The sequence below is a fragment of the Danio aesculapii genome, chromosome 12 (genome assembly GCF_903798145.1).
Source record: "Danio aesculapii chromosome 12, fDanAes4.1, whole genome shotgun sequence".
Classification (NCBI taxonomy): domain Eukaryota; kingdom Metazoa; phylum Chordata; class Actinopteri; order Cypriniformes; family Danionidae; genus Danio; species Danio aesculapii.
Window position 1 is genome coordinate 16977980 of NC_079446.1, and position 118480 is coordinate 17096459.

The 118480-nt window shown below is 37.2% G+C and overlaps 3 protein-coding genes across 5 annotated transcripts; 1 reads left to right on the plus strand and 2 right to left on the minus strand.

Moving 5' to 3' along the window:
* Positions 1-759: 759 nt before the first annotated feature.
* On the plus strand, positions 760-90208 carry arhgap23b (Rho GTPase activating protein 23b). Its single transcript, XM_056469982.1, is given in 25 exon segments — positions 760-960; positions 26056-26238; positions 29066-29090; positions 29207-29299; positions 35612-35690; positions 35797-35855; positions 36868-36869; positions 44829-46008; positions 54956-55067; positions 75679-75718; positions 75790-75927; positions 76032-76352; positions 76583-76644; positions 76718-76827; positions 76954-77066; positions 77377-77529; positions 77600-77678; positions 77775-77848; positions 77922-78011; positions 82712-82837; positions 83028-83066; positions 83311-83434; positions 84154-84185; positions 90061-90182; positions 90184-90208. Coding segments are annotated over 25 exon segments (3582 nt in total).
* Positions 90209-95911: 5703 nt separating this feature from the next.
* On the minus strand, positions 95912-103152 carry hexim1 (HEXIM P-TEFb complex subunit 1). Its single transcript, XM_056469529.1, has 3 exons — positions 103002-103152; positions 102670-102786; positions 95912-97266 (listed from the first exon to the last, which is right to left on the minus strand). The coding sequence occupies exons 2-3, from the start codon at positions 102768-102770 to the stop codon at positions 96408-96410; spliced, it is 960 nt and encodes a 319-aa protein (XP_056325504.1). The 5' UTR covers positions 102771-102786; positions 103002-103152; the 3' UTR covers positions 95912-96407.
* Positions 103153-105053: 1901 nt separating this feature from the next.
* acbd4 (acyl-CoA binding domain containing 4) lies at positions 105054-115738 on the minus strand. 3 transcript variants are annotated; one of them, XM_056469236.1, is made up of 11 exons: positions 115543-115737; positions 115206-115332; positions 114918-115038; positions 114076-114160; positions 113464-113584; positions 113269-113388; positions 112891-112979; positions 112588-112702; positions 107169-107356; positions 106535-106588; positions 105054-105405 (listed from the first exon to the last, which is right to left on the minus strand). In XM_056469236.1, the coding sequence occupies exons 2-11, from the start codon at positions 115291-115293 to the stop codon at positions 105280-105282; spliced, it is 1107 nt and encodes a 368-aa protein (XP_056325211.1). In that variant the 5' UTR covers positions 115294-115332; positions 115543-115737; the 3' UTR covers positions 105054-105279. The 3 variants fall into 3 exon arrangements, with proteins under 3 accessions (XP_056325211.1, XP_056325210.1, XP_056325212.1); XM_056469235.1 differs by having other exon boundaries at positions 112588-112801; XM_056469237.1 differs by lacking the exons at positions 112588-112702; positions 112891-112979 and having other exon boundaries at positions 115543-115738.
* Between the last annotated feature and the right edge of the window lie 2742 nt (positions 115739-118480).

A 118480-nucleotide genomic window follows, 5' to 3' on the forward strand; every position in this document is an offset into this window, starting at 1 on the left:
ATATTAGCAGCAGGACTGACTGACTGGACTGGGGATTGGTAAAGAGGTGGAGAGAGGGACAGAGCCATGGAATGGAGGAGGTCAATCACGTGTCTGCATGGAAATGTTCACACTGAGCTGACAGATTTAAAGACTGATGCTTTGTGACAAACTAGAAAATAGAACGTTCAACTCCACAATTGATGAGAGAAACAAAGCAAGCGGACATAGGAAGACTCATAATTTCTTGATAATACTGATATGACCTGCTTGCATCTAACAGAACAGCCAGAGAAGAGGGACCCGCACACTCTGGTTCTGTCCACTCTGGCACTTGAGGTTACTCCTCGTGAATGAAGAATTTTGCCAAAAGGGAGAAGCTCTGAATCATTGTGCAGACAACATCAAGAATCCTTGACCTTGTTGCATTAAAATATTGATTAGTTGGTTGCAGAATTTCATCCACAAAGTGTAGCTGGATCTAAAACAAGTTTGTAGGTTTTTTTTTATCATGAGGTATCTTGGGTGATTACTAATATATGTGTAAAGAGCCACGGACCAGCAGGGATGAGATCGATCTAAATCTTCTTAGGATTTCTACTACTAGCTCCTGGATAAACCAATACAGTACATTGGAGTGGATGGCCAAGATCTAGGCTAATTTAATTTTGGCTTGTTGATCTCCAAGGAAGTAAGAGAAGAGAAGAGTTCTTATGTTTTTGAGGAGGTTAGGACATTCATCAATGTGGTGGTGGCACTGTACATTTTGTCAGGCCAATAATGTGCTCAGTAAAGCGGCACATATCCGGAGTCCCATCTCCAATGGGTAAAGATTGGTGCTTTGAGTTTTCATTGGGAGTGGATTGCAGCAATCCAGAACCACGCTGCATATGGTTGGTGATTCTTAGGAACTCCAGTGTCCTGCCTTGCTGTACTCCAAAGGTCTCTGGAACTGGCATGATTCATTGGGATCTAAAAATGGTAAGAAATCAAATATGTGATCTGAAGCAATTTAATTGTCACTTTATGTTTTTCTTTCTTCTCAAAGTATATTTTGTTTTCTGAGATCACAAAATGGCATGTCACATTAGTGAATAGCTATTTGTACTTGTGTGAGTCTAGCAAGTCTTTAATACAGTGGGTACTGAATGTGTTGCATTAGTCTTTGGCATGTGACAGTCATGTACTGTATATTGTCAGGTGAATGTATCATGTTTTCGCTTGCTATATAGATTTTAAAATTGGGAATGTCAGATAAGCCTGTACTTACTGTGTTAGAAGAGCTTGGAGATGACAAGTGAAGGGAAAAAGATTCAGAGTGGCAACTGTATTGGTAGTTAGCAGTTGTGTGTTAGATATACACTGTAATTGTTAGTGGGAGTGACTATGTAGACTACTTGTTTTGTTCTATGCATTTACTAGCCAGTAAATGCACTGCTTTGAAGAATAAAAGTAAAAAATACATAAAATAGTAAAATATAATTAGATTTGTTTGCTTTTGTAATGTGTGCCTCTGAAAAAAAGATTCAAATACCTGAAAGCTATAGTGGAATAAGCAACATAAATGTGACTTAAATGTGCTCTTGTTTTTTACTTATTTAGTCATGTTGGTATCATCAGTGTTGTGATTAAATGGTTATTTTAATGTAAGAGTAAATAAATCTCTGATAAGATCTGTTGTTCCATTAAACATTAGTCAATCCATTAATCCCTAATTTCTAAAGCATTTTTAAAAACCTGACACACCAAAGCACTGAACACGGAACACAAAAATCATAATGTCAATCAATAAAAATACTTAAAACACAAAAACTGTAAAAACTGTGCATGGAAATGTCTGTCAGCACTTTGCAATTATTTTGGATAAAAAGAGAAACAGAATTGTTTGTGAGAAAGCAGAGATGCTACTGTTGATCAATAACAATATCCCACTAATGCTTTCACAAATATAATAGATTGGAAATCTATCTATATATCTATCTACAATTTTTGACTGACAATGAGAACTAACTCAACCTACATCAATGGTTAGACAGTATTAAGTTCCATTCACATATCACATCTGAAACAGTTAGGTTCATTGCTTCCTTCAATAATGCTCGCAAGTGGCATCTGCCATTGCTAGACAACCCTCAACCATTCTCACAGAGGATGACAAACTGACAAATCATTGCTGCAGCTCTGATGAACTTTTATTTATAGAGGGGATTAAAAAGCACTACAGTGTTTGGGTGTGATGCGTTTGTCTGAGGTAATTAGTCTATTATTATTATTACTGAAATGTGTATATTCCATACAATGTTTGACGCTGATCAGTTAGTTCTAGCTACATGACTGTCTGTGCACTTGCAGCATACTGAAAGTTTGAGAAGCTTTTAAATAGATGTTAAATAGTCACACTGCATGCTCCCTATTTGAGGAGATGTAGAGTTGTGTATAGTCTGCATAGCAGTGTAAACTATGTTTTTTTTTTTTAATAATATCATCTAGCGGTAACAGGTATACATATATAGAAATATATGTAAATAAATATAAATATAAAAATCAAATAGCCAAGAACTGACTTTTGGGGTACCCTACAGTGTACTTTTGTATTCAATGCCCTTTCTTTAACTGAAAAAAAAAAACAAACAAACAAAAAAACATTTAAAACATTCTGATAGATAAGACCTGAACTAAACCAATGCAGTTCGAGCAATAGCACACAATTTTCAAGCTTATCTAGGAGAATGTTATGATCAATAGTTTATAATGCAGCACTAACATCCAACAACACTAACAGAAAAAAGCAAGCATGATCAGATGGTAAAAGCGGGTCATTTGTAGCACTGATGAGTGCCGTTCAGTGTTATCAAATGCTCTAAATCCTGAGTGTAATTTCTCAAAAATATTGTTTCTTTCTCACACATTCAGCTCCTCTAGGGTTGGGTGCCATGGCATAGGTGTGGCTGAGATGAAACCTGTATGCATTTCCCAATTGCTGTGCTCCCACAAGTTATTGAGAGAGTCTGCTGGATTCATTATATGAAAGTTTTGAGTTTGATTGCTGAGGAAGCCCATCTCAAGCTCTGGACTATCAACTGATGCTGTTTAGAGCATGCTCTTCTCTGAGACTCTTGTCATGAAGAAATCATAGACAATAAGGTGAAGTTTCAACTCTTGGTGCATTAATAATGCGTTCTACTTAGTCAACTGTCTGGTTGGTTCAGTGGCAGAGTTGTCTCCCTCCACTCTCAAGGATTTGTGTTTTGGGAAACACCCACTTATTAAATGACTTATTAAATGAAGGAACCTTGAAGCTGTGGCCTGCCTGGGAGTTAAAAGTCCCTATCTCTTATGCTGGTTAACTCTCTTAAGACTGTGGGAGACCACAACATTTGGACTTTGCACACAGAAAGGTGAAAGCCTTTCAGTACTCTAGAGCGGGATATGTCACCAAGGTGCTTAAAACATTTGAACAATTGTGAGCGTGTGGATGTAGAACAGTATGTCTGCTAATCTGGAAATTGACTCTCCAAGACCTAAGTGCTGATGTATCAGCTATTATCACAATTTCATACAGGCACTGAATGACAAAGTGGCCATTCTCATTCCCAGAGTTCCAAAACTGCTGATGCACTGCAAGTTCTCTTGTTTAGGGAATCTCTCAGATTACACATCCAAACATGATTCCCTGAGAGTGAACAAGGAACTTCATTGAATTGCCATACTTCTTGCATATCTGTGAACGATTTGCTTCCTAGCAGAAACTAGTGTTGCTTGGTTCAGGTATACTTTACAGTCTCCAGGGTATGACGTCTTTCAAACCACATAATGCAATGTTGTCATGTTCCACCACACCAGTGAGATAGTTTCTAACGTGATGAATATGATAGTAAAAGTAAGAGCATGATGCTTCAGGTCAATGAAAAAAAAGAGAGTACATAGTTTTATGTAACTTGCTGTCATTGCAGATAGTTCATAGACTTTGATTATTGAGTATTTTAGAATGAGGGGATAATTGCTCCACAGTCTTGTATTGCTGTAAATAAACCTAAATATCAATGCAAACATGTAGTGATATTATTGCTGTTGGTGAACAACCATTAAATCCAAAGGAGTTAGCTTATGGATAGCCATTGCAATAATAATACATTGTATTGCCTTACCTTCATATTAGTGCTGTTAACAGTTTAAAAAGAATTTGTAGTCTTTCTCAAGCCTTGATTTTAAGGTCAATTAATTAATTTGTATATGTCAGTTGACCTCTCTAAAGTAGGCATATCATTGAGGTAGTGCGAAAACACATACATTTCAACTGCAGTCATCAATGTGTTTACCCAACTATGATGGCTTCAACATAAAACTTTAAAAATAAAACTATTAGGTAACACAGGTCACAGGGATGTTGCTAGACATACCATTTTGGTATGGTTTTCTGCGCGTATGCGTCAGTTTGTTTTCGATTAAACAACATTTCATTCACAATCGTTGATTCAGTTGTACATAGAGAATAACGTATTTATTCTGAGATTACCAATCTTCATTAATACACTTGCATCAAAGCATTTACTGGGGCACGTGCTTCAGTAAATTGGGTCTAGCAACACCCCCTAACAGGCCACATTCACCTCTGACTGAAAGTAGACCTTGCTACAGGTGTGTAATTATAAAAGAAGAGCCCCAAAAATCTTCTAAAAAAAACACTGTGAAAACACAAATGAATTACGTTAAGAAAATCTATAACAAAAACCCCACAAATCTCATAAGAAGCTTACTTGTGCCTGAATTAAAAAATATATTAAAATTACACTGTTTGACATCACAGGCTAGATTCACCTCAGACTGATAGTAAAACTTTCCACAGTATCAAATAAACATTTTCAGGACTTTCTGATGTGGAATTATGTGCCCTTCCAGCCACAACCCAGTTCTGGAAAACACCTATACACGCTCACATTCACACACATAAATTACAGCCAATTTAGCTTATTTAATTCCCCAATAGCGCATGTTTTTAGACTGTGGGGGAAACCGTAGGAACCTGAGTAAACACATGGAGAATATGCGACAGTGCTAGCCACTGTGCCACCCCACATTCAGAAGTTAATATCTACAGATATCTTTATATAATGTCACATTGCTTTTGCAGATGAATTATAACACAGAAAGTATTATTTAAATATTTTCCAGTTGGCTAGATATTAATTAATAGTCATTCAATTAACTTTACAGAAGCTTAATACACATGCTTCATGTACTATCAACTCAATCAACTAAACAAGTCCACCAAAATTGTAGTTTATTTACACCTTTTCCCCGAGTTTGTAGTTCTAATCGAATTCATATGCAATGCATGATGTATTATGGGTGATCATAGCAGTTACAATATGCATTGTCACGTTTCGATAAGGATGAGTGAGCGAGGACTCAGATGTTACATAAGATGATTTATTAATAATTCAAATAAAACAAAAGGACAACAAAAACCACCCCAAGGGGGAAAAACATAATTAAACAAAAAAGGCACATAAACTTGGCTGGGCTGGCAAGACAGGACTGGAGCAGGAACACAGGGGAGTGTTGATGACGAACTGGCACAGGACAGCAGACAGAGGAGGACAGAGGAGAATACAAGCAGAAATAATTAACAAACAGACAGGTGGACATAATAAACTAACAATGGGTTAACAAGGAGGGTGGGACTGGACAATAGACATAAGACCACATGACACAAACAAATAACACAAGCCATGTGCTCACATATAATGAGACTAGAACATGCAGTCAATGAGAGAACTCATTAACGCAAAACATGAGTACACAATAAATGAAAACACTCACACATGCAACGTGCATGCAACGTTTCATCCCAGCACCAACCGAAACCGAAACCAACTAGACTGGGACGCTGGGAATGAAATACCGTGCTGCAGACAGAATGAACACAAACACAAGGACAAGAGTGCACGTCCCAAGCACGCCCAGACCTCACATACCAGCGAAAAGCGGGAATGACGGCCCAAGTGCAGTCTAGATGGCACTCATACAAATGACACAACAACAGAGAGTGACACACTAGACAGGACAGGACTAGTGTCTGGATTCTGCCACCAAAACAGGAATTAACAAGACTGGAGTGGCAGAATCCTGACTGTCCAGGATGGCAGAGGAACATACCAGGGAGGAGCGGGAAGGACGACACAGGGAGGATCAGTCAGTAACAACAGGGAAGAAGGTCTGGGGTTAGCCGGCTAGGCAGGAGGCCTGTGGGGAGCCAGCTGGGCTGGAGGCCTGTGGGGAGCCAGCTGGGCTGGAGGCCTGAGGGGAGCCGGCTGGGCTTGAGGCCTGAGGGGAGCTGGCTGGACAGGAGGCCTGAAGAAAGCCAGCTGGACAAGAAGCTGGGTTGGGGCCTGCAGGGCAGGGAGTCTTGGTAAAAACATAACTAAACACAAAAAGGCACACAAACTTGGCTGGGCTGGCAAGACAGGACTGGAGCAGGAACACAGGGGAGTGTTGATGACGAACTGGCACAGGACAGCAGACATGAGGAGAACACAAGCAGAAATAATTAACAAACAGACAGGTGGACATAATAAACTAACAATGGGTTAACAAGGAGGGTGGGACTAGACAATAGACATAAGAGCACATGACACAAACAAATAGCACAAGCCATGTGCTCACATATAATGAGACTAGAACATGCAGCCAATGAGAGAACTCATTAACGCAAAACATGAGTACACGATAAATGAAAACACTCACACATGCAACGTGCATGCAATGTTTCGTCCCAGCACCAACCGAAACCGAAACCGAAAGGAACAACAGGGAAGATGGTCTGGGGTTAGCCGGCTAGGCAGGAGGCCTGTGGGGAGCCAGCTGGGCTGGAGGCCTGAAGGAAGCCAGCTGGACAATGAGCTGGGTTGGGGCCTGCAGGGCAGGGAGTCTTGGTGGTGTCGGCAGGGCAAAGTGTTTGGGTGGTGCCGTCGGGACAAGGAGCCGGGCTGGGGCCGGCAAGGCAATGCGTCTGGGTGGTACAGGCAGGGCAAGGCGTCTGGGTGGTGCCAGCAGGGCAAGACGATGGGCTGGGGCTGGCAGGGTAATGTGTCTTGGAGGGCCCAGCAGGGCAAGGAGCCTGGGTGGCACAGGCACTGAGCTGCGCTCTGGGGCTGGAGACACCCCTGGAGAGCTCTCTGGGGCTGGAGCTGACACTGGCGGGCATCTAGGGCAGATGCAGCGATTTGGGTACCTCCTTTGCAACCACTGTTTAGCTGACAGAGTCAGAGGTGGGATGAAAACTGGACTCAAGATGGGGGGTAGGGGGGTGGTCACTGCAATCAGCCGGAGGGGGTGTGAGGATCTGCCAGACTTTACGATGGTGGAGATAAAGTGAAAAGCCCCAGAAGTCCAACACCCCAAGCTGTTCCATTTCCCACTGTGGCAAGGGTTCGTCGAGAGAGTAATTAAAAGCCTCCTTCAGAGTAGCATCATCAAAATCCAGCCCCCTAGCATAGGTCCAAAAAACTGGGCAAAGCCCTTTACCTCAAGACCTCGCTGACGGACTGACACCAACTCCTGAAGGCGCTTCTGTCTCTCCTCTGCTGTGGCAGGTGGAAAGATAATAATGCTCATCTTGTTTGCTGAGTCCTCTTTCTTATGGCCAGTTCATACTGTCACGTTTCAGGAAGGAAAAGGGGTGAGTGAGGACTCAGGTGCAACATAAGATGATTTATTAATAATAAAAAAAATTAAACAAAAGGACAACAAAAACCACCCAGAGGGGGAAAAACATAACTAAACACAAAAAGGCACATGAACTTGACTGGGCTGGCAAGACAGGAGCGGGAACACAGGGGAGTGTTGATGACGAACTGGCACAGGACAGCAGACATGAGGAGAATACAAGCTGTAATAATTAACAAACAGACCGGTGAACATAAAAAATAATAATGGGTTAACAAGGAGGGTGGGGCTAGACAATAGACGGGAGAGCACATGACACAAAGAAACAACACAAGCCATGTGCTCACATAAAACAAGACTTGAACACACAGCCAATGAGAGAACTCATTAATGGCGTGTTCACATGAGACAAAGCACGCGGTGCATACATACAACACCAACAGAAGACTGAACGCAAGATACGAGTGCACGATAAATGAAAACACCGTGCACTCACACATGCAACGTGCATGTTACAGTACCAACCGAAACCGAAACCAACTAAACTAAGACGCTGGGAATGAAACACCACGCTGCAGATAGAATGAACACAAACAACAGGAAAAGAGCGCGCATCTCAAGCATGCCCAGACCTTGTGCACCCGCATCAAGCGGGAACGTGCGCGGCCCGAGCACGATCGAAACTGCGCTTACACAAATGACACACAATGACAGAAAGTGAGTGCTCGACTTGAGAAAACTCGAGCCGAGCACAACATACTAGAGAGGACAGGACTAGTGTCTGGACTCTGCCACCAAAACAAGAATTAACAAGACTGGAGTAGCAGAATCCTGACAATAGATGGTTTAATACTTTGGATTTGTAACAGAAATAGTTCTACCAGAAAGAGGCAGACAAACGTTTTAACATTTATTGTGAATTGTTTGGATAAATGTAAGTTCATTACTGTCCTTTCATAAAGTCCTTTGGTGTAAGCCCTGTCTATGGTGCAGAACTCTGGATGAGCTGGCAGATCCTGCTTGAAGATGAAGGCAGGGCGAAGCCAACCCCAGAGTGGAGATGAGGCCGACCTGGTGGTGGTGGTGGGGAGGATAAAGGGAAACTTCCGCAACGTACAGTGAAACAGATTTCGCCCAGACTGAGCTTTTGGTATCCTACACAGCAAAATTTCTAGTGTTGTTTGGAGTTGTTTTTATAATGTTACATTTTTTGAGTTAAAAAGTGTTATTTGTGGTGTTAATTTACGTGACATAAACACCTGCAGTGTACCCTTGTGGTCTGAGTAAGGGTTATTACTGTGAGTTAACATAATTAACACTAGAAACTAGTTGTTTCCATTTCTGGTCGCTTCACCTTACTTCCTCTTTGATTAATGGCGGACGGCACGCGGAGTGCATTCAAACAGGTAACTTATTTCTTATTTAACATATTACTTATTTAACCACAAATATTTAATACATTTTACATGCTTTATGTTTCTCAATGTTAAATTAATATTTGTAAATATTCTAACCTTCAAGTTCTAACCACTTATCAATTTATACACAGCAGACAAATCATCTGGAGCCTCGAGACAAGCTGCTTAAGCAGGAAAATAAAGGTAACGGTAAACATTTTACAGTTAACAGTTTTAACGAGTTCCTATATTTGAATCTGGTTCAGTATTTGAGCCTATTATGAGAAATTGACAGTAATGGCTCATTTAACCGTTTGAATTGTTTAAAATATCTGTAAAGCAGCGGCTGTTAATACTTAGCTGAACTTTAGCTTTGTGTGTAATCTAACGTTATTTATGTTCACTGTTCAGTGTGGTTCATTTGTGGCGCGAGCAGTGAGGAGTCGCGGGCTGCCTGCACTCGCTTTCATCGGTGCTTTTAAACGGTGAATACAAGCAGTAAGGAGTCGCGGGCTGCCTGCAATCGCTTTTATTGGTGCTTTTAATTGGTGATTAACTTTATATGATTTAAGTGTACAGGTATAGATCTGCTCTTCATAATACGTTCAAAACAGACGCAAAATACACTCGCTGTAAAAGTTAGCCGTGCTTGTTGACAAGAGGGGATAGCCAGTTCAGAAATTATTCTTCTTAAACCGGTTCTTTTCAGTGAATCAGTCGAACCTGTTCACTAAATTGAAATGAATCATTTGAAAGGGTTCGCTTCTCCGGTAAGCGCCAATCCACAAATTGCTTACTTTATAACCTGTCTGACACTCCATTTCGAGTTTCGCCTTATTCAGTAACTGTAACAGACGGAACTGCTGTAAAAAAAAGAACGGATGATGAGCACGAATCGAGTAACGTTAGTGATTTTTGTGTAACGCTAATGTATAGACCTTTTTCACAGCAGAATTGAATACCGAAAGCGCCCTCCGAAGCAATGTTTAGCTTATTCCGGTTTCGCTAACAGTCGCAGAAACATGACAGCCTCAGGACATTGGATGACATTTTCACTGTCAACTTTGCCGTAATTTGAACAAGAACAGGTTGTTCGCTTGGTTAATGTGTAAAACTGACGTAGCCTAAATAAAACAGCATTTTAAAGGAATTTGTGCAGAAAATGTGTCTTACACGAAGCGTTTGCAACGTTGGGTTACAGTAAGGTGCGCAGCCAACAGCATAATATCTGCTAACTCAAGCCATTCGTTATCAAAAATAACAATTTAACATCCAGCAGGATTAGTTTTATGTTAGTAGTTGTCCGTAAACTGTGCTAACCCCCTCCTTCCTTTGTATTCAGGGTCAAATACAGGCGAGTTGCTATCGGTCAATGCGAAAGAACGAGGAGTCCCATAATGACAGGTTGCTTAATGCTCTTAAGGTTTACTTAAGTCTGGAAACATAATTTAGCTCCAACTCGCTGGAAAAAATAAAGATGTTTGTTGTTGTGTTCAGTGTTTGACTATGATTCTATTAAAGCACTTCAGATTTCCACTAATTACTAATTTTTTAATTTTAAAGCAAATATCTTCAAAACAGTCCATCTGTAGCGTATAGGGTGTGTTTCTGAATCTTCAGGTTAAAGTTAGTTCATGTTTTAGTTCATTTTGTTCATCTGCTTTGAATGTTTTTATTATTTATTTAAAGAACAACAAATACCATTTTACAACACAAAAATATACATGCCAGGGGGTAATTATAAATAAAATACAAATATACAAAATGTACATATTAAATAAATACATTATAGAGTTCCCTATTTTTTAAAGTGGGTATGCTTCCTTGTTTAAGAGTCTCTGGTGATGGTAATATACAAGCATATTTCAGTGATCTATACCTTACAATTTGGTTGCTTATTAGTAAATTAGACAGTAAAGCCAAAAAGTACATTTTCCCACAATGATGAAAGAGGTTTTGAACACTGAAAATTGTTAATAATTTTTTGCACCTCTTCCTTTTGATTGAGTATGCCAAAATAAGTGTAAAACCGTCTCCTCGTATTCATTACAAAAATACAATTTACATCAATTCCACTTTTAAATTTTTCTAAATAATGTTTTGCTGGATAAAATCTGTGGAGAAGTTTATAGGATATTTCTTTAATTTTGTTTCTAACCTGATATTTCTGTGGTAACAGCCACCCTTTTTTCTGCAAATCAAGTCACCCTTTAATAAAGACATCCAATAAACTTTATACAAGGAACAGTAGTGATTTCTTTTTGGAAAAGAGTTCGAAAAGCTCTCTTATTATTCTTGGTGTTTACTGTAAAACAAGTTTTGCCAACATAAGATTTAGTAAAATCAAAAGACGATGGTCTTGATTAATACCACTAAATAACATATGGGTCTCTGGAAAAAATTGAACCCATAACAGTTGAAAACTTGCAGGTTTATTGAGATTCTGTAATGAGAAAGGAATTCATTGTAAAAAAGTATATCATCTTTATTATAAAACTGACTAACCAAATTAATTTTGTTGTAAAAAAAATTGCATTTGTATTAGTTGTCTATTATTCCAATGTGGGGGGAAATTATGCTTATATATAATTGACCTTGATAGGAGCACTTGTTTGAGGAAGGTAGATAACTTAACTGGAATTTTGTCTATAATATAATTTTACATCAAAATAAAACTAAGACCACCAATATTTGATAAAACGTAATGATCTCCGCTTTGAAGTGCATACTGCAGATGAGCGTACTCTGGCATATAACTTGAAATGAAGGACATTCATTCCGTCTTATTAATTTCACCTTAAGCTGGAGCAGCCGGGAACGCTGCAATAACAGCGACGAGATGACTCTGCCATTCTATCATACTCCGTTCCATTGGAACCGGATGTTGTGATACGCTGTTTCGCTTACCGGAACCATGACGTGTGAAAAAGGCCTATTGCCCATAATACAACGATCGAAAAATGCCAAGCTCAGAAGAGACGAAACACAGCAGACTGTTATTGCCATTGTTTACCTAGCAAATTTCATTGTTGATTTTAAGGTAGTAGTCGAATAGTATTTATATAATATTGAAGTGCTGTTCAATTGCATTGTATGAAGAGCTGGCTATTGTACATAGAACTGTAAGTACTCATAACTTTTGAAGATCTTTCATTAATACGTAGATGTGGAAAAAAAACTTGCTTTTTAATCTGTAATGTGCTTTTATACAAGTTTAATTTTCCTATATGTCGTATTTGCTAACTATACTAGTTAGAAATTGGTATGTAGAATCCTCCATATTAAAAAACAAAAGACAAGCAAAAAAAGAACGTTACTATGTTGGTATTTTTGGAAAAAGAAAAACGTAATTTGCTTTTTTTTTTTTTATTTATATGTACTATTCATAATATATCACTTCTATATCACCTTAACATAAAAATAAATACAAATGAACTTGATTTTACTGTCAAATTTGTGATGGATTCTTGTTAATAATAAAGTGATATGTATTTTTCAACAGCTTCCATTATGTTGGTGGAAGTTCAATATCAAGTTTGTGAAAAATATGTAAAATTGCTAGATTGTGCTGGTCAGAGTTGTGCTTGTTGAAGTCACAACCATTTCCTGAGTCTATGTTTTTTCTTCAGTGAAAAGCAAATTTGGATTACCAACAACTGCAGATCTTCAAGTTTTTGATGACACGGACATTAATGTAGAAGATGACATCTTCCACGAGTTAATGGACAGCAGTCCACATTTATGCTTGACTAAGATGTTTGGAAGAAAATATTTCTGCTGGCCAGCCTGAAAGTAATTAATAAATCTCTGGACATTCTTCAAATGACTCTGTTTTAGAGTAGTATAGGTCAGAACAGTTAGAATTAAGTAAAAAGAAGAGAACTGTAAAACTCATAGAAGAGCTTACTGAACAGTGAATTGTGTACAGAAATTGAAGAGGTTTTATACATTTCTTGACTATTGCCATGTGTTTGTTTGGTTTAATATTATTACCTAACAGCTTAAGTTCATGTGATGCGCAGTGATGAAAGGTTGATCAAAATAATCTGTCAAAACCACTATGTAGAAAAACGTTTAGGATGATTGTGTATAATAAAAGCTATTAGTATAGCATTGTTTAAAATTAAGTTGAAATATAAGGTAAATTGATTGTAAACTAAAGAAAATTTAATGTAAGGGGTAATAATAATGTTTTCCATTTCTCCATCAGTGATTTTTACTTACAAGATTATCAACAACCAGCACATGTATTGATACAGTTTCACTCTCTTCAACGGATCATGAAGACCCTAAGGGAACAATGCAGAATCAATTGACAAGGACTAGCTGCTGCTTGATGGTAGATGGTGAAAGGGCAAAACAGGTATATACATATGTTGTTTGTTATGGTTAATTTAATCATATACTAATTCACTTTTATTATTTTACAAGTATAACTGTTTTTTTCTGTTCACTTTATCAGATTGTCATAGTTGCTTTGGAAAAGCAATCTGGTGATGATGAAGTACTACGAGTACAAGGTCACAAAAACTTTAAGGCACAGCACTAGACAGCAGCTGGTTAATATTTTCGTCAGTCACATGACAGAGATTTATGGGTAAGATTTCATTAAATATATGCAAGAAAAGCTTGTTGATAAGTGAAAGGATTGGTAAATATGGCACTTTTTTCAAAGATTTATTTTTTAAGTGTTTATGCAGCTATATGGTGGGTTTTGTCACTATTTCATGTGGCACATAATTGCTACTTGGCCTTATTCATAGATTTGACAAATGCTCACACTTACCTCTTGAACATCATTGTAGTAATTATCAGAACTAACTGTAAAACATTTAAATTTGTGCATGATTTCTATTTTTATCAAACAACCTGGAAAAACCTATGGTTTTTAATAAATCTAATATACTTCTTCCTTAGATTAATCAGGACTTTGGTCTGCTGTTCAGTGCTGAAATATCCAACAAGTTGCTTGCGAGGTGGGAAACCGCATTTAAGCACTGGATCATCGAGGCGAAATCTCTAACTTCAACTGCCGACGTTCATTGTCTTATTAATTCAGGAGAAGGACAAGAATCTGAAAATGGTACGATTTCTAAGGATTTTGTAGTTTGAAATTTGCTTCAGATTTTTTTGTATTTGTAAGCTTTAAGTGTGAATGTGGGCTTGCTTTATTTTAATATTAATATGTCTAACGTTTTATTATTATTCATTCAGACTGGGATAGTGATATGTCATCTGTCCTACTCTTTCTGCATCTCATGCCTCATCCTTCAGGGAGAAAGAAGACTAAGATCAGTCAAACAGAAGCTGTTGAAAGACTTGTGCATTTCCACAAGGTAAAACTCACAATATTTTAGAAAGTCTTTTCATTATTATTATTATTATTATTATTATTATTATTATTATTAAGGTTGTTAACCATAATGCGATGCTGTAAAATGTACCTTTTTTAAAAAGTCAATACATTCAGTTGAATGCTGTTGAAAAATGTACATTACATCTTGGATGAACTGAGGGTTTATCAAAAAAATATATAAACATTTTTGTGGTAATTATTTTCCATCACACTACACAATTAATGACATGAACACATTTTATTTTTGCACTTTGGGTAAAGGTGGTTTTGTTTCATTTTTGTGTTCTTTTCATTAACAAAATTATAAGTTTCCTAACTGGTTTTCTGCATTTAATTAACATATTTTTGGCTGTTTTTTGCAGTCTTGCACCAGCATTGAAGGCCATCTCATTGAGAGGAAGGGCCACCAGCCATATCTACTAGGATCAGGAAGGATCAAGGGGAGGATCTACCATTTCTATGTGGTTATGGACAAACATCTCATCCCTTGTGCAGCTCCTTGAGTGCTGTTGATGAACTCTTTAAAGACTGTTCAACTTGACGTATGAGGAAGCCCTTGTCAACATATTTACCTCTCTCCAAACTGCAATCTACAACATCGATGTTGGCCTACCAGTGAGTCACTCAGGGTAAAGGAACTGCGTGCAAATATTTTACACTAAATGTTTCTTTTACAATAATGTGTTTCTGTTTTCAAAGCTTGCAAGCAAGCAGCACCTCTTTAAGACTCTCAGTTTTTGACACTGAAAATGCTGTACATTTTGTACTGGCTTAACTGTGTGTTTAAGATGCATTGTTAAAAATAAAAGTTTAAACTGGTACACTGTTCTGACAATTTTTTTTAACTGATCAATGCAAACTGTCCTGTAATGCAGTGAACAATCTATATAACTAAAAATACATTTAAATATCAACCTAGGTATGTATGAGCACTATATTATTAGTGTTAAGAAGAACACTCTTAGTGTTAAGCTATTAACACTGCGAGTGTAGTTTTAACATATTTACTTAATGCAAAAAGGGAAAGGGAGTGGAACACAGAGTTAAAGTTAACACTAGCAGTACTTTTTTTAACACTTTGCAAGTGTAAAAAAATTTACTAATTTTCAAGTGTAAATTTAACTTAATTTAGTGTGGACCTATATAAACACCAAAGAAGTGTTAATTTTCACACTTTGAGAGTGAAATTAACATTTCAAATTTTTCTGTGTAGAAATGGGATGCCAATGCCACTTAGCTGGGCTTATCTGCTCTGCAGTCACACGCCATTGTGTATGAGAGAGCAGAGACAGCCGTGTGTTGAGCTAAACAGAATTTGGGGATTGAGGTGGATAAAAGTTTCAGAATGGTGTAATTCATTATGAAGACCACAAAAGTTATCTGTATGTGAACGTGACCACAAGAGCAGCAAACCTCTTGAAAGCATATTGCTTGTACGGCATGCTGTAGCCTACCTTCATTCTTGTTAAAAGGTAAATTAAAGAGCTTAGATGAATACATACACAGATTAAGATCAATTACAGTGATTAAGAACTTAAATAATATTATACTGTATATGTTAACAAATTAATTAAATTATGTTAATGTGAGGTAAAGTTAAATTGTGATGATACTAACATTGCATTATTGCACAGTTATGTCCATGCAAATGTGCTACTATATAGGGCCACATTAAGTGCAGATAAAAGGTAGCAATAAGCCTTGATTAAAGAGGCCCCGATAGACCTAGCTATATGGAAGAAACCGATAAACCATAGAAATTGGTATAGCAAGATGTCATGTAATGTGAAGTACTATAAAATCCACCTGAACCACCACCAGTAACTGCAAAGACAACATAGGATGATTATTACATGAAATGCAAAGGAACCGTTTGAAATTTAAAATGTATATAGTGGACTCACATGCTAGGCTGACTATATACATGTATCAGCTTAGGTGATTGAAACAGCATATTTGCTAGAGGTGTGAACCTACACTGGTTCGATTCGGTTACGATTATCCTGACATCGATTCAGTTCAATTTGATATCTCGGTGCGTCATGGTGCATTGACGATATAGTCAGCGGTGATCAAAGCTGATCCATGATAGACACGTTGGTGCAGATACACACTTACTCTGCAGATACGCGCTCGTGTCTGGATCACTATAGAAGTATAGTAGAAGCTCAGAAGTATCGCTAAGACAGCCAAGAGGAGAGGAAACATCACGCCAACAGGTCAAAGTGCAACAGTGAGAGAGAGAGAAATGGAATTTACTTTCATTTTCTCAATGATTTTCTCAATTCTCGCAGTGAAATGGGGGCTGTAACCTGCTGTACCTTCTTTGTCAGTGAAGGACTGTCCAGCAAACACTCACACAGTGAATTGTGCTGAGTTTCTGTGTTTTTAAGTTGCAGTGTTTCAATTAACCGCGGTCGCCTTCCTTGCCATAGTATTCTACCACGGCATAGCACATATGAGACAAATGACATCAGTATATAATAACCGGTTATGATGTATTGCTGAACCGATAACAAATTGTCTGCATATGCATCGCAGCTCTTGGCTTTATGGTATAGCAATTGACTTGTTTATATAATGTGGATTCCAGCTAGGAAAACATGTAGAATAATACAATTAAAGGGCATAAGTATGTGCTCTTTCAGACATTATATGTTATGATTCAGTGACTTAATATAATAAAACAAGAGTTAGACGTACCTTGTGAAGACTAATTATACACGTAACGTATTTAAGGTAATAAACAATTAATATAATATCACCGAGATGGAATAGCTGATGAAGACGATGTTAAAATGCTGGTGAAGAAAATTGACGTGTTTAACCGAGTGGTTTTCAGTGAAAAATTCCATGATCATTCTGGTATCCAGCTCTAGGTTGTTAATAGGTAACGTAGTAGGCTGTGTATGATTATTGTTCTATTTCAGCATTGTTAAATTCACATGTAACGTTTGGTGGATTTCGCAGGTTGGAGCAAACTGTTACGCGAACATGGACTAAGAAATAAACAAACTCGTGAGACATAAACAACGCTGGAACATCCAAACTTCCGTAACATTACCGGAGTACAGCAAAACAGATTGTTTAGATGGGCTTATATGTATTGCGCTTAGACGATAAAGGCTATGAATGACGTGACATACCAGTCTTCCTGGCAGAACTATTGCTAAAGCTTTCATTAGACCATCTGGAAATCTTTGGTATACTCAGCATATGGTTTGGGACGTACTAATTATATTTTCGAATTCTATTTAAGATAGATAGTAAGTGAATGAATGTCCCAGATACCAGACATCAGGACATTTTTAAAAAAGAGACTTGTTGTGTCTATATCACTCCAATTTGACAGTGGATACACTATACCTACACACACTTCTGTCTAAACAGTTTCGAAATGTTCATTTAGCTTCATAAGTGCCCTTTAAGATATTATTATTGGCATTACCCTATAATATAACTTCACCGAAAAATTTATTTACTTCTAATTCTCATTGTCAATGCAGACTTGTTTAGCACAGCCTACTTTTATAAAAGTGAAACCATTGCTTGCCTTAAAAAAAACCTAAACCAGGACAAAAATATAGTTAATGACAAGAAATAATTATTTCATGACTCTAGACACTTTGTTAACACAGTGGCATGATACATTGAAATAATTTGCCATTTCTAAACAGAATTTGTGTGTGGGTAAATTGTACCTGCACTGGACGTTTTAAGTATACAGCAACCTCCTGCGGTTCTAGTGTTAAACAAATCTTTCAAAGTTAATTGGCTCTGAAAATGTCTAAATCAATCTAGAATTGTATCCCAAATAAATTTTTTTCCAAACTAGGTGGAGAACTATTACATTGCTAGAATATTACTAAATAAATTAGAATTTATCTAAATTTTATAAGCAATATTAATATACTCTATTTGCATGGTCGCTGATTTTCAAATACAGCTTTTCTCCTCATTAATATTTTATCTGGAATAACAAAGGCATAAGACATGACTTATTGTCAAGTAGTTGATTTGAGAAAAAAAAAATTGTTATTAAATTCAGAAGGTTTACTTTTAAATTACAAAGAGTTTTTATGCATATGTGGTTTCCTTCCCAAACTCTCAAAGAATGTTTCATTGTAATGGATGCTATTCCAAAACGAGTTATAATGCTTTTTTTGGAATAAGTTTTGGTCAATTACCCAGCACCTACAGTTGAAGTCAGAATTATTAGCCCCCCTGAATTATTAGCCCCCTGTCTATTTTTTTCCCCAATTTCTGTTGAATGGAGAGAAGATCTTTTCACCACATTTCTAAATATAATAGTTTTAATAACTCATTTCTAATAATTGATTACTTTAATCTTTGCCATGATGACAGTAAATAATATTTTACTAGATATTTGTCAAGACACTTCTTTACAGCTTAAAGTGACATTTAAAGGCTTAACTAGGTTAATTAGGTTAACTAGGCAGGTTAGGTAATTAGGCAAGTTATTGTATAACGATGGTTTGTTCTGTAGACTAATGAAAAAAAAATATATATCTTAAAGGGGCTAATAATTTTTACCTTAATTTTTTTTTTATTATTAAAAACTGCTTTTATTCTAGCTGAAATAAAACAAATAAGACTTTCTCTAGAAGAAAAAATATTATCAGACATACTGTGAAATTTGTCTTGCTCTGTTAAACATTATTTGGGAAATATTTAAAAAAGAAAAAATTAATGTAATTTTTTATTATAAAAAAATATATTTATAATAATTCTAACTTGAACTGTATATCTACACAATTACACCACTTGGAAACTCCAGTGGGAGTCAAATCCCTCATCACGTAACTAAAAATTAGATCTCTCTTTCAAAACAAATGCCATATGTGGTGTTTTGTTGGAAGACAATGGCTGATCAGATTCAGTAAAAAAAGTTTGGTCTCTGCCTTTAAAATATTCAACCCCAAATAAGAAGGAATTGAACCATATGGAAAATGCTAATAAAAAAAGAAAAGCGATTTCTAAATTTACTTTGACTTGTATTCTATTGCAGACAATATAAACAGCACATTATTGAATGTGTTCCTAGTGATTTTTGTTTATTATCATTATTAAATAAACACAGATTCCAATTTTGGATCTCGCAACACATTTCAAAAATAGTTGAAACAGTAAAGCATTTACCACTTTGTGGTAAAAGGAATGTTTCCATTCCATTTTTTTAACACTTAAATGGTGTTTAGGGACTGAAGAAACTAAGTGATTAAGTGTTTCAGGTGTAATTTTGTCCCAATCTTCCTGCAAATAAGTTTTAAGGTGGGCAACAGTACAAGGTCTTCTTTCTCGCATTTTGTGCTTCAAAATGCACCACACATTCTCTATTGGAGACAGGTCAGGACTGTAAGCAGGTCAGTCAAGTACCTGTATCCTCTTCCTCCGCAGCCAGGATTTTTGTAATGTGTGCAGAATGTGATTTTGCAATGTCTTGTTGAAATATGCAGGGGCGTCTCTGGAAAAGGCAGAATATTGTGCTCCAAAATCTCTATGTACATTTCAGCAGTAATAGTGCCATCATAGAAGTGGAAGTTACCTGTGCCAAAGGGCACTGACTCAACCCCATATCATGACAGACCCTGGCTTTTGGACTTGCTGCTGGTAACAGTCTGGATGGTCCATTTTTTCATTGGTCCAGAGCACATTTCAAATACCTGAATAACTGATTCAAATGACCACAGTAAATGTTTACACTGTATGGTGGTCCATCCCAGATGCCTCCGAGCTCAGAGAAGTCGACAGTGCTTCTGGACACTGTTAACATGGCTTCCTTTTGGCATAGTAGAGTTTTAGCTGGTATTTGTGGATATAAATACATATTGTGGTACTTGACAAAGGCTTGCCAAAGTAGTCCTTAACTCATGTGGTGGTATCGTTTATAGATGAATGACGACTCTTGATGCAGTGCTACCTGAGGGATCAGAGATCACAGTAGCTCAGCTTAGGCTTGCACTCTTTTCCTTTACGTACTGAAATTCCTCCAGATTTTTTATTTAAAAAAATTATGTTATGCGCTGTTGAAAGTCAAATATCCAAATGTCTTCCTATCTTTCTTTGGAGAACATTGCTTTTAAACATTTGTTGGCAATCCTCTACCCATATTTGCTCCTAAAAGGACTGGACCTTTCTTGGATGCTGCTTTTGTACCAAATGATTATTACAAATCAACTGTTGGCATCACCTGTTTTAAATCATATCATTATTTAATTAATTTAACTAATTATTAGCCCTATCCCACCTGTCCCAACTTTTTTTGGAATGTGTTGCAGGTCTCCCTGCTAAAAAATCTAGCTTAAACCAGCTTAAGCTGGTTGGCTGGTTTTAGCTGGTTGACCAGCCTGGTTTTAGAGGGTTTCCATCCATTTTCAACCTGGTCTTAGCTGGTCAGGCTGGAAAATGACCAGCTAAATCCAGCTAAAACCAGCTTGACCAGCTTGGTTTAAGCTGGACATAGCTGGTTTTGGCTGGGCTCCCAGCTTGTCTAGGCTGGTCAAGCTGGTTTTAGCTGGTCATTTTCCAGTCTGACCAGCTAAGACCAGGCTGGAAATGGCTGGAAACCAGCCCGGAAATGGCCAAAACCCCTCTAAAACCAGGCTGGTTGACCAGCTAAAACCAGCCTAGGCTGGGAGGTCACTAGATGTTCTCGGACCAGAGGCATTACATGGTCTATGCGCTCCCGCATGTCCCGCACGTGCTCTATAATGCTATGATGCAGAGCCTTCCATGTCTCTCTGGCCACATCCAGCAGTCTGTGGGGCTGGCACCCAAACAATAATTCAAATAAAAGCGCTTTTGCTGACATTCAGCCCTACAGTGAAAGCGGTCTTGGATGCGTTGGGTAGTATTTTCCTCTCCCAGATGTCCAGCCATCAGATGGGAGTGTGCCAACTCCATTATTGTCTCCGTTTTGGCTTTTGGGACCACCAGCAGACTTTTTTCCTCCCCCCGTCGCTGTGCTATACAATATAGCAGGCCCTTTCTGACCACGAAGTATGGGAGAGGCCCTGGAATACGCACTTCTCCATCTATTTCTCGGACTTGTTTTAGTCAGTCATCTTCCCGTTGCTCTATTCCGAACTCTCCCTCTGTGGTTATTCTCTGAAACAGATCAAAAACTGGGTTAGGATCTGAAAGTACGCACTCACCCTCTCGCTTGCTGTCTGTGGCCAGCATGACGGTTGGCTGCCCCCCTTTTCTTCGTGGACGAGCCCGTCCCCTCTGTCGCGGTCCTGCTGGATGCATCGTGGCGGATAGGAGCTGTTGGAATCTGGGACAGTCCCTCCCCAACAGGATTGGAACCGGTAAGTCTCGCACAATTCCTACTTCCATCGGCCAGGCGCCTGGACCAACTGCCACTGTTACTCTGTGTGTGGGTACGTGGCACGTCTCTCCATGTACACAGGTGATTGGCATTGTCACTTTAAAGTCAGTTCGGGGAGGGACAATGTGTGGTTGGACCAGTGTGATGGATGATCTTAAGTCCAACACCGCCATCAGCTCTTCCCCCCCCCCACCTTCACCATCCAATTGAATTTTGAGTGTTTTAATCAACCTTGTTACACCTGTGGTGTTCCCGGTCAAACGTGAGCACCATAGGAAATGAATGGGTATCCAGACTAGTCATCCATCAGACAGAAAACATCATACACACTACCCCAACTCCCTCACTCACACATTTCAGACTGAACAATGTCTTTTGCAGGTACACATCTCTTTTACATGTTTGTGCCGATCCTCCAGGCTGATCTTACAAGGAAACATAACTATTTTACGTTTTGTCAGTTTAGTGGCTAATTTGTGGTTTCGCTGCAGATATTTTATGTCTAATTCTATAAATTCATGTTAAACCCTACTTTGAAACATTGTTCACAGCTAAAGAAATGTTGAATAAAAATTTGGTGGAGAAAAATGTTTTTTGTGCTAATATAAGAGCAATTAAAACAGATTGGCCCATTTTGACCGGGAACACCAAAGTAAGGGGCAGGATGTGAATACGACACCAGGGTTAATATCTCATAATCTTAATTTTGTGGGGTTTTTAGTGAATAAGCAGGTTGCGCTTCACCAGTCAGAAACGGAGCCAGGAATCATGCCCATTCTTTTTTATCCCACAGCTCTCTGATTGCTATCACCGCAAATGTGTGTAGGTATGCTTCTATGTCATCCAGGTCGCTGAGCTTTGTAAGATGGTGGTGAGCAGTACTCCTGGCATCCGAAAGAGGCACACGGTGGCTCAATAGGCTTTCGATCACCTGCTCAGTCCTTTCCAGTCCGGCTGTGATCTTATCCGAGAGCTGTTGTTGCTGGGGCACCCCATCTGTGAGTTGCTGCAATAGTTCCTCCATTACGTTGTTTCCAGGGAGAGCGAACGAGATGACAAACTGCAAAAACAAACAAGTGTCAGCGGTTCATGGATCTTTAGTTTCACTCCTAAAAAGTGCGTATTCTTCACCAGTGTAGCAGGGTGGAGTAAAAAGGCAGACACAAGTAAGTGGACACACCCCCGAAGGGCTTTTTATTTACAGTGCTGGTGTGGTGAAAGTGTGAGGTGTGCAGGTGTCTTCGGTTAACTTCCCTTGGTCACAGAGTAGTTGTGCTTCAGGTAAGTTGTAGGTGAGATGATGGTGAAATGTTTCCCCTATTAGTCCGCGCTGCTGCGAAATGCCGATCGCCCTATTTTATCGCTCTGGGTTTTCTGTATGAGAAAGAACTGATTAGAGTCAGGGTTAGCGGAGAGGCTTCTCACAGTCTGTCTTCTTTGAGGTGTTTTTATACTGTGAGAGCTAATGAGCTCCAGGTGCAGGCGATCAGCCTGATTGTGTCCAAGTGGCTTGCATGCTCCTTTCCCAGGATGACACTGATTATGTATTGGGCGGCCCGCCACACTACACACAGTTCAGTCTTGTATCCTCTCCTTGTAAGTTCATACTTCGCAAGTTTGATACGGAAAACAAACTCCTAGAGACCAGTCAGGTAAACCTTCTGACAAAACTGCAGCAAACCAAGGCCAGACTTGAGATCCGCCTCCTAAAGGCTATGCTCAGACAAGCTGGTCTTTTCACATCAGATGAGGAAGTCTGAAATTATTTTGAGTTTTTGACTCTTTTTGAAGTTTTTGAAGTCTTTTTTTTTTATTATTAAATACATCTATATTTGAAACTTGTTATAAATATCCTTAATGTACAGTGTTTGTGTTGTAGGTCTCAGATGAGCGGACTATTGGAAGAGGATGGGGTGGGGTTTTTCTTGTTTTTAGGATTTTATTAAATATGTGTGTTTTCATTTCAAATAAATATAAAGTTATATTGACCCCACACTGGCTATTCTATATGTTGTTCTTTACATATCTACAGTTCTACATTGTGATTTCCTATCCTGTTTGAGTACTGGTTATCAGTGCTGAGTGGGGGGTGGGGGGTGGGGGGGGGCAGCTGTTACATTGCAAAACTGCCCAATTTTTCTATACCAGCCTATGTCATTTTTTTCTCCCGCACAATCATGTTCAAAACCGCCCAATCTGGCAACACTGCTGGTTATCCAGATTTAGTGATCCTGAAAAGTTCCTATCTGGATCCGATTGATCCAATCCGATGTTGCTTTGAAAAACTGGCTCAAAAAGTAAGCTGGATTACATAATCACAGATCGCAAAAAAAGGATTACTAAATGCGGATCAATTTTATCCGGATTAAACTTTTTGAATCTACCTTCCTGATCTACCTTCCTGCAAATTCAGCTCCAGTCCTAATCAAACCTGAAACAACTAATTAGGATCTGAACTGCACTTGATAATTACAGGCAGTTGGTTTGATATCGATTACAACTGAAATCTGCTGAAAGGTAGATCTCCAGAAACAGGGTTGGTCATCCCTGACATACAGGCTTTATATAAACACATAATAAATATAAAATACTATTTGGATTTTGGAAAATCAAAGCGAAACATTAACATAACAATATAATCTTGGTAACTATATATATATATATATATATATATATATATATATATATATATATATATATATATGTAATGGTCTTCAGCCTTGTCTTGGTCTTAGACTTTAAGGGTTTGAGCACTAAGTCTTTTGTTGATCCTCTCAAATCTGAGAGGTTTTGCTCCCCCATTAACTGCATATGTCAGTCTCTCCAAATCTCCAGAAAGGTAGTGAAAGTCAATTAAATTATTGTGTTTTTTCATCTTAATTTTAGATGGTTTCAAATACAACACTAACCAGCATATGACACATCTGGTCTTATACTATGTTCACACCAAAGTCGCATGTGCGAATAAATCACGCTATTCGTGCATATATAGACGTGTGAACATTTTGAGTTTACTCGTTTTATTCACGCATTAAATTCACTTCACAATAGATGCAAATTTACATCACGGGCAGGCCATCTATCTGCCTGGTGACCCTAGCTTTGTTGCTAAATGGCTAACATGGATTTTATTGAGATAATAGATGTGCTTTATGTGCTTTAGGAAGGCTAAAAAACATAGGTTTGTTTGGGGCCGTGTCTGATCCACTATATCTTTTCTGAGGTGTGTGAGTTTATAAACTCCTCCAGAAACTATACCTGAATGATTGAGGGTTTCAGCAGTGCTTCAGACTGAGCCGAGCCATTTGATGAGCTGTTGTCCAGTGTCTGCTAGAGGATTTCCCCTCAGGACACCAACAACAGGCACTAAGTCATAATCACTGTCCTACAAGAGATAGTTCCTGATTGGTTAACGAAATGCGAATGTCCGCTGAATTTCAGATTTTCTAACTTAGGCAGTTGGCCTGATATGCACGTTAATCACGTCAAGCGTTTAAAATGCTCAACTCATGCCGCTTCATTCGCGCTGCAGAATGTCTATTCACATCTTTGCATTGACTTAATTGACTTGATTGATGCTTCATGTGCGTCTGGTGTGAATGCAGTGTTAAGCTGCGGTCACACTGGGCTTTGTGTGTGCGAATTTCTGTCGTATGGCGCTGCGAAAAGGGGCGGGAATAAACAAGATGATTAGACATTTAAAAAAGCAAAAGATTGCTCCATATTTTAAATTTCTGTCCAGAGAGGTCCTGTTTTGATCCTCGATTGGTCTCACGCAGTCAAGTGATGTGATTTCGCAGGTCAGAGTTCACCAAGCTTGAACTTTGCACCGCAGCGAACTGCGAAACTTAACGTATGACCCTGCGTTTCCAGTCTGACGCATTCGCGTGCGTATGAATGGAAGTCTATGGGAGGAAAAGCCCAGTGTGACCGCAGCTTTAGAATGTAGTGAGGAATTCTGTCACATTGAAGAACCATATCATACCACCCATACCAACAAATTTACTTTTATTGTTTTTGTTTCTGATTTCTAAATATTCCTTCTTTTTTTGCTCCTCATCAGTATGTAAGTCTTGTTCTAAGGTAGATTTTTTTGTGTCATAAAGACCAATTTAAAAAATTAAAAAGGGGATTTTTCTCTGTATACTCAGATCTTTTTGCTTCACTTAAAATATACTTTCCAAAGATATTCTTTACATTGCTGTTCAAATGCGTTGCATGCGCAAAACTATCCTTGTAACTGTACTGCCAAATTGTTTGTATGTATTACCTTTGTCATCACATTATTTTTTTGTTTTTGACAGGGTAAAGGTTACAAAAATGAAGGATTGTCATCTAGTCAGAAGACACGACTTGTGTCAGGGGAGACCATGGCCTGGAGGGGTCCTCTCACAGTGGTCCTGCGGAAGAACTCTCTGGGCTTTGGTTTCACATTGCGCCATTTCATAGTCTATCCACCAGAGTCTGCCTTTAACACTAACCTAAAGGTAAAAAAATTAGTTTTTTTTTTTAATTAAATCCTAATAGAACTTTATTTTGTATGCTGACAGCTTATTGTTACCATGTTTGTTAAGCTTTTTGGCTTTGTAAGACAGTGTAACAGATCATTACACTTAAGTGCAAAGTTGCAGCATTTTTAATGATCAATTGTAAAAGAAAAGGAATATATAAATATAACCTAGTTTGATTTTTAAAAACAAATTAAAGAATTTACCAAAATAAATGCAATCATAATTGAAAAAAGTGATAAAGGTAACTTTTTGCTAAACCTGCCAATGGCTGGGGAGAACATGCAAACTCCCAACAGAAATGTCATCTGGGACTTGAACCTGCTTGCTTTGAGGTGACAGTGCTAACCACTGAGCCACCATGCTGCCCCTATTGCTTAACTTTGAAGAAAAATTTTAAACAAACTGATAAATGGATTTGTTAACTTTAATTTTAGATCCCCCCCCCCCCCCCCCCCTTGTTTCTTTGAATCAAATTAAGTCATTTTAGTAGGCATAGGCATCCTCTTGTTTCACGGCAATTTCCATTACCTCATTTTAAAGCAGGACTCTTGTAACATTCTTCTCACTAGAAACACAACTGCTAAAATACAAAACTGTTCAACCATACATGGGTTACTACTCACCCCTTTCCGATACTCATACACTACGGCCAGTTAAGTTTATCCAAATTCATCTTTAATGTGGATAAAACCCATGTGGAACCTGTGGGAAAACATGCATGCAAGCTCCGGCCTAAATGGCTACCGGCCTAGCTGGGACTCGAACCAGCAACCTTCTTGCTGTGAGGCGACAGTGCTAAGCACTAATCTTTTTTTTTTATCTGTGGAAGCTATTTCTACTTAAGCAATGGTTTACTGCTGCTCTCTCTTTAAGGACTGGAGAATGCCTCCCAAACTGTTCCATTTCATTTTAGACAAAACTGTGTTTATGAGAATAAAATAGAATTTTGAGGTAGGGGGTAGGAGAAGAGGTAGATGCTTATAAAATTAATGTGTAATTTAATAAATAATATATTTTTCGATAACTTCCAATCACAGCTGTATCTAGCACAACCGCAGGAGCGATCCGAGCTGATGGATTTACGCCATGCTTATTCTTAATTTTCTTTCGAAATACATGAAGGTAAAAAAAAATATTCTAGTAACATAAACAGTGTGTATCTTATGGGAACAAAGCACATAGTTTAGTTATTTTGAAAAATAATTATCATTGCCGTCTCCATAGACATCCGTGTGTATTTTACAAACCTTAAAGGGTATGTTTTGCTTGTAGTTATATGTATTTGAATGTCTGAAACCTAAAATAAATGTTATTTGTTTGAAAGCATGGATAAATTGTGATTTATGACAAGTGCTGCGTACCTTTTTCTGTGCCTCAGCGCGCGCCGTCAGATTTGAATTTTAGCAGTTGATGAATTGTGCTCTGAACATTATAATCACACCAGTGTGATTGTACTCTTCAGGGACCAGCTAAGGGTGAACACACTAGAAAGATTACACATAAAAGAAGAAAAAAAGAAAAAAAATCAAATTTAAGGACTTTTTAAAATATTATATAAAACTTTTATTTTTATTTTATTTTGTATGGCATATAGTATAGTAATCTAAGAAATATTGTATTGGTATGTTTGCTTAAAGCCCATTATCAAAGCTGAAATGATGCCTCTTTTAAATATCATCTATTCACATCTTAGATGTCATATTTAACCTTACATTTTAACTTATTTGAATGATCTGATGTTCAATATTCAGGTTAAGAAATTCAAATAAAGAAAATCAAATTCAATACAATTTTTAAATGCTTATAATATTCTGTTTTATTAAATTACAATTGTTAAATTAAAATGAACACAATTCAAATTCAGATTGTTTTGGCATGTTTTCAGCTCCATACAAAGCTTATTGGTTTCTTTTATTATTTTACTAATTTTATTTTATATTTTACTTGGTTGTAAAATATATTATTATATATAAATGTATATTATATTTTACTAAGTTGTATTCTTTTACTTACGGTAAGAGAAGTGTCTCCAAACAAAATTAAGAACAAAGTTAGCAGAAATACTCTTTGTTTATATGCCTAAATAAGACAAATAAACTGAATTAAATAATAATAATAATAATAATAATAATAATAATAATAATAATGATGATGATGATAACAATATAATTAATGGGTATTTCATATAAATTGTATGGTATGTTATGTTATTACTGTTGTAAAATTACATTATTACTTTACAGACAAAAAATATATAGCATTATTTTTCATTATGTTTCAAAGTTCAGACAAAGTGTGAGCAGATTTTCTCCTTATCTCATAACAGGAGGTTTATGACATTAATCCTCCATGGTTTGTGATAACATTATACTATTTACCTAAAGACTGTGACAACAGAGCAGAGAGCCGTGTTCACCCCATGCACTGTGTCTCAGGGGGTGTCTCAGTGTACTGTTTAATTCTTTTAAAAATGTTTTAAATTATTTTAGTTTCTTATTTTATATTGTACTTGCGCAGCAACTGCCAAAAGAAAAATAAATAAATAACATTCATTTACTTTAAGAGGAATCGTCCATGCTTAAGTTAACCAGAAATGTTCTTTTTCTTTATTTGTATAAATAAGCAGTAGTTTAGCAACTACTCCAAATGCACAGTATAACAACGCACTTGGGAAATGCACTGACTATATGCACTGCAGAAGTAGCTGGACTGAAATTCATAGGACTCCCCCTAGCTTTAAAGGTCAAATTACAATATATTCTTCAGAAATTAAACTGACTTCAGACATTTCCTTCTTTTTCAGGATGAGGAGAATGGCAATAGCAAAGGTAAGTGGAATGAAATCTTCAGATATTGTAAATCTTTTTAATAGTTAAAATAATATAGTTTTAGTATATTTAAGTTTTAGTGATTGCATTTATAGTGGTTGTATGCTCTTGTTCAGGAGGTCAACAGTCTCGTCTTGAGCCAGTGGATACTATCTTTGTAAAGAATGTGAAAGAGGAAGGCCCTGCCCATCAGGCAGGCCTGTGCACAGGTAGGAAAACATAGTATGCCAATAAGAGAGAGAATTATGATTCAACATTTTGTGGATTTGACAGATTGCGGTGATAAATTATGTGTGTGTATTTGTTTATTGATTGCACCTCTATGTGAGAATTTTATGTTTGTGCTGGATCGCCTTTATTGAATTACCCTAATTAAACTAAGATAAACCAGGATCCCCCTTCGCTATATTTCTTAGCTAGAGTTTAGTTAAAGGATCATCTTTATAATGTTTTTGCAAAAAGAATAAATTAGATTCATACTTTACCACACAGGGTAACTTTGGGTTCTGGAAAATGAAGTCAATGTCCACTCCAGAGAAGATAAGTAATAAAATATACTTTTATTAATAAAATAAAATCCAGTGAAAAAGTAGAATAAACAGAAAACAAAATCCTTTACTTTATCCTCTGTTGAGGATAAAGGGCAACCAACTTCAGTATAGAGAAGTCAGAAAGCGCAAAGCTGGTTTGTATATTTCAGCTTTTATACTCATCATGCATAGGTAAAGATCAACTCTGGGAGCGTGTTTGGAGACAGGGTTCAGAAACAGAGTATAGATCATTCATAAACACAGGTGCATAACCTAATTAAATCAAAGAGCATGCTTATTAATTGAACAGTGAGGAAATCCCTTGAGCAAACAGATTCATTGTCTTACAAATATATTATAAAACAAAAATCAACATTTAGGCAGTTTTATCATCAGCCTGTGTATAGTGTGCCTACACATTCTTGCACTGAGAGTCATGTGTTTAAACTGAGCAGTGAGGTCAGCCAAAGTTCCTTTAGCTGGTTTGTTTGTTCCGTGCGCCCTCAGGCGGAGGCGCCTCTCCTTTCTCTTATGCTTGGCTTCATCATTAGGAGTTGTGCTTTTACTCATTGGAATATCAGAATACATCAGTGATTTTTTGTGTCTCATATGATCAATGTCATCAGACACAACCAGTTGAATGAATAAACAATGTCACAAACAGCGTTAGGTGTAATTAACGGATTACTTTCCATTCATTCATTCATTTTCCTTCAGCTTAGTTCCTTTATTTATCAGGGGTCACCCCAACCAAATGAACCACCAACTTATCCAGTATATGTTTTATGCAGCGGATGCCCTTCCAGCAATCACCCATGCACTCTCACGCACACTTATACACTATGACCAATTTAGTTCATCTGATTCATCCATACCGCATGTCTTTGCACTGTGGGGGAAACCATAGCACCCAGACGACACCAACGCGAACATGGGAAGAACATGCAAACTCAAACAGCCGGGCAACCGGGATTCGAACCTGCAACTGTTATGCTGTAAGGCGAAAGTGCTAACCACTGAACCACTGTAACTTTCAATTTTTACGCAATTTCAGTAACTCATTATGTACGGTCTTAAATATAAATTCAGCAGCAATAAATTATCAAGACGATACACATCGTTAAGAAAAAAGTATTGAATGAGAAATTAGTTAATATTATTATTATTAATATTATTATTCTGATATTTTTCAACTAAAGAATCTTACATTTGTCCACTGCACATGCTTAAGAAACAATTAATTGGACAAGAAACTAGTGACAATATAAGTTTATGTAAGAAAAATGGTGTTGCAAATGTTGATGTGTTTTGATACATATAATCCTTAACTTTTCTTTGGTATTAAATTTAATAAGGTTAATGACTATGTTTGTTGAATTTAAAGAATTATTTATTCATTTTCCTTCGGCTTAGTCCCTAATTTTGAAGACGTCACCTGGAACACTACTGGGAAATGCCCATACACCCTCTCATTCACACACACATACACACACTCATACAATACAGCCATTCTCCATGTCTTTGAACTGTGGGAGAAACTGGAGCACCCGAAGGGAATCGCATGCAAACACAGGGAGAACATGCAAACTCCACACAGAAATTTCAACTAGCCCAGCTGGGACTCAAACCAGCAACCTTCTTGCTGTAAGCGACAGAGCTAACCACGAGCCACCGTGCTGCCAATTCAAAGAATTGAAATAAATTGATTTCTTTGTATGTGCATTGAGATTTATATGGATTTAAGTGGTACTGATCCAGGAAAAAATACTTTGTGAAATTAAATTATTTTTCAGTCACTGCAGTTTAAATCCAAATTTTAATAAAAGTAATTAATTACTTTTTAAAGTATTTAGCCAGTGGAGGATTGACCGGTAAATCAAGAGCTTTGCTTTTCGGCTCAGCTCCTTCTTTACCACAACAGACCGGTACATCGGCCGCATTACTGCTGCCGCATCCCCGATTCTCCTGTCAATCTTATGTTCCATCATTGCCTCACTTGCGAACAAAACCGCAAAATACTTGAACACCTCCTCCTGGGGTAAGGACTTTCCTCCAACCTGGAGATGGCAAACCACTTTTTTCCTCGAACTTGGAGGTGCTGATTCTCATCCCAGCTGTGTCACACTCAGCAGCAAACTGTCCCAGTGCATGGTGAAGGTCCATGTTTAATGAAGCCAACAGAACAACATCATCTGTGAATAACAGAGATGAAATCCTGTGATCTCCTTTTTTATTCGCATTCACACAAGCACTCCTACACTACAGCCAATTTTGTTTATCCAATTCATTTATAGTACTGGTCTTTGGACTGTGGGGGAAATCAGAGCACCTAGAGGAACCCATGCGAACACAGGGAGAACATACAACCAGTGACCTTTTTGCTCTGAGGTGACAGTGCTCCCTTAGAGTTTGTGGTGAAGGCAGAGTGTCCCAGACTGTCAGGGCTCAGATTTGTGCACCTGGAGAAGGAAACTAATCTTTTTTTATTGAAAATTTGGTTACCGCTGGCCCAAAAGATTTATTTGGACGGCTTATTAATTATATGTAACCCTTGGCTATAAGATAATAGAATAAAACCTGACTACGCCACCTAGGTTAATACTCAGAAACATATTTAAAAAAATAAATAAATAATAAAACACACACACACACCACAACTTGTTTGATTAACACAAAAAGTTACAATATGAAGGACCTTGCTGGTTCATTTTTGATTAAAGACAGATGTGACTTGCATAAAAAAAATAATAATAATAATAATTCACCATGGCATACTCCGTATTAAAAACAGGACACTGCTAAACTAAATGAAGGACACTAGCAAATAGGGGACACTCCTCACAGCAAGTCAGTGTATAAAGATGATTAAAGCAAGTGACAAATCACACCCATACAATTCAACAAACCCCCTTCAATTCAGCATCAATATTTCAGCTCATCTGTCCACCTGTGGGTATACACACAGACTAACTCACAGGAAACAAACTGCACAAAAATCACAACAAAAAATTCCCAATGCAGCGTAATGATTACGTGGAATATGGACGTTAGATCAGGATCAAAATACTGTGCATAAAAATAGTGTCACCATAGTAATTAAAGGGATTTCCGCAAGGAGCTATCGCAGCAGATGAGACAGTTTTTAAAAGGCAGCCGCAAATAAATGCAATGAAACAACAGCTAGCACCTTCAGGCCGCACCTAAAAAAGTAAGAGAGAGATAAAGGATTTAAAAAAAAAAAAAAAGGGGGGGGGGGAAGCCTTCTTTAAAACCCACAAACCCAGAAAACTGTTTTTCTTTAGAACCCTTCTTTAAAACTTCTTACCACCTAGATGAGTTTCATGGGCTAGAGCAGACTTTCACTTCACACACACTCACTGTTCAAATAATAAAAGGTATTCTTTAGACTATCACTTAAAACTAACAAGAAACACTAAAAACAAACAACTCACCCAGGCTAGAGCAGACTTTGCAATCAGCATCCATCATTTCGCGCACACACACACTTTCCAAATGATCAAAGCATTTTTTAGACTATCACTTAAAACTAGCTAAAAACTAAAAAGCAAACAACTCACCCACAGACCAGGGACTAAGGGAACTGATCACTGACCACAAAGGCTTCACCTGCACTCTGGAAGTCAAAGGCAACACCCAGACAGATGCCTTTTAAAAGGCTGAAAATCCACGCACTCCCAATAATGAGCTGCACAGATGTACACAATAAGGTGTATTCTGTAATAGGTGTTTCCTGCCCTCAGTGTGTCACTACAACATTCTAAAAATAAAATCCGTTACATATATATTGATAATTATAAAGAATGATGTAGAATTAGAGTCTTCCTGGTAGAACCTTGGCTGAAGTTTTCATTTCTGCAGCGATCTACAAAGGCTAGATTGCTGGTGATGAAGACATTATTGTTGACGCTTTAAAAATTATTAATTAACTATTTGCTAATGCTCAATAAATGATTCATAGTGTGCAGATATTATAAAGTGTTACCATTCTATTTTGTTCTTAATCACTCTGTTGTTCATTTCTTTTTTTCTGTTTAGAATACAACTAAGCATTTAATTGTCGTTTATAAGGGATTTGCATAAATAGCCCTCACTTGAGACTGGGTAACAAAACTGTAGGAAGAAGTTGTGTTAAAATGCATTTAATAACATACAGAGAAACTGTTACATGCCTGAAATAAAATAAGATGCATAAATAATCATTTGAAAAGTTTATTAATAATTTACTTACTTATTCTGAAATATCTTTAAAAAACCACCAACTTAACAAGGTGTCACATTTACTGCTGTTTCTGTGTTTATTTCTATTTAGTTTTGTGGTTCATTTCTCATGCCTTGTATCTTTAGTTTCCCAGTTTGTCGCTATAGTTATTTATTGTCTCCACCCCTTTTCTCTTTATTCTGTTTAGCCTGATTGTTTCCCTGCACTATATATACCAGTTTGTGTTTGCCTCTCATTGTCTTGTTTTGTTACTTCCAAAATGCCATTGTGGTTCCTGATTTGTTCTGCTTTTGTTTTGTTAGGTAACAAGTTACTAAATAATGTAAAATTTTTAATTTGGATCTTCACTTTGTTTTTTATCCTCTGCATTTCACAATGGATTGTGAACAAAAGAAGAACAGAATTTTTTTTTTTTTGATCCAGCAGTATTTTTTTAGTTCATGGAGTGGTGCTTGGTGCATTTTCACATCTGGCTCCTAATAGCCTTCCTGATAAATTTTGAGGTTCAGGCATTTTGAGATATTGCAGCTCCAATTCATCAGCTCCAAGAGCGAAGAATCCTTATTAACACCTCTAGCTCCCATAATAAATTGAATCTTATTGCTGTTGCAATGGCAAGTAGCTTCTTTGTTTTTTATTTATTTATTTAAAAAGAGCATTAAAGCTGAGATACAACCTGAAAGACAACAATACAACACTTACTATCCTAATCATCAGCACTTTTAATAGTTTATTTACAGACTTATAATATACTGTTGTTCTACTGGAGTTTTCATTCCAAAATAGCCACCGTGTGACACTAGCAGCATCTAGTGGCTGTTTCCCAAATCGCACTAGAGTGTCGCCTCTTGGTGATTCTATGCTCTTTGGTGCTGCTTAGGGGCCGATCACACCAAACTCGCTTTTTGCATTGACAGGCGCCTTTTTTGAATGATTTACTAACGGCCATGAGCATTGTGCATGCTGCTTAGGGGCTGATCACACTGAATGTGCTTTTGAATGATTTACTAACGGCCGCGAGCGTTGTGCATGCTGCTTATGCGACCTGTGCGCCTCGTGTTTTAAACGCCTGATGCGCCTCGTGTTTTTGCCGTTGTGTGACGTGCGCTCGTAGTTGAAAAAAGTCAACTCTGAACGGAAAAAGTGTGTTATGTCAGTCACGACTTTTTCATTCACCAATCAAATGAAAGTAGACGCGGGGTTTCCGTTCAGGTGCCTGCAGTGTTTGTGTTTTTGTGTTGTCAAGACAACTACGGAGAATTTTGAAGATGAAGGAGAGACTTGTGGTTGCTGTTTTGAGTAATCCGGTGCAGTATGAATCACAAATCTTGAATACTACAATATTATTACATTTTTAAATCTATATTAATATCAGCAGCAACACTCACTCACATTAAACAGCTGATTCGGTGCATATCTAGCAACATAAAAATCGCATCATGCTTCTTTTTCTCTTGTCAACAAAAAGGCAGTGTGGTGCGGCTTAAGTTGTTAGAAAGATAAAGCGAGTTTGCTGTGATCGGACCCTAAGAATCAACATCACTGGATGTCTGGCCTATTGTCCAAGAATTTAAGAATTAAATGACCCCTTCCTGCAAGGTCAAGTGGTCAAGACCGAAAGTCATCAATAACAAATTTTGCACAGTGAATGATAATTCTCTCTCCCATATTTGAAATATGTCATGCCTTTACTCACTTCATCAGCAAAAAAAAAAAAAAAACCAATGATAAATGTATGTGCTTTTTCTTAGGTGACAGACTGGTGAGGGTGAACGGGCAAAGTGTGCTGGGGAAAACATATTCTCAGGTCATAGCATTGATTCAGAATAGGTGTGGCTACTTTAACTATATATTATTTAATGAGCCATATTTGTAAGTAAAAGTACATTTGTGTTCAAAGCGAATATGTGCTTCATAACCACATTTGTCTGTTTAGTGAGAATGTGCTGGAGTTGTCCATCATGCCTAAAGATGAGGATGTGCTACAGCTGGTAAGTTTGAGCATAACATTTCTTCTTTCTTCACCTTTTCACCAGTTATGGTTGGTTAATGTTGGTTAATGTTTAATTAATGAAATCCGAAAGCACATTTTCAAATTTGCTTAGGGTAACTCTAGTTGTAATTCACTTTATATTATTGTAAACATTATTTTATTATTATTATTTCCTTTGACTATTCCCTTATTTATTAGGGGTTATTTATCACAGCGGAATAAATTGGCAACTGCTGTGGCATGTTTTTCGCAGCGGATGCCCATACACTCTCATTCAAACACATATACACTATGGCCAATTTAGTTTATCTAATTCATCTATACCACATGTCTTTGGACTGTGGGGGAAACGAGAGCACCTGGAGAAAACCCACACAAATAAGAAGAGAACATGCAAACTTCACACAGAGCACAACTGTACAATTACAAACATAAAAAATCTAGGATATTTTTTAACAATGTATTATTTAAAAGTAATTAGCTGCTTAAGCTTTTAACAGTTTTATGAGGCAAAATTGTATTTTATCAGGTCCAAGAAATGAAATAAATAGCCAACATTGCATTAATAATTAACAGCAACATCAACAATAGTACAGTACAAAAATAACAATTGTAATACACTTTAAACTAATTTATTGTAATAAATCAACTGTACAACAAAACGGTGCCTGAACCAATACTTTTGAACCACAAAATTATGGTGGAAGACTCCATAAGAAGATATTTTATTTGACAAAATCTTTTAAAAAATTATTTTAATAGAATAGAATAGAATTTAAGTCTAAAGTGAACATCAATTCATATTTTATATATTGAATTAAATTAATATATTTCCTTTGCTCATTTGTTGGTTAGCATGTAGATTTGCATTATGAAATTACATTAGCTTACTACTACCCTGTGGAAAAGCTGTCATCAAAATACTGAACTCCTTTTTTCTTGTGTCTATGTTTACGTGGTTATCAGTTATCTAATGGATTGCCCTAATCTGAATAAGATAATAATATGATCAAGGTGTTTACATGAGTTGTTTTTTAAATGTTCTTTTCATGATCCTGTCTTACATTTTATAGTCAAAAAACTGGGGACTGTCACCATGGGGAAGATAAAAAAGTAGATATTAGAAATTAGTTAAACTATTATGTTTAAAAATGTGTTTATGTTTAAAAATTAATGAAGGCAAAACTAAACGAGTTGAATATGACTTACATGAGCGTGAATGAAAACTACATTTGATTATGTTACATCTGTTCTTTGGTACTTGCCGACTGTTTGTTAATTCAAGACTGCATTTCCTAATGTAAAACTATGTACACTACATTACTGATTAATTATGATTTCTGCATAGCCGAGGACTTACTGTATTAAAAGTGTTAAAATCGCTATTACCTGTGTCAATTTAGGCGTCAACCTCTGACGAATGCGGGGAACTAGGCTAATGCGCTCAGCACTGTCGCTGACAGGGAGAGTGAGTGCACGCGGGAGCAAGTGCCCGAGAGACACCTAGAGCGTGCAGAGAGAGGCCTCGGTCATATCTCCGCAGTCTGCCACCGATGGCTGATCTTGCTTCTCCATGGAGTTTTGACACAAAAATACACATCCAAATTTAGGGGGGCCAGAGTGGGGGGCCAAGCTTGTTGACACAGGGACTGGTGGAAGAGTGCTCTTTTAATGAAATTTGATACCACTAATTAATTGGAAAAAAAAAACTCTGCATTTTGTGCCGCAAATGTGTCATTAAGTTTGACGTGTTTCCCCTATACACGCAACTTTTGTAAAGCATCTGCTTCACGTTGCAGTGTCAGAATCATTGCTTGTAAAATACGCTTTAGAATGCTTAATTTAAGCAAATTTGATGAATGCGATCATGCGTGTGGATCTGAAGAGAGTCGCTCTCGCTCACCGAATGCGCTGTACTTGCACGTTGCGTGCGCCCTATTCGCCTGTCCGTATTTCTCAAAGTTGTTAAGGATTAAATGTTTAGAGATGGTGTGACCATGCATACCTATGTGTGCCTTTGATGCACCCCTTGATGCTTCTTACGTCCTTGTCACAGCACCAGTGGCACCGAAATTCATATGCTGTTTTGATCCGGTACATACCGGTTACAAAGGTAGCGGTGCTATAATGGCATCAGGTAGTCTCATCAGATGTAGAGCTTCCAAAAGATGAGGCAAATTCAGAACTCAGATCTACGTCTGAGTGCAGTTCAACGGTATAGACAATAGAGATCTATTGCTTGATTTATACAGATACAGCAAACTTTCTGAAAAGAAAGCAATACTTTTCTGAAAGGGCCTGATCAGTGTGGGAGGAAGGCTGCAGCTTGGAATGGATACCCATGGATACTATCTGCTAGCTGCTAAACATAGGTATTGTGAATTGTTGATTCAAAGGTGTTGTGAGAGGAGTTTGCATTTAGGTAAAAAAGATACACTCATGCAGGTCAGATAAAGATTCTAGATCTTTAAGGATAGACAGCTTGTCAAAAATATAATTAGAAGGTAGTCACCCTTGCCAAGAGACCACTCACGGTAAAGACCAGCAATGGTACCAGTAAAGCCTACATAGTAGTCACCTCGAGGCATGGGCTCTGGGTCCGGCTCCCTCACATTTGCTGGAGAGCGGCGCACTGTCAAATTCCATGACAGGTCTTCTGGTCTGGTCATACACAGCATTTCTCTCCTCAGCTGTCTTCAATGACTTAAAACGGGGGCAAAGAAACATTCCAAGCTTGTGGGTGAAGCTGATAGGCGTTTTCTCATTTAGCAGCTGCATAGCCTTTGCCCGAATATAAACCATGTACTCCGAATCACCGGTTTGGGGCTTGTAGGTGTAGGGTCTTAGGTCTTAGGGAAATTAGCTCTTAGGGAATTGAAGATTACTTTAAAGGGGACTTCAAAAGAATCAACTCTTTAGATCCAAACAAATGAATCATCCAGCATTCGTTCGAACAGACAGTTGACTTCAACTACAGATATTGCTATCCAGAATATAATAAAAACCCTTTAATTTTTTAAGCAGGGTGACAAGATCTAAGTTTAAGGCAGTATATTCTTAAAACAAATAAAACTTTTATTGACTATTCTAACAGAAACTAACATTTAACACAAACATGTGCACACGCGCATTCATACAGATCGTAGTGAAGAGTAAAGAAAGGAAAAGAAGAGTTTGAGAGGGTGTAATGATGTAAAAACCTTGGAAACATTCCTTTTGTGATGTGGAGAACTTCCTCTGTTGAGTTGGGTTCCCTCATGGATTCGCAGGTGGTCGTTCTTTGTCCTGTAAGGCTTGGAGTGGAGTGGAGTCTGAAGGTTCGAGTTTGAGGCAGCAAAAGACTGTAGTCCTGTTGACTTCTGGTTTCACAGTGCATTAAACTTAACTAGACTCTCGATGGAAAGAAAAGAAAAGAAAAGAAAGAAAAGTAACAGAAATGGGAACGTTTGGCTGTGCTGTTATCCCATCTTAGTCACAATTTGCGTTTGTTTGATGGACCTGAAGAGCAACTGTCCTAAGCTGGAACGGGACTTGGGATAAATCCTGGATTACTGTAGCGGAGTGAATTCTACTATATTTCTAACCATAATTTTACGCTTATGCATGATTAATGCATTGTAAAACATATACAGTTTTTAGTGTATCACAGGAGTCGTGTAGTAAAATAAATTTTGATGATGTGTTGATTTGTAATATAACAGTTTCAGGAAGGATTTAATTGTCTCTGGAAGTAAAGTTTGTTTTAACCATTTGCTCTGGAGTTAACTTGGATGTTGACTGGGTCGGGTCATACAATTATCACATGTGCGTGAATTGATTCTCTGAACAGCAACAAAGGAGAACCGTAGTCTGTGTGGCTACTTCATTCAATTCAATTCGCCTTTATTTGTATAGCACTTTTACAATGTAGATTGTGTCAAAGCAGCTTCACACAGAGGATTATAGTAAATTGAAACAGTGTAGTTCAGTTTTCAGTTCAGTTTAGCTCAGTTCAGTGTGGTTTAATAATTACTACTGAGAGTCAACACTGAAGAGCAAATCCATCGATGCGCAGCTCTACAGATCCCGAACCATGCAAGCTAGTGGCGAGGGAAAAACTTCACCAATTGGCAAAAGTGAGGAATTAAAAAATATTGAGAGAAACCAGGCTCAGATGGGCATGACCATTTCTCCACTGGCCAAACGTCTTGTGCAGAGCTGCAGTCAAGGCACCGGAGGCTGGAAGCTTGACCTCAGCGAAGACTCGTCTGTCCCTGGAGTGACGCAGGAATCAGTCTCATGCTCTCCACTCCTCCATGACCACCACAGCAGCTGCTCAGGATATGGCCTGGTCCAGGATAGAAAACCTTGGGATCATCTCGTCACTGGTCTTGGATCGAATCAGTGGTGCTGCGCAGTCTGAGGGCCTCGGGATGTGTATCCCCAGGTGAAAATAGAGAAAAAAGAAAATACTTCATGCCTCTTAGGGCTTCTGTCTCCTGCTGATTTGGACTGGTGTTGATTTGGTGTTGTGATCAAAGGGATTCATTTATCTACGTCTGCGTCATTAAGTTCGTACACAGTGTTTCTTCAGTGTAAAAAACCAAAGCAGGACCAGCTGAATAGTTGGATATATATTACCCTCCATCTCTTCACTTGCAGTTTTAAAAGGCAACAAAAACTCAGTAACTGTCACAACAACACATCCAGCTAAATGCCATCCATTTGGTGGAGCTGATGTTTCTCCTGCAAGGCCTGTTGGATTTTACGGTACTGTTTACTGACTTACTGCGTCATTTCAACTTTACTATTTCACCAGATTTTACATTCCTGTATTACAGTGTGTGGGAGATTTTTTTCAGGTATGTCACAAGGCTTTTTGCACTTTACAGCGATATCATGTACATTGCGCATGTATGTTGGCGTAGTCTCTTTTACAATTAAATGTGTGTTTAAGAACGATGTTTATGATATGGGCTGTGCACGGCATCCACTTAGCTGTGAAGGGCAGCTTTTATGATAGTGGAATCAAATTCAGCGGTGCTTATAACATATGGCTCTATAATTTCCAGGTGTCATTAATGAAATGACCAGTAAGCGCAGTGCATGCTTGTTTGTTTATCAAATCAGTCCACATGTCAGTGGAAATAGCTATGCCACAATCCAGAGCTTTATTTATCTTCTATAAGAGGATTTCTTTTTTATTTTACTTTTGTGGTTGCTTTGGCTCTGTCGCAAACAGTTCAGCTGTGAGGGAGTTGCTGCTGGCATCCACACGTCCTCAATAGCTTGATCTCAATAGCTTGATGGGGATGGGGTCCTGTAATTCAATGAGTCATGTAGTCCAATTATGCAGAGATTTTTAAGTGAGCAGGTCAGGATCTAAAGGAGCTTTAGAAGTCAACCAAAGAGCCCAATCTTCAGATTTTCTTCACTGACAGAGAAATAACCTGAAAGTGCATAGTTGAAGGAGCAGACTGGTGGGGCAGTTTCTGGGAACAGCTTGTAAGTTTAAAAAAAATTGTACTTTAAGAGAACCTTGGGCAATGATAATCAAGTAGAGTCTTTTTTGAATATTTATCAAGCAACCCAATTTTGCAATTTAAGCCTTACTCGAGTCAAGACATATGACTCAATTTCTCCATCTCTGATGGATAGACTATCGTAGAATAACATGCACTTAGAAAAACTCATCCTAAACAAATTTTGACACCTAATTTATTTATATTAGTGGTGGGCCATTACCGGCGTTAACGTGGTGCGTTAATTCAAGATTCTTATCGCGCGATAAAAAAATATCGCCATTAATCTATTCTAAAAAAAAAAAAATATATATATATATATATATATATATATATATATATATATATATATATATATATATATATATATATATATATATTGGGATTGGGAGCTGGGTCTATTCTACGCAAGCTATGATGACTTTCACCTTGATATTTTAGCGCAGATGTATACCTGACCGATGAGCCGTCTGACAAAAAAGTGCCCCTCTGAATCAAATCTGCAGGATGCCTGACTTTAACTGCAGTTCGGCAGTTTCACTTTAACTCATGAACATTTCATTCATACTGCTGTGACAAACTGGGGTATTAGATGCAAATAATGAGAAAGGACTGGTGAGAGTGTTATGGAATTTAATAATGCAGGACAAATGGAAAGAAATAAACTTCCGCATTTCGCGATGTGTGGTGTGTTTGTGTGCATCTGTGTCTCTGTGCGGTCCTTTACTGACAGTCACCTGTGTGGATCTTGTCAGAAAATATGGCGAAAAGTCCCACATGACGGTAATAGTTTGTCAGTAATGCCACTAATATATGTATACTCCACGTCTTATTTCCATTTATGTTTAGTTCAGTTATGACTTTAGTTGCATTAAGGTAATCAAAAATCGCTGTTTACATGGTAGACTACTAATGAAAGTATTGTTTTAATCATATTAAAATCATATTAAAGTATTGTTGCCCATGTAAACATACTCATAATGTAATAAACATAATGTTTGACACATCGTCAGGGCTCTTTGAACTTGCCTTTGTGAAGCAGCATTTTCTGTATCTACACCAAAGGCAAGTATGAAATCGCTGTTTGGAGCATATGTAGGGCTACAGTTCAAAATTCATGTTTAACTGAATAAACAGTTAGTAAACACAAGTACATTTTATTGAACATCATTTATTTTCATTATCAATTATCATACTAGAACAGTTTCTTAAGCACTTTGTGCTGCATTTTGGAAACAGGAGCATTATATATATATATATATATATATATATATATATATATATATATATATATATATATATATATATATATATATATATATATATATATATATATAATAAACCCTCTAAATCCATCTGACCTCTTTTCTTGTAAATGTGCATTTTCAGGCTCCTATAATTAGGTTCAGAAGTTTCATTTTATAGATAATAAAAAGGTTATTATCTAGTAAATAAAATAACTTTTTTTTTTAAAAATGTCACTTTAGACAATTCTTTGGTTTTTATTAAGGTAGATTTTCTTTTGCGTCAAAACCAGCTAAATCCACTTGTGCTTTTTCCCCCAAAACCTCTAAATCCACCCATTGGGACAAGACATTGTAATTATTTGAAAATCTCTAAAGATGCTATTACAAATTATTTTCTGAAACATAAAACACATTACACACTATCAAGTAAGTGGTGGTTTATTCCGCTGTGATAAACTAGGAAAAAAGCAGAAGGAAAATTAATGAATGAAATGTAAACACTGCAAACATTGTGAACTAAGCTTGGTAGATTCAAACAATGAAGTGTAAAACATCAATATTTGGGCATAGTCCATTAATATAAAAAGCTTATCAGGCGTATAGGTATTATGAAGTAATGCAAAGAATGTATAGTTTTACACATTATATTTATATTTTTAAAATAGCTTACATTAGCAAATAAAACATAAGGTGGGTCTACTGGGCAAAAAGGGGTCGTCTCTTTTTAGAAGCTGTTACTCATTCATTCTCACCATACACAAGGTCTTGGTCTCTTTTTCGTCTCTTGTTTATCCTCATAGCATCCAAGTGGGATAAAAGAACTGCAAAGTGTTTAAAGTGTAATTTTTTCCCCATTCTTCCTACAAACAAGTCAGTGGGCAACAGTACAGAATCTTTGTTCTCGCATTTTGCACTTCAAAATGCACCACACATTCTCTTTTGGAGACAGGTCGGGACTGCAGGCAGGCCAATTAAGTACCTGAATCCTCTTCCTCCACAGCCAGGCTTTGTAATGTGTGCAGAATGTGGTTTTTCAATGTCTAGTTAAAATATGCATGGGTGTCCATGGAAAAGAAGGCAACATATTGTGCTCCAAAATCTCTATGTACTTTTCAGCATTAATGGTGCCATCACAGAAGTGCAAGTTACCATGATACAACCCAATACCATGACAGTCCCTGGCTTTTGAACTTGTTGCTAGTAACAATCTGGTTGATTTTTTTTTTCTTCTTTGGTCCGGAGCAGACGACTTTCCCCCCTAAAAATACATAAAACACCGATTCATGTTACCACAGTACATATTTCCACTGTATATTGGTCCATCCCAGATGCCTCAGAGAAGTTGACGGCGCTTCTGGATACTGTTATCATAGGGCTTTCTTTTAGCACAGTACCATTTTTAACTGACATTGTGGTGATATCGCTTATAGATGAATCACGATTCTTGATGCAGTGCCACCTGAGAGATTGGAGATCACAGTAATTCAGCGTAGGCATGCGCCATTGTCTTTTACGTGCTGAAATTTCTCCAGATTCCATGAGTTTTTTATTATGCTATGCACTGTTGATCTTTCTTTGAGGAACATTGTTTTTAAACATTTCAATAATTTTCTCACATATTTGTTGGCAAACTGGCGATCCTCTGCCCATCTTTACTCCTAAGGGACTAGACCTTTCTTGAATGCTGCTTTTGTACCAAATCATAATTACAATTACATGTTGACATGACCTGTTTCAAATCACATCATTCAACCAATTTATCTGATTACTAGCTCTAAATTGCTCCTGTCCCAAATTTTTTGGGGGGGGACATGTTGCAGGTCTGAATGACAGGAAATGATGTATGCGATGAAATACAAGTCAAAGTAAATTTGAAATCACAACTTTCTTTTTTATTTACATTTTCCATACTGTCCCAACTTTTTCTGATTTGGGGTTGTATGTTCTCTTAGCATGTTTCTTAAATATCTGCCAACATATTATGGTATTTGTGTGTATAGACATATACAGAACATTTAAATATTGTTATTAGTTATAGAAATAATTAAATGTCACTCTGAGATCAAAGGTTAATTGAATGTATCAGTACTTTGCGTTTCTGTCGTTTCTTAAACCTGTATTTTAATTGTATGTCCACAAAACTTTGCCCCTTATCTTTCATTCTCAAACACAAATTTATTTACAACTAACGCAGCTTATTAAATTTGCATTCTCCATTATTTTGCAGGCATATTCTCAAGATGCCTACTTGAGAAGGAATGAGCCATACACTGGAGAAACACAAAACCTTCCTGAGCCTCTTCCAGTCTGTTACTCAAGCAGAAAATCCTCGTCAACATTGCAGAACCATGCTATTCCTGATAACATGAACTCTGACATTGTTGTAGGGTCTCAACCTTCCCCTCACTGCCTGATTCACCACCGCATCTGCTCTTCGTCCTCAGGTGGGAAAACAAGCCTGTTGGACTTCCACTTTGCCAACCACAACGCAGCTATTGCCTCTGCCTCACTGGCTCACCCTAGGAAAGCCAGTCTTCCCCAAGGTCGCAGTGAACTGTGCCACCAAGGTCTGTCAGACTGGTACTATAGCCAAGTAGACCAATCAAGACTTGGCAATTCCCATCATTACCAGAGCAACTCTCAAGACAGGCTCTATGAACTGGGACTGGCACCAGGAGGGTCTCATGGTGGTCGGAGACACAACACTTCTCTGGATGCCCTCCTACTACATTACAGTGCAGCGATGGGGATCAATCGCTCACCTTGCTCTGACTCCTATAGTCTTGGGAGAACGAGTCAACACTCCAGCCATTCTTGTTCAGAAAACCTGCTAGCCGCTTATGCTTCGTACGAGCAGAGGTTTGGCCATTCACTGGAAACACTAGAAAAGGCATCCATTCTGATCTCACCCCACAACAAAAGACCAGCACAGCCTCATGAAATCCATCAGCTAATCAGGGTAGAGGAGTGCACAAGTATTGCCAATAATCACATGATTGGTTCCGCAGTTTTGCCACCAGCAGGTCAGGTTTTAAGCCAAAAACAGCAGCCAGCTGTTCACATCAGACATTTACCTGCACAATATGTTGATGGTCAGATGGTAGGCTGCCACACCTCCATTCCAAAAACCATCTCACTGCAGAATCCATCATTCATCACTCCATCTGTGACAGAGTCCCAAGAGCCCCAAGGCTCACTGGTCACTGTGTTTACTGAGGAACCTTTACAGCTTAAAAAAAATCTCCCCTCAGGCATTGAGAGTCATTGTTCTTTACCTGTGAATTTTCTTAAACCCCTTTCAGCTACAGCTCTTCCCTTACAGTCAGAATATTCTGTACACAAAACCAATAGTGGCATTACACACTCATCTGTGGAGCAGGGCTCCTTGGCTGTCATCCCATTAAAAGGTCAGTATATATCACTTTAAATAATAACTATGTTTACATTTAGTCATTTAGTTTATTTTACTCTATTAAGTTCAGTTCATTCGATCCTGTATAGGCCTAAACAGAATTTCCTGGTACAAAAGCAGGTTTTCACAAGAGTTAAAACAAAATGGTTAGATCTTATACACTTTTTGTCTTTTTTTTAATTTGTGCCATTGTGAAGAATACTAACATATACCATCGGTTAACCAAAAGACCATGCTAGTGTAGAAGAAACTATTGTTTTGCTAACATAAGGCAAACAAAAACACAGAGATGTTTCCCAGCTAACAGAAAACATTCCCAGAACATTCAGTAATGTTCATTAAAAGTTATGTAACAGTAAGCTTGCAACTTTATTAAAATAGAATTTCTGAAACATTCTAGTATCATTGATAGAAAAATGTTATCAACAATAAACTTGTAATGTAGTTATTTAATAAATGTTTTTTTTTTTTTTTTTTTTTTAGATTTCCAGTTCAACATCACTATTTTTATGGCTGTAGTTAAAGAAATGAGGAGTGGATTTTGTGGTGACTAAAATCCTAAATGAATAACATGCTGACAGTTCCATATGGCATGCAAGTAGTTATCAGTGGCATCTAGTGTGCATTGTGAGAAAATGTTGCTTAAGACTATTTTTAACTATATTTGACTATATGAGTTGAATATTTGCATTCATGGAAAATGTTTAAGCACAAGTTTTTGTTTCAAGTGTTGGAGGGGGAAACTAGGTTATTTTCCCATTTAGCCACTGCTATATTTAATGTTGTACTGATATTTATTATTATTTTGTGAAATGTAGAAAGTCTTTTGTTATTGGTGAGTTTCATTAATTTTTCCATCTGCTGGGAAGTATATAGCGGGGTTGTTTAATGTATCTATTTTTCATTTAATAACAGATTTTATTTGTTGATATTGAAAATACACTGTTGCGACAGTGGCTAGCACTGTCACCTCACAGCATAAATGTCACTGGTTCGAGTACCGGCTGGGTTAGTTGGCATTTCTGTGTGGAGTTTGCATGTTCTCCCCATGTTAGCATGGATTTCGTCTGGGTGCTCCGGTTTTCCCCACAGTCCAGAGACTGGCTCTATAAGTGAATTGGGTAAAGAAAAATTGGCCATAGTGTATGACTATGTGTGTAAATGCAAGAGTGTATGGTTGTTTCCCAGTACTGGGTTGCAGCAGTAAGGGCGGTGTAAAGCATATACCAGAATAGTTGGTTGTTCATTCAGCTGTGGGGACCCTAATAAATCAGAGCCTAAGCAGAAGGAAAATGAATGAATGACTTAATGAAAATTCACTTAAAATGTAGATTGGATTTACTAGATTTGATTGTGTAGATCAGTTCCACATTATTTACTTATGTTACTTTAACATGTTCTGTAGAACCAAGTGTCTATGTCACAAGAGATACTGGAAAGGGTTGGGAAATCATTGTTGGAATTGGTTAATTGGACTATGGTGGGTGGCATGGTCACCTCACAGCAAGAAGGCATTTCTGTGTGGAGTTTGCATGTTTTCCCCGTGTTTTCATGGGTTTCCTCCGGGTGCTCTGGTTTCCCCCACAGTCCAGAGACTATAGGAGTATAGGTGAACTGAACAAACTAAATAGGCAGTGTAAGTGTGTGAGTGTGAGTGTGTGTGTGTGTGTGTGTGTGCGTGCGTGCGTGCGTGCGTGCGGTGTGAATGAGGGAGTGTATGGGTTTTTCCCAGAGCTGGGTACTTCATGCTTAATAATCAGTTCTTTTTTTATTGAGCAGAGCATCCCTCCCATAACAAGGAACAAGAAACTTAAAACATACACTTGGCACAAATGAAGAGAAAATGAAAAAATGAAAATGAAAAGAAAAGCACAAATGATAATAGATTAATATGCATTACAGGAGTAGAAATAACCTATTATGTTTTGCACAACACTTATCAAAAAGGAGTCTTGGAAACATAATTAATTGAAGTGTAGAAAGGACCTATAAATAACAGAAAAAATATCACATCAATAAAAAATATATTACTGAAAAATTTGTGAGTTTGTAGGGGAAAGTCAAGTTTTTAGCCAATAGATTTATATTTCTGCTTTAATTGACCATTTATGGTGTTATGTTTTGTTCAATACTTAATGACTAAAGAGTCTTCAAAACAAATGACTAAAGAGTCTTCAAAACTAAAGAGTCTTCAAAATGGACCTGTAAGTAAAAGAAAAAAAAGATTACATTATCAAAATCATATTAAAGAAAATAAATCAGAGTTTCTGTGGAAAATTTAAATAACAAATTTGTTATGTTTAAAACATACAGTATATTTTACAAAAGTGTTTAATATATCTGCTTTTGATTTTTATCAAGACTGACCTTTCAGTCAATTCAAGCGAACTGTTGAATGAGTAAGTTCACAGAAATGCAGACATATTGGAATCTTTATTAACAAGTTAAGAAATGTAGGTTATTAATATGTCCTTTTCAACTGAAAAAAATAATAAAAGGTTTCTCTTGTTGAAGCTGATTCTAGCCTTTAAAATCAACTCTCGATTCTTTTTGAAATCGACTCACTGCCCCACAGTACAAGGGCTCTAATAAAGTTTTAAAGCCTTGTACACCACATAATAACAGTTAAAATGACACAACTCAGATCTTTTTCTTTCAAATAAGTTTGAGATTATTTCTGCCGATTACACTTTGTACATCAGAGATAGATGACATTAGACCAACTGACCGTTTGTTCGATCGGGTTTTCTGAGGTAACTTTAACATCAGTTCGGACAAACGCTCATGCAATAATACAACCTAAAAACACTTTATATCTCACATTACCTTGTCGTGTCACACCATTTCAACAAATAAAGAAATAATTATTTTACATATTTCATATCAGTGGCACTTGGAAGGAAAATATAGCTTAACTGCTAAACAATGTCAACATTCAAGTACATTTTAAGTGATTGTAGTAAATAACGGTATCAAAACACTCTCGCTCAGCACAAGTGTTCTTCTAAAAAAAAATTATAAATGTGATATATTTGTCCTCAAAACATCGTCTTTGACAATACAGGGGTTGGACAATGAAACTGAAACTTTAGTGTTGAAGGGTTCATGGCTAAATATGATCAGACTGGTAGCCAATCTTTAATGTGTAATATATATATATATATATATATATATATATATATATATATATATATATATATATATATATATATATATATGTATATATATATATATATATATATGTATATATATATATATATATATATATATATATATATATGTATATATATATATATATATATATATATATATATATATATATATATATATATATATATATACACAGTTTAAGTCAGAATTATTAGCCCCCCTGTAAAAAAAATTTCCCCTAATTTCTGTTTAACGGAGAGAAGATTTTTTTTGGTAACACTTTATAATAACTACACACTATAAATCATTAATTAAGCGTTAGCATAATTCATTATATGTTAAGCATTAACTACACATTACTAAACGTTAGTAAGCAGTTTGTAACTGCAGCTACAAATGGTGTATTATTGACTTATAACCACATTTATAATGGGCTTAATAATTGTACTTTCGTACTTTGTAACTGGTTGATTTTTCATTACTAAATTAAGTATTGCATTATTTACAAACCATTTGTATTTAAGAGTAGTTGGAGGTTTTTAAGATAATTCAAAATGAGTTAATAAATGATTAATAAACTACTGAAATCAATGTTTATATATCTTATTATTTAGGCATATACTGATAGTAAATTTATGTATTAATAAATGCTTTATTAACTCAACTTCATCCAGTTTTGTGACCTAATCTAAAGTGAGGACTATTAATGCTTTATAAATCCCTTAAACATGACAATTAAAAGCTCAGTATCAAATGAACAATAATCTTTGCAATCTTATAAAAAAAGTAAAATTACTGTAAACTTTAAACATTGCTGAATAACAGGAGTGTCAAAATATGACATAAAATTGGATAAAACAACAATATAATAATTTAACAATATAATAAGATGCAATGTTTAAACTGTACAGTAATTTAATTTTAGATAAGGTTGCAAAGATTTATTTTTTACTTGATACAGTTTAATTTGTGCATCTTCAAATTAATAGAAATTAATGAAAGTCATTTATGTTCTTTTTTTCCTGTTTAGAATATAACTGAGCCTTTAATTGTCATTTATAAGGGATTTATAAAGCATAAATAGTCCTCACTTTAGATTAGGTCACAAAACTGGATGAAGTTGAGTTAATAAAGCATTTATTAACATACAAATTAACTATTAGTATATGCCTGAATATTAACATATATAAATGTCATTCTGAATGATCTTAAAAAAACAACCAACTATTCTTAAATAACTGGTTTGTAAATAATGCAATACTTAATTTAGTAATGAAAAATAAATCATTAATAAGTATGAAAATATGATTATTAAGCACATTATAAATGTGCTTATAAGTCAATAAATCAGCATTTGTAACTGCATTTACAAACTGCTTACTAACGTTTATTAATGTAGAGTTGATGCTTAACAGATAATGAATTCACTATTTGCTAATGCTTAATAGATGACTTATAATGTGTAGTTATTATAAAGTGTTAACGATTTTTTAACACACTTCTAAAAATAATAGTTTTAATAACTCATTTCTAATAACTGATTTATTTTATCTGCCATGATGACAGTAAATAATATTTTACCAGATATTTCTAAGACACTTCTATACAGCTTAAAGTGACATTTAAAGGCTTAACTAGGTTAATTAAGTTAACTAGGCAAGATAGGGTAATTAGGCAGGTTATTGTATAACATCAATTGGGAAATATTTAAAACTGGAAAAAAAAAATTCAAAAGGGGGCTAATAATTCTAACTAATATATTCTAATATATATATTAGTGATGGCACTTAAATATGCCCTGCAATTAAACACTCTAGAGTCTGAACAAGAGGACATGTGATAAAGTGCCCAGGATAGCCTTTGACACATTCTTGCCCTCTTCTCTGCTGAGCTTGAACCTTTGATTCCCCTCTTGGACCTTTCCTTCCCCTCTTGCAAACTAAAAATAAATAGTCAGGTGTGACTAGTAATGAAATTTTGTCCCCTCTGTAAAGTGGTTTGTTGAGGAAGCCCTCTACAAAGATCATTGATAATCTTTGGTTTAGCCTCAAACAGATGAGTAACTCTTTTTAACTCTTACAAAAGAACCATTTATAACTCTCCTTGGGTATTTAATGATAAGGTTGAAATGTGTGATGACGCGAGTCTGAATCCAGACTGACCCGTGTTGCAGAGCTCTCAAACTCAACACTATGTATAGTTTGGACTTGACTATTGATGTGTACTCTTACATTTATCTGTGAGTAATTGATTTATTATTTATGAATTATTATTTGATTCTATATTTGGCTTGATACACTTTATCTGGAAAATAAAGTGTTAACTTTTGATTCATTCTGAATTCTCCTGAAGTCATTATATCCAGTAGATTATGTGGAGTCCTCTATGCTGTGTACGTGATTTTATAGATTTAAAACTCATTTTAGTGTACAGAGCAGGAGACATGACAGCATGAAGACCTTTTAATTTCTGTTTAATCACCGATATTAGCAAGTTGTATGGAAATTACTAAACTGACCAGTAAGTTAGCAGGAAGCAACCGGACTAAGAGGTAATAGTTAACCCTGCATTCTCTGACTAACTTCAGAATGTTGAGATAGTGTTCGTGAGAAATAACGCAAACATGGGGCGTGAAATTCCAAGTGGTGTTTGGTCCCTTATCAATGTATCATTCAGGACTATGAGATCAGATATAATTCAAAACTGTAAACTGAACCATGAATGAAAATGTGATCCATTCCTAATTAGAAATAGAATTAGAAATACAATCTAAATTTAAAGTCAGATTAAATGTTTTTCAGTTGTGTTTAAAATGTAAAGTAATTTTATTTTCAAACCATTTTTGATTGATAAAGTTTCATTTGTGCATCTTGAAATGATTAAATAATGAAATAATACTCTTAGATAAGAGTTTTGTAGATACTGCAACACTTAATTTAGTAATGAAGAATTAATTATTTTACAAAGTATGAAAATACAATTTATTAAGCACAGTAGATGTGCTTATGTGTCAAGAATACAGCACTTGTACTTGTAGTTATAAACGTGGTACTTATGTACATTAATGCAGAGTTAATGCTTAACAAATGATAAACAAATTATTTGCTAATGTTTAATGAATGATTCATAGTATTTATTTGTTTATTTGGGGTGAAATATTGATGTTTACTGATATGAAGAGATTTGGTGTATCTGAACTAGTTGCATGTTTTAATTATGACATGAAATATTAGCCTTGAACAATCACAACAGATCATACATTTGGATTATTTTATTATAATAGAAGGAACATACAGGCTGTTTGCTGCAGTATAGCTGTTTGGTCATAACAGGAGAACAATGTTGTCTTAAAATGTGTAAGTTGTATTATAATTGTGTTTTCTTATGAAAATAAATGAGGTGACATTTTTTGACTGTATACTCCTTCAAGAGGTTTTCAAAGTCTTCATTAAGATACACAGAAAGTGCTCTGAGAATGCAAGCTCTCTGAGTTACACCATACTTAAGTGTAAATTATTTACAAGCATCATAAATACAGATAACAAACCTCGTCGTTGGTAGCCATCAGTTTCCAAATTTTATGTCCTGCAATTCCTCCTTTTTTTTCCCCCAGTAGATGATGACCAGCTTGCTTGTGTAACCATCCAGTTTTCACATAACTGTTTGAATTAGTGGAACGGTAGTGATTCGGCAGCAATCTGCAGATTTAAGAGACATAAGATTATAGTAAGCGTAGCTTTCATGTTTAAAAATATATTTAGGGTCATTCATTGACATCCGGACCAAAAGCATTTAGGGTAACTCTGCATAGACATGAATAAAGCACTATTAGATTGAATTAGGTAAATGAATTACTGTTTTTTCACCACTTAGAGACTACTAAAGAAATCAATAGTTATAATATCATATTTATATCTTGTTCACAAAACAGAGCTGTCTGTAGACAAATGTATTTTTTTCCATTTTGCTTTTAATAATTTGATGATTGTCTCTGTTGAACCTCAGACAGCAATGCTCTCGCTCTTGCTCTAGGCTTTGTTTGTTCTCTCCAGCTGGATAATGAGGGTAAAAAGGGTTAGGGTTGTTTTCACCATGTTGGTGTTTTAAAGAATTTATCTTTACTTCAAAACAGCCAGCTGCTCGCAGTGTATGCCGATAGTTTGCCATCTTTCAATGATTTTGATTTTCCAGCCATAGAACCCACCAACTGATCCTTGTAGGCCTGGGTGCTTTGTAATTAGCGCTTCTGTGACCTCTTTGTATTCTTCAATTTTAGGGTACACTTTAAAATTTCTTTTTTTAATTTTTTTATTTTAGTTTGGGTTTAGTTTTGAGTCTATGTTAAGTGAAGTACCATCATTCAAAAACTCTTCATTCGTTTTGTATCAACAAAAAAAAATGTTTGGGGCTGCTATTTAATCCATCAGTATTAGTTATATTTTTTTTAATTTATGTGATGATTGTGTTCATATGCCATTGAAATTCAAATTTTAAATTGTTTAACAGAGTAAGGGATTTTTCAACATTTCCTAAATGTTTTCTTCTTGAGAAATTCTCATAAAATATGACATAATAATAAAAGCAGTTAGAATAAAACTTAACCTAATAATGAAGTTTTTTATATAACTATTTTAAGGTCAATATTATTTGCTTTTGTGCCAACTTGTGGTTGTACAGGGGAACTGCAATAAAGTGCTCAGGTAAATTTGCTGTACACATTTGTGTCTGTCAGTTTGTATTTGTGAATGACATTTTACAAATGCATAGCTGTTATTCTGCAACTCTGAATTCAAAACATGTGCTTTGATTATTGTCTGTGTGCAAATCGAGAGATTCAGCTATTCACATCAGAGCTAGTAGAGTAAATTTCAACCTACACATATTATCATCACAAGTTCTCACAATTAGATTTGCAAGCTCTTAAGGTTTGCTACTGATTTACCTTCATACAGAACAAACCATTGTTATACAATGACTTGCCTATAACCCTAACTTAACTAATTAACCTATTTAAGCCTTCGAATGTGACTTCAAGCTAAATACTAGTAAAAAATCTTTAAAAATATCTAGTAAAATATTATGTACCACCATCATGGCAAAGATAAAGGAAATTTGTAAGTTGAAATTAGTTAAAACTATTAGGATTAGAAATGTGTTGAAAAAAAGTGTTCTCTACAGTAAAAAGACATTGGAGGGGAAATATGCAGTGGGCTAATAATTCTGACCTCAACTGTATAGCTTGTTTTCATATACAGTAAAATGCAAAATTATTAGCCCTCCTATGAATTTTTTTTCTTCTTTTTCAAATATTTCCCAAATGATGTTTAACAGAGCACAGTATTTTTCATAATATGTCCTATAATATTTATTTTCTTCTTGAGGAACTCTGTTATACAATGATTTTCCCAATTACCCTAACTGACCTAATTAACCTAGATAAGCCTTAGTTAAATTGCACTATAAGCTGAATTCTAATATTCTGAAAAATATCCAAAAATACAGGTGGCTAATAATCCAGGAGAGCTAATAATTCTAACTTCAACTGTATATAGGGTCACAGCTTATGATCAATGTGGGTGTCGTGGCCCACATGATTTAACGCACATTGCAATGATGTCATTTTAAACATTGTTTGAAAGAAAATTGAGCAGGTTGTGCAATATTTGATTAAAGAAACAAAGAAATAATCTACTTTTTTGATCATTTGTACAGTCTTGGCATTCATTCTATGGTTGTTACTTTCTAGTTATCTTTTTTGTGCATTATCATTACTTTAATTTCTTTTTTAACAGGCAGTCGGAAAAACAGCCGTCGCTCCTCCTACTTGTTGGCCATTACTACGGAGCGCTCTAAATCATGTGACGAGGGGCTGAACACTTTTAGGGAAGAAGAACGTGTTCTCTCGTAAGTGCAACACATATCAGAACAGTCAGAAGTAGAGATGTAATTATTCTTTCATGTAACTATGCAATACAATCCACAATATACAGGTTTCATGATTGAGATTTAAGACAAATTATAAATGAAAAAGTGTTTTTTTCATTTTTTTAAATCAAATTGTTCACATTATTTAACAAAACTAAATTGAAATTTTAATATAAATCCCCAAACAAATAAATGAATAATACAAATAAAAAATGTCTTTATACAAGCGGTTCATGTAAATGTTTTAGGAAGGTTTATTGTGTGCTTTAGTAAATAATAGTATAGTAGCAAGTAAAGAAACCCTGTGGAAACACAAATTTATGCTGACTCCAGCATGTAGAGGAGGGTTTTTATGTAACAAAATTTTTAAATTAATTTTAGCATATATTTACACTATTGTTTATATATTGACTAAGATGTGCAGTCACAGAGAAAAAAATACTATTATTATTATTATTATTGTTACAAGTATTCTTCTTCTTAACATTGTTATTATTATGAATGTTGTTGTTGTTGTTGTTTAATTAACCATTGGCAGAAGTTTTTCTTTGTGAAATAATTAATCCTTTTGTTAATAATTGTGCTATTTTACATTAATAAAATATTAAGTTGAGTTGGATGCTACCATTCCAAACGAAAAACATTAAAGTCAAGACCATTACTGTTAAATTGTGCATTCAGTACAGCCGTTTGCTACACTGTGTGTACAGATGACCATGAATTTCCTGATGCGCACATTATACATAATATCCTTATGTATCAATAATATGTATTTCCATGTTATTCTGATATGAGGGCATACTCGAAATGATCATCTAACATCTATGCAAACAAGTACTGACACATTTATTTTAGATTAAAATATAGGCTGAATTACAGACAATGAGACAACAATACACTGCATTATTAACAGTTTTTGCATAGCCACAGCCATATCACCCTGCAGCTCAAAACCAGTTACTCACTGAAGCTAAGCAGGGCTGAGCCTGGTCAGTACCTGGATGGGAGACCATATCCGAAAACTAGGTTGCTGTTGGAAGAGGTGTTCGAGAGGCCAGCAGGGGGTACTTAACCTGCGGTCTGTGTGAATCCTAATGCCTTAGTATAGTGAAGGGGATGCTATACTGTCTGTTAGTGCTGCCTTTTGGATGTTACGATAAACTGGTGCGTGGTGAGCACACTAGTGCTGTTGTCCTGTGGCTGCCGTCGCATCACCCAAGTGAATGCTGCATACTGGTGGTGGTGTGAAGAAACCCCCCCCATGATTGTGAAGCGCTTTGGGAGTATGGCCATACACAATAAATGCGCTATATAAATACACATTACATTACATATTTTCATGGCTTGTAATTTTTGCACACTGCAATTCAACATGGTTATAAACAGATCAGATGAATATTTCAAATTGAACTGTTTTGAATGTTTTGTCTAAACCAAAATAAAATTCAAATATAAATCAAACTCTCTAAATTGACTTTCAAATGAATCCAATGAATAAAAGTGAAATGTTATTTTCTCATTCTGGGAAGCATGAACTGTATCAAAAATCTAAAATTTGATCTTCAATTTTTATTATCAACCCAGAATAAACCTCACTCACTTTCCTTTGGCTTATTCCAGTCATTATCAGGGGGTTGCCACAGTGCAATGCAGTGTTGTCCTGACACTGGAATTAGATACCAATAGGTACCAAAATTTTAAAAACGTTCATTTCCCGCCAACATTTGAGCACTGTTGAGCGCGTTTTTAAACAGTGCTGATTTGCCATTGTGTTCACTTGCTCAACAGAAATTACTGTGATTGGCTGTGAAGATCATCAGTTCACCAAACTCACACTGTTTACTGAGTGTAACCACAGAAACTGGGCACTGGAGTGTTTTAAAACCACAAAGATCAGTTGATTCATCATCAGATCACTCATGTGTCTGTTTATAAACAAACCAGCTGATTTTCACTGCTTTAAAATGCTCCAATGTCCCTGTATCTGTAGTTACACATGGTAAAGAGCTGTGAGTTCAGTAAACTGATGACCTTCACAGCCAATCACAATCGTTTTTAAAATTTCAGTACCATTTGGTATCGAATTCCAGTGTGCAAAAGGGAGAGTAAAGAAAGTGAAAGCATGATGTTGCGGATGGTGCCCGGAGGACTTTTATTATGAAAGAGCAGATCGCGGCTGGCCGGAAAAGAAAGTTGCTTTCACTCTGGAGATCGCTATATCGCCGCGGCCATTGCTCATGTGCAGTTCTCCACCTGTTAGGAGCCACAGACGGACACTGCAGTTTATTTCTGTGACAGAGGATTGTGTATGGTGTTGTGTGCGTCCTATGAGAAAGAAACCACACAAACACACCCACAAACATCCATAAGTGCCCAGATCAAGTGTAGTTCACCACTAAGCCAACTGCCTAGTTGCTAAGAAGATATAACTGCCCTTCAGTGTGCAATACACCACCATTGGACTGCTGTGCACTCTGCCTTAACAAGCTCAGATCCTCATAAATACGATGCTCCAGTACATACAAGCAAACGCACTTCAAAGCACCTTCTCATTGGCCTGGATGTTGATGTACACTGGATTTTAAGTCATATAGCCTTCAGTGGACGCATCAAGCTGCTCTGCCCAATACTGTCAGTATTTGCTGCTGCATTAGAGCTCACTCCCCATCGTGCTCTTTATTACTGATTGATAGCTGTACAGGCTGGCTCCCCCCATTTTGTGGATGTTCTGCAGTTTGTAATAAATCCTGTTAAACCTAACCTCATCTCTCTGTCGTGTTCTGACCGACACCCCTGGTTCGCTACGCTCCCTTTAACTAGCCCTAACGGCAAGGTAGTCTTCACTACATTTAATGGTCCTTCGAGCCGGAGTGTAGTCGTGCTGGGATTATGCAGCAGAGTGAGCAAGCATCATGGGCCCTCCCATGGCCAAGACGTCAGGTGAGACAGCCAGCATATTTACAAGATTATGAAATGGGTGCCGTGCGATCCAAGTCACGGATTTCAAGAAATGTCTATTTGTCCCCGCACATCCCTAGCGAGACAGTGCACAGCCAGCAACCTCACATTCAGTGGTGCAGACCCCCTGAGACACACGCAGAGTATATGTTGGATCCAGAAAATGAGTATGAGAATATCAGTCTTGGATGGCCACTTAACCCTACGCCATGCAATCAGGCAGACATTGAGCAAAGCGAGTTAATCAGGGATAGCAATTTGAGCAGTTATACTTCACCATATGGCCATGGCCAGGGAAGGGAACCCATGTTATCGACTTTAAATCAAGCACTAGTCCCTGAGCAGTGCGATCCACTATTTGAATCATGGCCAGTTCCTCCTGTGCCAGTAGCAGAGGCCCCTTTGATGCCTGAGGAAGAGTATGAGGAAGTAGATACGCCACCTCGCCTTCGGCCTTCCTCTAACTACCTACCAGAGTCAGCAGTTGAGGAGCACCATGTGGTTACTGTCATTGAGTGGATGATGAGTGAGTTACAGTTAATGAGAGACAGTATGATGCCAAACCGCATAGCACATACTCATTCACATTCAACACCTCAGAGTCATAACCTCCCTCACCATAGTAGAGGCTTGGAACATAACACTTGGTGCCAGATGCAACGACCAGGACCCCACACATCTACATTTGGTCACCTGCCCAGTATGCATAATGCCAGTAGAGGTCCTTTACCTCAGCCATGAGTTAGACCTTTCATGAGTCAACCTCAGAATGCAAGGAGCCGAGAGCAGTCTTGGGTATCCACATGTCAATCAGGAGGAGAGTATCGAGGGCCTGCTCCAAAGATCCCTCAGTTCATCCATAATGACCCCATGGAGTTTTCGCGGTTAAAGTTGGCGCTGACTAATATGTTGCCAGCAGATGCCCCTGAACTCTTTAAGTATCAGATACTTGTAGACCATTTGAAGCTTGAGGAGGCCTGTCTCATCGCTGACTCCTTCATTAATTCACCCCGGCCATACACTGATACAATGATGGCTTTAACAGAGAAGTTTGGACAGCCACACCACATAGCCTTACGGCGAATTGCTGCTTTGATGGAGTCACCAGAGATCAAGAGAGGAGATCTAATGGCCTTTGAGAGGTTCTCACTGCATATCCAGTCATTGGTGGGAATGCTTCAGACTTTGGGCCCAGATGGAGATGTCGAGTTGAGCTGCGGCTCACATGTAGCACGCTTACTCACCAAGCTTCCCATTGAAATGAGAGCTAACTTTCGTCGATCAAGGTTCCATCATCCGAGACATACCCCTACCCTGCTCGACTTAGCTGAATGGTTACGCTATGAGTCATGGTGCCAAGGTTACGACACCACTTCAGAACATCGCACCTCACGGATGGCTGGATTTAGAGTGGATAAAAGATGCAATAAGCCTGTTGCTACAGTCCTTCATGGTTCTGAGAGTAGTACTTTAAATAGAGCTCAGACAGAGAGCCAGAGCCCATCTCCATCCAAGCAGAAGAGCCAAATCAAACCTTACTGCCCCTACTGTAACAATACGGAGCACTTCCTGAATAAGTGTCAGGCCATTCAGAAGCTTATGCGGGAACAGGTTGTAGAGTGGATCAAATCACACAAGAGATGCTGGAGATGTGGAAGAGCCCATCAAGCATCTCAATGTGACCTGAAGAGGCTCTGTGATGTCTGCCAAAAGAGGCACTTAAAAGTACTACATGATGCTAATACTCGTCCTGAAGAGTCCAAAGCTGAAAGCTGTCTTGTGAACACCAGCCTGGATGTCCTGTATCTTGATAAACCATCGTCTCATGCTCGAGTATTGCTAAAGGTTGTCCGAGTCATCCTCCAAAATGGAGACAAGACACTGAATACTTATGCAATCTTGGACAATGGATCAGAGAGGACAATGCTCTTACCAGAGGCAGTCAACCAACTTGATCTGGATAAGAGACCCGAAAACCTTGCTCTCCGTACAATCCGTCAGGAAGTCCAGACACTGAATGGAGCCTCAGTCTCATGTAAAATATTATCCACTTCCAAGCCCAAGAAAACATTCCACATCAAGAATGCTTTTACTTCTAAGCGCTTAGGCTTGGCAGACCACTCGTACCCCATGGCCAGTCTCAAGAAGAGGTACAAGCATATAGCTGACCTTCCACTGGAGTCCTTCTCCTACGTCAAGCCGCTTGTGCTGATTGGTGCAGATTACCCTCAGCTGATCACTCCTGTTGAACCCGTGAGACTAGGCCCTCCGGGAGGTCTGGCAGCCATTCACACTCGATTAGGCTGGACACTTCAAGGACCGGCACATCTCATTCAGTGGGCTTCAAATAACCAGCAGTGTCTTCACACTAGCATATTATCCCCAACCATGGAGTTGATGCAGAACGTAGAGAGGCTCTGGAAGATGGACGCTCTGCCGTATCAGAGCACTAGGCTAGCTGTGAGGTCAAAGGAGGATAAAGAGGCGTTAGAACTTCTGGAGGTCAAAACAAAGCGAGTCCAGGTTGCAGGCATCTTCAGATATGCTACACCTTTGCTGAGGAAACAAGGTGTACCCCCCCTCAGAGCTCAAAAGGAGAGTGTCTTACCTAGCCTCAGAAGCCTAGAGAGACATCTGGCCAGGGACCCTCAACAAGCTGAGGAGTATTGTGCAGCCATTAGTAAGTTAGAGGAGGCAGGAGCCATTAGGAGGCTCACTACAAGTGAAGAATTAGACTCCGCTGAGTCATATTACATCCCGCATCATGTGGTGCGCCATAACGGGAAAAGTCGAATAGTCTTCAATTGCTCTTTCCCATACCAAGGCCGCAGTCTTAATGACACCCTCCTGCCGGGACCAACTCTTGGAGCCTCTCTTCTGGGAGTTCTGCTACGTTTCAGGGAACATGCCAGTGGCGATCAGTAGCGACATCAGAGGCATGTTCCACCAAGTCCAACTTTTACCAGAAGATCAGTCGCTCCTCAGATTTATATGGAGGGACATGAAACGTGCCGATCCACCTGCAGTCTTACAGTGGCAGGTTCTCCCCTTCGGTACTGCCTGTTCACCTTGCTGTGCCACATTCGCACTCCACAGACATGCAAGGGATCACAGTGGAGTAGAAAATGCAGTCCGTCATTCAGTGGAACATTGTTTCTACGTGGATAATTGTCTCCAGACTCTGCCGACAGCTGAGGAGACTAAGGAGTTAGTTGACCAGCTCAGAGAGGTGCTGGCATCCGGAGGGTTTGAGCTCAGACAATGGGCCTCCAATGTACCTGATGTGCTCAGACACTTACCTGCTGAGGTGAGGTCCGACAGTATGGAGAGGTGGCTTTCGCATGACGAACCTGGTCTTCCGGAACCAGCCCTGGACCTCAGTTGGCACTGGGGATCAGATACCCTTGGTTACAGAAGCAGACCTGTGGAATACAAGATGCTGACAATGAGGAACATTTATAAAGTGCTGGCCCGCCAATACGACCCTTTGGGATTCATAGCGCCCTACACTACCCGAGCAAAGCTTATTGTTCAGAGGATGTGGGACAATCCACGTGACTGGGATGACCCATGTATCCCCCCCGACTTGCAGATGGCATGGACGACATGGGAATCTGAGCTTCACTGGCTGCCTCACATTGCTGTACCACGTCCCTATGCTCCAGGCCTCACTGAACCGATGGTGGTCTCCAGACAGATACATGTATTCAGCGATGCCTCCACTAAAGCATACGGCTCTGTGGCATACATCAGGACTGAAGATGTTCAAGGACGAATACATGTAGCCTTCCTCGCTGCACGATCTCGAGTGGCACCTTGCCGCCAACACTCAATCCCTCGCCTAGAACTTTGTGGAGCGTTGACCGCTGCTCAATTAGCGAAGAAGATCAAGACAGAACTAACTGTCAAGACGGATAAAACAGTCCTCTGGAGTGACTCGACGACGGTATTAACTTGGTTGCACTCGGAGTCATGTCGATTTAAAGTATTTGTGGGCACGCGCATTGCAGAAATTCAGGAGCTAACTGCAGGGAGTTTCTGGCTTTATGTTGACACCGCCCAGAACCTAGCTGATGATGTGACCAGGGGAAAGGCCTTGGCAGAGCTAGCTGTTCCAAATCGTTGGAGTCAAGGACCACCCTTTCTTCATAAGCCCCCCACCAACTGGCCATCACAACCTGGAGAACTCCTCGAGCAGGACATTTCTGAGTATAAGAAAGTGACTAAGAATGTGGAACGGTCTCCAAAGCTAACAGACAGGAGGCTCAAGGGACCTCAAATTACCGGTCTTGGAATGACCTGATGGAGTCAGTAGCACAGGAGGCATACGGGTTGGCCAATCAAGATAACCGTTTGAACAATCGTCGAGCTGAGAAGACTATTTTCAGTAGGATACAAACAGAGTGCTTTCCAGAAGAGTTACATTGTCTTAAAGCAGGGAAAGCTGTTTCTCGCAGCAGCCGTCTCGCCTCTCTATCTCCAGAGCTCGATCTCAGTGAGGGATTTATACGAGTAGGTGGGAGACTCCGACGAGCTGAAGGGTTAGACACAGCCTTTAAGCATCCTATTCTCTTAGACCCATTACACCATGCAACGAAACTCCTCATCCGGGATTATGATGAACGGCTCTGTCATCCAGGTCCAGAGAGAGTCTTTGCAGAGATTCGTCGCACGTTCTGGATCCTTCGTGGAAGGGAAGCCATATGGAGAGAGCAACACCAATGCCAAGGGTGCCAGCGATGGAAAGCGAAACCATCAGTTCCAAAGATGGCAGATCTTCCCTTAGCTTGCCTTCGCCTATACCAACTAGCGTTTTACTCTACAGGCGTTGATTGCTTTGGTCCATTTCAAGTGAGGCGAGGACGACGTTCTGAGAAGAGATGGGGCATTATTTATAAATGTCTTACAACTAGAGCGGTCCATTTGGATCTCCTGCATGCCATGGATTCTGACTCGTTCCTAATGAGCTTGAGGCGATTCATTGCTCGCCGCGGCAGTCCAGCTGAGCTCTATTCCGACCAGGGCACCAATTTCAGAGGAGGTGAGAAAGAGCTGAGTGAATGGTTTAGTTGCATGTCCCCTGACCTTCAGCAACTCCTTGCCAAGCAGAAAATTGCCTTCTGTTTCAACCCACCCGCAGCTCCACACTTTGGGGGGACGTGGGAGAGGGAAATTAAGTCTGTTAAAATGGCCTTGTATACTGTCATTGGAGCTCAGCCCATATCTGAGGAAGTCTTATTCACTGTCCTATTAGAGGTCGAAGCAATACTGAACTCTAAGCCATTGGGTTACACTTCCTCAAATGTTGCCGACCTGGATGCTGTGACGCCAAGTGTCCTTCTAATGGGGCGGCTTGATGGGACACTGCCGCCAGTGGTGTATCCAAAAAGCGAAGGATTAAGCCGTCGGAGATGGCGTCACTGCCAAGTGCTGGCTGATCACTTCTGGGCGAGATTCATCAGGTGCTATGTCCCCACACTACAGTGCCGCCAGAAGTGGCGTGATACTCAAGCCAACCTGACAAATGGGACTGTAGTCATGTTGATGGACCCACAGTATCCTCGAGCGCTCTGGCCTATTGGCAGGGTGATTAAAGTTCACCCAAGTGTGGATGGATGTGTAAGATCTGTAGATGTACAAGTTAAGGACAGAGTTTACACCCGGCCTGTTGCCCGGCTTATTCTTCTACCTGCAATACCAGCTGAGAACGATGAGGAGAATGGCCTAAATGACTCCTAATTCACAGTACTCTTTTGCATGGTCAAATTGCAAGTAATTTGGGGGCGGCTGTGCAAAAGGGAGAGTAAAGCAAGTGAAAGCATGATGTTGCGGATGGTGCCCGGAGGACTTTTATTATGAAAGAGCAGATCGCGGCTGGCCGGAAAAGAAAGTTGCTTTCACTCTAGAGATCGCTATATCGCCGCGGCCATTGCTCACGTGCTGTTCTCCACCTGTTAGGAGCCACAGACGGACACTGCAGTTTATTTCTGTGACAGAGGTTTGTGTATGGTGTTGTGTGCGTCCTATGAGAAAGAAACCACACAAACACACCCACAAACATCCATAAGTGCCCAGATCAAGTGTAGTTCACCACTAAGCCAACTGCCTAGTTGCTAAGAAGATATAACTGCCCTTCAGTGTGCAATACACCACCATTGGACTGCTGTGCACTCTGCCTTAACAAGCTCAGATCCTCATAAATACGATGCTCCAGTACATACAAGCAAACGCACTTCAAAGCACCCTCTCATTGGCCTGGATGTTGATGTACACTGGATTTTAAGTCATATAGCCTTCAGTGGACGCATCAAGCTGCTCTGCCCAATACTGTCAGTATTTGCTGCTGCATTAGAGCTCACTCCCCATCTTGCTCTTTATTACTGATTGATGTAAGCTGTACAGGCTGGCTCCCCCCATTTTGTGGATGTTCTGCAGTTTGTAATAAATCCTGTTAAACTTGACCTCATCTCTCTGTCGTGTTCTGACCGACACCCCTGGTTCGCTACGCTCCCTTTAACTAGCCCTAACGGCAAGGTAGTCTTCACTACATCCAGTGTCGTGACAACACTAGTGCAATAATTTACCAATTACTGTGGTACATTTTACTGGTGGAATACGCTTTCTGCGACATCCCAAACCTTTGAGTGCATTTCATTCAACCCACAGATTTGGGAAACCACACACTTTTCCATTGACCCAAACTCAGCTCTAGGGACCTTTTCACTTTGAGACAACCATGCTATCCACTAAACCATCTACAGTATGTAAAATAATTCTATTACTTCCCTTATCTATGAACCGTCATGTTGAACTGCAGCTTACAAAAATGTAATCGCTAAAAAAATACAATGCAAATGAGCAGTGTATTCTATTTTGCTTTCTCCATTCCAGCATATTTTGTTTTGTTTTGTTTCAAAGATATTTGCCATTATTTTTCTTCCATAAACTTGACACTAAGTTTACTACATTTTATAGCTGGGTAATTCTTTAACACTTTTATGTCTTTTGATTATATATATCCGAAATATATATAATTTTGTTAAAATGTATCTTTCTTTGTCAAACTAACAATAAAACCTACTTTTAAAAAATTGCTAGATTTTTTTATTTTTTTTTTCATATTATTCAACCTCGTTTTAGGTGTCAAAATCACTCTTTTCGCCTTGTCACACACCCAGAGTTTTAAACTTCAACAATGAAAACAACAATTAAAAATATTATTTATCTGGTAACTATTAACTATTAATGCAATTAAGCAGTAGTGAAATAATTTAAATATTTTATAGTTAATAATGTGAGACTTTTATCAATATTAATTTTTATACAAAATAGAGCTGTCGCACAGTATCAGTGTCATTTCCACCACAACACTGAAATGTCGCTTTAAAAAGTTTGTGTGAAAGATCATTTAGGTGGTTTCTGTGAAAATGAATAGTGACATCTGAGCACATGTTCAAGATGGAGGGAATTTAATTTTACATCCATAACACATGAAGATAAATTAAGGTAAATATTGCTTGATAAGGAAATACATTTATTCTACGTCATTTCCAAACATGTTGTACCTTTAAAGGTGTTTTTAAAAACCAAACAAAATTAAGGTAAATAAGAGTTTTTTGTAAACATGAAAGGCTAGTCTCTATTCAAAGTGAATTGGTGAAGCGATCTTTAACAATACGATTTTTCACAATAAACTGTAGAAATGTCATTTCAATTACATTTATGGTTTCAAAACACAATTGATATGGATTGCAAAAGTACAGGGGTTGGACACTGACACTGAAACACTGGCCAATTTAGTGTTGAAGGTTTCATGTCTAAATTTGAGCAGCTGGTGGCCAGCCTTCATTGATTGTACATTCAATAAGCAGAGTAAGAGCAGTAAGAGCAGAGTTTGAAGGTCTGATTTGCAGAGTAACAGCACAGTTTTGCTAAAAATATTGCAATGCACACAATATTATGCCATATGGTGACATATCAGAGTTCAAAAGAGGATAAATTGTTGGTGTGCGTCTCTCTGGCACATCTGTGACTAAGACAGCAAGTCTTCGTAATGTATCAAGAGCCAGGGTATCCAGAGTAGAGTCAGCAAACCACCAAGAAGAGCCACACTCAACCGGAGTAACTATCGACGTAAGGGGAAGCTGTCTGAAAGGCTTGTTCTGATCCTTACACCGATTGTATCCAAAAAAACATAAAAGCACAGCTGCCCGACTCACTGCAGAATTAAATATGCACCTCAACTCTCCTGTTTCCACCAAAACTGTTGGTCGGAACCTCCACAGGGTCAATATACATGGCCAACTGCTCATTCGTGCCAATGCCAAACGCCAGTTTCAATGGTGCTGCAGCCAAAATTTTGGGCTGTGGATAATGTGAAACATGTATTGTTCTCTGATGAGTCCACCTTTACTGTCTTTCCCACATCCGGGAGAGTTATGGTGTGGAGAAGCCCCAAAGAAGCAACCCACCAAGACGATTGATGCCAAGAGTAAAACATAGGGGAATCAGTGATACTTTGGGCTGCAATATCATGGTATTCCCTAGGCCCAATACTGGTGCTAGATGGAGCATCACTGCCAAGGACTACCAAGGCATTCTGAAGGGCCATGTGCACCAATGGTGGCGTGTATCAGGATGATTATGCACCAATACACACAGCAAGACTGGTGACAGAGGGGTTTGATGAACACGAAAGTGAAGTTGAACATCCCATGGCCTGCACAGTCACCAGAACAAAAAATTATACGGATACGGCCTGGTCCAGGATATGGAAACATTGGGATCATCTCGTCGCCGGTCTTGGTTCGAATCAGTGGAGCTGCATAGTCTGAGGGCCTCGGGATGAGTACCCCCAGGTGGAAATAGAGAATAAAGAGAATAATTAGCGTAGCTGCTGTTCATAGTGTATATAAATGAGATTCAGAAACCTTCGTAGAGCACATTTATGTATCATACCGCTAAGTGATGCACTGAGTGCATGCTTTCCTAAAAAGATAGGTCTTTAATCTAGTTTTGAATTGGGAGAGTGTGTCTGAGCCTCGGCCATTATCAGGAAGGCTATTCCAGAGTTTAGTAGCCATAAATGAGAAGGCTCAACCACCTTTACTCAACTTTGCTATTCTAGGTACTACCAGAAGCCCTGAGTTTTGAAATCTCAAAGAGCGAGTTGGATTGTAGTGAGACAGAAGGTTGGTTAAATAAACAGGAGCTATATTATTTAAAGCTTTATAGGTAAGAAGCAATATTTTAAATTCAATATGACACAAACAGGCAGCCAGTGTAAGGAGGATAAAATTGGGGTTATATGGTCATATTTTATTTTCTAGACCTGGTAAGAACTCGGGCAGCTGCATTTTGTACTAGCTGAAGTTTATTAATAGAGGATGCTGGGCAGCCAGCAAACAGAGCATTACAGTAATTACAAATACAGTAATTTAGGTTCAAAACAACAGAAATTATAGCCTACAGTCAGTGAAAACCTCTTATCTGTGTATGTAAGCTTCAGCAGCATATGTAGCCTCTGTTAGAGAACAATTCAGTCATTCCTGGTTCATATTAGTCCAAAATGTGAAGATAATAAGTTAGTTATACGTGGCATTTTGTTCGCGTTTGCTGAAAAAATAATGTGCTCCTTTTTTTCCGGCTTCACCTTTGTTTCTTTGCGTTTCACTTTCGCGTTTGTCAGTGTCTGACAGGATCGGGTTTCAAAAGCACATCCATAATCAAGCGCAGGTTATTATCATCAGCTCAAGAAGTTTGTTATTTCAGATATAATGTTAGACGCGCGCGAGCGCTAGCAAGAAAGTGAAACCGCTTGCGCCTCAGACTAGCTCGTAAAAAACTACGGGGCACAGGGTAAATCTGCTCTTCTTCTTGGATTTGTGGCTGTTCATCAAGATGACCACAAGGTTTGTTTGATCCCAGGTCGACCATGGCTCGTTATTATATGTATTTATAATTCCGCTAAAATCTCTCGCTGTGTAATTCAAACATGGCGTTTTTTTTTGTTTTCATTCTGGCTTGTTGCTCAAGCGAATGACGTATCACTGTAAACCAATAGCGTTCAGCTGCGCATGTGGCTCCGCCTTTTGGTACCCTTTCTCGTGTTTGGTACCCTTTCGAAAGGGTGCCGAAAAAGTGGTACGGTACGGTTCGGTTCGGTACACTTTTTGACAGTGGAAACGGCCATAAAAGCGAGATGCACCCTTGGTCAGCAGCTAAGAGTAAATCGTTATTTTTACTAATGCGGTTTCTGTACTGTGATGAGGCCTGAAACCTGACTGAAACACTTCAAAAAAATTGTTCGTCTGCAGAAATGAGCATAATTGGGCAGAAACAACTTTTTCTAGTATTTTAGACATAAATGGAAGATTTGATATAGGCCTATAATTAGCTAAATTGCTGGGGTCCAGTTGTGGTTTCTTAATAAAAGGCTTAATAACAGCTAGCTTGTAAGGATTTGGAACATGGCCTAAAGATAAAAAAGAGTGGATAACATTAAGAAGAGGTTCTCCTATAACAAGTAGCAATTCTTTCAGTAATTTTGTTGGAATTGGGTCTAACACACGTAGCTGGTTTAGAGCTATTCCTAATTTTATCTAGCTCTTCCTGTTCTATGATTTTGAAGCACTGTAAATTATTTTGATTCAGTGGAATGTTTACTGGATCTGAAGTATAAGGCGGTACATGAACTTTAACATATTCTATTTTCTGTCTAAAGCCTTCTATTTTATCACTGAAAAAAAAAAAAGTCATCACTACTAATTTGCAGTGGGACATTTTGTTCCAAAGACAACCAATTATTTGTTCATTTAGCAATGGTGTTAAATAAATCTTGGATTGTTATGATTATTTTCTATCAGTTTGGGGAGGTGCTCAGCCCTGGCAGATTTTAGAGCTCTCCTATAGCTGGACATACTGTCTTTGTACGCAATTCTAAAGATAGTTTAAATTAGTTTTTTTCCATTAATGTTCCAGGACACGGGTTGCTGTTATGAGAGCGCGAGTATGATTATTATACCATGGTGTGGTTTTATTCACTCTAGCCTTTTTTAATTTGATGGGTGCCACAGTAATTAGTGTGCTAGTAAAGATGGCATCCATACTGCTGGTTACTACATCAAGGTCATTTGCGTTTGCATTTCGAAATAGAGAAAGATCAGGTAAGTTAATTTGTGAATTCATCTTTGGTGGACGGAACAATAGATCTACTAGGGCGATATATCAGAGCGGATCTGCTAATTTCAGGTAAACACAGCTTATATAGTAAGAGGTAGTGGTCTGTAATATCATCACTTTGTGGTATAATGTCTACATTAATGACCTCAATTTCATAAGACAAAATTAGATCTAATGTATGCTAAATCCACCACCACGACCAGCTTGATGAGCCTCATGTTTATTTAAGAATCCTGGAGGAGTTGCTTCATTTAAACTAATATAGTCATTCTGTTTCAGCCAGGTTTCAGTGAGACAGAGTGCATTAAGATTGTTATAGGTTATTATTTCATTTATGATAAATGATTTAGGTGCTAGTGACCTGGGGCCTCATGTACGAAGACTTGCGTTGAAATCATACTAAAAAGTTGCGTATGCACAAAGCTGTAAATGTGCGTACGCAGTAAAAAATTCAGATGTATAAAACACTGCGTACGCCGAATCCCACGCATATTCTCTTTGTACATCCAAATTAACGCGAAACTGAGCGCACGTGCACGAGCGTAAATCCCCTCCCTGCCTCCTCCCCTGTATGAATATGCTAATGACTCTACTTTGGCAAAACCAAACGAAAAAGCAAGAGAAACTTTGAACAGAATGTGAAATGGAGGTGCTCCTATCAGAGGTAGACCGGAGAAAAACTGTGTTATTTGCAAGTTTGTCCTCCGGAATTAATAACAAAAAAAAAAAAACGGTTAACGCAGTGGGGTCTGAGCATCGCACTGTGAGTGAATTTAAAAAGAAATGGTCTGATGTAAAAGTGTTTAAAATTTTATAGCGTCTTTAGCAGCGTGAGTGGTGTAGCTCGTAAAGCGCATGGCAGCATGTTTTGACATGTTCAATCATGGACTCGGTTCGAACCCAGCGTCTGATGAACTCATTCTTCTTTTTTCCCCCACTACATTTCAGATTTTGCCTACTCTTCATCACGAGGAAGACAAGTAGGAATCATTAATAAGTGTGTGTATTATGTTAAGCGTATTTGAGCGTCTCATATTATTTCCACATTTATTGAATGGAAATGATTCTCATTCATCCAAATTTGTCTTTAGATGGCGCCTTTATTGCAATGTGCGTGCAGTCGATCGCTCCGATTACATTGGGAAAAACGGCGATCGCTGCAAATTGTGCTTTAATGTTTGGCTGGTCAACTGTATGGTATAGAAACCTTATAAATCTGTTAGACATGCAGATGATCCCGTCCCATACAGCTGCCTTTGCACGGCTCAAAGATACTTTGTAGTGTGCAATTTTACTTAATTGCCTCTAGGAGTCGCCAATAAAAATAAAACAAACACACACAAAAAATGCACGTACGTCAGGCATGAAGTTGGCGTGAACCAACGCACATTCTCACGTTCATTTCATCGTTAGTAAATCCAAACGTGAGCTTGAAATCTAGGGTATGCAAAGTTTTTGTGCGTATGCAGTGTTGATACATGAGGCCCCTGGTGTTTAGTGGACCAAGCTTTACGAAATTTGTATTTTCACTTTTTAGCGGTTTTCCTGGTTTGATTCTTAATAGATTTATTTCTTGATCTAATAATATGAGGAACAGACACAGTCTCTATGGGGTTAGCCAGATATGCATTACTGTTATTTAAGTGGGACAAACAAGAGTCTATATGGCTAAAATGTAAATTTTGTGAATTTTTACTTACTAGTCAGACAGAACGAAGCATCCTTGAGATGTTGTCCGACAGGAGTTCAGCTCCAACTCAACTGGGGTGCAGCCCGTCAGCACACATACGGACAATTTAGCTTACCAAAGTCTCCTATAGCGCATGTGTTTGGACTGTGGAGGAAACCCACGCAAACACACAAACTTCACACAGAAATGCCAACTGAACCAGCCAAGGCTCGAACCAGTGACCTTCTTGCTGTCAGGCAACAATGCTACCCACCTTACCACTAATGAATTATTGTGCTCTAATACAAGGCCTTTCAGTTTCATTGTCTAAACCCTGTAGATGTGTAATACTTTTTATGTTAAAAGTATTTATATAATATTATAGTAATATTATATATTATAGGAATAGTAATCAGTTATTCACAGTATGCTGTTACTGTTCATCTGTTTTTTAGATCGTATTCAGCTTTAAACATGCAAAAACAAATGTGTGGTTATGCTTAGTAATTTTGAAAATTGAGTTTAATAAGTGTGAGTTTATGAGTTTAATATTTCTTCTAATAAATATCTAATGTTTTTCTACATTAACATTGATTCATTGTCATTTCCACCACACACTCATTTCCGTTACCACACACATTTTTTTAAAATATTTAAAAAGTTCTCATCACACATTAAAAGTGTATTCACAATGTATGAGTTCATGCTCTATTTAATATACAAATTCAGTTTATTTATTTTCTAATAAGCTCTTAACCAAATTAATATAAAATTTTAGAGTGTGGCAGGTGTACAATTCAGCATTTGGTCCTAAGGGACTAATTTATTTCACTGACAAATGTATAATTATTGTATGTATTGTGGAAAGATTTGGTTAAACTAGATACGAAAATTATCTTAGACAATGTTTGACTGCCAAAATTTATTGAGATGCGGTGGAAATTTGTTCAGTTCACAATGGAAAAAATGTTAAATATTAACAGTTTCTCTTGTCTAAGTTTGTCCTCTTACAGATCTTAAAACTAGACAAATTGTTTAAACTTATGAGGTTATCTTACGTTAATTATGAACAAGTTCTTTTTACTCAACTTCACAAGGCTAAAAGTGCCCGTAGATGAAGAATTGCCCAGCCATCTATAACTTTTTGACTGCTTATGCCCATTTACAGCAAGGTTACGGACTCCAGCTTCAAGTTCTCCTGTAACAATTAACATCTCAACTAACTTATATATTGTTACATATTTTCATGAATTTTTTTTTGGCCAACTTGAATAGGGTTGGGTACTGAAACCCGGTGCCATTATAGCACCGGTAATTTTGTAACCGGTATGTACTGGACCAAATCAGCATGTGAATTTCAGTGCCTAATTTCGGTGCCACTGGTGCTGCGACAAGGGCGTAAGAAGCATCAAGGGGTGCATCGAAGGCACACCAAAGAGCTTAGAATGACCAAGAGGCGACACTTAATAGAACGTTCCATTGCAACAGCAGTGCCCAACAACAGCCTTGTGATTTCGCCATTTTGGAGTGAAAGCGATCGGCCGTCCTTTGGATCTTATTGCTTTTTATTTATTTATTTAAAAAGTGCATTAAAGCTGAGATACAACCTGAAAGACGACAATACAACACTTACTATCACAATCATCAGCACTTTTAATAGATTATTTTACAGACTTATAATATGCTGTTGTTCTATAGACCAATTACCATGTTTGTAAACATTCAGGATGCGCGCCGGGAGGTGGCAGAAAGAAACCGAGAGCGCTAGCATTTACAGCAAGGGAACGACATCCGATGCGGTATAGAGTTTGTTGTTGTCTTAGAAACAAGATACATTGATAACACATTATATATATTATTTACATAATACTTTCAGCATATTATAACAGCTTGTCACCCAGTGATAAGCACAGTGATTTGGCAAAATTAACGTTAAAGTGAGTGGCGTTCATCTGACAGGTCCATTTGCGATAACACCCTCCCAATGGATATTGGATAAGACGAAATGACCAAGCATCCAGCCCCAAATATACAATCTCATTGAAGCTCCAAGTGATTTTACAAGAGAGAAGTTAAAGATCTACAAGTCTTTGGATGCCAACAATGTTGTTCTGTGTGGTCATGTGCAAGAACTAATGTTCAAAGAGTACCAGATTCAGGTTCTGCCTAGCCAAAGACAAGGAAAAAAGACGGAGCTGTACAAGGCCTGGATAATTAATCACCAACACACAAAACGACTGCATTCTGACAGAGAACTGCAACTGTACGGCAGGGTATGTGAACTTACACATAGAGGTAAAGTTGGTTTTATACTCGCACATTCTGACTTTCTCCTTAATATAAATACATAAAAGTATTTTTTGCAAACTCTAAATAGTGAAATCATATTAGCAGCCAATGACTATCAAAGTACAACATTGTTTACAGTCAAATAAACAGTGTTAATGTTGTTTTCAAGTCACACTTGCAGGTTATTTCAGACCAAATATTCAAAGTGCCGTGGTAAACAATATAGGGAGTGTGTCACAAGTTGTGACTGAATGATTGTGTGAATATAAAGCCAAGTTTACCTTTATAACTTACACTTTCACATTTCATTCTTAGCATTCAGTGTCCGCAGTTTAATTAACCATATTTAACTGTTTTTGCTGAAATTATGTCTGCAATCAAAAATGAGTAATGTGTATGATTCAGCATAGCGTGAACTTACCTGATGTAACATGAGAACTGCAAAGTCCAGCATTTTTAATTAGGTCGTCACTTCATTCAGCTCCTTTTTAGCCAAAGACATTTGCAGTTGGCACTAAAGCTGTGTGGTGTACGGTAAAAGTTAAGTTTTCTATTTTTGGACGAATTAGGCATCCTACCGCACAACACAACATTTTTACTATTGCAGCCTGTCTTTTTTTGCAACCGGGGACCCGCGTGACATAGGTTGGTAATTGGTCTATTGGAATTTTCATACCAAAATGGCCGCCACGCCATCTAGTGGCTGTTTCCCCAAATCGCTTTAGAGTGTCGCCTCTTGGTGATTCTTTGCTCTTTGGGCACACATAGGTACCCATTGTCACACCATCTCTAAACATTTAATTTTAAACAACTTTGAGGAATACAGACAGGCAATGTCAGGCATTTGTTCTTGTTGCTTAGTGAACGGATGCACGCAGTACAGAGCATTTGGTGAGTAAGAGCGACTCTCAGATCAACACACATGATCGGGTTTATCAAATTTGCTTAAACTAAGCGTTCTAAAGTGTATTTTACAAACAAAAATTCTGACAAAGCAACGTGAAGCAGATGCTTTACAAAAGTTGCATGTAAGGGTGAAACATGTCAAACTTAATGACACATTTGAAGGCAAAACTTAAAGGCAGAGGAATGCACTGTCTCTAAAAGCTTGCGACATCATCTGGCACTTTCAATGAGCACGTACATGGACACCAATGCTCTGATTTTAATATGATTAAGACAATACTCCGATTAAGAGTGTAGACTACCATGTAAACAGTGTTTTTTGATTACCTTAAAGGACCACAGACACCTGCGTCGCGAATGCGGAGGTTTTTTTATTTCTATTCAATGTGCAGTTTCAAATTCCATTAAAAGAGCACTCTTCCAACAGTCATTACTCATCAGGAGCATGAATGAAATGTTCCTTAATGAAAGTAAAACTGCAGTTAAAGTTGAAAAATTAAACACCTGAAATTGCATGAAACATGGATAGCGTGGTAACGCACTGACGATCTATGTACTGTAACATGTAAGATTTGATCATGAAAGGAACATTCAAAAAGCAATGTAAACACCTTGATTATTGTCTTATTCAGATTAAGGCAAATCATTAGATCACTGATAACCATGTAAACAGTCAAGCCCCAACCCTATAAAAAAGGAGTTTAGTATTTTGATGACAGCCTTTCCACAGGTTTGTAGTAAGCTAATGTAATTTCATAATGCAAATCTTAAACTCATGCTTACCAACAAATGATCAAAGGAAATATATTAATGTAATTCAATATATAAAATATGAATTCATGTTTACTTTAAACTTTAATTATATTGTTCTATTAAAATAATTTTTTTTAAAGATTTTGTCAAATAAATGATTTTTCTAGAGTCATCCACCATAATTTTGTGGCTCAAAGGTATAGGTTCAGGCAGCGTTTTGTCACCGGTACCGTTTTAAAAGTATCAATTTAGCATCGGTATAGAAATAACCCCAAACGATACCCAACCCTGATCTCATGAGAAAAAGTAAGTATTTTACGTTTTGTCAGTTTAGTGGCTGATTCATACGAATTTGTACGAGTTTAGTCGTACGAAAATGTACGATTTTAAAAAGGAGGCGTGGCACTCAACCCCACCGCTAAACCCAATCGTCATTGGGTGATGAGCAAATCGTATTAAATTGTACTAATTGGATCGTACGAACTTATACGAATTAGCCACTAAATCAAAAAGTTATGAATTGCCGTGAGATTGTGTTGGTATTGTTACATCTATACCCAGACATTTCACATCACTGGTCTTTGAAACAACCATGTCTCTTCTCTTTAGAAGGTTAATCAGATTCTCAACATTATGACATTAATTCATAGTGCGCAGTATTTATGCTCTCATTCTCACTTTATTAGAAATGCAGATGACTATTTTAAGTTTTGTAGCGTTAACACAGTTTTGATTCAGTTAGGAGTAAATTAGCTTTAATTTACTTGTATATAATTAGTTTTCCACCCAACCTTAAAAGAGGTTTTAAATTGTATTCTTTGTTTTGTTTTACAGGAAACTGCCAAAAAGAGTTAAAAGCTTTTTTACAGATGATGTGAGTATCTAGCCCTCAATTACAGCAATTCTTCACCCATTAAGGGTTTGTCTGGTAACATTTTTTTTCAGTCGCTAGAGAGTATTAAAGTGGCAGAAGACGCACACTCTAAACGTCACTCCACTTCTGAACTGGGAAACATCACTCTTACAGACATCAGAAAAGAAGGCTGGCTGCATTATAAACAGATTCTCAATGAGAAGCGGAAGGTTTGACATTTGCTCATTAATCTGTTTAACTACACGTTTAATTACATTAGGTATTACATTTAAAAGTACTTTTATGTACTATCATGTTTCTGTATCATCTCCAGAAAGTGGGCAGTGGTATATGGCAGTGGAAAAGAGTATTTTCTGTGCTGCACACTAGTTTACTGTACCTCTACAAGGATAAGCGTGAGGCAGTGCGTCATGCAACTAGGGCAAGAAGTCATGGCATTGGGCAAGAGGAGGATATTCAAACAATCAGCATTCAAGGCTGCTTGATTGACATTGCATACAGTGAGACAAAGCGTAAACACACTTTTCGGCTGATGACTCAGGACTTCTGTGAGTACCTTCTGCAGGCAGAGGACAGAGATGACATGCTGATGTGGATTAGAGTCATCAGAGAGAAAAGCAAGACCGAAAATGAGGTTTGTTAAATGCATGAATGAATAAATGAACCAGGCCCCAAGGTGCCAAAATAATGACATTTAAAAAAAATTTTTTTACTGAAATTTGAATTATAAAATTTTAAAATACACTTTTTTTGTGTGTGTTAAATTTGAGAATGTAGCTGCTTAAAATGCAAATGTAAAGATGCAGTATAATTGGATATAATGGAAATTAACTTATCTTTGTGCAACACTTGACACCCTTACAGGAACTGTGCTTCTCCAGACAGGTTCTCATCAGTAAAAAGCTGAATGACTACAGGAAACAGAGGTGATTTCTCTTGCTAATTTAATGGTACTTCTAAAACAGAATGTAAGGTAGTCTTACCTCTTTCATTTTGCAGTCCAACAGGCAACAAGCCAGACACTTCTCCTAAGGTTCATCAAATAATGCCACCTTTCTTTCTCTCTAAAACTGAAAACACATCTGGTGTAAGCAGAGCCCCAGGGAAAGGTGAACTTTCTAAACACAACATCCAGGCTTAAATGCAAAAATAAATAAATGTTTTACTTTACCCACTTTCTGTTCAGCATGTAGATTTTCAGATACGAGTCTAATGTCTTTCTCCAACTCTAACAGATGAGAGTATTAGGGCTGCATGGGGTATTAACATCATGAAAAAGGGAAAGAAAATGAGTCCAAAAACCTTTGGGGTGAGGCTGGAGGACTGCTTGCCCGCTGTCAGTAATAAGGTCAGTTAGAATTGTGAATTTGTTCCAATTTTCATTAACTGCACTATAGGAAATGTCTTCAGGGCTTCACGTTTTTTTGTAAAGCATTTTTCTAAACCAACTTTGTGGTACATTTGGCTATATTTCTCATGTGGGTACCCAATACTGCTCCCTTGTCCCCTTTTCTGCCTAATCTTCTACATTTTATGCCTCGTAATAAAGCAAATGAGATGTAATAATTAAAGACAATTGGGAACTGAAGTGGCTTCGAGATTATTAAAAAAACAATCATCACAATATACAGTATATTGTTATGTGTTTGTTTTTGTAGTTTGTTCCACAGATTGTAGAGAGTTGTTGTAGTCTGGTGGAAGAGATGGGTTTGGAATATACTGGCATATACAGAGTGCCGGGGAACAATGTCATGGTGTCTTCTCTTCAGGAACAGCTCAACAAAGGCATGGATATAGACACTGCTGAGGAGGTGAGGTGAGAGAGTAGAAAGACAGGAAATCTGGAGGGATCAGAACAGTATTAAAACTCTTTGTTTACAGAGATGGAAAGACCCGAATGTCATCAGCAGTCTCCTGAAGTCCTTCTTCAGAAAGCTTCCAGAACCTCTTTTTACAGATGGTATGTACAGCTCAGCCTTCTTTTAAACTCATTTAAATAAAGAGTCTGCTTTGTATCAGAATTTAAACAAAGCTCACTGCTGCCCTCTCCCTATAGATAAATATAATGACTTCATTGATGCAAACCGTTTAGAGGATACAGGGGATCGCTTGAAGACCATGAGGAAACTTGTATGTACCATCATGCACTTAATACAGTTACTTTAAAAATTGTAGTCATGTCATTAGCTATGTTGTCTTTTAGATACGTGGCCTGCCGGATCACAACTACCACACACTGAAGTTTCTTATCGGTCATCTGAAAACAGTTGCAGATCATTCAGAGAAGAATAAGGTTTGTACTATACTAGACATACTTCTACAATCAGTATAAAAAATAAACCCTAACAATAATAAGTGTTAATGAGTAAATAAATGAGTGTTCCTTTAACTGCATGCACATTAGCTAATTTGACATTATTTACACTTACAAGACAACACTGTTAAAAAAACTGTTTGTGCTGCCTTCAAATTTTAAGTTTACTTCACTTAAATAATGAAGTTGTCTTAACTCAGGTTAAGGTTGACAGAACTTGACAATACAAGAGTAACAGACGTGGTCGAAGTTTAGGTAACTTGAATAGACAAGTTGTTTTAATTGACAATGATGTTGATAGGACTTTATAATTCAAGTGTAACGGATATGGTTTAAGTTTAGTGAACTTAAATATTAAAGTTGTCTCTCATTCATGCACACTATGGCAAATTTTTATTTATTCAATGCACTTATACTGCATGTCTCTGTGGGAACACAGGCAGAACATGCAAACTCCACACAGAAATGCCAGCTGGCCTAGTCAGGACTTGAACCAGTGACCCTCTTGCTGTGAGAGGACAGTGCTAATATAGCAGAGGCCAGCTAGTGAAGTGCCGTGCAGTAAACCTCACTCCTCTGACCTCTAAAGGTGCTCTAGCGACAGATGCTAGAGGCCATGGTCTTTAGCCTCCTTGTTAAAGCAACCGACTCCCATGCGGAAAGTTGCCAGTTAAATACCAGCTCAGAGCGGGTTGTGTGCAGTAGGACCGGTGGGTTACATGTGGGGGTTCGTTCGGGATGGGAGTGAGGTTTAGGGAGGTGGGTATAGCAGAGGCCAGCTAGTGAAGTGCTGTGCAGGTAAACCTTACTCCTTTTTGAGACCTGAAGATTAATAAATACAACTGTGTGGTTGTGCAATATGTCTTTTTGTGCTGGTACTGTGCTTGTTTTAAAGTCTGCTTTGGACAACTGATTCACAAACACATTTAGATTCTTCACATTTATGCCTTGGTCAGTTCTCTGGCATTTTTATTAGGGTTTTTTACATTTATTAACATAAATTAAATTACATTACAAATAACATTAATTTAAATTAAATTAAATTACAATAGTGTATGTAACACTTACTAATCAAATGATTTTACAAATATATATCTGTGCAATGATGGACTCAGTAGTGTCATTAGAAAGTGAAATTAATGTATTTAACCTGGATTTAATTGTAAAAGTAACACTGAGACTGCAAGCCCAATAATAAGTCTTAAAGGTGCAGTATGTAAGTTTGACACCCAGTGGTTGAACTAGGTATTGCACTCCTGGATCAAAACAAACTAAAGCGCGGGTTGCCAGCTTGAGGACAGAAGCGAGTGATTTAAACCGTGTTATAAATAAAAGCAACAGCACCCGATAGAAGGAATATTTTCCACATTAAAATGAGTTTTTGTCCTAACCAACACCTCAAATTGATATATTAGAAATATTCTATTTTTCACAGCTGAACAACAGAAAACTATGACAATGATCACCTCAGGTAAACTTAATGTGCTTTATTCAGTGTTAAATGCTAACAACGTGAGTTTGAATGCTATGTTACATGACTTTTATTGCCATATACTGAAAGCAGCAGCAGATAGTTCACCTCAGATCTTAAAAATTAAATAAACCGTTTGAAATTGAACTTTAGAACTAAACACATATGAGAAATTCAGCATTTACATTTAATATTGTTAAAGAGGATTAATATGTATTAAATAGATTATAAACCTTACCATGTCGTGATTGAGTGCATATTCTGTGCTTCTGAATGGCTGTATTTAAATTTCTGTCATGTTTCGTCTGGTGCAAACTGCCAAATTGCTCATCTGCGTATCTCGTCACGAAGCGTATTGTTAGGACACGCGGTAGCAATGTAGCTGCTCACCTAATGTTAACATTGGTAATATTTATATCATTTGCTAATTAATAACCTCATGTGGAACTGAATCTGTCTCATTTCGGGGCTGTTACTGTCCACTGGAGGTCGCATTTCGGCCACGAACGCATGCTTTTAGAGCCTTTCTGAATGAGTGAAACACGCGGTTTTCCACCAAGTCAACCCGGGATACTGAAATATAATTGGGTAAACTGGCATTGGACAGGTTAATAAAACATAAACAAAGACTGCGTTCCGGCATGGTAAATACAAGACGGAAGTAAATGATGTCATTTTGAAAAGGGTCGCTGCGTTACTGAGGCGCCAGCTAGTGGCTTTTACTGAAATAGCAACAAAGATTCGTCTATGCTCTTTGACAGGAGCATTAAAAGACAAAAAACCTGACATGGTTTGAAAAACATCTGAACAAAATCTTAATCATAGTGTAAGCACAATAATTGTTTCCATCCATTAGAAAATAACACTCATAAAACGTTTATTGGCCACTTTTCTTTGCCTTGTGTGAATTTTCTGTCATAGCTATACCTTATTATTATATTTTACTGACCCCAAGGTTTAAACGGTAGTTGAAAGTCCTGTTTTTTTTCATCATTTTCTGAATAAATCTTTAAAAAATACTTACATTTCCACAATTTATTGCATTACTTTCAAGTGATTTTGTGTATTTTGTCTAATGGGGTAGTTAACATAATTGAGAAAAGTTACTCATAATTTAATCAAATAGTTCTAAACTTTTATGAATGTCTTTCTTCTGTTAAAAAATACAAAATAAGGTAGGCTAGGCTATTCTGAAGAGTGTTGAAAACCAGCAGCCATAGTAAGACCAAAAAGAAAGTCATTGGCTGCTGCTTTCCAAGTTTTTAAAGAGCCCATATTATACATGAAATAGGGTCATATTTTGGTTTTAAGGGTCTCCAACAACAGTCTAATATGCATGCAAGGTCAAAAAACACTTTCACGGTCTTATAATCTGCATTTATTTTTACCTAATTATCCCAGCGACTCCCATATGAATCGTTCAGCGATTCATTTGTTCCCAAACCCCTCCTCAGCGTGAAGCTAATCTGCGCTGAATGGACCGATGACAGCCTGCTGCGATTGGTCGACACTGACAAGGCTTCAGCGTGAGACAGAGTGAAATGGCCAGCTGCTAATCAACAATATAAAAGTAGTCACAGTACATACATGCTTCATAGTGGATTTTGGCTGCCAGTGGGTGAATGTAAATACAGACGATGGACTAGAAAATACTGACGACTAACTATTTTATTGAGCAAAAAGTCCAAGAACTGGCGAGGAGATCTCCTAGCCCGTCACAGTATACCTGCTTTTTTCTCTCACACAAACACATACACACACGCACACACAGGGCCTGCGCGTCCATAGAGAATAGAGAGGGCGGCGTCGGCGAAACCTCCCTCACCACCGGCGTCCTCAGAATACCCCCGCCCCTGGTCTTCAATTTCAACCGCGACACCCCCCCCCCGGTCCTTACTTTACTAACGGGTCCCTTTCGTTTTCACTATCGGGTTGAGGGCGACACACACAAACACACTACCCTCCTCAGAGGAGACACACACAAACACACTACCCTCCTCAGAGGAGACACACACACACATTACACTTCTCCCCGAGGACACGACATACACGCCTGGAGCGCCAGTTCAGCTTGCTGGGTGCAATTTAGACACCTCGCCTCGAATCTGAGCTGAACTATTTTGAAACTTGACCGTTGTATGTGTGTGGGAACAGCTGACGATCCGTAAACAAAGCGGCACGCGTCGCGTTTTCAACATGGCTTTACACGCGATATGAGAATATATAGAGTTAACCTGATACAGTACACGCGGTTACAAGTAACTAAACACAACTAAATACATAATTTGCAAGCTAGAGTAAACGAGGCTATAATTTTAATCGCACATACTTACACTTGTGAAATGGAGGAAGAAACTGATTCATGATGCACTGATCCATGTTCTGACAGGCTTTACTGATCCTTCCTTTAACAAACGGCCGATGAAGTCTTCTTTGTAAGCATGTAGTTTCCAGAAGCACTCCAACTGCTCAAGGCTGGGCTATATTGCTGAGGTTTCATCTTTGGGTGGACTGTCAATAATATCCATGTGCACAGCGTGACTTCATTCGACCGGTGTCTGTGTGTGTGTGTGTGTGTGTGTGTGTGTGTGTGTGTGTGTGTGTGTGCGTGTGTGCGTGTGTGCGTGTGTGTGTGTGTGTGTGTGTGTGTGGCTTTTTTTCTGTTAGTGGGCGGGGCCGCAGTTTTCAAATCTCCCGGGTTTGCGCGCACAACTACTTGTGTTTCGTAGCCGCGTCATCACAAACACCTAATGACTCTTTATCAAGACGACTCGTTTGAAGCCCTATGAGTTGACTATTTTATAGATGAATCAATAGTTTTAAACACTGTACACTTACAGATTTAATCCTTTGCTGGATATTTCACTTCACTTAGAGCTGTGTTACACACTACATGGAAGGGCATTTTCAAAAACCCATAATATGGGCTCTTTATTATATGTTCCTTTGTGTTAAACAGAAGAAACTTTAAAAAAAATGGAACAAGTGGAGGCCTAAATAAGTATACATTTTTTATTAATGTTTAACAATTATATGTTTGGGGAAGGTGAGCTATCCCTGTAATTGTGTTCTTTGGTTTAAATGACATATGTAACAATTTTGAAATAAAATGGCTTATTTTGCTAATGCTTATTTCAGTGCATATTTTATGTATACGAAGCACATGTAGGAGTACTTTCTGATATAAATAACTCTCATTTCTATCTAGATGGAGCCTAGAAATCTGGCCCTGGTGTTCGGCCCAACACTGGTGCGGACCTCAGAAGACAACATGATCGAGATGGTCACTCACATGCCAGACCGCTACAAAATTACAGAGACTCTTATCTTACATGTATGTTGTATTATATAGCTTTTCTTCTCTGTCTCCAAAAGAGGAAGGACATTCAATCACTTTTTTAGATAAATGAGATAAATCAGAATTCTTTTTCTATTAACATTAATCCTTTAAATTTTGTTGATGGAACTGAATCTTGCAAATTAACACAAGCAAATATATCCTAAGTGTTCTTTCTTTTTTGCAGCATACATGGTTCTTCAGTGATGATCTGGATGGGGATAAGGTACAGAACCTATTTTCTTATGTATTTATTTAAAATCATTTATTAAATAGGATTTTATCTTTTAGATGTCCCCAACCAGAGATTTTGTTTACTCTCTCATAATCATTCTAATCAGTTAACATTATGGATCCAGCAAAAGCAAAAGATACAATCTTACTTTCATTCCGTTCAGTCATTCTATATCTGGACACTAAAAAGTAGACACTGCAAAATCCTTCAAAATTAAAAAAAAAAAAAAAAAAAGAAAACATTGATGTTTCTCTTGTAGATACCTGAGGGACAGAAGCAGAATGACATACAGCCAGTTCTTAATATTGACCACCTCCTGTCTAACATTGGCAGAGTGGTGCCGCTGGAAGACTTCTGAGGTTAGTGATGCTGTCATGAGCTGGGCCCAATTGAACATACAGTTTGCTTTTAGAAACAGTTTGAAATGTGTAAAGCTTGTTTGTAATTCAAATTTCTTTGGTAAATCCTTTTTCTCAATCTGTATTCTTTTTATCTGACTAAGATATGGTGACACTGTAATCTCTATTTACTTTTCCTTTCATAAGCATTTATGTTAATCTCTTTTATGTTAGTCTCATTTTTGTTAATTACTCTTTCTTCATCATTCTCTACATCATTCTGTTAGCTGAGTGAATGGATCAAAGTTTGCAGTAGGCAAGTTTTTTTCTGTTTTTCTTTTCAAAAACATGTTTTATTTTACCATTAGCACAGCCAACAGCAGAATTGTTGTGTTTTCTGATCTTAAAATTTGTAATCCAATATCTGTCATTTAACCAGTACAAGTCAAGAAACTAAATATTTTTATTCACAAGGGTTTTAGATCTTAATGGTGAAGTGTTGTTATGTTAAAAATGCAAAGAGTTATGTTAAAAATGCAAAGAAATACAAGAATACAATTTATTGCTATTTACAGGTTAATAGGTTGCACCTATGTGGGTTTGTGTTGTTTCCTAGTTTGCATTAACTGAAGGAAAACACTGTTTTAAACAATAGTCTGAGTTTTGACCAACTGATTGGGAGAAACTAGTTTCTGACATTAGCCTTGACTCTAACCTTTTACTTTTCCTAACCTATACAGATTCCACCAGCAGTGACTCAGCTACCTCTAAGGTAAGATATTAAAGTCTAAAATCAAAGAGATGAGTCTACAAAAATGTATGTATACCATTGTTTCTGTCGTATTTTAATTCATTTGACATTTGTTCATCTTTAATACATAATTGAAGATATTTAAAGGTGGATATTTAAAGTTGAATTGTTATCTGATAGCATACAAGATATGTTATTAAATTCTCCAGAAAATGTTTTATATGCTTATTTATTACCACAGAAAATAGAAATATCAGAATCAGCAGTTAAGAAACTGCAGTCTGTTCATACTCTTCGCTTTCTGTAGTGTGCAGAACCTCTCAAACCAAAACTTTCTTTTCAGTATTTGATGTCTGAACAAATACAGACCATCTTATTTTAACGGTGTCTGCAGTTTCTAAAATGTGCAAATATTTTTCAGTAACGTTAATTTACAATGATTCAGAAATGATTGTTTTACTTAAACACAGACCTATCGATGGTAAATTCTGAAAAATGTGAATGCGTGTTTTTTATTACATTCAAGCATTCATTTATTAAGCATGCATATATTTAGAGAAGGTGGTATTTTAATCATCCAAAAAGAAAGGAGAAAAAAAAGAGATTAGACTATAGGGCATATGTACACACAAACACACACGTCAGAGTTTTAGCCCCCCTTTGAATTTTTTTTTTCTTTTTAAATATTTCCGAAATGATGTTTAACAGAGCAAGGAAATTTTCACAGTATGTCTGATAATATTTTTTCTTCTGGAGAAAGTCTTATTTGTTTTATTTCGGCTAGAATAAAAGCAGTTTAACATTTTTTATGAAACATTTTAAAGTCAAAATTATTAGCCCCTTTAAGCTAATTTCTTTTTTGACTGTCTACAGAACAAACGATCATTATACAATAACTTGCCTAATTACCCTAACCTGTCTAGTTAACCTAATAAACCTAGTTAAGCCTTTAAATGTCACTTTAAGCTGTATAGAAGTGTCTTGAAAAATATCTAGTAAAATATTATTTACTGTCATCATGGCAGATGAAATAAATCAGTTATTAAAACGATTATGTTTAGAAAAGTGTTGAATAAAAATTCTCACTTCAACTGTGTATGTATATATATATATATATAGAGAGAGAGAGAGAGAGAGAGAGAGAGAGAGAGAGAGAGAGAGAGAGAGAGAGAGAGAGAGAGAGAGAGAGAGAGAGAGATTTAGCAATAGGTTCACTTGTTTATTAGATCTTTTTTTTTTTTGTTAATATTTTTGTAGTTATTCAAGTATTAGATATTCCATAAATATTGGTTAAATACAAAAACAGGGAAAAAATAATAATAATAATAAACCACATAATGTGTGTCATCCTTGTCATGACAGAATGTAATCAATGAGAATAAATGTATCATCATCAAAGGAGTTCACATCTGATTTTGAGCAACTGCCGAGCTGACCTGGGTGCCTGCTCTCGTATTGCTCCGGCAGTACTTTGACGGTACTTATGATTGTAAAGTGGCTGCAGAGCTCATCAACATCAGACAAATTGTCTAACCAGAATGCATTACCTTTGTCAGATGGCAGCTTATTTTTGCAGTTCAGCATAAAGTTGAACTAGCCTATTGATCAAACTTATAGGTCTCTCTGTGTCTCCAGTTTTAAAATAGGAGATCCACATACATGATAAGTTTAATATAAACTTAGATAAACTTAAAACTAAGGGTGGAAAATTATCATGGTTTTAATCTTTAACACTCTGTTCTGTTGTGATCAGTCTGATTTTCACATGCATTTTACACTGATTAGGTTTACATAAGAATGTGGAAACAATGATGTTTGAGGCTCATGGTATGCCATTTCCATGTGCGGAACTATTATTATTCAGCAATGCCTATAGGTATATCCAGATTTTAATTAAATGGCACCTTTTAAAATTTATTCTGAGAGGTTTCTATCTCTCCACTAATATTCACTTTGAAAACCCAGAAGATATATTAAAATAAAACAATCCCTAAAGCACTATCAGTGTAGAATGTAACAAAGCTTGTGTACAGTGCCTGGTTACAAACATTACATCGGTTTTGGTGCGTTAACTGTCGGTACGTGGTGTCAACACACCACTCATTTGCCACAGTAGAAGCTTAACCCTCTACTGCATGCATTATGATAGACCTCTAAAACATATTTGGCTGTTTGTCTTTTCTTAGAAGGGTTTAACTTGAAGTGCTATAAAAAATAATTGGGGAAAAAAAAACTTTAAGGTACGATATGTTGCCATACAACAACAAGATCCAATAGTGGATCTAACTTAGAAATTCCAAACATCTTTATAATTGCTATTTTCCTTTTAATTAATAATTCTGTTGTTTTAAATGTTGTTTGTGTTGATTTAATTGGTGTTCCAGTATTATAATCTTTAACACGCTGATAAATGACACCTTATACATACTTTACAACAACTTTTATTCCAACAGCTTTTATTTATTCAAAATTTTTAAAGCTAATTATTATTGAAAACAAATATAATATTGTATCATGGATACAACATACAGTAGGTCCAATAAATATTATAACAAATAAATAACAAGTCTAACATATCCAGATGCATCCGATTAATATAGCTAACATTGTTTACTATACTACACCTGTCTTAACTGCCTCTGAACTAACTAACTGTCTCCATCACTGCTCATCAAATTTCCAATCTGCATCATTGACATGGTCACTAAATCCTGTCTCATCCTCACTTTCATCAGCAAGAAGGGCCAGTTCTCACCTTTTTTCCCCCTTACCATAGTGGTGGTGCAGATATCCTTTTACCTGTATTCATAGCTAATAATTAAAAATAAATTTGATCGTATTCAGGATTGCATCCCTAAAAAAAATTTTTTTTTTTTTTAAAGATTTGTTTTTTAAATAACATGCATGTTTAAAATATATTTTAAATGGAACCTTTATTTACTTAATATAAAAGTAAAAACAATAAATTCACAAAAAAAAAATTCACAAACTAAGCCATATTTGTGATTTAGATTTTAATACCTGCATGTGCAGTTTGAAAAGAAGTAACAACATAATATCTCAATGGTTATAGACAGATTTTACAACATATGATAGAATATTTATAAAAGAGCTGTATGATTTATATAGATATCATGGCATTGGTCAGGGCCCCCTATTTTCCCAGGGCCCTAAGCGACTGCTTATGGTTAAGTCTGCCCTAGATCATATTCATAATACAAATGCCATTTACGACTAATTAACATTATATTACTAGCATTAATGTTGTAGCTGACCTTGCTAGCTAGCTAAGCTATTGCAATATTGCACATTCCACTATTGCAGTGTGTTGCCATTTGGCAACACATACATTTGATCAATTTACAAAAAACTAATTCCATACAAACTACTTTGAGTGGTGAATATGTCATCATAACTTAACAGAGGTGATTACTTTGTTTTTGTTTTGTTTTTTTGTGGATGTGACACAATTGGGAAATGCAGTGCTTCTTGTACATTCTGAGACCCACTTTATATGGGATATCACTTAGCCAGTGGAGATCGCTCATTTTTTAAGAAAACAGACCTTAAACGCACCGATTCTGTAATGGCATACAGTTCACCAGAAGCGCTTGACCCAGGTTACTGACAAATTAAAACTCCTTCCGCATATGCCCTATTGAAAATTCTATCAACAATACATAACCCTCATGTTGTTACAATAAATCTCTGTCCTTAGAGCGCATTGAAGATATTTTAAATGAAGCAAGAATTTTCTGTCCCTCCACTGATAGTATACTTTTAACTTAGAAAGCCTAGAAAGACAAGAAAAACAATGTGTATATAGCACTTGTGAAATAACAATATACATTATTTTATAAAACAACAGAAATACTTTTTTCTGCACTGAAAAAAACTTTAATATGGTCTTTTAAGAGATGCCTCTTTTAATAAAAGTTTAGTTAAAAATATTGTCCAAAATATTTCCTATATTCATGTTCATGACATTTATAATAACCTCATAGCAACCATGTTTATGACAGATTTATGACAAGTCATGTTGTTTTGGGTAATGTCAAGATGTCATGTGATGTGTTTGTTTTTTACTACTGTCAAACAATCAATCTCGATTAATCACATCCAAAATAAAAGATTGTAATTACTTTAATTAGAGTATGAATAATACTAATGTTATAATAGTAGTGGAATTACTACAAATTATAATTAGATAAGCAGATAATTATAATATAGCAGAATATAGAGACAATAAATAGTCTGTAGTGAATAGTACAGTAATATAATAACATAACTACACTAAATACAGTAGCATAATAATGGTTATATAATATCCATCAAGCAATGTATCGGATATTTAATCTGAACCATTTCAAACAAATGTTTGTTGTAGAAAGTGTTCAGTTTGGCAATGGGGTGCAGCCTTATTTTGTGGCAGACAGACACAACTAATAATGAAAGAAAGAAAAAAAAAACATTGACGATGTCAACCAAATGCTGATTTAATGTAGTAAATTAAAAGTTCACTAATAAAGAAAATTTATTTATTTATTTATTTATTTTTGAAAGCAACCTCACTTTTACCGCATTTTACACAAATCTATTTCCAGACATTTCCAGTACTGAAGCTTTTCCAGGCAGATTTCTTGGTGTCTTGGAGATGTTCTTCTAGATTTAATCTGTCTCAGTTTGTTGTGTTTCTTTGTGATAATGGAGATCTCTGCATGCAGCATCAGCTGCTTTTTGCAAACAAAAAAACAAACTACATCATTATAATTTTTAGTAAATTGAAATGTAAACTGGGCAGCACGGTAGCAAAATTGCCTCACAGCAGGAAGGTTGCTGGTTCAAGCCTAAACTGGGTAAATTGGCATTTTTGTGTGGAGTTTGCATGTTCTCCCCATGTTGCCGTGGGTTTCCTCCAGCTGCTCCAGTTTCCCCCACAGTCCCAAGACATGCGGTACAGGTGAATTGAATAAGCTAAATTGGCCGTAGTGTATGTGTGTGAAGGAGTGCATATGGGTGTTTCCCAGTGTTGGGTTGCAGCAGGAAGGGCATCTGCTGCGTAAAACATATGCTGGATAAGTTGGCAGTTCATTCCGCTGTGGCGACCCCTAATTGATAAAGGGACTGAGCCGAAAAGAAAACGAATGAATGAATGACACACTATGCTAAAAGATAGAAATAACCATCTTTAAATCTTTCTAATCTTTTCTTTCAAAAGCTTTCTAATATTTTGGCCTCTACTCAACAACACACTAGTAATTAATAGCAAATACTAGAGTATTTTTGAACCATACTATTGTAAACTACTTAATCCGTGTGGTGGTCCTATAGTTTCTATGATAACACAGCCAACATTTGTACAACTACAATATGCCACAGTAAAACTAAAAGTAGTAAAAACTAAAGTATACTGCAGTATGTATTACAGTTATCAGATCTCTGTAATTAGCATTCAGTAACAAAGGGTTGTACTGTATACAGTGCAATACACTTAGTATGGTTCAAAAACACTAGAATTTACTATTAAACTTCTATAGTATTTTTTCATATGGGCTATATGACATTATTTTGGTGCAGTGCTGATGCCCATGATTTCTTAATACAAAGAAACACAAAGTTACAACTTATGCACCGTGTATGAATATGTTTTGAGGTGTGGATATTAGCAAAACCACCTGCTTATTTTTTTTAACAGACTTAATATTTATTTGTTCAAGAATACAAGGGTCAAAAAACAAAAATAAATAACATAAAATAACCTTTTAGAAATGTTTTTAAAGGGTTAACTAAAAAAGGCAAAAATGTTTGTTTTATCGAAAATACCTTTTTCAAACCATTATTTTAATCTTATCATCTTTGCTTTTTCTACACTTAAATTTTACTTCTTTTATTACAGGGAACTTCCAAGAAAGATCTTAGTGCCAAGGACTTCTTTTCCCTGTCTGACATATCAGCCATAACCTGTAAGAGAAAGAAACACCAGAGCACCTGTCCTGCAGACAGCAGTGCAGATGAAGACTCATGAGCCGATCAAAATGAGCTAGCAATTATGAGGAAATCAGTGGCAACAGAGAGGTTCTAAAGGGTGGTGAAACATGACAAAGCAGACATCCACCCTGAAAATCAGAAATAAAACCAAGAAGGTCAGCAAGATGGAGGTAAAACCAGAACAAGTGGATGAGGACAAAGAAAGAAAACAAGGAGGATTGTAAAGAACGTCATTCTGCAGATAGAACCAGCTGAGGTTTTTGATAAGCATCAAATGGGTCATATTCAGTTTTATCTGTCTGTATTCAGGCAACAGTTTGTCAGGGATAAGACCATCCTCACAGCCAACCATTTCTTCTTCCCCCAACTACTCCAATACAACACAGCCCTTAAATAACCCACAGTGCTGCACAAAACAAAATTTAGACAATATGTGAGAGTCTTGCAAACAATGATTCTGCCATAGAAGGGATGAAGTGCAGACACTCTGGTAAGCTGAGGATAGTGTTCCTGATTTATTTTATTTTTCGATAACATTTTTATTTATGAATGTTGTTTAACCATGTTGGTGATTCCTGAATTGACCTTTGTCCTCTAAGTAAATTATGTCATTCTTTTCTACATGTGCTCTTCATTAACATGGCCTTAAGCGTAATTGTACCTGCTTTTCTTTAGTGCAGGCTTACTTTCTTCCATATGACCTATTGCTGTCTTCATGTTCTTCTTGAGCAGTTTTTGCAGATAATCTTGTAGCTAGATGGCCAAAAAAGTTCCTCTCCCTGAGCTTCTGTTTCACCAGATACTCCAGCACTACCTGTGTTTACTGCTGTTGTGTTCTTTCTTCTGTTGAACACAAAATAAGATATTCTGAAGAATGTCCAATATATATATTTTTTATTTTATCTTTTATTATTGTTTAGAAGGAGGAAGGTTTGGAACAAGTGGAGGATGAGTAAATAATGGCAATGTCCTTTTTAAAGGGCACCTATGGTGAAAAATTTACTTTTCAAGCTGTTTAGACAGAATTGTGTGTAAGTATAGTGTATAAACTGTCATATTGGGGTGAAATAAACACACCCAGTCCTTTTTTTTTAATTTAACAACATAAAAACGGTGGACCAATTGGAACTGTTTTCAGATCGACCGCAACTTTACGTAGGAGAGCGGTCCCCCCCGCCCACCAATATTGATTGACAGCTGCGCGCATTAACATGTCCGGTAGTCACGTGTATAATCATATAATCAAGACAGGACGAGCGCAAAGCAGCCGGGAATAAAAGGTGTGTTCAGTTCGCTAGGATCATTAATCATCATCAAACGAGATCAAGAGTGAGTTTTACAAGTTTAAAATGTTTTAAAACAGTGCACATGTGTAATGAATTACAGCGATTCACTTTAGATGCACTTAATCAGCACAGCTGCGTGCAGAACAATTGTAAAGGAAGACGCTTCAATCCCGGTTATTAATATACATTAATATAAGAGATATCCATACAGTAGTGGATATTACCAGTATCATGTCACATGCGTGCAAAACGAGTGCAAAGCTTAACGTGCTCTCTCTCTCTCTCTCTCTTTGTGTGTGTGTCTGCGTTTCTGAGCTAAGTATGTGTGTGTGTATGTCTGCGCTACGTTTGTGTGTGTGTATGTGTGTGCGCTATGTGTTTGTGTCCTTGCTGTGTGTGTGCGTGAACTTTGTAATGACATTGTGTGTGACTCATTGTTGCAAATCCACAAAAAAATGCATCAAATAGTGATTGTTAAAGTTCTTACTGTAGTATTTCTCACACACGTTATGTGAGATCTGCTTCCTGAGGCAGCCGAGGGCGGCGATTGCTGACAGGCACGTGGGAACGGTGGGCGGGGAGGACTAGCCTTAAAGGACCAGTACAAAAAAACAGCAAAACCTTTTTTCCAGCTATAATATAGACACTTCAAACAGCTATAATAAATAATCTGATGGGTGTTTTCAGCTGAAACTTTACAGACACATTCTGGGGACACAAAAGACTTATATTAAATATGAAAAAAGGGGTAACCTATGTGCCCTTTAAAAAAAAAACACTGAAAAATAGATCCAGTCCTTTAGTGCTCCCACTTTTTAAAACTCATCTTAACGCCAATATTATTGGGCCCTTTAAGCAATATTGTATTCGATCGGCTACAGAATAAACAATTGTTATACAATGACTTGTCTAATTACCCTAACTTACCAAGTTAACCTAATTAATTAAGCCATTAAATTGCACTTGAAGCTCAAAACTAGTATCATGAAAAATATCAAGTAAAATAGTATGTACTTCATCATGGCAAAGATAAAAGAAATCCTATTATTGGTTATTGTTATTAGAAATGACTTATTAAAACTATTATGTTTAGAAATGTGTTAAACAGGACTTGGGGAAAATATCAAATAATTAAAATTTAACAAGAACACTAATAATCGGACTTCAACTATGTTTGTGTGTATATATAACTGTCAACTGTTCTATAAGAGGTGACAAAAATAGGTTTTTAAAAGAACTTGCATGTAACTGTGTGGATTTGGAGTCACAGTATATAATATAATCTACTTCGTATTATGTGGTGGTGTTGTTCTGAATGTTCAGGTGTCTACCTAAGTAACTTGTAACCCATGCCATTTTATTAATTACTAGAGTAGGGATGTCAAACTCAGAGCCTGGAGGTCTGCTGCCCTGCACAGTTCAGTTCCAATCCTGCTTTAACACTTAAGTCGCGGTCACACTACACTTTTCACCCCATAGACTTCCATTCATACACATGCGAATGTGGTAGACAGAAAAAGCAAGCTCGTGTGACAGGTTTCGCAGTTTGCTGAGTTGCAAGGTTTAAGCTTGGTGAACTCTGACCTGCAAAATAGCATCACGTGACTGTGAATCCAACAGATGATCAAAACATGAACTCTGTGTACTAAAATTTTTTTTTTAATATGGAGCAGCTGCTCACTTTTTTAAATGTCTAATCATCTTATTTAATCCTGCCCCTTTTTGCAGTGCCGTATGATAGAAGTTTGCATTCTCAAAAGTGTGACTGCAGCCTTACCCATTTAAAACAAGCCTGAAGGACTTAATAATTTGATCAGGTCTGTTTAATTAGGGTTGGAACTAAACTTGTGCAGAGCTGCGGCACTCCAGGAACTGAGTTTGACACCTGTGTACTAGAGCAGGGGTGCCCAAACTTTTCTAATGAAGGGCCAAAAACCTAACTTTATTAAGGCTATAGTGGGCCGAAGGTAAATATAGGTGCCATGGTAATTTCCTAATTTATTTAATATTATTTGAAAATAACTAAAAGAGCATTGCTTTATATTAACTAATACTAGATATATATAGCCACCTATGATTTATATATTTTTTTTGTTTACAAATATTTCCCAATGTTCCCGATATTTAACAAAGTTAGGAAATTTTCACAGTAATGTCTGAATATTTTTTTCTTCTGGAGAAAGTCTTATTTGTTTTATTTCGGCTAGAATAATAGCTGTTTCAAAATTTTTATTAACTATTTTAAGGTTAAAATGATTAGCTCCTTTAAGCTATTTTTCCCTGACTGTCTACAGAACAAACCATCATTATACAGTAACTTGCCTAATTACCCTAACCTGCTTAGTTAACCTAATTAACCTGGTTAAGCCTCTAAATGTCACTTTAAGCTGTATAGAAGTGTCTTAAAAAATATCTAGTAAAATAGTATTTACTGTCATCGCAGATAAAATAAATAGGTTATTAAAAAGGAGTTATTAAAATTATTATGTTTAGAAAAGTGTTGAATGGAAAAAAATAAACGGGCTAATAATTCTGACTTCAACTGTGTGTGTGTGTATGTATATATATATACATACATTTTATACTGAACTTATTACAGTAAAAATAAAATCTCATTTATAACAGAATATAGTTACACTAGTTTTTGCCTTGATTTGCTCGCCGATGTCTTCTGCATAGTCCTCTATTTGTCAAGTGACATCATTTACATTTTAAAAACTTATATTCATTTCTATTTAATTGACATGTAATTAGGTCAATTTAGAAATGACAATCTGTTAAAGACATTGCCCCAACCCTCTCTATCATTCTCAGACGGGATGGTGGGCCAACTTTGGCTCGCGGGCCATACTTTGGGCATCTCTGTAGTAGGTCAAATGTCATGTGCAGAACATAAATGTCGCACTGCGATAGGTTAAAGTAGGTCTCTCACAGGGAAAACGAATAAAATGTTTAACACGTACTCATAAAGAGGATTAGACTGTTCAAAAGATTGTAGTCTGAAGCGGTTCATAAAAAAAGAAAGAATACCTGCCCTGTACCCATTTTCCATTGCTATACATTTCCACTATATATATTTCCAAAAATATATATTGATGTCTTTTGAGAGGCTATAGCTGTTGTCATGAAATACCAACTCACTGTGCTTCGTCCTCTACTGCCTACTTGGCATGTGTCAGAGATGGCTTTGATGAAATGTTTGAAATCCTGTGCATGCACATGCAGTTTTTTGGTGATTGAAGACTACTTTTGTAACACATTTACAAACCTTTAACTAAATATGTATGATGTACACACAAAAACACATACTTGCAGTGTCAACATTTGAAGTGGATCAAAACCTTTCAACAAAGTACGCTCACAACACCCATGCTTGACTTTTTAAACTTAAAAAAAAAAAAAATGTAAACACTTCATTTGATCCACTTCTAATTTTAACTGTATATTTGGTATGTTTTTTTTTTTCTTTTGGCAACAGTCTATTAACCTTTGTTCTGTTAATGAATAATTCTGTGGAAAAGCCTGCACCATATTAAAAAAAAATTTGGTTAATCAACATGTGATGTTAACCTTTATGACACTTCTTTACCTTACAACAATGGCAATTTTAACTTAAAGGGACAGATCTCCCAAAACTGATACTCACCCTTCACTTGTTCCAAACCCATTTGACTTTCTTCTGCTGAACACAAAAATTTAATATTCTATATAAAAAAAAAATAAATAAATAAATAAAAAAAAAAAAGCAACCTGTAACCAAATGACTTATTGTTTGTTTCTTCTATTCAAGTCAGTGGTTACAGGTTTGCAGCTTTCTTCAGTGTTCACCAGATTTGGAAATCACATGAGGGCGAGTAAATTTTCATTTTTAGTTGAACTATAGCTTTAAAGAACAAGGTTCTCCAGAGCTATAGGGCCACACTGGATCTGAACGCATAGAAAACTGCAATTTTTACACCATCATTGAGTCTGAACTTATGTAAAGGCATGTCAATTTATATTCGTCATGTTTTATTAATTTCAGTAATATGCAAATAGGATTTACGTGCAATAATTAATAAAGTAATACGTTTTGTATTAGATACGAGACTTACTTTGTTTACCAAACAAGTGGTTATAATTGAATTGACATTTTTTAATTTCATGTGTGGTTTCTGTGCTCTCAAAATGGTTACACAAGACATTAAATGATATGCATGAGTGCACTCACACACACCAATCTATCTATGGCACAGAAATGGCACAAAATTTACATATTCTGACAGGCTATAATACAAGCTACAATTTCACGGTGATACTTTAAAGGTTTAAAATTATTTATTAATTTGCAAACTCATGCACGTACGTTTATCGGTTAACAACATCGGTCTTTCAAGATAGTTGCTATTGGACGTGGGTGTGTCAGAAGAATAATAAAAGAAAACAAAAAAAGATTGTAAACATTGACAAGTGAATAGATGCAAAACATTAGAATTAAAATATGAAATTAATTTAATTAACAATATATTTGGGCAAAACAACATTAACGGTTTTCCACCGTTTACAACAATATCTTTCCATGCATTAACACACTGTAGCATGTACGCCATCAGATATGAATCTGAACGCTGTACTTGTTTCGGAGTGAAAGGCGATTTCAAACATTCACTTATGGCAAGGTAACAAAACACCAGAAGTTAGCTGAGATGTACTTGTGACCAAGGCAAAAACTGTCACAAGTGCTCAGTTTTGACCGTTTTTAATCCTAATAAAAGCAGAAGGTTATTCGTTGTATCAGTTCAATTGTACAAATTACTAACGTATATTTAAGTGGACTGATCAAAAATTATGGGCCGCACGAGAATAGTTGTCAGAAAGAGAGAACAAAAATTAAGAGGGCAAAGGCCGAGAGAGTATTATTACCACAGACATGAAATTTACAGATAAACAGTGATAATTTCCGTGTAAAAACGGAAAATGGAAAAACGATTCAGCTCTGCTGAGACTGATTGAGTTCTGGCTCCTTACTTGCGGGCGTTTTGAGTAATAACTCGTTATTCTCGGCCCTCAGTCTTTCCACTTCAATCTCCAGTTCTCGCACGCGCTGGGAGCCAGTCCCTTCAGCCGGGGACTCGGGGTTCCTCCGGACGTGGCGGAGCCAGTTGTTCTCCTCCTCTAACCGCGACATGCACTTCTCCAGCTCCAGGTATTCCCGAACTAGTTCTTGTTTAGACATATTCTGAAGTGCCTCTACGTGGTACCTTTCATAGGTCTCAGAGAAGTCCTTCTGCAAAAACTCCCCGCCTGCTTGCCCGGGTCTTCCCATACCGTCGCTTCCTCCGCCGCCTTCCTCCTCCTCGTCCTCTTCGGCCTCGAAATTCTCGTCCTCACTGGCCGTGTCATCGGAGCGGATGGCCCCGGATTTTCGACCTCCCAGCTCCGTGTTGAGATCGGGTTCTTCACGGTCGTGCTCCTCCATTAGAAACTGGGTGGTGTTGTACGGGGCGACGGGGAGACCTTTAGCAAACATTTCGGCGCGCACTCGCGACGCCCGCGCGGTTTCGCGTTCATCCAGCTCTTTTTTTTCCTCCCAGGTCAGTTTAAAATAAGGCTTCCAGCGGCGCTTCTTCTTGGAGGGTCGCCGTCTGTGTTTCTTTTTGCCCTGGCGGCCATCAGATAACCCATCGGCGTTTACAGTCGCGCAATCAGAGTCTCTCTTACTACTCGTTTTGTCCGCAGGAAACCCGTCGTCGCTTGCTGCATCTCCAGTCCTGGGTTCAGGATCACTCCGATCCCGACACATCGGATGCACATCTCCTGACACCAAACCAGGACATATCTCCATCCGATTTCTTTGCACTTGTCTTCTTCTTCTTCTTCTTGTGTGTTGTTTGGCGGTTGGCAACCAGCTTTTTGGAGCATTACCGCCACCATCTGGATTGGAGTGTGAATCAGGAGTTGGCTAAATTATGCATTCCTTATAGTGTAACAAAGCGGCACAAAAGAAAAGCTCATTCCAAAAAAAAAAAAAAATAACAATAAATACAAATTTTTTTTTTTCTAAATTTACACAAAAAAAAAAACCCAACCAAAAAAAATTTATACAAATTCCTTCCTAAAAATACCCATTTCCTTGATCATAAGTACATTTATATTCTATTACCTAACCCTGTGTCTTTCAAAAAGTTATACACGTATCTAAAACATATATCCCCCGTGCTCAACTTTAAGATATTCTCTATTTTAGGTTCCACTTGTTTTTCCTGTAACTGTGTGAACAATATATTTCTTTCTGTGTGGTAAATTGGGCATTGCATCAATACATGTTCTACAGTCTCCTGGTTGTTATTACATTCACACATCCCATCTGCATGTTTATTGATCATGTGTAATGTACTATTGAGTGCTGTGTGATTAAATCTCATTCTTGTGAACTTGTCTTCTTCCTGTTTGCTTTTCCTTGTTTCCCTACCTTTTCCAACTTTGTTCTGTATGTTGTAATATTGACGTCCTGTACTCCCATTTTTCCATATCTGTTGCCATTTTCCCAATACTTTAGTTTTAACAATACTTTTGATTTCTGACTTGCTGTATTTGATGTTAATGTCTATTGTAGTTTGCTGTGCTGCCTGTTTTGCCAATTTGTCTGCCATCTCATTCCCACTGACCCCTATGTGTGCTGGTACCCACAACAATGAAATGATGACTCCTGATTTTATGAGATTATTTCCCATCTGCACTATTTCATAAATGATGTCCTGCCGTGACTCTGATACTAAATTTTTTATACTAATAAGTGCTGAACTTGAATCAGACGCAATGACTACTTTAATTGGTTTATTATCCTCAACCCACTTTAGAGCCAACCATATCGCTACCAATTCTGCTGTATACACTGCTAAATTGTTATTAATTCTTTTTGCAGCCTCAATCTTTAACTTTGGAATAGTGTATGACACTCCTACCCTTTGTCCAATTCTTGATGCATCTGTGTATATTTCAGTTGTCTCATTGTATTTTTCCTTTATATAATTTTCTACTCGTTTACTGTCGATCTCACTTTCTTGTTTTTCTTTCAGTATTTCAAAATCAACTTCCAAATCTCCAAGCAGCCATGTGGGAACTACTGGAAATACTACAGTGGGCGAAACTGTTAGTGTATCTATTTCCATGTCATTTATTTTATTTCGTATAATCCATCCATAACCTTTAACATCCTGTTTCTCTCGTTCTTGACATTGCATTAGAACTGTTTGTGTTATGTGATTATCATTATGACCTTTCAAGTTTGCCCAGTATACTACTGCCAGTTGATCCCTTCTAAGGTGTAAAGGCATCTCTCCCATCTCAACTTGTAATGCTGCTACTGGTGTGGTTTTCATGGCTCCACAGCATACTCTTAGTGCTTGATTTTGGATTTTATCTAACTGTTTTAATGTTGTATTAGCCGCTGATCCATACACCATACACCCATAGTCAATCACTGATCTTATCAACCCTGTATAAATTGTTTTTAATGCCGTTCTACTAGCACCCCAGTCAACACCACATAGGCACCTCATCACATTTAACACTCTCTTACATTTATCAATCATTTTCCTAATATGTGTGTTCCATGTGAGTCTCCTATCAAACCACAGTCCCAGATATTTAAATGATTCAACATTCTCCAACTCTTTATCCCCCAATCTTAATTTTAATTCCCCTCTTGTTGTCTTTTTGGTAAATAGCATTACTTTTGTTTTTTCTTGAGATATTCGAAATCCCCACTTAACTGTCCAATCCTGCACTGAATTTAATATCTGTTGCATTTTCTTTATTATAAAAGTTACGTTTCTCCCTCTTTTCCAAATCGCACCATCATCTGCAAATAATGCAACCCCTGTATTATTTTCTATCTCCTTAAAGATCCCATCAAACATTACAGAAAACAAAAAAGGGCTAATGATGCTTCCTTGTGGTGTACCATTTTCTACTCTGTAGCATCCACTAAATGTACCATTTATTTTTACTATTATAGATCTTTCTGAAAGGAATTCTTTAACCCATCTCAGTATTCGTCCCTTAATTCCTAACTGGTCAAGTTTGATTAACACTCCATCTATCCACAACATGTCATAAGCTTTCTCTATGTCTAAAAATACGGCTATTACTGATTCCCTGTTTACTTGTGCTTTTTTAATATCATCTTCTAACCTTATAATTGGATCCATTGTCCCTCTACCTTTCCTAAATCCACTTTGGTAGTTTCCTAATTTTCCTTTAGTTTCAACCCAGTAAACTAATCTGTCATTAATCATTTTTTCCATCGTTTTCCCCATATGTGATGTCAAGGCTATCGGTCTATAACTGGTTGGCTGTTTTGGATCTTTCCCAGGCTTTTTAATGGGAATGATTACTGCCTTCTTCCATTCCTTTGGAATAACCCCTACTTCCCATATTTTGTTATATAACCTTAACAGCACCTCCTTTCCTTTATCAGTTAGATTTTCTAACATAGTGTAACAAATTTCATCTTTTCCTGGAGCTGTTTTCCCTAATTTCTTCAATGCCCTATTAAGCTCTGTCCCTGAGAAATGTATATTTAGTACCTGGTCCTCTTCATCTTTTCCTAAACCAAACTGATATCTTTTACAAGTTTCCTCCCTACCTCTTTTCTCCTCCTGGCTTAAATTGTCTGTGCTGTGTACTTTAACTAAGGTCCTTGCTATGACTTCTGCTTTCTCTTTATTATTAATAATAACCCTCTGCCCATCCAACAGCATTGGATATCCATATTCTTTTCCATTTCCTTTCATTTTTTTAATCATTCCCCATACTCTCTCTACTGGTGTTGTTCTGCCAATAGACTCACAAAATTGTCTCCAATATTCTTTCTTTGATTTTTTGACCGTTTTCCTTACTATTGCCTGTGATTTTTTGTATTCAATAAGGTTTTGAAAGTTGTGTGTTCTTTTCATTTTTTTAAATGCTTTATTTCTCTCCTTTATAGCTTTCTTACACTCCTTTGTCCACCATGGAACAATTTTATTAATTATTTTAGGTTTAGATTTAGGTATTGCCATGTTTGCTGCTTCAATTATTCCTCCACTAACTCTTACACACATACTTTCAATATCTAAATTGTCCTCAATCTTTTGCAAACGATCTTCACTGATTTCCCTAAATTTATCCCAGTCTGCTCTTTCTAAAATCCACTTCTCCTCTCTCACTTCAATTTCTTTTACACATTCTATTCCTATTTGAGTTTTGATTGGGTAATGATCACTCCCAACTGTACTACCTCTTAATACTTCCCATTCACATCTATCTGCAATATCTTTGGTAACTATTGTAATGTCTATTGCTGATTCTGTACCTCTTGCTATATCCAATCTAGTTCCTGTCCCGTCATTAATGCAAATTAGCTCTTCTTCTTCTATGAATTCTTCAATTACTCTCCCATTATTGTCATTTCTGTTTCCCCATAATGTACTGTGGGCATTAAAATCTCCACACCAGACTGTTTTTCCATTAATATCCTCCCATATCTCCTCCAACTGTTCCCTTTCTAACATTCTACATGGGTTATAAAAATTTATTATTTTTACCTTACCTTCATTTGACCATATCTCTACAATAATATATTCTAATTCATTCCCTCTCTTTACTTCTCTATATTGGATACCTTTTTGTATAAATGTAATAATTCCCCCACCTTTACCTATTTTCCTATCCATTCTTACTGCATTGTACCCTTTAATATTAAAGTCCAATCTTGATATTAACCATGACTCTTGCACACACACTATATCGGGTTTTTCATTTAAATTATCTATATATTTCTTAAATTCCTGACCATTAGAAATTAAACTCCTCGCATTCCACTGCAGTAAAATTATTACCATTATGCAGTTCCACCCCATGCTTGTGATTGTTGTTGCTGAACTTCTTCATTTAATGTGTTTCTCACTGTTTCCCAAGAGATTCCTTTAATGCCCAAGTATTTCTCCGCTGCCTTAACTATTATTTTAATCCTTTCCGTGCGGCTTGTTGTCTGTGCTGAACAGTTGATCACCTCTGCCATAAAAAGAACAAAGTCATTTTTATCCACAATCATTGTTTCTTCCTTTATTTTATCACACTTTTTACAATTGATCATGTCTTTGCTTGCTTCTCTCATTGTTGGTATCTGTACTGTCTGTTCCCTTGTAGGTCTAACTTTCTTTGTTGCCTCTGCATAAGATATTCCTTGAGTGGCTTTTATTCTTTGTACCTCTTGCATTCTTTTATTTACCTCACACCCTCGGTATGCTGAACTATGTTCTCCACCACAGTTGCAACATTTAAGTTTGGCTTCCTTATCACATTGTCCATAGTCATGCTCTCCACTACATTTACTACATCTCATTTTTCCCTTACAGACCGCTGCAATGTGACCAAACCGTTGACATTTGTAGCATCTAACAGGTGGCGGTATGTACATTCTGACTTCATAACTCATGTATCCTATGAAGACTTTGTTAGGAAGTTGTGTTTCATCAAATGTTAGCATTATCGAAAGACTGTCAGTTATGGCTCCGTTCCATCTTGTTTTCAAGCGCTTAGCTTCTTTTACTTTAACATTCGTTATTCCTTCAATCACATTGTTTATTGACTCACTGATCGGTATGCCCGTGATTACACCTCTTATAAGTTTTCTGTCAAAGACCTCTGAACATTTCACTTTTTTACCATTTATTTTATTTACTTTAATTGCTTTCTTTTGTTGAACCTCATCTTTACATGAAACTAATAAGCTTCCATTCCTCAATTTTTTAGCAGATCTTACCTCCCCAATCTCTTTATACAGAGCTTTCGTCAGTTGTATAGGACTCCAGTCCTCAAATGTAGCCCCTTCCTGTATAAGTCTAACAAACACTTTATACTCTCTGTTTTTTCCCGCAACATTGGATCTCATCTCTTCGTCACTATCTGGTTTGTTTTTCTTTTTCCGCTTTTTACCTCTATAGTTTGTCCATGGTTCGCCACTCTCACTACCCTCCATTTCCTCTACCTCACTTCCTGATCCGTCATTTCCGTCTCCCCACTCCTGACCATTCTCAATCCAGTCGTTGCCAACCGCCTGTACTGCTCCTCCTCCACTTGATGCCGCCATCCTCAATGAACCGTGTGTCAGCTCAGAGCAGCAACTGATAGCCAGCAGTTAGCGTCGATTGCTAGCCCACGCGGAGCGTTAGCGGAACCTCAAAAATCGCGACATTCGCACCTGCTTTCTTTGCACTTGTTTCGAGGAAACGACACTTGTACGACAATCTCTCTGCCGCCCCCTGCGGTCATCCTCCAGTATAGTTTCTTCTTTAATAAGCTCCATAACTGCACACTCCCACCTGAAGGAGATACAAGTTTCTGATCAGTCAGATGGGGACACAATCGTATGTTAAACTGTGATATGAAAAGAACCCAACTTCATAAACACTATAATTTTAAACAACACACAAAACACCCAAGAGGGAAAAAGTCATTGTTTACTCAAGTAGTACACGATTTAAACATAAGAAACAGCATTAACAAACACGCACAAGTTACATATCAGTTAACTTACCTTTTAACTCAAATCTCGTGTTTGAGTTGTTATGCTATATGATACTGTTGATTTTAACTATTTACGTTCCCTCTACTATTTAACGCTGTCTCAACGAATACAAGAGCATCTCCCTCCAACTCAAACTCCAATTCGCTTCTGCTACTGAGAGGAGTGGAGCTTGTGAATTTATTGCCTCCCCCACGTAAAAGCGCATGCGGCCAGCCCTACAGTTTTCTCGTGCTTTGTGGGACTTGAAGTCCCGCAAAGCATTGCGCACGACCACATCTCTGCCGCGAAACCTCCATTACCCACAATTCAGCAATAGTTTTCTGCCCTGACCGGGATACACCCACCAATCCATTTCATTGGATACAAAGTTTTTTGTGCGTCTGCTGGCCAATAATAGCATTATGATTGGTGGTTTTCATTGTCAATCAAAAAGAAAGCTGTCCCGGCCACTCTAGCGGACACTACCAAGCGTAGTCGAAGCGGGTAGAAACATCCGCCTCAATCTATAACATAATAAACATTCATCAATCTACAAATGAGTAACACGGTAAACTATGTTGAAGCCATTTTGTATTTGCTAAAAACGGCACAAGTACAATATTATCTGTCGTGCTTAGTTATTTTAGATATGTGTACTAACATTAAACACCCTGCGCCCTTGTGAGGATTGCTCACACCTCACGCATAAACTAGTTCTTCTTTCAGCATAAGTGCATTTTCTCAATTCAGACGTAATAAACATGCTGTCGTGGTGACATTACGATTTATAATTAAGTTACCGAAATATGCTTCCCTTGTACAAGTGAAATAATGCATTCAAACATAAAACATTACTGGGTTGTTTCTTGCTTGTAACCTAAAGACAGCATTATTTGTTTTGCTAACCAGATGCAGGGTAATGGAGTGTGGATTAACATAAATAAGAGCACAAACAAGCTTGTAAAACTAACAGTTTGCCCTTTTGGGGTCGAAACAATGTCATTTGACATGTATAGACATTACAATAAACCGAATTACCCCTGTAGTGCCAGATAGTTAATGACTGATCATTTTAGTGGCTAGCTATCAAGTACTAGTGTTGAAATTTAAAAACAATAACGCTACTCTGCTGAGTCGGTGTGAAAACATTCGTACGTTGTCTCTTTTCTAATTGAACTGCGCGTGGGTTTGAGGCAAAGAAGTACGTTTTGCCATTTGGGCATTAAGTTGTGCTAAGGAAGTTAGCATAGCTGCTTCACATTTGTTAAAAGAACGAAAGCGAAGCAAAACACAAGGCCGACGCGGTAGCTTTTTTCGCAATGCTTGTTCTTGGTCTGCCAACAACTACTTTTTAGTCGAAAACGATAGAAATGCAGTTCCCAGCACTGCGCATTTCTCAGCTCACGATCTTAGCAGTGCTATGAAATGGTCATATATATATACATAAGGAATTTTGTAGGGTGAACAGTACGACTTGACCCCGATGAAAATATATATACAAAATGAAACTTCTGAAAATATGCTTTATGCATGCATTTACTATTTACTCCCCTGGAGCCTAACGAATCTAGCCATTTGCAAAACAAACCAGCAAAATAAGCTGCTTCATAATTACAATAGTCTAACTGGGTTCATGCTCAATCTAATTATAAAGTGTTGTGTGTGTCTGTATATGTATGTATGTATGTATGTATGTATGTATGTATGTATATATATATATATATATATATATATATATATATATATATATACACACACACACACACACACACACACACACTATTAATTATGTAACTATACAATACAACAGCTTTGTTTACTTGTGTCCTGGGGTTTTACATGTTAAGAAAACATGCTCTTGCTGGTTCTTGTATAGCCTCTCTGTGATATTCAATACATGAACAACTGTATTGTGTTTTTATTTTATGATTATTATATTTTGAATAACTGTTATTATTGTCAGTACAGTAGACTATATCTGGCAGCCTTTTAAGTATAGGATCAGCAGTACTGTAATGCATCATTGTGGGGAGGATCACATTTACAAAGTCAATTTTAAAAATAAGACACAAAGCACAAGGATACAAATTAACTTCTATTCAAAACACAAGAGCATGGATATCATACATTTTTGACCAATTATTACAAAACCATTTTTATCCAAAAATAAATGGAACATATTAAAATATTCACAATCAACTCTAGGATTTAAAACTTGGTTCATAAACTTGTTCATAAAAAATTAGGTGATCAAATTTCAAATATGATTTTAGAACAACATTTCCTCTTTTAACTGAGACTGAGAAGTTCATATGCACCCATGAATTTGTCTCTTCCTCCATCTCAGGAGAAAACTCAACCACTGTGTCACAAAAGGCCACACCAACAACAGCATCAATGTGCGTCCAGAAATTTCAAATGTCCACCATTTCTCCTGTGAGTAAAATAGAAATTGAATTATTATTAATACACACGCGCACACACACACACACACTCTGTGTGGCTTGTACTGTATCCGGTTAACTCTTTATATTCACATATCGTGCCTAAAACCACGTTGAAAACGCAACACGTGCCGTTTTATTTACTGATTTAAATGCGTGAGCTCGCGATCACCTGCTGTTTGTTGTTGCTATGGCCACCGTCAGCTGTTTCTACACATGTGCTGCGGTTAAGTTTCAAAATAGTTAAACTTTTGCCACTGTAAATTAATACTGAATGTGTGTCGTTGTTGTAACTTATGGTTAAGAATAGAGCAATATTCTGTTGTTTAACTGTATTGCTTTAAATGTACTCCTGCTTTGGGTTCACACAGATACTCTGCACTCTGGCTACATCAACAATGTTGATAAGCCGTGGTGGGCATTTCTTTCCATCTCATGCTAAATGCTGTCGACCAATCATCAGATTAGCGTCATGCAAAAGAGAGGTTTGGGAACAAATGAATGGCTGAACAAATCACATGCGAGTCGCTGGGATAATTAGGTAAAAATAAATGCATATTATAATACAAATAAAGTGTTTTTGACCTTGCATGCATATCAGCCTGTTGTTGGAGACCCCGAAAACCAAAACATGACCTTTTATAATGCGTAATAAAAAGCTCTTTAATACCCATTCCATGAAACTCACTCTCTAAGCACTGTTATTGAGCTAATCAACACAAGGTTGGACCACTGTAACTACTAACTCTGCAGAAAGTTGATGATATCTGTGCGCTGTGTGCCTCAGCATGTGCTGACTATGCTCTGTGATTTTACGTGGCTTACAATTTCATGGCTGAGTTGCTTCCACTTAGTTATAATACAACTTGCAATTGTTATTACTTATTACACAGGTAACATTCTTCAACCGATTCTTTCATAAATGTTTGTAGAAATGCCCAAGTGCTTGCTTTTATATACAGCAGGAAAAATGACAAAACTGATTTCAGACATGTATTTTCAGACATTTTAATTATTCATTTGGATCGCTGCCTTCTTTCAAAAACAGCTAGTATAACAGAGTAGCTGCAACAAGCAGCAATACCTTGAGACTCATATGAAGTCTGTCACAAATTTTACCTCAGACTCTCCAGCTGTTCGTTGTAAATGTGATATCCACTGTGAATTCTGAGCCTTAAAATACAAATATAGATTAAGAAAATTAAATGAAAATAATAAACATGAAAATCATGGGTGTATAACTTTATTTTATTTATAATATAAACATTTCATTTATCCATCTATCCATCTATCTATCTATCTATTTATATATATATATATATATATATATATATATACATATATATATATATATATATATATATATATATATATATATATATATATATATATATATATATATATATATATATATAGTTGAAGTCAGAATTTTTCATCATGTCATCATGGCAAAGATAAAATAAATCAGTTATTAGAAATGAGTTATTAAAACTATTATGTTTAGAAAAGTGTTGAAAAAAATCTTATCTCCATTAAACAGTAATTGTTTAGCATACCGTCGTGGTTTTAAACCTTTATGATTTTCTTTATTCTGGCAAACACAAAAGAAGGTAATAAATGCTGGCTGCTAATTTTTCAGAATTATACCTAGTAAATTAAATCATCTATATAGTTCTGTCTGTGTTCTGTATTCCCTATTCTGTTTAAACAAATAGCATGTACAATTTTAGCTTAATTTATAAAATTTTCTTACATTTGTAGTAGCAAGATTTTCAACCACGTCTAGTCGTTCCATGACACTTTGCATGTCCTCTTGGAGTTGCCGTAGGGCTAGAAAAATCTGCTGTTGTACCTGGCCAGACCCACATTTAGAATGGTCTCTGTCCCCTTGCCCTGAGCCAGCTACTGATAGCGGTCTAGCACTGTGGTAAGCCATATAACCTGGAAAAAAGCACATTGTTATTCATTTATTAGGACTGTGTAGCGAACAATTTAGCTAATTAATAGCATGGAGGTTAAATGAACAGATATTACCAAAAACAGCTTGAATTACAATTTTCAATGAACATAAGCCAGGAATTCTCATCATTTTTTACTTTGGGGCCCACCCTTCGCTGGATATACTGTACTTACACAGCAAAGAGGACAGTGTTCATTTTAAAACCTTTTTTATAAACCAAAACATTTGTTTTTCCTTTAATGATCATTTTATTATTACTATTATTGTACTACGTTACTACTACTCAAAAAACTACTCAAATTCAAATACATTTTAAATAAAGATATACTTTATAACTAAAGGGTGCCATACACTGGCAAACTCTCATACACACTCTTTCACACTCAAACACTACATTCAATTTAGCTAACTCAGTTCACCTATAGCGCATGTCTTTGGACTGTGGGGGAAATCTGAGCACCAGGAGGAAACCCACGCGAACATGGGGAACATGCAAACTCCACACAGAAATGCCAACTGACTCAGCTGAGGCTCGAACCAGCAACCTTCTTGCTGTTCGCCACCGTGACGCCTCTGTTAATGTATTATTCCATAAATTAGCCAGACAGACACACATGCTGAACATGGGCAACATAATCATCAGCGAACAGCTATGCCAGAGCGTGTCTGATGCTCATATGTTCAGAAACACATGGGTCACTCTCTGAACCACCCTCACAGGAATCATGCATTAGATTGGTTATTATTTATTACTTTTATGGCAGTGTGACGATATGATTTATGCATCTGAGAGTTTTAAGCCTAGCATGAGCAGCAGTTGGGAGTATTAAGCTGCCGTTAAAGGATAGTTCACCCAAAAATTAAACTTACCTCACAATTAACTCCCCTTCATCTGGTTTTAAACCTATTTGAGTTTCTTTTTTCGGTTAAACACAAAAGAAGATATTTTGAAAAATTCAGGTTGATGGTATCCATTGACTTCAGTAGTAGGAAAAAAAATACTATGGATGTCAATGAGCATTTTTCAAATTTCTTGTGTGTGCAACAGAAGAAAGAAACTCAAATTGGTTTTGAATAAAGTGAATGGTGAGTAAATAATGACAGATTTAATGTTTGAGTCTGAAGCAATGAAATGCAAAAATACGAGCACACCTTGATCATTTTATATTATAACACAAACAATGATAAATAATTGAGTTAAACATTTTTATGATCATCAACCATTTCCAATGTTTTCAGTGAGTTTAAAAAACAATTTGTAAAAATATAAATAAATGTTATTTTGGAAATATTGACAATTATGCCTTATGCTGCATGTAAAATGCCTCCAACACATTCCAAAAAAGTAGGGACAGAGGCATGTTTAACATTGTGTCACATTCAATGTTTAATCATCTGGAAATTGATACAAATTGTAAAAGTTTTATGAGCAAAACATTTAGCTCAATCTGCCTTAATACTAGGGTTGCACAGCACTGGGAAAACATGCGAAATAGTTGTTGAGTATTGCAATAATTTCTTACTAATTCATTCATTTTCCTTCAGCTTAGTTTCTTATTTATTAGGGGTCGTCACAGCAGTGATTCGAGTTTCAGCTAGGTCAGTTGGCATTTCTGTGTAGAGTTTGCATGTTCTGCCCGTGTTCGCGTGGGTTTCCCCACAGTAGAAAGACATGCGCTATAGATGAATTGAATAAACAAAACTGCCCATAGTGTATGAGTATGTATGGATGTTTCCCAGTACTGGGTTGCAGCTGGAAGGGTATCCACTGTGTAAAAAGTGCTGGATAACGGAATCAAAAGTTGTAAAATAAATCACAAAAATAAGCGCATTTCTGCATTCCAGAATAAAGCTTTTTTCACACTACGAGCAACTCGCATCGACAAGGGACCATTCATTTTAGCAGAGAGCAAGCTACTTCCGGTGACCTCCATCTACGCGAGTGACAGTAACTGTTGGTGACCAGGTGGGCGTGTTGACCGACGCAACAAAGTTGAGAATTCTTTAACTTTATGCAAATGAAGAGTGACCTTCTTGAGCAACAGCAAAATAGGAGCATCAGTAGATCTCACATGATCCTCTCTCTGCTCGCTCAGAGGCCGGTTGTTTTCACCATGCTGTAGACCTACACAGACCTGTTTGCAGCAGGCCGCCACCCAGAGCGACAGGCAGCTACAAAGTCGAGAATGAGGCATGAATGAGGCATAAGGGCCGGGACACACCAAGCCGATGCCAAACAAATAACAACAGTGAAACCCAACTGTGTTGTCACCTTGCATTAGATTTTGTCTTGACCAAAAAGCAGCTGTGAGCACACAAACATGGATGAAAGCCGACTGAAACGAGAGCTGCTTTCTACACCTGCCCAGGAGGACGTGTCTTTCTGCTCTGCAGGAACAGTAGTCTGTTTTCTCAGAACAAAGCAGCGTTCAGTACAATTATCACAAAAATTGTCACTCATCATGGAGGAATTCACTTGTGCAAATATGTCTGATAATCTAATAATCCATATTGTTTGCAAATATTTGAGAAATGTAGCAAAATTACAGCTGGACTCTGTGACCCTTCTTGAATTGTTTACGTGCTACGTCACTTGATCATTACGTCACAATTGCGCTCTGATACTGAATAACCTGTTGCTGAATAACCAGTCGACCAATGACAATTCTACACCCTGAATCAAGCCAATGAGCTCTGACTTTAAAGGTTCAGGACACCCTGGAGTACATTTGATATTTTAACAGATTTGTGTGTGCTTAGCATCAATTAAACATAGTCAACGTTAGCACCTGTTAGCTTTAATTTTGGGGAAAACTGGGTCATTTTGAGCTTTTCTTAGCTAATTCCCCCCCAAAGTTTGTCCAATTTCACTTCCCCCCCAGGCAACCCTCCCTCGAGCCAAAATTATAATGCATGTGCAAACATCGTTCACATATTACTTGCTGCGTAGAATTAATTACATTGAAACATAAATATACAGCTCACCAGATTCAGTGTGGTGGCTGAGCCTTTTTTTGCAAGGACAACAGCCCAATCTGTGGTCAGATTCTTGACACCACTAACCGTAAATCATCTTCCACTGTCAATAAGCAAGAGCCATTGCATACTTGCTATTGATGTACGTACATACAGAAAACGCTGCTTCGCGAAGCCAAGTTCGCAGAGCCCTGACGTGTGGTTGAGTCGAAAATTGAGTATGATTACATGGGCAACAATACTTTAATACTATTTTAATATGATTAAGACAATACTCTGATTAAGAGTCTACCATGTAAACAGCGATTTTTGATTACCTTAATCTGACTAAACTCATAACTGAACTAAACAGAAATTAAATTAAGACGTGGAGTATGCATATATTAGTGGCATTATTGAAGTAAACACCGCAATCAAACTATTACCGTCATGCAGGACTTTTCACCGCATTTTGTTACAAGATCCACACACGCGGCTTTCAGTAAAGGACCGCACGCACACACACACACACACACACATCACGAAATGCGGAAGTTTTTTTCTTTCCATTCGACGTGTGGTATCAATAAAACATCACTTTTCCACCAGTCATTTATATTCGTGTCAAAAACCCCAGTTTGTCACGGGGGCACGAATGAAATGTTCATGAGAGAAAGTTAAACTGCCGAACTGCAGTTAAAGTCGAGAAAATGAAGAGGAAACACCCAAAATTACATGAGACTCTGCAGACGTGAATAGCCTGGTGACACAACATTCAAAAAGCACTTCACGTATTTATATTATTGTCTTATTCAGATTAAGGCAAATAACTATTACTGATGTCCATGTAAACGTAGTTTAAACGTTAGTTTTAAAAAGCACCCGGTCCATTTTATTTGTATATATTTTACTTGAACGCATTAACTCTACAGGTGCCTGATAGTTAGCTGTGGAGCTAACGTTAATCATATTATTCCCTCTAGTCAACGCATTAAAATCGTCATCATAATTTACTTGAGTGCACGCCTCAATGTCTCGCACCCCACAGTTTGAATACCCCTATAGTACATACCTGCCAACACTCCTGTATTGTTGTCTCCCGGAAAACTCCTGTGTTTTCCACCCCCCTTCCTGTCAGCTTTTTTGTTCAGTCATGTGCACCGAATCCAACGCGCAACCATCTTCATACCCACTCCCTGCTCTTCAGTTCATGCGCACCTTCCCCCCCGCTCTTCACTTCGCGCGCACCAATCCCCCTACACCCCTTCTTCAATTCGCTCCCACCGCCGGATAAAATCTCCAGGATTTTATGATCTGAATGTTGGCAGGTATGCTGTAGTAGATTGATGATGCATTAGATTCTCATTATTAATATTTATAGCAGAGTTTTCTTATCCAATGAGAAGACCCTGCTTCTTAATTATTCATAAGAGCACGTGCTTTCCAAAGGCAAGGCAGATCTGCCAAGCTGTGAGACCCAATGACTGTGTGAGACCGTGTCCACGCAAGGCACAGGTCGTATGTGTTTGTTTCCATGATCCACAGGGTTTGTTGCATGTTTTTCCCCCACAATGCTGTCAGGCATTTTTTGCCAATGCTTGGCAAGCATTTTTTGTCGGGAGAGCTGTACGAGAATTGGAGAATGGCAGACTTTTATCAGTTGAGTTTGTAACCATTCAGACACATCCCCTATAGCCATACTGCTGTGTTGGCCTATGTTTATAATCCTCCAGATTACCAGCAGGGCTAATGGTTGGAATAGATAGAGTAAGAGACCTGCTGCACTGCTATCCACTCTGTCTGCATTCAGACCCGGGGATTGAGGAGGAGAAAAGTCCTCCTCATTTATAGTGTTTATATAAACACGATTATCTTAAAGATGATGTAACAAATTGTGGTTATGTGTATACGAAATTACGAATAACAAATGTAGCAGGGCATTAAATTACTTTCTGTTTATTTCTTTGCATTTTAACTTTGTACACTATAAAATAATGGGTCTCCTCACAGTTTGTATCTCATTTTGTCAGGCAATTCGCGTCCCTCTTTTTCCCCCTGCTCTGCTAGCCACGGCCACTCCTCCCTCTCCTTGCAGAGCTCAACGCCCATCTCTGAGCATTTTTAAAAAAAATTCTGAAGTAGACTTGAACTGAAAGAGGGGGGTTTCATGGTCCTTTAAGCCTAGCCTTTAACGCCTAACCGTTGGGTTGGTGTGTTCCGGCCCTAAGGTCAATAAAATGACATTTAAAATCCAGACCTGAGGGGTCCCTCCAGTTCTGCTGCAACCATTCTCTTCCTGCGGTCGTCATCCTCATGGGAGGATCATGTCTGTCTTCTGCCCCCTCACCATGTCCAGCTCCAATCTGAATCACCTGGGATAGAGCACTGTAATGACTCTTCGGGATGCCAGAGGTCTCATTGCGTGTATGACCATACTGGAAAGAGCTATTACAATCTGGTACTGCAGTAAGCTATAAATGAATACAAATTTATTAAACATAAAAAAATAGAGGACATGTATAATCTCATAATCTGTGCTAAGATTAATAACAATGCAGACCTTTATATTATCCATCTGTTCCAACGAGTCACAGAAGACTTCACTCTCTGTGTCACTAATTGGCCCCTGACACTCCGACATAAGTTGTTCTGCACACATATGCAGTGATGAAAAGTGCAGCACACACAATCTTGGCATCATTTATTACTTATGCAACTGTCAAGTATTTGAACAGCAACTACGATCAGAAATTTCTGGTTTATTTCAGCCACAGTAAAATAAATAAAAAATCAAGTGAAAATCGATAGATTTGGAAAAACGATATGTCTTTGAGAAAGCTTAAAGTACAAATGTTTTGATGTGAAAAATAATTCTGGTGTCCTGCAAAATAAGCTGGATAGACATCTTCATGTAGCCTACATATAATAATTTCATTACCTGTGCTTTGAGGTTGAAGTTCAATGTTAAGGGTAGATTCTGTATCCTGTTGAAGTCTTGGTTCTTGAGTTGCACTCTCCACTTCATGTTTAAACACACCACCAGTTTGTTGTTTTGCATCTTTGAAATGAACACAACACCAATTATATTTCACCCTCAATTAATATATGAATAAATAGACCAATTAACACATACCTGAACTAAGAGAAAAAAGAGCCTCTGGAGGTCTGGGCATATCATGAATGACATGGTAAAGAGGTTCAAAATAGTGGAAATAGGATGCATTCTTTTCATTGATTTGCATGGTGTCAATGACCTGCAAGTATACATCAATCAATCAATGTGGGAAGAAATCATTGGCTTAAATATATACAGTTAAAGTCAGAATTATTTGTTTATTTTTTTTCCCCAATTTCTGTTTGAGAGAACATTTCTTCAACACATTTCTAAGCATAGTTTGTCCTGTACACAATCGATAAAAATATAGCTTAAAGGGGCTAATAATTTTGACCTTAAAATGTTTTTTAAAGAATTAACAACTGCTTTTATTCTAGCCGAAATAAAACAAATAAGACTTTCTCCAGAAGAAAAAATATTATCAGGCATACTGTGAAAAGTTCCTTGCTCTGTTAAACATAATTTGGGAAATAATTAAAAAGAAAAAAAATCAAAGGGAAGTAATAATTCTGACTTCAACTGTGTGCATGTTATCTACACTAGCTTAAATTTTTAGAGAACATTTTCCAATATGGTCTTTCTTTGCTAAATTCTCTTCAGATTATTAAGATTTTACAAATGTTTTCCCACATCTTGTGCAACTTTTTTCATTTCATCCACATAAGCAGCCATGGCAGTCTCTCGACTCATTTCTCCCATATTACTCCAAGCTTCCCTGACATAAAAAAACAGATAAAACAAGGCATGAGGTTTGATTACAACTTGAATACAGGCCCGTAGCCAGGGGGGAGTCCAACATCCAGCTGTGCAAGAAAGAATCTGACATAGGCAAAGTCATCTTTCGCTACTGTATTGTTTTTAAAAAGAGAAAACATTTGACAAGTAACTTTTATCCTATAAATAATAAAGTGTGAAGCACTTTTACAAAAGGGGCTAGACAAATTTTAGTCTAAATTATTATTATGTTTTTTTTTTATTATTACTCAAATTGCCAAATTCTGACTGAGGAAAGTTTAATGTGCTGGCCAGTTTGTTATTTGCTTAATAAATTAGACTAGGCTATAGTTTTTAATTTAAAACTTTTTTTTTCTATTGATATATAATGTAATAAATTTATATTTAAAAACATCTGTCATATTTCTTTATTTTAAATATTTAGAAAATATGTTTGGTAATCAAAAAGTGTTGTTATGATGACCATCCAACAGCTAATTCAGCCCAAAATAGTCATGTAAAAATGAAAATGTCCCCTAAATTCAGTATTCAAATCTTAAAATTAAATAGAAAATGAGGCGGATAACTGCAGAAAAGTACACAATTCGAGAAAAAGAACCACCCCTTTCACCAGTCTGGCTACGAGCCTGGAATACATTGCATCTTTTGAAGATTGAAAGATCTCAATATGTGCATTATGAAATGTGAATATGTTATTCATAATGTTATGAATATGTAAGCGTCATTCAAAACTTTACCATTTGTAACGGCCAACAGGGTCCCAAAATCCAGGGCGTGACAGTGTACATGGGCCACAGACTGCCTGTTTGAACAGGCCATAAAACCGCAGCATTACTTCATAAGAGGGTTTGTAGGTACCTGCAAGTGCAATTTGAGAATTTACCATTGGTGTTGCTGCAACATGCAAAATAGTCCGAAGTGGTGTAACTATATCATTTAACGAAATGCTAGCAATGCCAAATTGCACAAGTTTTACTTATGTTACACTAATAATCTAAGTTTTTTTTAAAGGTGAGCAAATCTACCATTTTTGGGTAGACTTTGAATGACGTCGACAGCAGCCTGAAAGCGTCTTTCACAGTCCTCAAACTCTGACATTGTAGGAGCTGGCATGTGGTCTCTTTCCAACACTCCGTTCGTTAACTGGACAACCTGTAAATTAAATGTATTCATTATGATGTATGATTCATTCTTTAAGATGTCCAAAAATCGAAATTCGGAAGCTCCCAGACTCTTAAACATTTGTACTACAAGAACATCATTTTAATATTCGTGTAATTATTATAATGAATTATAAGTTGCTCGGGTTGCCTTTTCTATTCTTTTTTATTTCAGGTTTCATAGCTAGGAGGTTCAACTTACCTGCACTGTAACGGTTTTTTTGCTGCCATTGGACAAACTAAAATAAAAACAGTATTGCGACCGATCCGATTTGCAACAGTTTATAAAAACGGTGCCAGCTCTGCTTGCAAAACAAATTTGAGAACTGTGTGCTGTTGTCTTGCGTAAAAAAGGATCTTTCACCTCTTGGAATTTCGGCCAAGAGTTCACTTCCTGGTACAGTCACGTGACAACGTGATATGCTGATTACAGCGATATTACGTCCTATATGTTATTTTATTTTATTTTTTACAATAAAAAGAATATACTTTTGATTGTGTAACTGAAGAAAATGCAAGATTTGGGACATGCTACTTCATTAACGGACCGTTATGTTGCTTAAATGCCCTGTCATTCATCTTGTCACATCATCCACTTTTCCTGTCACTTTTCCATAATTTCCTACTATAATGGAGAAGTAGCAGCTGGTCATTTTGCCATTTGCCATTTATAGAGAGACATTACCTTAGGGGTTTGCATAATTATGCATTTAGCAATTTGTGACCAAGCACGTCTTCTTGTAGATATAGTATAACACGGAAAATGTAAAATAAATGTGTTCCAGAGGGCTAGATAATAATTAAGAAACAGCTTTAATAAAACTCGCGCTTCCGCCATGTTTGTAGTTTGTTAAGACTTTATACCCGCATTTGTAGTTTTTTTCTTTAATCGAAAAGTTAAAATATACAATCACAGTACATTATAAAGAAAATAAAAAAGAGAGAGGAGTATATACATCACACATTAAAAAATGTATAATTTACAAATTACAGTTGTTTTTAAAGCCTTTTTCTATAAAAGAGTTTTAAAGTAATACTGCATTACAGTAAGCAAAATATAAAAAAAGCTTTCTGGTTTGTAAATTTACATTTATGTATATAAAATTTTGTTAATAAGATAAGAAGATTAAATAAATATATTTAGTTTTCATGTAAAGGTTCTGTTTTGCAATTAACAAAACCAAACAAAACATTTTACCATAGTAAGGAAAAGTCTTTATTAATGTTCTCAATAACAAAAAGGGAAAAATCTTTCCGAAGCAAATAAGAATAACTGCATTGCCCGCAATAACAGAAAACATAATAACTTTGAAAATTATGCAAAAAGACTGAGTTAACAATCAATTTACATTTACGATCTTTACATAAATTAATAATAACAATACAAAAAATTATCATTAATAAAAAAAAATTGGTTTCTCAATAAATAAATAAAAACAAAATAGCCTAAATATTTCCCAGTGATGGGTTGCAGCTGGAAGGGCATCCGCTGCGTAAAACATATGCTGGATAAGTTGGCGGATCATTCCACTGTGGTGACCCCAGATTAATAAAGGAACTAAGCCGAAAAAAGAAAAAGAATGAAAACAATCTAAATAAAGACAAATAAATATAATTTAAACAGCTTTAATTTAACTTTCTCTTCTGCTATGTTTGTCATTTGTTAAAACATTTTACCTGTATTTGTAGTTCTAATCAAACGCACGGTATAGAACAGAAAAAAAACTGATGTTTATTTAATTTTTTTATTTATTATTAGGATCATAGGGTCCATGTTTTAACTACATTTAACAGAGTAAGATGGAGACAAAAAAAAATTGTTGTACTCTGCATTCATTGCACTTCTGCTACTGAGAAACCCAGAAATGTGAAAAGAGTCTATTCTACATGATTTGAGACATACTAATTTTATCTTTATTTTATTCAAACATGCTGTACCTTCAAATATGTTTTTAAAAACCAAACAAAATTAAGGTAAATAAGAGTATTTTGTATACATGAAATGCTAGTATCAATTTAAACCTGATCTGTGAAGCTATCTTTAATTTTTTCACAATAAACTGTAAAAATGTCATTTCCACCACACTGCCTCCTGTGGTGGAAAAGACAGCATGTGGTGGAAATGACATTTATGGTTACAAAACACAATTGATATGTATTGCAAAAAAAAAAAAAAAAAAAAAAAACATGGGTTGGACAATGAAACTGAAACACTGGTCAGTTTAGTGTTGGAGTTTATGGGTAAATTATGAGCGGCTGGTGTCCAGTCTTTATTGATTGTACATTCCACCAGTAAGAGCAGAGTGTGAGGGTTTAATTAGCAGAATAATAGCACAGTTTTGCTTCAAATATTGCAATGCACACAACATTATGTCATATGGTGACATATCAGACTTCAAAAGAGGATAAATTGTTGATGTGCGTCTCTCTGGCACATCTGTGAATACGACAGCAAGTCTTCATAATGTATCAAGAGCCACGGTATCCAGAGTAATGTCAGCAAACCACCACCAAGAACTAACTATAGATGCAAAAGGAAGCTGTCTGAAAGGGAGTTCAGGTGCTAACACAGATTGTATCCAAAAAACATAAAAGCACAGCTGCCGTAAAACTCACTGCAGAATTAAACATGCACCTCAACTCTCCTGTTTCCACCAAAACTGTTAATCAGGACCGACACAGGATCAATATACATGGCCGACTGCTATAGCCAAATCTTTGCCCACTCGTGCTAATGCTAACGTCGATTTCAATGGTGCAGCAGCCAAATTCTTGGGTTTTGGACAATGTGAAACATGTATTGTTCTCTGACGAGTCCACCTTCACTGTCTTTCCCACATCCGGGAGAGTTACGGTGTGGAAAAGTCTCAGAGAAGCGTACCACCCAGACCCTTGATGCCTAGAGTCAAGCTTTGGGGGGGTCAGTGATGGTTTGGGCTGCAAAATCATGCCATTCACTATAGGCCCAATACAGGTGCTAGATGGAGCATCATTGCCAAGGACTACCAAAGCATTATGAAGGATGTGCACCCAGTTCAAACATCGTCCTGAAGGCAGTGGCGTGTATCAGGATGATAATGCTCCAATACACAAAGCAAGACTGGTGACAGAGTGGTTTTATAAACATGAAAGTGAAGTTA

What these genes read in the sequence shown, in the direction of transcription:
- acbd4 (XM_056469235.1), bottom strand. Translation starts at nt 115,293, where the DNA reads ATGCCAGCTCCTACAATGTCAGAGTTTGAGGACTGTGAAAGACGCTTT. An exon ending in CCTGTTGGCCGTTACAAATG is followed by an intron (nt 114,161 to 114,917) that starts GTAAAGTTTTGA and finishes TTTTTATGTCAG; the next exon opens with GGAAGCTTGGAGTAATATGG. An exon ending in ACTTCAACCTCAAAGCACAG is followed by an intron (nt 112,980 to 113,268) that starts GTAATGAAATTA and finishes ATATGTGTGCAG; the next exon opens with AACAACTTATGTCGGAGTGT.
- hexim1 (XM_056469529.1), bottom strand. Translation starts at nt 102,770, where the DNA reads ATGGAGCTTATTAAAGAAGAAACTATACTGGAGGATGACCGCAGGGGG. An exon ending in TCGAAACAAGTGCAAAGAAA is followed by an intron (nt 97,267 to 102,669) that starts GCAGGTGCGAAT and finishes AGTGCAAAGAAA; the next exon opens with TCGGATGGAGATATGTCCTG.